The 143,474-nt window shown below is 34.5% G+C and overlaps 10 protein-coding genes and 1 long non-coding RNA gene across 20 annotated transcripts; 5 read left to right on the forward strand and 6 right to left on the reverse strand.

Moving 5' to 3' along the window:
* The first annotated feature begins 3,505 nt into the window (after window positions 1-3,505).
* On the forward strand, window positions 3,506-7,157 carry CSLC12 (Cellulose-synthase-like C12). The gene is made up of 5 exons (XM_022033102.2): window positions 3,506-4,721; window positions 4,812-5,120; window positions 5,255-5,545; window positions 5,719-5,832; window positions 5,956-7,157. Exons 1-5 carry the CDS (start codon window positions 3,939-3,941, stop codon window positions 6,580-6,582), a joined length of 2,124 nt encoding a protein of 707 aa, XP_021888794.1. The 5' UTR covers window positions 3,506-3,938; the 3' UTR covers window positions 6,583-7,157.
* Window positions 7,158-8,544: 1,387 nt separating this feature from the next.
* On the reverse strand, window positions 8,545-12,031 carry LOC110807848 (basic helix-loop-helix (bHLH) DNA-binding superfamily protein). 3 transcript variants are annotated; one of them, XM_022033124.2, is made up of 8 exons: window positions 10,708-12,029; window positions 10,366-10,599; window positions 10,223-10,288; window positions 10,060-10,128; window positions 9,646-9,717; window positions 9,201-9,344; window positions 9,033-9,116; window positions 8,545-8,950 (listed from the first exon to the last, which is right to left on the reverse strand). In XM_022033124.2, the coding sequence occupies exons 1-7, from the start codon at window positions 11,278-11,280 to the stop codon at window positions 9,069-9,071; spliced, it is 1,206 nt and encodes a 401-aa protein (XP_021888816.1). In that variant the 5' UTR covers window positions 11,281-12,029; the 3' UTR covers window positions 8,545-8,950; window positions 9,033-9,068. The 3 variants fall into 3 exon arrangements, with proteins under 3 accessions (XP_021888816.1, XP_088077480.1, XP_021888817.1); XM_088221354.1 differs by having other exon boundaries at window positions 8,545-8,953; XM_022033125.2 differs by lacking the exon at window positions 9,646-9,717 and having other exon boundaries at window positions 8,545-8,953; window positions 10,708-12,031.
* Window positions 12,032-21,928: 9,897 nt separating this feature from the next.
* Window positions 21,929-26,326, reverse strand: LOC110807855 (AP2-like ethylene-responsive transcription factor ANT). The gene is made up of 9 exons (XM_022033137.2): window positions 25,238-26,326; window positions 24,477-25,143; window positions 24,306-24,388; window positions 24,048-24,056; window positions 23,853-23,941; window positions 23,682-23,755; window positions 23,543-23,593; window positions 23,342-23,418; window positions 21,929-23,032 (listed from the first exon to the last, which is right to left on the reverse strand). The coding sequence occupies exons 1-9, from the start codon at window positions 25,575-25,577 to the stop codon at window positions 22,350-22,352; spliced, it is 2,073 nt and encodes a 690-aa protein (XP_021888829.1). The 5' UTR covers window positions 25,578-26,326; the 3' UTR covers window positions 21,929-22,349.
* Window positions 26,327-31,879: 5,553 nt separating this feature from the next.
* On the reverse strand, window positions 31,880-37,932 carry LOC110807824 (uncharacterized). 4 transcript variants are annotated; one of them, XR_015819853.1, is made up of 7 exons: window positions 36,804-37,932; window positions 35,830-36,221; window positions 35,598-35,725; window positions 35,414-35,526; window positions 33,356-33,541; window positions 32,095-32,210; window positions 31,880-32,000 (listed from the first exon to the last, which is right to left on the reverse strand). XR_015819853.1 is itself a non-coding variant. In XM_088221358.1 (6 exons), exons 2-6 carry the CDS (start codon window positions 36,156-36,158, stop codon window positions 32,181-32,183), a joined length of 786 nt encoding a protein of 261 aa, XP_088077484.1. In that variant the 5' UTR covers window positions 36,159-36,221; window positions 36,804-37,932; the 3' UTR covers window positions 31,917-32,180. The 4 variants fall into 4 exon arrangements, 3 of the variants coding, with proteins under 3 accessions (XP_088077484.1, XP_088077483.1, XP_088077482.1); XM_088221358.1 differs by having other exon boundaries at window positions 31,917-32,210; XM_088221357.1 differs by lacking the exons at window positions 31,880-32,000; window positions 32,095-32,210 and adding an exon at window positions 32,217-32,489.
* A 136-nt stretch (window positions 37,933-38,068) lies between these two features.
* RBP1 (RNA-binding protein 1) lies at window positions 38,069-40,202 on the reverse strand. The gene is made up of 2 exons (XM_022033709.2): window positions 39,692-40,202; window positions 38,069-39,373 (listed from the first exon to the last, which is right to left on the reverse strand). The coding sequence occupies exons 1-2, from the start codon at window positions 39,911-39,913 to the stop codon at window positions 38,396-38,398; spliced, it is 1,200 nt and encodes a 399-aa protein (XP_021889401.1). The 5' UTR covers window positions 39,914-40,202; the 3' UTR covers window positions 38,069-38,395.
* A 14,717-nt stretch (window positions 40,203-54,919) lies between these two features.
* LOC110809448 (growth-regulating factor 1-like) lies at window positions 54,920-59,450 on the forward strand. The gene is made up of 4 exons (XM_022035286.2): window positions 54,920-55,628; window positions 56,325-56,561; window positions 57,056-57,434; window positions 58,428-59,450. The coding sequence occupies exons 1-4, from the start codon at window positions 55,181-55,183 to the stop codon at window positions 59,299-59,301; spliced, it is 1,938 nt and encodes a 645-aa protein (XP_021890978.1). The 5' UTR covers window positions 54,920-55,180; the 3' UTR covers window positions 59,302-59,450.
* Window positions 59,451-62,033: 2,583 nt separating this feature from the next.
* LOC148270423 (uncharacterized) lies at window positions 62,034-62,748 on the forward strand. The gene is made up of 2 exons (XM_088220055.1): window positions 62,034-62,215; window positions 62,367-62,748. The coding sequence occupies exons 1-2, from the start codon at window positions 62,034-62,036 to the stop codon at window positions 62,746-62,748; spliced, it is 564 nt and encodes a 187-aa protein (XP_088076181.1).
* A 6,476-nt stretch (window positions 62,749-69,224) lies between these two features.
* On the forward strand, window positions 69,225-72,444 carry LOC148270424 (uncharacterized). Its single transcript, XR_015819856.1, has 3 exons — window positions 69,225-69,858; window positions 70,715-70,939; window positions 72,246-72,444. It is a non-coding gene; the product is annotated as an uncharacterized LOC148270424 (long non-coding RNA).
* A 1,273-nt stretch (window positions 72,445-73,717) lies between these two features.
* On the forward strand, window positions 73,718-107,754 carry PRP40A (pre-mRNA-processing protein 40A). 3 transcript variants are annotated; one of them, XM_088221359.1, is made up of 28 exons: window positions 73,718-73,960; window positions 74,523-74,585; window positions 75,335-75,670; window positions 75,772-75,948; window positions 76,135-76,205; window positions 76,414-76,483; window positions 77,942-77,994; window positions 78,072-78,129; window positions 78,205-78,533; window positions 78,627-78,699; window positions 79,528-79,629; window positions 89,659-89,727; window positions 89,816-89,893; window positions 90,085-90,171; window positions 90,274-90,308; window positions 90,422-90,527; window positions 91,336-91,416; window positions 91,512-91,604; window positions 91,665-91,718; window positions 91,811-91,927; window positions 92,038-92,136; window positions 95,012-95,059; window positions 95,135-95,227; window positions 104,990-105,097; window positions 105,208-105,272; window positions 105,404-105,506; window positions 106,788-107,090; window positions 107,198-107,754. In XM_088221359.1, the coding sequence occupies exons 2-28, from the start codon at window positions 74,553-74,555 to the stop codon at window positions 107,324-107,326; spliced, it is 2,970 nt and encodes a 989-aa protein (XP_088077485.1). In that variant the 5' UTR covers window positions 73,718-73,960; window positions 74,523-74,552; the 3' UTR covers window positions 107,327-107,754. The 3 variants fall into 3 exon arrangements, with proteins under 3 accessions (XP_088077485.1, XP_088077486.1, XP_088077487.1); XM_088221360.1 differs by having other exon boundaries at window positions 73,719-73,960; window positions 79,531-79,629; XM_088221361.1 differs by lacking the exons at window positions 73,718-73,960; window positions 74,523-74,585 and having other exon boundaries at window positions 75,360-75,500; window positions 75,590-75,670.
* A 981-nt stretch (window positions 107,755-108,735) lies between these two features.
* LOC110821012 (uncharacterized) lies at window positions 108,736-110,246 on the reverse strand. 2 transcript variants are annotated; one of them, XM_022050690.2, is made up of 3 exons: window positions 109,600-110,246; window positions 109,397-109,474; window positions 108,736-109,289 (listed from the first exon to the last, which is right to left on the reverse strand). In XM_022050690.2, exons 1-3 carry the CDS (start codon window positions 110,102-110,104, stop codon window positions 108,796-108,798), a joined length of 1,077 nt encoding a protein of 358 aa, XP_021906382.1. In that variant the 5' UTR covers window positions 110,105-110,246; the 3' UTR covers window positions 108,736-108,795. The 2 variants fall into 2 exon arrangements, with proteins under 2 accessions (XP_021906382.1, XP_021906373.1); XM_022050681.2 differs by having other exon boundaries at window positions 108,736-109,292.
* Window positions 110,247-128,435: 18,189 nt separating this feature from the next.
* ZCF125 (P-loop containing nucleoside triphosphate hydrolases superfamily protein) lies at window positions 128,436-135,793 on the reverse strand. 2 transcript variants are annotated; one of them, XM_022050707.2, is made up of 18 exons: window positions 135,546-135,793; window positions 135,276-135,365; window positions 134,587-134,705; window positions 134,384-134,497; window positions 134,218-134,299; window positions 134,071-134,138; window positions 133,908-133,985; window positions 133,609-133,751; window positions 133,429-133,531; window positions 133,273-133,353; window positions 133,033-133,101; window positions 132,906-132,965; window positions 132,643-132,795; window positions 131,768-132,049; window positions 131,197-131,280; window positions 130,488-130,646; window positions 130,128-130,394; window positions 128,436-128,980 (listed from the first exon to the last, which is right to left on the reverse strand). In XM_022050707.2, exons 1-18 carry the CDS (start codon window positions 135,691-135,693, stop codon window positions 128,579-128,581), a joined length of 2,502 nt encoding a protein of 833 aa, XP_021906399.2. In that variant the 5' UTR covers window positions 135,694-135,793; the 3' UTR covers window positions 128,436-128,578. The 2 variants fall into 2 exon arrangements, with proteins under 2 accessions (XP_021906399.2, XP_021906393.2); XM_022050701.2 differs by having other exon boundaries at window positions 131,759-132,049; window positions 135,546-135,792.
* Window positions 135,794-143,474: the final 7,681 nt, after the last annotated feature.

Genomic DNA, 143,474 nt, shown 5'->3' on the forward strand with positions numbered 1-143,474 from the left:
ACTTTAAGATGACTCAGATGGCCCCCAAAACGCACTGTTTAATGTTTAGACTTTACAAAGTAATTAATTCATGTATCTACCAATTATTCAACTTAATTTAGTTTTAATTAGCATTTCCATCCTTTAAAAATCAAGATTATAAAATTTGATTAATACCCACTTGGACAAAGAGCAAAATACCCATGAAAGTAATTTACTGAAGATTATTATTTCAGACCCATGTCCCTTTTTCTTATCGTTCCCATTCACCTGATTCGTATATAAATATACATTTACTTGGTGAAATTAAGCCACTTGCACCGACAGTGAAAACTTATCATACACAGTAATTATATGTAACCTCGATCTGATTAGAATAAAATTATATGCGATAATTTACTAATAAAATAATTAATTGAAATTTGATTAATCGAATATTTAATATGCATATAAATTAAATTAATTTTTTACCGTATTATTAGGGCCTACATATGTGGTTTGAAACTTTCTTCTATACATATATTTATTGTGCAAGTTTATTATAATTAATAATAATATGTCTTAAAGCAATCATAAGGTGGAGCTGTCTTCCATGACTCCTTTGATTTTATTCTTAGACTAAATCTAACTAATCAAATTAAGCCACTTCCGGTTAAGTGGCTTCCTAGAATTTCCTTTATTTTTATGTTGTTTAATATTTGTATATTTGACCAAATATATTGATGGAATAAATAATATTTATGTTTTGTCAAACAAAAAATATAACTATATAGTAATATTTGAAAAAAGTGAGAGACTATCGCTGTCAGATTCAATTCACCAATCAATTCAAGTGTTGGAACATCGAATTAGAAAAACAGAGATATTTTTTTAACTACTTTTGTATGTGTCAATAAACAATGATATAACAGAAATTTTATAAAAGATTTAAGATATTAATTAACAAATTAAGTTTAAATTGCAATAAAAGTATTTTAATAAAATATTAACAAAATTAAGAGAAAAAAAAAAAAAAAAAAAAAAAAGGAAAAAATGATGAGATGAGATGACGTGTTTGCGGGAAATGCGGTGAAATAGTAGCTGAGGGCACGACGAGACCGTCGCCGGCAGTGGGGGACAGCCTGTTGTCCGTGAGAACGTCGATGATCAGGATGCACCGCTTGCCACGTGGCAGTTCCTTGGCTAATATTTTTCTTCATCATCATCCTGCATACGTGTCAGTAGATCAACGGTCCGATTTGGACCCCTCCGAGGCATCCAAGACAGCTTGTTTTATTTCTCCGTTTTTGTCCCTGCCGTCCCCTTAAATTACCAAAACGCCCCGCAGTCTAAAATAGAAACAACGGTAATTACAGTTTCCGGGAGAAGCGTAGGCCGAATCTATAAATTTTTCTGAATATAGAAAATAGAACAACTCCTAGATATAAATAAATAAATAGTTCAAAGATAAAAATAATCAGACACGCACAAAAACTTCATCTATTTTTCTAGTTTAATTAATTGAAAATTAAACAAATTTTCAATTTAATTATCTTAATTATAAAATACAATTGCCATTAAAAAAAATTATAATTAATATTATGAATAGAAAGTTAAATAACAAGGAGAAGTGGTACTTGGTTTTTGAATTTTGAAACGGCATTCCCCTTTATCCTGTCACACGTGACGCTGACCAAAATAGTTACTACGCGAGAGCTTCGTTCCAATACAGCTGACTCACATTTAAACTCAGACTTCAAATCATCTGATTGGCTTGATTTGATTGACCTGTTCCTAGCGGTTGAAATTTCGACGGTGATTCCGCGCGCACCACATCATGGAACGATGTAAGGGACCCACAGTAACATCGTGGTACTTGGCACTCCAGTTTCCATAAAGGGGCGGGGTGATTTACCAAGATTACCCCTTTACGGATAACCACCTTTATCAGGAAATTGTCGGTGGAAGAGGATAATTTGGACTATTAAATGCTTAAAATTATTACCTGCAAAAATGTTTAGAAGCATCACGAGCTTTAGATATGGGACAGCTGGTTTATTTTCTAATTATTTTGAAATTTTATTTAACTTCAGAAATTATTTATTTTTTTAATAATCGAACAGTAAAGAGTATACATGAACGGGGCTAATTAAATATTGACGAATATTATGATTAGCTTAATGATCAGTTGATTACTAGCCAAGTGATTTAATACGTTATTGAGTGATCTTAATAACATACCAACCATTCTATATGATTTCTTAAAGTGAATATTTAAATAAAAAAAATTAAATCACTAAGTATATTTTTACTTATTTTTATAAAATATTTTCTTTTTGAAAATCTTTTCCTTTTTTCCACGAGCTTCTATTATTTTTATGTTATGTAATTAAGAATATTTATCATTTTGGAAAAATATTAATATGTTGTGGGTAAAAAATCACTTTTATGTACCACAAAGTCCAAATACTTTTATGGTAAAATTAACTAAAAATATTTAAAAATTTATTTTTAGAAATTATTTGTTAAACCATTGGTTAAAATAAATTTATAATAGAAAATTAACCGTTTAATTCTATTGAGCAAATTAGGTAGCGACTAAAACCTATAGCTTCTGCAGGATTTGGTCTTCTCCCATCGCCTTTAAATCTCCATTAACAATATTTCATCAATATTTAATTATAAATATAAATAACAAAATTGTTTAGTTTAACTTTTTAACTAAAAATATTTAATTATAAATAGTTTTAAATTAGATAAAAATTACAAAGTACATTTTAATTAAATAAAATATTTGATTTTTTTTTTTAAAATTAATTTTAATAATAGTAGTAATTAAGTTTTATCCTCTTTCAAGCATATTGATTAGGTTAGTGTCTAACATTCTCTTTGAACTTTCTGGTTTCGCGTGTAATCATTATCTCAGTGAAACCCATTTGCAAATATTGAAGCTTAAAAATTTTAACAGGCTGGAAAATCACTGTAAATCCTGATATTGTCATGCCATGAGCATGATATAATTTTTCTGTTTCTGCTTACATCATAGCTGCTTGTTTAATCACATCTCCAGTAAAGGAAATTTAGGGGGAAAATTTTAGTGGCTGTCTTAATCGAAACCCTAATTTTAAAAAAAAAAAAAATTTTTTTGCGGATTTTGTAATTATTGGATTTTAACTAAATTGGCATTTATTCGATTATTTGAATTGTCTTTTTAATTATTATATTTAGATTTAGCTGTTTTTTTTGTCTAATTAGAAGAAAAAAAATAAAAAATTCTGTGGATTTTTCGCGTTTCCACAAAAATTTACGTTGTTTGAATTAGGGAGGTAAAAAGATGAGTTTCTGGGAGGAGAGTGTCTGATAATGACATCAGAACGTGCTCTCTGTATCTAAACTACATATATATTTTTGTTTGCATATTTAACTTTTAAAATTAAATTTTTAAAAATAAACATTAATTTTTAATTGATTCTTTACGTGTTGAGCTGTTATCATCTTTTTCCCCCTTTCTTCTCCCAGGTTTTTTTTTTTTTTTTTCCTCTGCAAGCTGTAATTGATGTTCAAAGGGTTAGAAAAGGGAACCTGTGTTTCTCTTTCTATCTCTAAAATCCTCCATTGAAAACAGTTCTCTCTTATAAGTTGTCTCCTCATGTCAGCCTGATTTAGAGACGCATAAGCTTTGTGTTCTCTTCCACGCGTCTGTGTCTCTTCCTTTCTTCTTCTTCCTTGCTTTACAGACAATACAGTATTCTTCTTCTCTCTGACAATGAGATCGAAATCGTAGAAGATTTTTTCTTGGTTTTTCGTTTCTGGGTTCTCATTTTCAAGCTTGAAGACGAACTGGTTCTTCGTCTTCGTTTTCATTTTCCGGTCTGTTGAAGATCGGTTTTGTGTTTCTAGTTCTCTGAACAGTGTGTTCGTGCGTCTGAACTTTTTTTGGGTATTGATATTAACCAAAAATAGTACGAGAGAAAAATACAATGGCACCCTCGTTTGATTGGTGGGCAAAAGAGAGCCACAGAGGCACTCCCGTGGTGGTGAAGATGGAGAACCCGAATTGGTCAATGGTGGAGCTAGAGGGTCCGTCGGAGGAAGATTTTCTCATCGGAGACTCGCCGCATAGCCGGCCAAGAGACAAAGCTAGAGGTAAGAACGCCAAGCAGCTGACATGGGTCCTTCTTCTCAAGGCCCATCGTGCCGCCGGTTGTCTCACTTCCCTCGGCTCCGCATTGCTCGCACTCGGTGCCGCCGTTCGCCGCCGCGTCGCTTCCGGTCGCACCGACGCCGACATCGATCCGGAACCGGAAACCAGCGGCGGAATCCGGGAAAAGGAGAACCCGACGGTGAAGTCGAGGTTCTATTCGTGCATCAAAGCATTTCTCTGGCTGTCCGTGGTCTTGCTGGTTTTCGAGGTGGCGGCGTATTTCAAGGGCTGGCATTTCGGCGCGGCGAATCTCCAGTTGCAGTACATTTTTACGACGTCGTTTGGGGTAAAGGATTTCTTCGACTGGGTTTATTCTCGTTGGGTCTTGATTCGCGTAGAGTACCTCGCTCCACCTCTTCAATTGCTTGCCAATGTCTGCATCGTTCTCTTCCTTATCCAGACCTTGGACAGGCTTATCCTCTGTTTGGGTTGCTTCTGGATCCGGCTCAGGAAGATCAAACCTGTACTCAAACAAGACGCCATCGCAGATCTCGAGTCCGGCGAAGATGGGTTTTTCCCTATGGTTCTTGTTCAGATCCCTATGTGCAACGAAAAAGAGGTAAGCTTCTTCAATTTCCTGAATCTCAGCACTCTTCTGACTCTTTCTTCTTTTTCGTTTTTTCACTGTTCTCTGGCTTTCGAATTTTAGGTTTACCAGCAATCAATTGCAGCTGTCTGTAACTTAGACTGGCCTAAATCCAAAATTCTGATCCAAATTCTCGACGATTCCGACGATCCGACCACCCAGCTTTTGATCAAAGAGGAGGTCGAAAAATGGCAGCAAGAAGGTGTCCGCATTGTATACCGTCACCGCGTGATCAGAGATGGGTACAAAGCTGGTAATCTCAAATCCGCCATGAATTGCAGCTACGTTAAAGATTATGAGTTCGTTGCCATTTTCGACGCTGATTTTCAGCCTACTCCCGATTTTCTTAAAAGAACAGTCCCCCACTTCAAGGTATAATTAACTCAGAATCTTATATTCACTTGCCTTAAATTTCATGAGTGAACAAGTTTGATATTAGGCTTTTAGGGTTGGAATTAGATTGGTAAATTGAGAGTAGAATTTTCTTGTGGCTGATGATACTACAGGATAACGAGGATCTAGGGTTGGTTCAGGCTAGATGGTCATTTGTCAACAAAGATGAGAATTTGTTAACGAGGTTGCAAAACATCAATTTGGCTTTTCATTTTGAGGTAGAGCAGCAAGTTAATGGCGTGTTCTTGAACTTCTTCGGGTTCAATGGAACTGCTGGTGTCTGGAGAATTAAGGCTTTGGAGGAATCCGGTGGTTGGTTGGAGAGGACAACTGTTGAGGACATGGACATTGCTGTCCGTGCTCACCTCCATGGATGGAAATTCGTCTTCCTCAATGATGTCGAGGTATAATTGATAGATTAACTTATTTTGTATATGGAAAGTATTTCTCATGGAGTTTAATAGTAGAATATTCTGCCTCGTGGAGTTTAATAGTATTAGTTGTCGTAAAAATAATTTCTCTACGAGTTATTGGTTGACTCTGCTATGAATTAATGTTTGGTTTTTGTTGCATTCAGTGTCAATGTGAGCTACCTGAATCTTATGAAGCTTATAGGAAACAGCAGCACAGGTGGCACTCAGGACCAATGCAGCTGTTTCGCCTTTCTTTGCCCGATATTATTCGATCTAAGGTATATGTTTTGGATAAGGGGAATTTTCTTGCTTACAGTTTGTACTTTTCCTGATTTTCTCCATTAAATTTGGAACTGGAGATTCTACTTACTAATTATGATTTATCTTTTGGATGTTTGCAGATTACTCTAAGGAAGAAATTCAATTTGATCTTTCTTTTCTTCCTTCTTAGGAAACTGATCTTACCCTTTTATTCTTTCACTCTCTTTTGCATAATTCTACCCATGACAATGTTTATCCCCGAGGCCGAGCTTCCAGTATGGGTTGTCTGCTATATTCCAGCCACAATGTCGTTCCTCAATTTCCTCCCATCCCCAAAATATTTCCCCTTCATTGTCCCTTACCTTCTTTTTGAGAATACCATGTCAGTAACCAAGTTCAATGCTATGATCTCTGGCCTCTTCCAACTAGGAAGTGCATACGAGTGGGTTGTCACAAAGAAATCTGGCCGGTCATCAGAGGGTGACCTTGTTTCATTGGTTGAGAAAGAGCCAAAGCATCAGAGAGGGGTTTCAGTTCCCAATCTTGGCGAAATGGAGGAGGAAATTGAGCAGCAAGAGCAAAAAGCTTCTAGGAAAAAGAAGCACAACAGGATATACATGAAGGAGCTTTCATTGGCTTTCCTATTGCTCACAGCCTCAGCGAGGAGTCTGTTGACGGCTCAAGGAATCCATTTTTACTTTTTGCTGTTTCAGGGAATATCATTCCTGCTGGTTGGCCTAGATTTGATAGGCGAGCAAGTCGAGTGATAGACAGACAAGGTAGATTTAGTAGGGAAGATAAGAAGAAGAGTTAAGGATACTGTAAAAATATTTGGTGAATATAGGGTGGGGACAAAATCTGAGTACCACCGCAGTAGAACCCGTCTGGGGAAGACAGTGTAGAAATCGGCTAGGGATGGGAGCTGGAGCAACTTCCATTAATCTTGTTGCGTGTGCTCTTCAACCATTCAGGCCTTCCCCCCTCATATAAAACTTTCCATTTCCACCCAATACAAGAAAATTTGTGTAATAACAAAGGCTAGATTTTGATAGAGAGAGGGGAAGAGAAGAGAAGACGACGACACGTGATAGAAAAAATGGGGAAGATGATGACAAAGATGCTCTCTCAGTATAAGTGAGTTTTTATTTTTATTTTTTTGTTTTGATTCTTTTGTTTTTCATCAGTTCAATTCATTTGTAAGAAAAGAAGATTTGTTGGGGGGGGGTTCAAACATCAAACGAGGAATCTTTTAGTTTTTTAACGGTTTGAGGCCAAGGAAAGAAGAAAAAACAAACACTCTCTGAGACTCTTGTTGATGCTTTCCAGAATATGTTGTTTATTACTTCCTTCCTTCAAATTCTAGGGCTTTTTTTTTTTTTTTTTTTGTTTTTACCCCCTTGAATATGTTAAGGAACATGATATTATGTTTATGATTTATTTAATTAAATATGATTTATTCATATTGTTTGGAAAATGGACTATTTATGAATCTTAAAGTCTCTTTAATTTAGTACAAAATTAGGAGCTTGATTATCCAAGAAAATTACGACATAATCCTTTTTAATTTTACTTGAATGCAATTTGTTTTCTGATAAAAATTCATTATTTATTTACATCATTTCATATTAAGTTTTTATTAATTTAATTTGGGTTATCATTATTATTGTGATTATGAGTAATTTATGAAAGTTAGCTGATGAGCTCTGCACATGGGTGTGCGTGTGTATTGTCTAATTGTCGAGCCACATGGCCCAGCCCCCGACTTGGCTCGCCCTATATTTATAGTTGGGAAGCAGCTGGACCTGGACCACACCATATTTGGAAAATGGACCCATTTAAATCTTTTTATTTAATTTCATAGGATCAAAAATTCCAAATAATTTACAGAGAAAATTTAATAATTCACCAGGATTGGTTGTTGTCAGTAAAATCAAATATTTATTTTTTGTTTCGTAAGTTAAAAAATTTAATTAATTTGAATTGATGGGCATGTGATAACTGCTTAATGTTGATGAACATGTCGTGTATGATTTATAGTTTTTTTTTTTTTTTTTTTTGTTTTCTCTCCAACTAATCATCTGGCCCAGCTTAATTTTGCACGTTTTTTTTTTAAAAAAAAACAAAATTATGATTTTTGGGAAAAAACCACATCACAAAAAGCTGTCTCATGTCGGATTTATATCACTCGAGTAATATTTAAAAATATTTCAAAAGAATTTTCATAGCTAACACTTTTATTTTCTAAAGAAAAAATACCATTTTGTTGTTGTTTGCAATCGGGTTTTGATTTTTCTCTGCTTAATTTCTACTTGTTTGACTAGTAGCAGTATCTTGTCTGGTAGCCTTGTCACCAGTGTAGACTCATTGAACTTTTTTTTTTTTTTTTTTTTTTTCTGGTCTTAATTAGGTTTGATTAAATGATTCTGTTCATGTTAAACATTGGGTCAAACTTCAGATTGAAAATTCAATATATATATAAGTCTATGCTCAGAATAAATTAAACAATTCTATTCAATTAACTAGTAAAAAATAACTTTTCTTTAACTCCATCTATTCCCAGAATGATGCACAGATTGGGCCGAGAAAAGTTGGGCTTACCGTCTCCATTCAGCCCAACTCAAGCCTAAAATTCCAGTAAAATAAAATAATGCCCTAAGAATTAAGCTCCCTGAACTGAAGGGTCTGCAAGTTCATCCAATCTTCCATGATGGGGAGAAAGAAGAAGAAAATTAAAGCAATATATTTATAATTCATATATTTTTCTTGACTTGATTCAATCTACAATAAACCCTTTCTTTAAAATACTTTCTCAAAAAAACTCTCACAAGGTTTTCACGCACACTCTACAATATCAATCAAATCAATCCTGACCAATCAAACCCTTTCTTTCTTCCTTGGATGGATATACATTGCTTTATAACCCTACCAGTCAATCTTCTTCTGCTAAAATTTTGAAGAACAAACAGTTAGGAACTGGTAATCTATACAGCTGAGATTTTTTTTCCATGAAAAAAAACAAGGAAATTCTAGATGAGCTTAATGTGCAGTCAACTTGAGATTTTTAAACTTGCTGTTAGAAGAAAATAAACTTTCCCTATATCTTCCGGGCATATCAGAACTTCGATTTCAAGTGTGCTGCTGCAGTTGACGAGTTCAAGTATTAGCAAAAAGGAAAGCGGAATATCAAATTTAATTCCGAGTAAGATATGCCAATTACCATTAGATACCCATACTGTCCATGGTGGAGCTCAATTCAAATTCCATTTGATAAAAAATTTTGGAGCTCGTTGTCTAATGCTGACTGCATCCATTGCAAGAAATTGTTTTGCATAAATAATTTGAAACAAGAAAAGTCTGCAAGAGGTGGATCAGACCTTTCACTTACATGAGAAAGGGAAGGAAACTGGGTATTTGTTGTTGGGATGTTCGGTACAGTTCCTTGGAAAATTCCGTGAGGATAAAGGTGAGAGGAACCGGTTATGTTGCCAAATCCAAGGAGTGCTGCATTGCTACCTCGTGAATGAAGAATCTAAAAAGAAAGACCAGATATTCATATCATTCTCTATAGATAGAAACTACCCATTCATTTTCTAAGTTTATGTTAGGCACCATTTAGTTCCAAGCTAATAAAAGAAATCCAGTATGGTGAATTTATAATTCCTACATAGCTAAAAAAGAAACAAATCCTTCAGAGAATTTGAACAAGAGCAAGACTTGCTCAATTGTGATTCAAATATGAGGATTATAATCTAATTTCACATATCGGGTAATGAGTACAACGGGAATTTAAATCGAAATTGAATCTAATGTCCCCTTAGAGTATGACTTACATCTTTTGATAGAATCCTCTCTATATCGATATTCAGTTCTGGGTTGACAGTGGCAAGTTTCATTGACAAAAACTGCAGGAAGAACAGCAAAACCAATTTCAAACCATGTATTATCTTCTTAGATAAATTTTTCCAATGAATGGAGTGGTCTACTAAAAAATTTATGAAATTACTCGTAGTAATCCCAACTCGACAAGAGCAACATGACCAGTAAGCACCATGCATGTACGATTATGCGCTAGCTAGGACTCTATGAGCTTTTTAATTGAGGAAAAAGGATTCAAGTCGATGTTCTTCAGCCTAGTTCTAGAGAAAGTATTATGACTAACTGCTATTGCTACAGTGTCAAAATTTCTTTGACCAGGTTAACGTTCATCCAAAATACAATCCATTTATAGTTGCCTAATACCGTACCTCGACCTGCTGTTGCAGAGACTGCACATAGTTGATAATCTCATCAAGCATCACTGCTTTTCCAGTTATCTAAAACAAAATCAGTACCACAGCAATTAGCACAATCCTTTACTTACGATAGGAAAATAGTCTGATTGACAAAGCTAGGAAGTCTCTCATTTACCTTGTTGCATCCAGGAACAAGTTCCTGAAGCAATCTCATTCTCTCACTAATCTTTTCTCTTCTCACCTAAAAAAGGAGTAATCAACAGATTCAGGATTGTAATAGAGTGCAAATTTTTCTGGCACCAGTATGTAAAAAATTACCCTTTCTGCAAGACTGTGACTATTAGTAGCTTGACCCCTTCTAGCCCTCACATGAATGTAATTTTCTTTAGGTGCTTCTCCACTATTAGAGTTGTCTTTAGCTTGCTTAGCAGCTTGCTTACCACGCAGGTTTGGACTGGCGCTCGGCTCTGCCTTTGGTCTCTTCTCATCTTGCTCGTTACGGACATCTGAGCTCTCACCCGAAGGATCATTTGGGAGCTCATTCTCTGCATTCTGAACACCACATATGAAAAAATCAATTGATTCACTAGTGATATAGATCAGAGGCATAGCAAAAATCTCCAAATTCCGTTTGATATAGTAAATTACAACTTGGGTTACCTTATGGGGATTCAAAGGAGAATTCGACTCGAGAGCCCGTTTTCTTCCCTTTCCATTAAGTGTTGAAGCCGCCATATCTGCTTCAGACATTTGGTAATCCTGATCATGAGATGTTGCTACATTTGTTGAGGTCCCTTCATTGCCACCCTCTTTACTTGGAAGATAATTTGGAGGACACACAGAGTTGGAGAGTTGGCCACACTGATCAGGAAGGCTGAATGATCCAACAATCTCAGAGAAACTTCCGCTCCCGTAGCATGAAAGCTTTGGAACCATTTCGGTATAACCCGAACCGGATGGGTACTGAGGAGCAAAGCCTCTAATTCCTTGATTTTGCATCATAACAGGGTAAGGAGGGTTTGATAATTCGCTGTGAGAAACCAATGTTGAGCCTCCAAAACTCTCATGTTGACTCAGGGAAATGATTGGATCCCATCCAGAAGGAAAAAAAGGGTCTGCACCAGTTGCGGGCTTGGTATAAATGGGAGTTGAGTTCATCCCAGAAGAAGGACAATTCATGGTGCTCTCACCTCCAAGTCGAAACCCTAAATCATCATTATCACACCCACCCATGTCCCAGATTCAAGAAACTAAACCCTGAACTTTTTACAAACAGGTTATCTGCAAAAAAAATGGAAACCCCAAATACCAATCAATTGCTGGTTTAGAGCTGGCTACGAATAGATATTAAACAGAAGCAATATAATACTAAAGGGGAAAAAAAGCAGGTTTGACCAAAGATAAGATGATTTCTTCTAGGACTCAACAAGGAACAAATAACAATGGCAGCTTTATAGGACTGTGAAGATGTTAAAGTAAAAGAAACCTTCATTACAGCATCCCATGGACACAAAGTAAAAGGCAGAAATCCAATGCATCAGGCATAAAATCTGCACAGACCCAGATTACTCAACTCTTGTTTCAAAAACCCTAGGATCAAGTCTACTCAAATGCAAAGAAGAAAAGAAGGAAAAATGCTGTCAACAGACAAGAAAGTGAACCTTTCAGAGCATAAAGTACTACACACAAACTATGGATTAGCTAAGTTACAGTTCACCAGCCTAACAAGATAAAGCAGATTCCCTTTTTTCCCATTCACTATATTCAGTTGAAAGAATACCAATGTAATTGATTTCATTATCAAAACTCGAATCTGTTCAAGTAATTAAACGCCCAATCTCAACCCAAACTGTACCCAAACAACATAAAAATGAACAAAACAAAAAATAAAAGATGGCTGCAAATAAAATTCCCAACAGGAGAAAAACCAGTTGTCTAAGTTTTGAATCAAAGAATCAATGGCACCAAAGAAAAAAGGGGGTTATTTTGCATACACCCATTGAGATATTCTGAAATGGGTACCCCACGAAGAATGAGCCAAAAAAATCAAATTCTACTTGAATTATGCAAGAACTGAAATGGGTCAGTTCTATTCACAGTCCCCCAAATTGGGTCTATGACAGTACCTCTAACAGGATCAAATGCTTGCCTGAACTTGACAAGTAGAAAAGAAAATATAAATAAAGGCCAATTCACCAATTGAGTACTTGCAGAAACAGTGAAGGAAGCATCAAATTCCAGCTTTTATAGATCAATACTTATACAATATATATATATATATAAAGAGAGAGAAAGAGAGAGGGAAAGCATACACATTCATTGACGCCCAATGATATAAAAGAAAAAAAAAAAAATGAAAGCTTTGCTTACCTGCACAAGCCAACAGGTGACATGTAAATGATTTTAAAAGACAGACTAACTACTGCCAACTGCTCTTGTTCCTAAATTATTACACAACCTAATCTCCTTTACTCCTTGTAAATTTTTTTCCCACTCATTATCACATGTTTCTTCCCCTTCTCTCAATGATTTTTTTTTTTTTAATATAAATTTAAGATTTTTAACTGTGATTTTATGGTAATAACCAAAAATATTAAATCTAAACTGTAACAAAACTAAATTACCAACCAAAATTTACTTCTTTTTAAAAAATATATATATATATATATCAACCTTGTGTAGATTTATGGAGGTTCTTCTCTTCGTCCCCAAGCTTTCCTTACTTACTTTCACATATACTTTCTTTTCTTTTTTAATTTTTTCACTGACACCTTTGCCAACTATTCTAATACACTTCTCTTTGCTGTTACACACTCATTTTTCTCAGTGCCAACTAACCACCCCTTCATTTCTTTTCAGAAAACTCGTTATACACCTAACCTGCATCACTCTCCATGAGCCCCCACTTCCCATCACCAAACATTAACCTTTGATTGTGTAAGTCAGGACACGTGTACGGTCCTGAATAAACATTCCATTAAGATAGTGAGGAACATATAAAAATTCCCCCCAAATATATTAACCCATTTTTTTTAATTAATTAAAAAAAAAAAAAAAAAAAAGTTAATTAATACCTGCAGCAATCTTTTCCTTTTTTACTTTGGTGGCTTTGGCTCATGAGGAACATAAGGAATAATGGAATCTAATAATTGATTTTACCTTCTTGTCCTTGTACGGTTTTTTTCCAGCTGTAGTTCTTGGAGTCAGTCAGTAGGCTTTTAACTCAGCAGGAGTGGGTCAAACTGAATTTTCTGGTCGACCAAAACTCCGGTTGTGATCTTGCTGGAGTGATCAACACAATTAACTGCCAGATTAACGGGCTAATCACCATTGGATTCTTGAAATTATGATCCTCCGCACGACACCTCATTATAAGAAATTTGCGCCCACCTGTGGTAAGATTGACGTGATTGTGATTTCAGATGACGTTAATCAGGACCCACATGTCAAGAATTTGATCGGTAGCAAATCGGATTTTTTCTAAATATTAAATGTTGTTTCTGTATTTTATTGCATATAATTAAAAAAATTTAATTATAATTTTATAAATAAAATACATTAAATATAGTATGTAAAAAATTAAGATCTTATTAATTATATACCATAATAACATATTTCATTTTAAAAATTCACGTTTATAATAATTAATTTTCTGATACTTTTTTTATATTTGGTGAGATTTTATTGTATTATTATATTATGCAAAAAATGATTAACATGATCGAGATGGTGTACCTAACTAATCAATATGGGTAACCGCACCAGATCATTTGAGTTCAAATGAAAAATCTCTTGTTTGTTCCTCCAAATTAGAGAATCAAAATGGATTTTGGACGTTGAACCTGTTTTGATTCTAATATGTTTTTTTAATTAATTAAACAATATACTCGCACTAATTATAATATAATATAAATAACTTTCGTATGAACAAAAAATATATTTAAATTCAAATCGGAAACTTTTTGAGATAGAATCAAGTAATAACTATTTGTATTAAAAAATAGTTGGTAAATAACTACTCAGTTTAAGTTTTTAGTTTATTTCTAAAATAATATACATTCCATAAATCTTTATATTATTTAAAAATATTATGATAGATGGTTATAATATTTTTTTAGTTAAAATTTAATATATTATTTTAAAATTTATTTAAATAGATCATTATGGGTACGATAAACACACGTAATTACAATATATACATATACAACTGCATAATTTTTATATAAAATAATAAAATTTCTTAAATATTTTTAGGTGATCAAAATCCAAGCGATTTTATGATTTGTGTTGTAATTATAATAAATAGACGTCCTACCATGAAAAATTAAGGCTGGTTTTTTTTGTTGAAAAGTAAATAGGTTTAGGGTTGAACAAAAAAGATTGTACATAAAATTAAAATAAGTGGACTAAATTATTGTGTAGAAGCAGCCTAAATTTATAATACACATTGATATGTACATTCAAGAAGCATGTCCCTATGATTATTTTGTCAATAAAATTAATATCAAACAAAATAAATATTTAATAGATACAAAAATATGTGTTCTATTTTCTCTTTAAGATAATATATATCATAAAATCATGATTATTATTACTTTCAAAGCTAACTACTAAGATATATATAGTTGGCTTAGTTAGTATACATGCAATATATATATATATATATGTATGTATATGTTTTACCTATCTACAATATTTTAATGCATTATTAACTTACAATTAGAATTAAAAATTAATCACTCTTAAATTAAATAACAGCTATAACAATATTAAATATTGCTAATCTTTAACTAACAGCTATAAATTAAAAATAATTAACGTAAACTAAACTAATCCCTTTAATCAATTTTAAAATATTTTATTATTTTTCATCTTGCAAAATGATTGTTTTTTTTTTTAATTTTTATTTTATGAGAGTAAGCAAAAAAGTGAGAAGGAAGGAAAGGAAATCACGCGTGCGGCATGCGCCGAGCTTACGATGGGCCATAGAAGATGTGGTCCTGCCTAATTTTGCAATGATGGGATGGTACCTAAGACAATTTTTATATTTATCTTTACAGAAATAAAATAAAAAATACAAAATTAATAATTAAATCAATTTATTTTCGACCAATTTTCAAATAAAACAGTATTTTATTATGCGAGTATAAAAATGATTTAACTTATCTAACATAAATTTAAATTTATCATAAAAAAATAATTTTAACTTTAGTAATTAAGTTAATTAAAGAATTTGTTAATGAATTAATACATACATGTAGGATAATTAATAAAATATATATTTCGAATAAAATAAGTTGAGGGGGCCCCCCCATGTTATACTTTTAAAACAGCCTTTTATTTATCTTCTTTAGAAAAAGTTGCACCTTACATTAAGAAGATTGTAACTGTAATTGAACAGCAAATCAAAGATTAACAAAAAAAAAACATAATTAACGGACGGCTGGATTAATTAATATTATTGTTATTATTTAAATTGTATTCTATTATAATTTATGCATATATATATATATATATAACTTTATTAACTGATATAAAAAAAGTAAACAAAGTATAATGGTATTAGTGTTAATAATATTAATTAATTAACAAAAATATATGATTAAAAAGAGAATCATATCCCAACGCCATATTCTCCAATGAAAACTGAAGAAGAAAGCATCCGCATGCATCAAAGAGATGTAAGTAATGAACAATCATAATCATAATGTTTTATTATTTATAATACATATGTTTAAGTTGAAATTAATTTTTAAATAACCAAACTAAAAATAGATTACGCTTGTCATCGATGTTTCCACGTAGAGAAAATTTGAAGCTTCACGTGGGTTGGGTTGCTCAGTTTGAAAGATGAAATGTACAAAACACATGCACATGCATGCATGGGTCAAAACCAGACTAAACACACCATCAATACATACAACTTATCAGTTTCTGTATATACACACACACACACACATTGAGGTAATGACATAAAGATTACTGCTAAATTCTTTTGGAGTTGAGTGATGGAGAGCTAGGCATAGATAGGTACAAAGTTAGGGGAATTTGAATCATGGAAGTTCTTCGGAATTGTTGCTTGATAAATTAAATATATTCTTTGAATCTTATTTTCCAAAGCCTAAACCTACCATATATATATATATATATAATTTTAATTTTTAACTTATATTTAACATAATATGTAATAATTATCTATTTAAAAATTTTAAAATAAAATTGTTTAAGCTTTTGATCACACATTTTTTCTCTTCACATTTTATTCATTATGTAGTTTTACCAAGAATTAATATATACATACATATATATAATTTTTAATCATGTAAGATAATGTGCACATTGTTTTTGTATAGTTATAAAAATTATAATCTATCACACGGCAAAAGTGAATGGAGTTGATGTAATATATTTAAAATCTTGTTAATTTTAATATACGTAATTTATAATTTATTTATTTTAAAAACAAAACCAATATCAATGGGCAAAAAAAAGAAAGAAAAAAAAAACAAATGATTAAGATGCAGGATATATGTTAATTGAAAGCATAAAACAAATCTCATGAAAATATGTGCTAAGTTTGGAGATTTTTATGAAGATTATTTTTTTCATGCCAAAAGAGAAAGAAACATAATGATGAGTTGAGTTAAACTTGCATGGGTAACTTTCTACTTCACCTTCATCAATACACATGTTTATAAAATTCACAACAACAATAATTTTACATTATATATACGTATACATTCCATGCCTGCACACACTAATTTTACATCAGACAACCATTATTATTATTCATGTTTCTTTAATTACTTTAAAATTAAACGTTTAGTCCTCTAATTATGGGCTTTGCTCCCTACGATCACATTGTAAAAACAGTAAAAAGCTAGATGTAAATAAAAATTAAAAACCAAGTTTAATAGTGTGTGTTAATATGAGACAACCAATTTGAGAAATATTGATATATGTAAGTAAAAAGACAAAGACGCATAAATGGGTAAACTGCAAACAGCACTTCCATATGTGTGTGTGTGTGTGTGTATATATATATGTAATACAATATGCCGAGGTTAACGTTTAGACAGACAAAGTAGAAAGAGAAGTTCACCAAACTGCGTCGTTTTTAAGGTTCAAGCATTGTAGGAAAAGATTTAGCATAATGGGCCGTAAGTTTTCTAGAAGTTCATAAAGCCCAATTAGCAGATGAACCATATTATTCTTTAAATTCCCAGTCCACCTGGTGGGCTTAAAATTTATTGTCCAAAATAAGACATTCGGGTCCTATCTCGACTTCCTATTTGAATGAATACTCTTTAACAATTCCATTCCATCACGGGCTTTTCTTTAATTAATTTTATATTTTTATACATTACAATTCTGGGGGCAAAAGAGGAAATTTACATTAAGGTGATGACCCGACGGCGACAGCAGACAGCCAAAAGAGACGGCGCCGCTGCCGAGAACACCGCGTACGGCAGGAGACGGCTCAGACGCACCACGTGTCACTATCTGATTCGTTTGTATTTAAAAAAAAAAAACGGAAAAAGGGAGTCAGAAGCATCACGGGATTAGTAAAGAAGAGAAAAAGAGAAAACCCAGACGAGCAAAGATTCTAAATTAGATTTTAGACGTTGACATTTCAGCCTGCAGAAGAATTTATTTATGATAATTATTTTTTTTTTTGGATTTTAATTAAATTTATGGGGTTGTCGCAGAGCAGTAGTAGCTCTGTAATTAGTGGTTTGCAGAATTGATAAGATTACCCCACACAGCCTACCTACTCTGCGTCACCCTCATCATCCAAAGCCTAGCTGTATAGTAGTAGTGTGTGTGTGTGTGTGTGTGTGTGTATATATAGATATAGGTATAGATATAGCGTAGGATTGTATCTCTTTGTCTGTGTAGATATATAGTCGGCCAAACACGGCCTAATATGGTGTACGGAGGCCTTAGTCTCTGCCTTGTTCTGCTGCGGCTTATATGTTGTCAGCGTCGTCGACATAAAAGCCTCTCTGGCCATTGTCACCATCCTCTTTTTCTTTTTCTTAAAATATTAATTCTTATTTTATTAGTTAATATTTGTTTTAATAAAAATGAAAAATTATTTTTTAAATGCAGTAATAAATGCGGGAGTCATATGGAGCCAAACTTTGTCTTATTAGTGCAATGAAATGAATTCAAATTTTCAGATCCATCTAAAACACATTAAATTTCAAGACCAAACACATTAAAAATAAATAAATTAAGTTTTATCAATTTTATAATATTACCAAATTTGATTTACAAAAATCAAAACTAAATTACTAAATAAATATTTCGAACTAAAATAAGGTACAACCCATGAATGGCGTACCTAATAAAAATGTATACATACAGTTTTGGTTTATATAATTTAATTAACGAGTGTACAGTGTACTATATATCTGCATGTCCCAACTTTTTTATTCAGTGTGTTACCCGGCACAGGCCCGCCCATTTGGGTATTGATGCATCCACATCACTCGTCTCTCCTTCACTTATTTTTTTTTTATTTTTTATTTTAAAAAATGAAGAAATAATTTAATTACTTTATGAGGATCTCATTAAATATAGTTTTAAAAACATTATTGTGTTTGTGGCTAAGTGATCTTCGTCGAAGATTATGTTGAGTTTTTTTTTTTTCAAATTTTAATGCCATGTAATAAAAATAAGATTATTACATAAAACATGAATTTTAAATTCTAATTTCATTTAATCATTTTTTAACCCAAAAGAAAAGAAAAGAAGAAAAAAAAAAAAACACAAATTTACATGTATGAATGAAAGTGTATCAAATATATATAAAATCATGAAGAATTAAACAAACCCACTAAACCCATCAAAGAATAAAAGAAGACGGAGAAGTGGTCCAAGGGGAAAAGAAATGGAAGGCAAAGATTGTAGGAATTAAGAGTCACTAACGATATAACTATATATTCATACACCTACATGAGAAGGTTTCCTTGGAAGAAACAGACCCCTCTATACAGAACATCCACCCACGTTATATCATTTCCTTATCAAAGCAAATGGACAGCACATCCAACACACCTGAATACAAGGCTTAATTTTGGCCTCCATTGTAGGTCATGTGTGTTCGGAACTAGGGTATGGGCCCTAAAAATATTGGGACCATTTTTGTTTTTCAATTTTAGGTCCCAAAATTACACACACCGTATGGTAAGATTTAGCTTTAGATAATAAAATCAGTGTACATATCCTTGTGTTTTGGAACATCTTGGGAAACCTATACCTGTGTGTAGATAGTACTAGTTTATGTGATAATATTTGAGTGGACAAGGTTGGATTTTGGTCCTCCAAATTTTGAATTGTTTGGTAAGTGGTTGTTTACCAAGTGGGATCCCCCCTCCTTTATGGAGATAATGTTAGGTGGAGCAAAATGAAGCAAGGTAACAAAAGATTTTCAATTTGGTGTATTTATTTTGTGGGTTATTTCCTCTTTTTTTTTTTTATATATATATTTATATTTACATGAAACTAACTCTTAAGTGGGATTTTAATTAAATAATAATATTTTTTTGGTTTAAAATATGATAAATTTGTTCGTATTAAATTTAATTTAATTATTATAATTTTATTAACATATTAATAAATGAAATATTATATATAACAGATAATACACTCAAAATTTTACGTATTAATTGAAGTTGGGACTTGTGTTTGTGATGGTGATGAGTTGTTTATTGTAAGAGGTGTGAGGAAAATGGGGGACTTTTTTCAATTGGTTGAATAAAAGACAAACACTTTATTGCAATGCAACATCTCATTAGCTGTTTCTTATTACCCAAAAGAAATTTTTGGCTTCTTACATCAAATATTCTCACCTACTTTTTTTTTCTTGCATTAACTAAAAAATATGATTATCAAAAATTAATTTATATTTATTTACAGTTTCACTGAGATAAGATTACGTTATCATAATTCATAATCATTGAATTAACTAATTTTTTTTTTTTATTTTTAAAAAAATCCAAATTAATTAGAATACACTACCATGATCCAGCTCGTGTGCAACTAAGAAATTAATTATTAGTTTTCGAATGCTGTTGTTGTACACAAAATTTTTGTTCTTGTCGAAATCCAACCTGTCAACGACAACGTTTTGTAATCATATCTGTTGACTAAACTCAAATAGATTTGAAGAAAATTTGAGGATCAGATTAGTTTTTTTTTTTTTTTTTTAAATTAAGAAGTAGACAACAATTTACTCTGTTATATTCTGGATCATCAATCTATCAATTCTCTGTCTTATCATTTATTTTCGTTAGCTTTTTTATTTAATAATAATTCAAGATCGTTATGTATGCTAGAATTGAAAGATTAATACATATAGATAAATAAATAAAATCAAAAATTTCTAATTAGTAAAATATTCTAAATTTTTTACAAAATATTAAAAATTATTATTTGGTCAAAGGAGAAGAATTTCCGAATTTATTTGTCGTATTTTGAAGTAATAAAAGAAGCTAAATAAAATTTTATTTATTTGTTTTCTTCAACTTCCAGCTTTTGCGGCATATATCCCTCCCTGTCATTCGATGCCATCAACTTAATTACGTGTAGATTTGTTTTATTCGTTGAGAAGGGAATTTTTTTTAGAAAAATTATACATAATTAACATACTTTTATGTTTTATTTTGTGGTTCCTTTTTCAATACCTGTTTTCAATTCAATTATGTTGTCTTGATTTAACATGATTTATTGTTAATTGATAAATATGTAACGTTGTGTTGATATGTAATTGATAATTGATTGATAACGTAAATCTATGTATGAAAAGTTTACGGGTTGCTTTTAAAAATGGTGAACGAATCCGGTATATAAAAAAAATCATGTCGTGAACTTTATCTCAGTCGGACATGGTGAAAAGTTTCATATCAAAAAAATTTGAGAGATATGGTTTACCCTCATACCGAATAGGATATCTAGGCGATGGTATGTTTGGCACCTATTAACGGATAGGGTATAGAAACGATCGATTGATTAACAAATTTGAATATTGGGTTCATGCATAGAGGAACATCCCTATGGACCTCAAGATGTATTGATAAGCAGGTAAAAAATGTAAATTTTTATTTTTACTCACTTTGATATGAAATTATAATGTTATCTTAGTTATTGTTTTTATATATTAATTTTTAGGAACCTATAACAGTAAGTACAGAATAAGTAGTTTTATATTTTTTATCAACATTTGATTTTCTTTATCAATGATTAGTGTAATATTCTTAGTGTGATAATATAACTCGTAAATTTATTTAACTATTTCAAATAAAAAATATCAAGATTCGGATTCTAAATAGCAATAAAATTGAGAGTGAATGTTAGCTTCATAGGATTTTAATTTTATCATTTTAAATTTTTAAAAAATAATAATTTCGTAATTCTATTAGACACTATAATTTAGTGTGTGTAAGTAATATAATTACTTTTATTAAAATTTTGTATTTAGATTAGTATAGTAAAAAGTATTTCAAAAAAAAAAAAAAGTAAAAAGGAAATTAAAAACACATAAAATATTATTTATTTATTTTTATGTTTGATCAGCACTCAAAGACATGAAAACCCTTTTTAATTTTCAGTGGGTTTATTGCAAAAGCTAAAATATACATATTATATTTTTGTTCAACAAAAATGGTTTCTTAAGAAAAAGGAAGGAAAACTGTTGACAAAACATATATCTTATTAGCAGACAGTGTTAACTTATTTAAAAACCCATTTTAGAATTCATTATCTCTTTAATTGAATTCTTGAAGAGTCTTTTATTTTTTATAAATAATTAAAAGTTCAAATTATGGCAATAATGAGCTGGAATTTTGTACTTTGTAAGCCCAGAAGAAAAGTAGGATTCAATTATAATAAAAGGGTCCCTTATAGTATATAAATATAATTTTGCTAAACATCATTTCACAGAGAATTTAATCATTACTCTTCTTTTCTACTTCACTGTTCCCCCCCACAACACAATTCCCTCCATTTTGCAAAATTCTTCATCCCAACATGACACCCATAGATAGATAATTAAAAAAGCTTCTCTTAAGTTTTTCCTTTTTCCCCAAGAAAATTTTTTCTTGCCTACAGACATAATTTGGTCCCCCCTGCCCACCTACCCCTTTTCTTTCATTAGAGTCCACCATGGTTCTTTTTTTCCCTCCACTAAGAAAAAAGACAACACACTTATATCATACCCTTTTCTTTTCCCCCCACCAAAACACCAATTTCTCCCGTTGTTGACCATGCAAAAAGGGGTATAGCACACACACAGCAAATTAGGTGTCATTCCAGGCAGCAAAAAGTGGCAAGTGAGCCATGGAAATTGCAGCTGCCGCAGGCCTCAACTGCGCTGCTGATGGAAACCAAGAGACTGAGGGGGGCTTGGCAAATAGCATTCCCGAGCCACTTTTTTCTGGACTTCCTTCTCGCGAGTTATTTAAGCTCGTAACGAGTGATGAAGGGTTCGAAAAATGTCTCCCAATTTTCGCACATTCGTCTACCATTTGCCCGGTGGGAGTGCCAGAATCAGTCCCAATCAGATTCTGCAGAGCCATTGAGAATGTTGCATTGGTTTGGTTGCGATAACTCACAATTCCAACTGTTTTAGCATGGTGGTCATGGTCAAGAGACTCAACAGCATTTGGCTGCTGCTGATGTTGCGGTGGTGATTGATATAAAGCCATTTTCCAATCTGAACCATTACCATTGTCCTCTGCAGCTGCTTGAATGGCTTCTTCCTCGCTGTTGGGTGTCACGGATTGGTTGTTACTATAATCAATGGCTTCGTTGGTGGCCTCAGGCTTCTTGTTTCGCCTGGCAAGCTCTCCGGCTAAAAGGGTATTGCTGGCCATGATTTTTTCAACATCATACCTCGTTATATCGAAGTTTGTCACCGCATTGACTCCACGAAACTTGATTGCAGCAATGTCATAGGCCTCAGCTGCTTCTTCTTGAGTGCCTGTAAATTCAATCAAGCAATTTTTTTTTAATTTCTCTCTTTTGTTTTTAAATATTAAAAAAGAAAAAACAGCTTTACGAAAAGGCTCCATTGAAACTGAGAATCAGCCTTATAAAAAGCCTATCACCAGGGTTTGTCATCATTGAAAATCGTCCTCAAAAAAGAAGTTTTTGCAGATGAACAACGGTACCCAATTGAAATTTTGATTTGAAAAACAAACCCATCAGACCAAAAAGCAAAAGGAAACAAAAACAAAAAATGGATTTTTAAAGTGGAAAGAATTTTGATACACAAAGTAAAGAAACTCACTGAATGTCCCAAGATAAAGGTCTTTGTTTCCTGCAACTCTCCCAATCCTTGCTTGCCATCTTCCATGCTGGTGATGTCTGCAAACAGATAATTTATATTTTTTTAATTAACTTGGAATATATAAAAAGTTCAGAGACAATAATTGAAAAGCCAAAAAATAATGTATACACAAATTTGGGAAAAAAAAAAAAAGGAAAAAACCTTGTTACTCCTCGGTACATTGAAGCCCCTCTTGAAAACCCACTACTTTTCCTGCAAATCAGGTAAAAATATAAATATATGTATAGATAATATTAGGATATATGTAACATATAAATATAATATAAAAATATGGTCTTACCTTCTGAGATGGGCAACATATTCTTGGCGGCTCATGTTCTTCATATCTTCAAGCTCTTGCCGGTAATTTTCCAACTGTAATTATTTTTTAAGAAAAATTAGGATTAAGAAACTTGAGGTCTTGAAAGGAATTAGAGAGAAAATCATAAAAAATTAATGGGAAAAATCTTACAGAGAAATTTATATGAGTTGAAGGTCCCCAGTACTTAAGAGCTGCCAGATCATATGCTCTTGCTGCTTTTTCTTCCATATCATACCCCCCTGGAAATGATTAAAGAACTTGACTTAATGGAACTAAAAAACAAAATTTTACTGATTCAATGCTGTTCGCCATTAAAAAAAAACGCAGTAAACACCATATACTTACCGAGATAAACTGAAATTTTGAATGATTATTAGTTTGATTGAAATGGCATCAGCAGCAAGCGTGTACGAGACGAAAAAGAAGGAAAATTATGAACTGGGTCAGATCATCATAAAGACAATTCTTTTTTGAAAAAATAAAATACTTGCAGTTAAAAGATCGAAACTTTCCAAACAGAAAATGGCTGTAAATTTATTTTGCATTAGTTGATTGATGATGATGATGATGATGATGGTGAACAGAGTAGGAAAGTACACTAACCTTGCCTTCCTTTGCGAGTCTGCCCTTCTTTCTTGCAACTGTTGTCCCACAGATGAGCTTCATATCTACCAGTCCATCGATGTCTGATGAAGAAAGAAACAGCTAAATGTATCAATGGCATCGGGTATAACCCGACCCGAGACCTTGAAAATGGAATTGGCAAGTACTAACCTTGTGACTCCTCTATACTGTGATGTTCTCTGGCCAAATGTGTCGATGGATTTTCTATGAACAGGCTGCTTTTGACCTACTTTACCATTGCTTGATCTCTTCTTCGTCTCCAACGGTACAGACTCACCACCTCCGGCCGGCGAGATCTGTCTCAGCGCCGTCACACAGCTAGATTGCGAACCAGGGCTCATTGACAAGCTCAGTGACTGCAAATCCCCACAACCCATTGCACCAACAGACCCGGAAGCCCCTCCATCGTCAACCATGCTAGTGTTTACTTGCGGCTCCATTGCAGCATTATGCGGCGAGTAATGTCTGGCGACCCAGTTTTTGAGACAAGGAATACTGTCTTCGGCCATTTGGGGGATCTGGGAATCGCAGTCTGCAATCTGGGTATCCTTGTTTTCCTCCTCTAATGGCGTCTGATACATGGGGTGACAGCCTAGTCCGGGGTAATAACCATGGTGGGTTTGTACAGAGAAGTCTTGGAGAAGATCCAGCGAGTGTGGCCTGTTGGCTTCAGGTTGGTCTGGATTTTGATGGTGATAATACATGCTGTCTAGGCTGAGCGCCATTGTCTCTCTACCATTGCCGCCGTACTGGTGAGTCTCCATTGTTGCACCGCCAAGAAAATCCTCCAGCTTCGGCGACGAACACGCCACCATTCCTTCACAGAATAAGAAAGTAAATACATTCATGTTTTAGCTCAAAGAAGAGAAGGTAATAAGGGGAAAAAATAGGGAAGAGAAAATTAGATGAACCTCCTGTGTGTGATCTGGTTAGAGCTTCCATTATACAAAGCGACCCATCTGACTTGAGTGGCATGACAGAGAGGGGAGAGTGAAAGCCGCCATTTTCACCGACATTGTAGCAGAGTGCAGAGGTGTTGAGCTGAGAAGAAGACAGGTAGAAGGTGGTAGGAACTGAATTAGAGACAGCAGGGGATGTAGCAGAAGGTTGAGCTTGTTGCTGGAACTGATGATGATGATGATGATGCGGGTCAGAGGGTATCTCCATTTTCATATGTGGTGAAAGAGAAAAACCTAACCAACTGCTATGATTACTATTGCTGCCATTGTTGCCATCATTCATCGTCTTCATCTTCTCTCTCTCTCTCTTGCTTTTCTACTGGTTTATCCTACTGAAAGGCGAGTCAATCATTGAAGAAAACATAAACTATTAACTAGTAATCATCAACCGTCATACTCCCTCCCCCATATCCATATCCATATTCATATAATCAGAACTTGGTATTTCTTGTTCAGAAATGAAAAAAAAAAAAAAAAAACTACTCGGAAACATTTTTCATGGCTACGCACTCTCCCAGGTCAGTCTCTATCTCTCTCTTTTAAAAGAGAACAAAACTGGTCTCTTTAAACTAAACAAAAAGAATGAACTCTAGCAAACAATGCTGGGGAGCATCCCTGCATTTCCATAGGGATCTGTGTATGAGAAAGACAACGTCTTTTTCCTCCTTTCTTATCTTTTTTTTTTTCTTGTTTAAATTTCTTCTTCTTTATACTTAACACTCTCATAAACCCTACAAAAAACCCAGATGAAGAACCAAAACCCAAAACCCCCCCGAGCTCTTCTTTTTTCTTTCTCTATACTTTTTCTCAAGTATCCAAAACACGAGTTAAACTTATAGAAGTAAAAAAAGTAGAGAATTTTGCGATAATTATTATTTGTTTGATCTGATGAATGAGAGAAAGTGAGTGAGTGGGGAAGGAGAAGTAGTGAAAAGGGTAAAGCTTTATTTATTTATATTTTTTACAGTGAGAGTGTAGAGGCTTGGATAGATTTGACAGGGAGGAGCTGGACTACTATCTGCCCTGCCCATCCAGTCATCTCATACAGTACAACCCTTCTCTCTGCTTACACCAAGAGGATCCTATATATATTTATATATATATGTATTATTTTTAATTAAATTGTTATTATATTAAGTCAACCAACACTAATTAGCTTGAAGATTTACAAATTAATTTTGTAATTAAATATTTTAAATAATTTTTTGTTAAATTTTATTTTTAAAAATCTACTTATCAACTAAACTAGACTCGTAATATTTGACAGCTAAATTTTTGTTAGAGGGGGGAGCAACAAAATATTTTATGTTTTGGTTTCTAATTAATTGGTTAACAGCTTTCATTTAAAAAATAAATAATAATAATGGGACAAAGAAAGCGCTTGGTGTCAATTACTACTACTACTACTGTGACAATTAAATTGGTCACAGCCCATCACCAACCGTAGATTTTGATTTAGAAAGGTTGTCTTGTGTGGGGACATCTGATGTGACCACTGCGAACTCTGTGCTTTATTCATCTGACAGTGATGAAGCTGGCGGTGACTGTCATCTGCGTTGCTGGGGTGACCGGAAACACAAACCCATTTCCTTTTCACCCTCAAATATTATTTTTATAACAAATAAAATAAAATCATAATAATAATTATTATTATTTTGATTTGACCGTAATTATTACATAAAAGGTCAGTCATTATTGCGATTTTAGGTTAAAAAGCCTAAAAAATTTAAATTTGTTCGTGAAATTAATTTCGAATTAAAAAAAAAAATGATGGGAAATTTACTTTTGTTATAATAAAATATAAATTTCGTGGTTAATTATTAAATGGTAAAAAAGAACAGAAGGTGGAAAAGCATTTTCATGGAGAAATGTTGTTTGTACGCAGTCAACACCTGCTTCCATACAGAAAAAGCAGGGGGAGTGGGTCTGTGATCAACTTGAAATATTCCAGGAATGATGATCCAAGGGCCCCAATTAATTATTTTATTTATTATTTTTACTGTTTTTTTTTCTTTAAATAAAAATAAAAAAGTGTTCAATCTGTACCTTCACATCTTCTCCTTACTAAAACGGGTCGTTCAATCCAGTACTTTTTTAGACTTTCTCAAAATTAACCCATTAATTATTTAGATAATATATATATATATACATATATGATATTGTGGTCCAATATAATTTGTGGGGGATTAAATGCAGAAGAATACAAGGTAAATATATAATATATATTTATGTAAAGAATCATAGTATACCATTGGTGTTGTAATTAATTAATGGTTTATTTATTATTTTGTTCCTTACTTTTTTTTTTTTTTTTCCCTCCTCCCCCCAGTCAAATATGCTTTTCTGTCTTTATTGTTTTCCTCGGTGTAGTAAATTTCTTTTCGTAATCTTGTGAAATAAAGGGTACAAGTATTTATTAAATGTTTTGGTAAAATTTCATTTGCTCTACAATATTTAATTTGAATAATATTTTAATAATTGAGAAAAAAAAATTGACAGTCTAATAAAAGCAGCTCTTTTACTATGATGATAACTAAATTAATCTTGTTTCATGGGGTTTATTTTTTTATTTTGACAATAGAATTTATATCCCTTTGGATGGGAAAGGTGTTTGCATGTGTGTGTATATATATATATATATATGTTGTGTGTGTGTTTGTGTGTATGCATGAATTGGGTAATCATGGAGACAGATATTCAAATGTGAATGATTTGGTTTTGAATGCAATTTGAAGTTTAAGAGGGAAACTCAATGTACTGAGAGACTGTTTGGTGTGTGTTTGTGTGGATAGAGGGAGAGAATTATACTTTTATTATTATTATTATCATTATTATATAGTAATCATGACTGAATCCATTATCACTATCTGTGAAAAAAGGCAAGATATATACACACACACACACATATATATATATATATGACTGCATGGGCTTTTGGCTTAGGTACCCCTCAAATTCACCTACAAAGATGATGATGCTTTCATTTTCACCAACCTTACTTTTTTTCAGTGATAAGCAGCTTTTGTGCTGGAATTAAATGATCAAATAGTTGTGTTTAATTTTTTGTTTATTCATCAATTTTATTTATTTTTAGTTTTAAGAGGTTAGTACGAGTCGATTTTCAAATGGGTTAATTTTATAAGATATATATATATATATTTGTATGCGTAAACAAGAGAGTAGTGTAATTTTGCGGTTTAAATATTGTGGTCAGAGATGTGGACCTTGAGAAAGGAGAAAGGAGAAAGGAGAAGGAAGATGGCATTTAGAAAGACAAAAAACAGTTGCCCATTTTAATGCCCTTTAGAACACACATCCACCCACGCACCATTTTGCTCGCTCATACACTCTTTCTTTTCCTTGAGTAAATTTATACAAATATATAAAAATCATAAATACTATTAATATTAATTTGTAATAATTTAATTGGCTTATATATTCATATGTATATGTGTTATTTAATATTTTAGCAAATAAAAAAGAAGATTGTGTGATGCAGACAGCCTCCAGCATTGAGCTTGAAAAAACAAACTACAAAAATCAGAATATCTTTTCTCGTCAAATTGTAATCTCTTTTGGATTTTAATTTTGTTGACTTCAAACTAAATACATTTTCCACAGCTGAAATCATCCACGTGAGTTAAAAAATATTACTTGATTGCCAAATAAAATTTATATATATAATTTAACTACTATTTACTATAACTTTTTTTATTAGTTAAATTATAATTACTTTTTGGAAGATTAAAACAATTTAATTTCAAAGTCGAATCAAAATTGAAGAGAGAGAGAGAGAGAGAGAGAGAAATAAATGAGAAGAGAGTTATGAGAATCACGTGAGACCACAAAATCCAAAACCAAATCTAACGGAAGATTCACGAGAAGATGCAATAGCCAATCACAATTAACCAAACACTCCCTCTTATTATTATCATTATATATATCGTATATATATATATGAGATCACTCTCTATGCTTACTAGCCCACATATGTAGGGTAACCCTCAAACTTTCTTACAAAAACTGCCCTATCCATTTACGACGCATGCCTTCTATAAATTCCCATGCACGACTTGATTATTATATACACTAATCGCATCGTCGTCGTCATCATCATCGTCAACCTCCAGCTTCTGCAATTAAACCAAAATTCAAATCCACTTTTACAGGGATGATGACATGTCAAAATCCAACCCCTGTATGTCCTGTCACCGTCACCTTAGATTCTCTCTCAAGATGGTTTTTTCTCTTCTTAGATTTATCCATAGCTGCAACAACAGAGTAAAGGAGACACAGGCCCTCGGCCACCCACTACGACTAGGTGCCCTTTATGTTTGAAGTCACCTAATAAAGTAAGGGTACCCTAAATATATACATAATAAGTTGGGTTAATTAACCTCCTGGGAGTTTATAGGACACTACCCTACACCCAAAACCGTGAAAAAGCACTAGGGTTGCCACAAAATCTTTATGGGTCAGTAAAAATTCAATTTGGTGACTCCTAGTTCTATACGGGCTAGAACAAGATCTTTGTATGTTTAACCCAAATGATTCGAGTTTAAAATCAAAATTTAAAAAGAAAAATGTTCATGTCTTCATCCTCATCTTCTTCCTGTTATTGTTGGGTAAGATTTTACTAGTTTAGTGAAAGAAAATCAGGAAGGGATGTTTCTATTTATGGAAAACAGGACTTTTATGATCAAACATCATCTTTTTGACTCATCACCAAGCGAACAAAAAGGAAAGACCTTTATGTATTATATTAATGGCTTCCCCCTCATGTGCTCGTAATTGGGTATCTAATAGTTTTCCCTTTTGCCCAATGGATCAACAACAACTTTACTTCGGGTCGGATCCCGCGTAGATTCTCTTTCCATATTTCCAATATCTTTAAGATACATTTTATATATATATATATATATATATCAAATTTCATGTTCTACTTTAATTTTTGAATTCTTTGAACCTTTAATCATGTTACATGAAATATACACCCACTTAGAAATCAAGTTTAGAATTTGATTTTATTATATAAAGGTTTGTTCTTGAAGGCGCAGATTAAAATCTTTACCTCAGGGTGTGAAGTCATATGGGGCAGATAACAGCCGCCCGGTCATAATCTGATGTGATTAGATGATTATGGCCACATGATCTATCAGCAAGAATTGATGAAGGTCAACATATCAAGTTTAGGAGGATTTCGGAACATTAGTAGTTGAGTCAGCTATCAAATTATATAGATACATATACTTACAAACTATTATATATATATATATATTGTAGTTGACAGGACACCCTGAAGAGCCCAATTTCTGTCATTTTTTGACGGCTAAACCCCTATGCAGTATCTAGGATGTATATACTTTTATATATATATATATACACACCCCATTTATCTGAAGAACAAAACTGATGGATGCTCTGTAAACGTATATGGTTGGCCAGTGCTGCTATTCCACAGATTTGAGATGTCCAATCTTTCAGAAGTACAAGTTGGCATCAAATAGAAATGAAAAGAGCTACCATACATACACCCACTTGAAAACTTTGATTGGAAGCCTGCAAATCAGTTTCCTAGTCACCATCAAGGATTTTCTTGCACCTAACTAAGAATTCTTCATCCTGGATAGGTGTTAATCGTTGAAACTAGTTCTCATCTAGTTGATTGCTGATTTTGGTAATCCCATTAAAGATCCACAATCAACTTAACTAAATTAAATTTATTGAGATTTACTTGGAGCTGAATAAGGGGGAATACAAACAGTGCCTTATTGCCCATCTCCCTCTAGCCTGTTTAGGTTCCATGAAAGATGAAAACCTCTTCCCTCTGTTCTTCCTCACTCAAAGTAAGTGAGGTATGAGAAAGAAATGTCAGTTTAGAGATATCCCTGCTAAACAGTAGATCGCATCTTCGTGAGAGCAACCAAGAGGGTGCTTCGGATAGCATGCAACGGGAAACAACTAAAATTCACTTGCTGACTAGATACTATAGACATGAGAACAAGGGTGCTTCAGATAATTATGCATTCATTACATATTGGCCGAAGTTACTAAATTACTATGTTTAAAAATTAACATGAAGGCATGAAGTGTTCAAGGCACCCACAAATTACTCCGGGAACTAAGAATGTTGATAGGAAACGGATCAACTCAGATTTTGTTTTTGAGTCTGTCAGGGAAACGAGCAATAGATTCAAATGATCCCCTTACGAGCAGTGAATTGGAGTGAAAATGCGAAGAGCCTGAAGTATTCTAGGCATCTCTACCAGCATAGAGAAATTTTAAATATTTTTCACCAGTGAGTTCATCATATTGTTTCCTATTCTGGATTTGATTTGAGTTTGTTTGAGGGCATTGATATTTTACACAGCCTCGAAAAGGAGGTAATCCTATCAGACTTGGATACTACTGTTTCAGATTCTCATTTCTTAGCAACACCTCAATAATAAATTGACTCTTTTTTCTTCACGAAGATAATTAACTTGTCACTTAAACCAAACCTTTCTGCGGTAAAAGTCTCTCGGAAGAGCAGGAGAATCAAGACCTTGTACATGTTATGGATTGGATAAAATATACCAAAAGATCAACTATGAGTGACGGGTAAAAAGTAAAGAAATTGAATGCAAAGGAGTAAAGGTACAACTCATGGAGACGGCACTATATCTACTTCAAGTTTCCATCGGTACACAATATTTAAAATCAGAGGATAAGATACCTACAATTACAAAAAAGTTAAATAAACTCTCTGAGATTCAATTCAAAATACCAAAATATACAAAAAGGCGACATGTATCCAAGATGATACTTACCTGTTGCAATTACCCTGAAGTATTATCGACTGTATAATAGTTCAGTTAACATTAAGGTACATCCACACCAAAATCGCTGATCAATATCACCACCTCCGTACAAGTGATGTGAGCAACTGCCAGAACACATTAAAATTCTATATTAAGAATCTGCCTCTGCATGTTTGCAGAAGTTCAAGTTGATATAAAGTTTGCAAAAACAGCCAGATATTCCAATGATCATGCCCATTTTTGGGATGAATTTACAGCATTACACTTGTGAGCTAACTGGGGGATAAAATTCTATCTCACAATTATAAGGAATCCTATCTCCAAACACTTGCAGGCTTCCGGTTCCTAGATGGGCTATAAGGAACTCCACCAGAAGCACCTCTCTTACATAGAAAGCTAAGATTCTGTTCCATAGATAAAAAAATTTTAAGACAATTAAAATAGTTTTAAAACAAATACTAAAAGCAAACATTTTAAAATTTACAAACTCCATTTCAGTTTTCACTATTTATCTTTTTTATTGGTAACTAAGTTATATAATTTTGTAAATAGTAGATGTATAAATCTTTGAAAATAAAACTAAAAGTATTTTCATATACTAAACAGACTCTAAAATTACTAATTCAAAATTGATCTTTATCTTTCAAACCACACAATAGAATCATTATGGAAGCATTTGGTACATGGAACACATTTTCTTCTTTCACTTTTATTTTCATATACGTATAAATATTTATAAATATATCGATTAGTACAAACATACATATATACAAATATTTATGGATCTAGTAAGATACATATATACACTATAACTCTATATATATATATATATATACACCCGCAGGTAGATATGTAGTTGTTGATTTGTAGGCATATACCATATGAATGTAAGTATGTATATTTTATATATTTATGTAGGAACAGATGTTCATGGAAAAAGGTATGTACATGCATGGTACTCAAGCATGGGTAAAAGATAGTTTTCAAAAGAACACAACTAAAGAAAACTTCTTATTATTGTAAAACTCTTACAGTTTTCACTCATTTTCTGAATATTGTTTTGATCTTTGACAGCCATGGACACTTTTACCTATACACATAAACATGTGCATGGGAAATAATAAGAAATTATTCCATACACTAAACAGAGTAATGCAGCCTAAGATCCTTCTCTTTCCACAATAAGATTCTCTACTAGAACTCCCACAGATTCTGGCGACAAAGCTATAACTACATTATTTCTGAGTTAAGCAGGAAAGATGTTTGGTACCTCAAATAATTCAAATGGGCTTCCATGTCGGTATACATCAGTCTTCTTGCTTGTTTCATTGAGAATTGTGCTGACCACCATTGTTCTCCATCCAACTAGCAAAACAGCAGTACTTCCCATTGTCACTAATATGAAATTAGTTGGAGGAATATGCCCCAATGTCACTGCCCTAATAATTAATCCCAGCTGCAAAGAAAGAAGGATATGAAAGAAATTGTCAGACACTAAATATAAGTGAAAAAAACCACTGGGTGCTGAATCGTAATACATGTCCACAGTCAAAACAACATTAAAGAAAAAGGTACTATAAAACTAGCCCTTGCGAGGATAAGAGTTATTTTCAGATGGTTTGAATTGATCACAACAACATCGAACATGGCAATGCTATATTCGCGTTCCCCAACCAGGATTTCAATAATCTCAGCAAGTTGTTTTTGAAATACAAATCTCAGTAAGTGGAGAGTTGAATTTTAAGTCACGAAGAAATATCATAGACGCCAACATCTTTCATCTTAAAGTACAGGGAGAAAATTGTTATCAGTCTTCCCTTTTATCCACCATATACATTTCAGAAAGAGGATCTAATACATGTCCTAATATTGGTATCTGTAGGGAAATTAGACCCGCAACTGAATTACCCCCAGCCCCTTGAAGAAGCACCTCATGTGCGTGCAGGAACCAATGCCCCCGATCCTAAGATCTAGGGTCAGCTCAACGAACTACATGCTTATGTACTAGTTGCCTTAGCAAGAAAGCTGACAGCATAAATAGTCATATCAAGTAGCATCCTTAGAATTTAGAGATCCCACGATCTCATATCCAAATAGACCATTCCCTGGAGCTCGAACACCCAACAAGAAGTCAGCTGAACCAACAGGAAACACATATATCGTCGCCTATCTTGGTGATCAACCCCCTATGATAAAGAATGTGGAACTTCTAGATTATCTAAATAGTTTAGGAATCATAATTCAATTAAATATAAAACTATTGTCCTACTTAGAAGTCTATTATTATAGTTTTAGTAGCTTTAAGATATTAGTCTTATTTGTACTTCATTTTCCTATTTTTATTTCTGAAACTATTTCTTAACTTATATAACATTAATATTTCTTAGTCTAATCTTCCTTGAAAATGATACTTAGGAAACATTATAAATATTTTGTTAATCTTGCTTTTGAGACAGACTTTAGTTATTCAACAAAATACTTTGAGAAAGTTTCTTAATTTCTAGTTATGCTATGCAATCAAATCCTTAAGCATGATATTTAAGATTTCTTATATAGGATTTCAATTATTCAATAAAATACTTTAAGTGAGTTTCTTAATGTTCTAGTTGCATGATGCAATCAACCCCTTAAGCATAATGTTTAAGATTCATTAACAATCATGTCTAGATTTTTAGCCCAGATAGATATCTAAGGAGGCAAATCAACTATTATCCTACATCAGCTTATAATCACAACCTTAAATCCAGATAGAGATAATCCTTTTGGTACCCCCATTTTCCCTGAGCTGCTAGCTTGGCTATGATCCAGATGCTTTCTGCTCTCTTTTCGCTGCCACTACTCCCTCAACTCTTGAAGAGTTCAAACGGGAGACAACTCTGGTTGTCTGCCAACCCCAATTTGTTTTAAGAATTAGGATCTTCACATCACAACAATTATGAAGCAATGAATATCCCACGTAACTGACTGGTTGTCAATCCCATGAACTGAATTAAAAACCCTATAAATTTGGTTCACAGACGGAAAATCAAGGAATTTACAAAAAAAATGAATAGATTTAAAGCAATTCAAGTTCTATAATCAGATTTGCAAGGGGTTACCATCTAAACGAAGACAGGAATTTGGTAAATTACAAACCATTAAATACACAAATATATGGCAAAAACTGAAGGCATCAGACCAAGTTTAATTGATTTTGTTTCGGGTTTTATAAAAAAAATCCAAATTTTCAATTTAATTTTCAAAGTAAATATGTAAAATTTTTAGGAATTATCATCCACATGCAAAGAGATAAAAGGCAATTATATAGCCATTTAGGTTGAAATGTTACAGGGATCCCAAGAGCCCATGATTTGGCAGCAGCAAGAACACCCTTGGACAAACCATTCGTTCCACGCCCATCCTCCGAATAACCTCCGAGAAAATATGCACTCAAAAACCATCCTAATACACATAATCTGGTTAAAAACAATCAAACAAAGTTCTTTCAATCAAAAGAAAAGAAAACTTTATACCGGCAATAAAAGGGTCAGCAGTACGCAAAGTTTCAATGCCGAGGACAGGAAACCCATGACTGAATCTTCCAATTGCAGAGAACAATAACAACGCCAGTACATCCCCACCTGCAAGTAAACCCAGACGACTGGAACCCAAAAGTCCGAATTCAAAATTCATTCATCGGAAATAACAAGCCAAAAAAATAATTTAAAAAAAAGATATAAAAGAAACTGTTGCAAAAGAATTTACCCCCATCTGCGGAGACGGGAAGAAAAATTGGGTTTATCGAACTGGATAACGCCCTCGAGAGGGACAGTGTCTTGACCGACGAGAACGGTATCTTCATTGGGGAAGGGAGGAGGAGGAGAGATTGAAGAAGGTTTAGTAGCAGAGGCTGAATCGAGACCGCCATCGGCTTTGGCAATGGGGAGACGGAGTCGGCGTTTGGAGATGGGGATGAAGAAGGGGTAGGAGAAGGGAGTGGAAGTTGGCTTGGCCACGAATTTGAGAGGTGAAGGGGATGAAAGCGTACATCTCCTGGCTGACAGAGGCCCGTTTGGAGAGCTCAGAACCAGCATTTTCTCCTCTTCTTCCTCCTACAGTTGCCACTCGTTTGCCGTTTCAACTTTTTTTGTCTGAAACTGAACCAAGGAGATAAACAGACAAATAAATTCAAAGTCACCCGCACCAATTGGACCAGCTCACGGCCCTAAAATTTGTACTCTGTCACAATTCTGAAGTTATTCGTAATTTATAAAACTACTTTAAAAATATTTACGACACCATATTATTTCAGAAATACAAAAAATAATTTAAAAGATAAATTTGATTGTTGGAAATTTTTTATATTAAACATCTATTCTTTTATCAATCTACGCATAAAAAGCTACGAATTAGAATATTCTCGTGAATGTCACTTTTAAATTATTAAAAAAAATGGAAATTAATTTTAATAAGAAAAATTCAAAAGTTACAATGGAGACTTACTCTTGCAAAATATTTTTACGTTTTCAACAAGTATATTTTTCACCTAATCCAGTTGACATTATTTTTTCTTCACTGCCAATCTAGCATCTCTTGTTCAAATTTAAATTCTTTACATAATAAATTCCCTTAAAATTTCCCAGATTAATTATCAGATTTTATAACATCTACAGAATTAACAGGCAAGACCATCCAACAAGTTATTTTCAACGACAACTTGGCATTTATGCAATTGCAACCTCTTGATTTTTTGGCTGGCCATAGAGCCGACGTTCTCAACCAAGAACAGCAAGTTTCTTCTTGCAGCAAGCCCAGCTACCACAGCGTTTCCGAAACGCTCAAAAGAAAAGCAATCACTAAATCCGCACCAAACCATACAAAACGCTTCATGTAAACCGCATACATCAACAAGAGATATCCAGCCAGGGCAGTCTGCCTCAAGTTGTAAGCTCGGTAAAATTACACCTTCCTCCCTCAATGCTCATCATCCCATATGGGTTAACTGATACATGGAAATGTAGCTGATGGAAAGTATATACTATCAAAATGGGTAACCTACGTTCGCAAAGAATCCAAACAAATCTGACAAGCAAGTAATATTGCTTTTCGATTGGAGGACGCAGATAAGAAAAATAGAAACAATTTATGTTCCTTTTAATATCTGCCAACTTTCCATTACTGGAATAAAAGGAAGTTGAAGAACGAATGTATATTTAGAAATAAGATGTCAAAGCCACAGTTCTGCCATTACGGCAAAGAAACCTCCAAAGACCACAATGATTTCTCATGTACTATGTATATGACTAAATATACCCATATGAACACTCAAGAGATGAAAATACTTGGATTTTTCCCTCCTATCAAAACAAACCAAAATCCACCACTTCCAACTTCATGGGTCCTGCCAACTGCTAAGCTTGTTATTCTGCTTAAACATTCCTACTCTACACAAGCATCCGCAAGTCAGGAAAGAACCAAATGCCAAAAAAAGATTTCTATTGTGATAATATTTGCAGAGCACGATCAACCATAGACCCTTCCTAGGAAGATGATGGAATCAGTTCCAGGGACACAAAACCACAAAGCATTGAGTAGAAAAAAACATTAAATGAATTTCAATCCAACAAATATTCATAGTCAGACTTTACTAGGCTCATAAGGACATCAGCAGGGGAATTACTTCAAAAGGTCAATGATAAAACTTTGCCCCAAAAACGTAAAGGCAGTAAATAGTACTAATTCTTGACTTTGATCATGCAAAGCACACAATTTATCAAAGAAAAAACAAAAAGAAAAACAAAAGTAAATTAGACAATTAAGTTGCCCTGCAAAGAAGGAGCTTTGAAAAAGGTACAAAAGGAAGGGAACACAAAAGGACTCGAGTGAGCGAGAAAAAGTATCCAACAGCTAATTACTCATAGACCATAATGTACAAGAATACTTTACAAGAAATGAAAAATGAAAACAACAAAATAAGGTTAAGACAACTGAATGAGATCCTTAGTAATGTCAATACCTGAAAGCAGCAATACTTAAAGGTCTATTAGTTATAAGAATACAATTTTCAGGTCCAACATCATTTACTACTTCATTAACAAACAGGAAAGAGAAGCACAGAGAAAGCTGAGGTGAAAGCATTTATATTACAGAAGGCTGATTCTGTACTGGAATTACTAAACTAGAGTCAAATGGTAGCAAACAGCATGGTTATGAAACAGAAAATAAAATTAAAGAAAACAGACACCTAAACAGAAACAGTTAAATCAGCCCTAACCCAATCAGTAAAAGAATTTACTAACCCTTCAATGCCCACAAGAAATATGCATAGTGGTTATCTAGAAACATCTACATGTAAAGTTTTAGGTTTTCCATCAAGACCTCTCCTTTTCTGTTTGCTAGAGGCACCACCACCAGTTTTATTCAAACCCAAAGAATCAATATCCAATTTTAAACCTTCAAATTGGGTTGATATCGAGTCAACTGGCAAGTGTCCATTCCCACCAACAACCTGATCCAATTTCAAGTCCAATCCAGGCCCTCCTATCGCATTGTATCCACCTCCCACCATACCCATAGGATCAACACCACCATTCATGTAAGCAGGATAAACTGGCGCATTGCCATAAGGCAGAGAGCAAATCCTAGTTCCAGGCATCACAGGAGGGTACCAAGGGCTCCTAGGAGCAAGAGGAGGAACCACATAACCAACCCCATCATATCCGACCATAGGGTAACCACAACCATAAACACCCATTCCGTAAAGAAATCCACCAATACCAGTGTATCCGGAAGGAGGACCATAACCAGGGAGCATCCCATATGCAGGACTATTAGGAGGGTACTCACAAAACTGAGAACTGTTATAGGAAGGTCCTGTACCAACTCCAAACTGTGTGTTAGAATTACTGTTAGTGGCATGAATTCCCTCCTTAGGTACGGCCCTCTTTACCTCCACAAACCTACTGTTCAACTCATGAAAATTCTTCTGCATAACATTCTCAACAGATTCCTCCGAATCAAAGGTAACAAAGCCAAAGCCCCTAGGCCGGTTTGTCATGCTGTCATGCATCACAACTACATCAGTTATCCTACCAAACCTCTCAAAGTAATTCTTGAACTCTTCCTCAGTTAAACTAGCTGATAAACCACCTACAAAAATCTTTTTAGTTCTAAACTGATTATCGATGTTACCATTACCATTAATTTCAATCTCTCCAAAATTCTGTTGTTCTCTGGGTTGATTTTTTTGCAGTTGTTGCTGATGGTTTTGATGTTGTTCACCTCTGGGTATGGCTTTTTTCACTTCTACCTAAAAAAAATTAAATTAAAGTTAGAAAGCCAGAACAAAGTGAAATGGTACTTCAACTTATTCGCTCTCTTCATAACTCCGGCAAAAAAAAGTGAAATTTGAAGTTGGAACTTGTCTTCCAGTTCCAACTTTAAAATCAATTGAGGGTATTAAAATTTAATGTAACTTTCCAGTTAACCTAACTTAACAACAAGAAACCTAATTTTTTCTGTTACTTTACAAAAATTTCCACAGGAAGCAAGAATCGTTCTCCAAACGTCTTTTATTTACAAGAAAAAGGAATAACAAAAGAAATAAAGAAATGGTACACCAACTGACCGTTCTTCCTAGTATAACGTGAGTGTCTTGAAGAGCTTTATCAGCTGATGAAGAATCAGAAAACCAAACAAAGCCAAAACCCCTAGGATTCTTCGTACACCTGTCCTTAGCTACAACTGAGCCTAACACGATACCGTATCTGCTGAAATGCTCCTTCAGGATATCTTCGCTCGTCTCTCGAGAAATCCCTCCTACGAACAATTTGCCTTGCTCCGATTCCATGTTCCAAACCCCTAACTTCCCCAATTCCACCAATAACCAAGAAACCCCAAATACTTGGCCAACCCCAAAATTCACAAATGCTACAAGAAACCAAGAACCCTAACCCTAATTCGACAACACCGCAGGTAGCATATAACAGAACGATAAATTGGAAATACTTACCTCCAAAGAAAACCTAACTTTACCTTCCCCGGAATTTTAATTGAAACCCTAACTAACGATAGTCGAGATCAGGTGAAAACGAAGGTAGCAGAACTTACGACAGAGACCTGCGCCTGGATCGGTTTTTTTAAGTGAGGAGTTAAGATTGGGCTCGTATGGTAAAATACGATAGCGATAAATCATTTCATGGGCCCGAGTCACGTAAGATCAGGCCCATCAAAAGGCATGAGTACAACTGATATTAATGAACTTAAATGATAATTATTTATTAATTATTCATTTTTTAAAATTACCTTCAATATTTTACCCAAATAATAATAATAAATTAAATTTAATAAAATATTTCGTACGTATAAACCAATGGAAAGAATTCAAACGTTCAAATCATAGAATTCTCTTTCTAGATTTCTAATCATATATTAACCTTGCATGTGTAATGCAACATTTATATTTTATTAAAACACATACATATAAACAATTAATGGGTTATAAATAAATTAATTAAAGGTTAAATTAACTTAACACGAATGTAAATCATGGAGTGGCACGTGAGTATGATGCAAAAAGCACTTTCAGTCTTTTGCATGTCGTCTAATTTAATTTTATCGCATGCATGCAACTTGCAGTTTCTTTTTTTTTTTTCTTTTTCCAATTTTTCAAATCGTAAAAGTCTATAATTTCATGATTTTATATTTGCATTACACTTTGTTATTTTCTTTAATAAATAAAAATTATGAGTTTAAATTATTATTACATGCCCCCAAAAAAAAATACTTTTACGTTAAATATAAAATATAAAAGCTTTAAATGCACATTAATTAAATAAAAATTAATTATATTTAGTTATGACGTGATTGTATTTCCTGATAATCGATAAACAATATAATACTAAATAATTAGGAAAATGCAAATAAAATATTAGTATAATTATAATTACAGATAAACCAAGCATTTGTTAAATAACTGTATTTGTAAATAATCAAATATATATATATACACACAAACACATGATGTATATTAGTTTAAAAAAGGAAGGACTGGTTGAAATGACAATGGCAGAGGGATTCAATCCCGAGATTTCTTCACATGCAGGTGAATGGCAAAGCAAGAAGCAACTTACATTAGTATAATGAATATGGTCTTATGCCTGCGAATATTCGGTAATTATAATTAATTAATTAATTTCAAGGATTATACGTGAACATAAGAATCCACATTAATCATTTATCTAATCAATCTTTTTTCACATTTGCATGTGACTCACCCTTGTATAATGCCATATTGTAGGATGACCAAATAATTATATTGATCCTTCTAATTAAACAATTATTTTTTTTTTTGTTTTTTAAATTAGATTTTTATTATATACTACTAATCTACGTGTTTAACACATAATCAACATTATAAAATTAATTACAGCCTTTCCCATAAGCTTAAGGAGTTTGATCACCGTATTCGGGTTAAATTTTAGAAACGAAAAAATTAATTTAATTATGTTTTACAGTAAATGAAATATATTTTAAAATAATAATATATATATATATATATAGTAAATATCATACTTGTAAAATATGAATACATCGACCTATATTCGAATTTTTTAAGTTAATAGATATATTTTTTTTAGTGTGTAGATGGTCTTAATTAGTATTTACTAATTAATTTAAATGAAATTAAAAAGCTTAGATAATTATTAATTTTCGAAATGTTACCAGTCCCTGGACCACGGCCTGGTTAACCATGTTACATATACATTGTATACATTATATATAACTTGAATATTCCAAATGTATATATACACATCGATACAAGTATAGAAATTTGATTAAATTATATAAAGTGATGATGTTAAGAGAAGCATCTCTAGGTGTTATATGTAGAAGTAACATTAATCGGTTTACAAATCTGGCTCACAAACACATATATCTATATACATAAATGATATATACAATACACATAATGTGTATATGTAATAGTAGTTTGTCATCTTGTCGTTGCCAAAACACAAGACAAGAATAGTATAAACGAGCTCTTTATTCAGAAAAACATATATTTTCATCGGGTTTTGGACCTTTATTTATTTATTTACAATTACCATGTGGGCATGGCTAATGGACGCCATGAGTACATAAAATCGAATTAAATCAAATTAAATAATTTAAACTTAATTTAATTTATACCGACTAATTAACATTACAAGCTAATTTTTATGTTAAAAATATTGAAAATGCAAATAAAATATAATTTATAGACAACATATGTTAGAGCAAGAGCTATTACGTACCATATATTTATTTATAGATTTTAAAATATAGAGAAAATTATTTGATCACACATTAAATTTTATAATTAAAATATATCTTACTTTTTAAATAATCAAATATTATATATATTTCTAACTTACTTATTAGTATTTAATAAACCGATAATATATTATAAATTATGTGTGGCTTGTCGGAAACTGATTTTAATTTTTTCTATTTTTCTTTTCTTTTTAATAAAATATTTTCACTATTACCTATAAATAAACTTAACATAATTTTATTAATATACTAATAAAATATATATTAATTTTACTTAAGCGTTTTTATTATTATTAATAAGAAAAAGGTCGTTGGGATTAAGCGGGTGCTCAATTAAATTACTGAGCTGCAAGCTCCCAAGGTAAAATTCAAGTCTTGTTCGTTCTACTTTTTATGCACGCACACACACATACAAACCACAGCTGGCTAATTCTTTTTTTAATTGCTTTTCAAACCCAAGTGAAATTTAATTACTTTTTTCTACATATAAAATAAATAATTAATTAATCCATAATGTTAAATATATTAATTATAACTACATTATATCCCTATAATTAATTATATTTTTTAAATAATTGGTCAACAACATCCTAATAATTACAATTAATTGCACACAAATTTAAATCACCATAATCAAGAAAAACCTCACAGTACTCCATGCATTGTGTTCTCTGCCTTGGAAATTAACTCGCATTAAAAAAAAAGGGAGATCGAGCAATTGCTTTTTCTTTTTCTTTTTTTTAAAAAAAAAAAAAACAGGTGAGCAAATATAAGAAAATAAATCCAATATTTTCACTTAAAATTTTGAATAATTATCTTGAATTTCAATTCATTATATTTTATATCTTATTTGAAAAAGACAATTAAATAATTTTTAATTTTTATATATCTTCAAATTATGTTCTATTTCATTTTTAAAGGAAATCGTATATGTTCCATTTAATCATTGAATACTATACAGAGCAATTATAGTAATAAAAATAATAAATATTTTTATAAATAAGTCTTATTTAATACAAAAAAAAAGTGTGTTATATTTTTAATTTGTTGTATATGAATAAATTATTAAAATTTATTGAATTAAATATTATAAATTAATAAATAGTAATTTATAATACATTTATAAACTAATAAATCTTAATTATTTAATAAAATTCAAGCATATAACTTTTAATTAGAAAACAAAATTTTTTTTAATAGACCATCCAAAGTATTATTGATGTGTGAACTAGAACTAAATAACAATTATATATGCGTGTGTGTGTAGAGAGAGAGAGAAGTGATGTATCGTGGATGAGTCAGCAGGGCATATGGAGGTGTAGTATTAAATGAGATATAATTACCCAAAAATTTAAATCTTGAAAAGATCAAACGGAGACTTATCACGTGACCATCATGACCCTCTACTTGGTAATACCTATTCTTTCCTAACTCTAATTATTACGTTTCTTCAGCAATTTTTAGATTATTATTATTATTATTACCATTAGTTAACTAGTAATTATTCTAATTAAATAAGCTTTGAAAGAAGATCCCGGTCAAAACCCAGGGGTTATGCTTACTTTCCATCACCACCCCCAATACCCACGTGTCATCTCAGAATGAATTCATCATGCTCTTTCGTTTAAACACATATTTTTATAATATAATTTTATACATAATCTCAATTAATAAAATAATAAAATAAAATAAAATAAAATAAAAAAAGATATTTAGGGCGACAAAAAAAGCTAAACAGGGGTTCCCAAAATTCAAATGATGAGAATAAGAGCCCACAATTAACTGTCAAACATTTAACACATGCATGCAACTCCCCCACCACCGCTAAGCGCCAGACGAGCCAATAAAATTGAAAATTCCTTTATTTATTCTTATTTAATTACAAAAACTTTAAAATTTAAATTTAAACACATTTAACACATTACAAAAATAAAGAGGGAAAAGAAAGTTTTCGAGCTGTTGGTTGACACGCCATGCACTTAGTTCTTTTTAATTATTTCAAAATTTAAATTTATGGCCTTTTTTTTTAAAAAAAAATTTAAAAATTTATAATACAATTGAAAAGTAAAAGTAAAAAAAAAAAAAAAAAAGAAAATGTAATTTGTGAGTAAATTGGACACGTGTACGGTTGGTAAAAAGGTACAAAGACATCGTAAATCAAGCTGACAGCAGGGTAAGAAGATAGGTTTTGGTAGATTAAGTGACACGCGTACGGTGGGATTGAAATATCAGAGAACGCGTGAAGGTGGTGACGCAAGTTGAGTGAGTTGGACCCAGAAAGGCTGCTGTCGGCAAAGGGGAGGCGAACCCTCCTCCATCCTTATCTCGCCCTCTACACCACCAACATTATTATTTTTATCCATTTGTCGTTTTATTCTACACATATTGATAACAATATTATTATTTAAATTATTAAATATGAAAGTGATTGGTTATTTTTTAGAGCATATAAGTGTGTTGATTATAATTTAAATTTATTTTTAGACTATACTAATAATTATTTATGTTCATGAATACTTTTTGGCATAATAAAAAGAAAGTCTCGAGAGAGAGAGAAAATTTAAAGTGTGATGGTGGGTGAAAGTGGTGTAAAGGATTTTGCAGAGAAAGAAAGAAAAGGATTAGATGAGATAGACGGAAGGGAAGAGAAGAGAAGAGAAGGAAGAGGCCATATCTTGGGGCCCGCCTGGTTTTATCTTCACCACAATCTTCCATTGATATGTCAACTTCATTACACTGTACCCATATTTTCTTTTCTTTTTTCTTATATATATATATATGCATGCACACACACACATATGTACTATTTATTAAAAAAAAGTATATATACTTCTTTTCGGAGCCAAATAAATTCATTTTTTTTTTTCAATTAAATAAAAGTCTATGCCGGACATATAATTTCCTTAACCCAATTTAACTATTACAAAATTAAGTCATATATCCCTACTACATTAAACATTAAACATTATTGTAGTCAACTATCACTAATTCACAATACATATAAAGGGTGGGATGCGGCGTGCTCAAGCTGTTTTTGGGAGAATTGATAAGGATAGATCGAAGATGCCACCCACGAGCCTGTCATTTTCTACTTCCTTCTCTTTCAAAACCTCGAGTACTAATTTTTTTTTTTTTTTTTTTTAATTCACTTTTTTTATTTCTTTTCCTAAAGTCTAAACATATTTATTATATAATTTTTTATTTAATATAATAAAATACTTATTTTGTTATATTACTAATTATAATACTATGATAAAATTAAATTAAATTAAATTTTAATAAATATATTATATTTATAAATAAAAAAATATTTCGTGATAAATATATTTTACTAATTTAAATAATTATAACAAATTAAAAAATACAATATAACTTTTAACTTTTAAAAATAATAATTATCGGTTGTTAGATAGCAAAAAAAAAAAAAAAAAGCTTAAATATTTTATCTCCAAGTAGTAACCCATGCATGTGAATAAATTGCATAAAATTAATTTTAGATTTTTGTGGAGAATGTTGTGTAGATGAACAGTATGTATAAACATACCCAGTTATATATAATTTTTATAATCAAATAAGGTATAATGTATTAATTGAAATTGTTTTTGAAAATTATTATTATTATATACTGCTGGATTCAACATATATATAGTTATATCAATGTGACATTTCAACATACTATTGGTACAAAATGTCTTGCTTTTGGGATGCGAAATTTAATGTGACACCAAAAGAAAAGGGTAAGTAGCGAAAATTAAACACAAAATTTATGTGTTCCCTACACACACATATAGACATATCAAGGAGGCGAGAGCAGCTGATTATGGGGCCTCTTCCATCAATTGCTTTGAGGATTAATTTGCTCACCAAACAACCAAAATCAACTAGCATTCATAACCATCTCTCCCTTTCGTCAAATATCTACCGATATATTAGTATTTAATTCATCATTCAATTCATAACCTAATATATATTATTTATACACACACACATAAAGAGAAACCATACCCTTTTTTTTATTTAGTTAATCCTAATAAATGTTAATCTTATTTTAAATAAAAGTTAAAACTTAAATTTTTATTTTAAATTATAACTCAAATAATTACGTAGCTAAAATTCAGTAGTTAAAATTTATATGAACATATATCTCTAATTTAAATAATTATTTCACCTCATATCAGCTCAATACTTTCCTTTGTAGATTGAGTCATTTTTTGCACATAAATTCTTAAAAAACTAAATTAGTTAAAAGAATTTGAAAATGCAATTTATGATGACGTGATTTTTGCATTGTCAAAATTTATTGTGGTTGGTATGAGATTATCAAAATTTCAAAGTAAGAGTTATACCATATAACATAAAGATTATTTGTATTCGACCTGTTACAAATATTTCATGTAAAATTCCGTGATCTTAAAAAAAATAAATTTATAATTTAAATACAAAAGTAAATAATAAATTTATGGTTTACATTCATTACACAATAATTTAGAATGTCCAATAAAATTACGAAAATATCCACTCTAAAAAACAAACAATAATTAAAGAAAAAGTGAATAAATAAGAATCTTATGACAACCTTCACTAGCACTTAAAGAGAGTCTGGGTGGTGAATTACTCACAACTCTCTTACCGATCGACATCTAAATATTGATTTTCTTGATTCGAAATGCTTAATAAAACAGTGAGTTACACTAATCTAATAAAAATATCACATTAATCACATATACGAAAAATTAAATGTTGATAAAAATCAGAAAACAACTAATTGAGTCTTTACTTTAAGTAAATATATTTAACTTTAAAATTTTTTATTCGATACATACCATTACTTTTTTCCCAAAATCAACTTATGAAAACAAAATAAGTAAATGACATTTCAAGTTAATTAATAATATCACAATTCTTCCATTTTTACCTGCTTACTGGTACCCATAGGGGTCCACAGGGATATCCTCACATGTGTGAACTAAATATCCATTTTTATCAACTAACATGTCATCCTCATACTCCGTCTGGTAATGAGCACCAAATATTATATTGCCTCAATATTCCGTCTAATATAAGGGTGAACCATATCTCCCAAACCCTTTCGGTATGGGACTTCCTATCCCTGTCCGACTAAGGCAACGTTCACAATAGGGTTCCCTATGTACCGAGTCCGTCCACCATTTTCCAATGATACCCATTAAACTTTTCACATAAAGATCTCCATCAACAAAATAAACACAAAGTGCATACCAACATCTCATGCTATATTTACTGGTCAATTTAAATAGCATTTAAGCAAGTGATTGAATTTATCATAACCAATAATTAAGTAACCAAATAACAAGATAAATCATGCAGTAAGACACTAAATGAACCAGATAATCGATAAGACTATAAAAACTATCAGTGTAAACATGAACAGTATAATAATAAGTAATTTAGGTAGTATAGCAAAATAAATAAGAAATCATGATAAATGTAAACTAATTGGTTCAGTCTCTACTAGTGACTTATAATATTTTTAAGATTTTTTTAATTTTTCACAAATAATAATTTAAATATTTATTTTAATATAATTATTTTATAAATAATTTAATAAAAAATTATCACGGATCGATTTTCGGTCTTGAGTATTACACTCTATGTAATTTTTAGGAATGTGCATAATTGAACCATATTGAAAAATGATTCAAACCTCTAACGGCCCCAGAAATTCTAAAATAAATAAATTATAAATTTAGTGCGGAAGCGAAATAAATAGTTACATTTTAGATTGCTTACACAATAACTGAAAGTATCAAATAGGGCTTACGAGAATACCCTTCTAAAAGAACAATTAATAACCAAAGAAATAAATTAAAAGTAAACGACTGAACGTCTTACTCGCAATCTTCTTGTGGATAAGGCTCTGGATCCTGGTCATTTTGATCTGAAATGGTTAATGAAATAATGAGTTACACTAGCCCAATAAGAATATCACGCTACTCACCGATACAGAAATAAAGGTTGGTAGAAATAATAAAAATAACTAATGAAACTCTTAATTTAGCAAAGTCGTTTATTATAAATAAAATTATTTACCTTCTACTTAACGTAACAAAATTTATGAAAACAACCTATAGAAGTAATGACATAGCACATTTTATAATTTCATATACAATCGGCTGAAACAACAATTTTATTCTTTATCAGCCTACTAGTATCTATGGGAGTTCATAGAGATGTCCCTACAACGTGTGAATCCTTATCTTTAACATTTATAATTAGTGGGTCGTCCCCATATCTTGTTCGGTATAAGTGCCAAATTACTAAACCTCAATACCCCATCCGGTATGAGAGTGAAACGAGTCGTCCTCATACCCCGTCCGGTATGAGTGCCGAGTAACCAAACCTCGATAACCCGTCCGATACGAGGAACCACTCACGGTAGGATTTTTTATGTAACCGATATGTCCATCATCTCTCAGGATATCCAGTAAGGCTGATATTTCATCCATTTATTTAATCACACAGTCTCCCTTTTATCTTTAATCTACGGTTTCCCAATTCAACTGTAATTACATAAAATAAACAAAACATGCATTAAGAAAAACAATCACGTCATAGTTTTTTAATTTAACTGTAGTGACATAAGGCAGCAATATATGGATTCAAAACCATAAAATTGATCAATTAGATATTATCATGTATTGAAATTGTAAAATAAATCAACATAAATTAACAGAGAATAATTTCCATTTCTATCTCCATTAGTAACCCTTAATTAATTATATATATTTTATAAATTGCACAAAATACCATATTATTACTAATTAGACTTCAATTCCACAACAGATAATAATGTGAGGAATTTTTACTCAAATTGATGTTCGAAATGCTAAACTTGTTGACTGCACCTACTGGCGGTTCTCGAATTTTCTGAATTTTTTTTCAGAGATTTAAACGCGCTATAGGTACCTCGAAATATCCCAAAAAATCCAAAATCAGTGTCAATGCCCCTTTTTGGCCAATTTCATAATTTTGGCATGGCTGCTCCACCGTGCTTCGGCGATGGTTTGCCTCGGGTCAGTTGTTTTTTACCAGTTTTGTATCAATCCCTGTAAGAAAATACGTTAAGGGGTCTCAGTTGGTCGAAAAAGTCAAAAAAACTGAAACTCATTGGCGGTGGAGTTCTCCAATGCAGCAGCTTCGCCGGCTCACCTTTAAGGTTTGATGTTTTGCTTCGATCAACCTGTAAAGAATGAAACAGTGATTACAGTTGTGGAAAAATTATGCAGAACGGGAATCCGAAAGGGACTTATCGGAGGTGGTTTTTGTAATTTATGCCGTCGGAATTTGGTCGCAGTTTCTGGCCAATCCGCTGGTCATTTTGCTCTGATTTCGTCATGGGGGTGTTTAAAATTTAATTTCAAGCAAAGGATAAATTTTTTACCTTTTTTGGCGGTCAGAATTGGCTCTGGCACTGTGGCGGTTGGTGGCGGTTGGGTCTTCTTCTCCGGCGGGGGGTGGGTCTGATAGCTAGAGTTAAGGTTTGATGTGAAGAGGGTTATTTATATATATCATCTTTTAATCTGGACCGTCCACGCGTTTGATCTAAATTATCCGATCGCGATTAAATAGGGAGTGAATATAAGTCGTTCATCGCGATCTGATCTGAATTATCCGATCGTGTTTAATTAAGAAGTGGATTTGGACCGTTGATCGCGTTTAAATCTAACCTTCCAATCGCATCTGGAAAGGGAACGCATCCGCGCCGTTCGTGCGCGCGAGAATGAATCTGGGCCATCCGATCACGGACACGCGGATCGCTAGTGTAGTCTCCTACGTAGCACAGCGTCAGCGCCCCTTGCTATGTGGCGCGCTCCGATTTGTCAGTGTTGCTGACTGATTGTCATACGTGACATAATTTTTCTAAATTGTATTTTGATCCCTAATTTTTTATTTTTCTTTCAAAAATACGAATAAAATCTAAACTATTTTTTAAAATTATTTTTAATTTTATTTTCCACTGTTTTCTTTATTTTTACATTAAATTAAAATTAAAAACTTAAAAAATTGAATTTATAAATTAGTTTTAAATATATTAAAATTAATTGGGTATTACAAAACCGAACTAGTTAAAGTATATTAGTTCAGTTAAACAAGCTTGAGTACTAAATTTAGTTACATCAATTCAATTATGAAAAAAATAGTTTCTTTTCGGACAAATCAAATCAATTTAATAATCAATTAAAACTATATATATTATTTAAGTTATAATTATATGATATTATATAATATGTACATAATATATAATTGATGTGATCCTAAAAAACCAAAGTTTAGTTCAAATAATGCCTTCCTGCATCGAGGAGGAATCCCGCAGGCTAATTACTGTAGTCGAACGTTGAACAACATGTAAGCAAAGATCCATGTCCATTTACTGCAAGGATTCCTGCAAATCCCGTCTTAAACAGGCAAGCAAGTCCAACATCTTTTTGTTTCTTAAAGGGATTGGTCAAACTAAAAAATAAATTTCATTTTCTTAAACTACAATATTTTGAATAGGAAAGTAATTTTGTCCCTAACTACTTTGCTAGATGAGATTATTTCAAGAAATTGGCTAAATTTGTTCAAGCAATAAGAGTTAAGGCTCAAGTGATGTTTAATGTGTTTGGAGAAATTATAAGGCAAAAAGAAATGCCTAAATTTTTGCGCAACCTGAGATGACTTCAAGGCCATACGACCAAAGTGGGTCACGACCGAAGGAGATTGCGCCCAAAAGAAAAAGGCCAACCCATGTCCTAGCTTGGGAAGACACGCACATGCAGAAATGTGTCGCACGCAGGTGCAGGGAAGCAGCTATTGCGTGCAACAAAACACACGTAGGAGTGCGCTTGTGCAGACAACCATTGTTGTACGTGCGCATGAGGAGGCCTCAAGTGCGCGCCACATGCCCGCAGCAGCAAGCCTGTGCACTTGGTTGGACACTTCTTATTATTTTCTAATACGATTTCCATGCAGATTCCTATTCAAAGTTAAAAGAAATTCGAGGCATGTGGGCAACAAGTTTAATCAGAAAATGAGACTTCCTCGATCATATTTCCACATGTGAATTTTATGGTAAAATTTATGAGAATAATTATTCAACTTGAAGTCTACATGGAGAATAAAATACATGAAAAATATGGAGATAAAGAGAAAATTTATGTAGTATTATTTTATTATCATTTTTATTAATATTTTAATATTAAATTTTATTATCAATATTAATTAATTATTATCTTATGATTAAGATAATGATAAAATATTATTTTATTAAGATCTTTTAATCTTAATAATAAATTTTTATTACAATTTAATTAAATACAAGTGCTTGCAATTAAGTACAATTTTTCGATAAAATCTTCTATAAAGATATTATCTTAAATTTTAAAAACAATGATTAGTTTCAACTTTCAAAAGTTTTGTTGAGTTGATAGGTTTAGATTGACTTATCGAGTAAGTTGTGCCGTTTTTCATTTTTCTTTTTGTTTTTTCTGTTATCTTATTCTTATATATTCAAGTAAGGAGGGTGAATTAGATAATTAAGTTTTTTGATTACATCGTTAGTTGAGGTTCTGAGAGTTAAAACAATAATCTTTATTCTCTCCCTCGACAATAATGCTTAAACACTAAACTAAAATTCTCAATTTCTAATTTAAGTTATCCTTACTTCAGTCATCATCTCACTTTATGCCTCTTGAGTGTAAACACATACTCTTCTCCCTTAGTTTTTATTAATAATAGCCTCTAATTATCATTTATCTCGCCTCTCTTAGCTCTCCTATCTCCTTTGAGAATAATACAAAAGCTTCAAGATTTATATACGTGATTAGTTAATATAAGTTTAGAATTATATTATTTGATACATGAGATATTAACTCGTTTAATTCTTCTAAATCTTCCGACAAATTTACAATTGATCCGCTTAAAGAGTCCCTTTGATATCATTTGAAGACTACAAATTATTTAGTATTTTGAGTTTTTTAAACCATATACATATATATATATATGCATACACCATATATTTCATGTAACACTGTTGATATACGGTGTAAAATATCACGACAATGAATCATGTGAAAATAAAAAATTAAGTCCGTACAAAAATTCAAATGAATTTAATATAATTGTGATCTGAATACAAATTTAATTTATCATAATTGAATCAAACATGAATCTACACTATTTATTAATTATTTTCGAACGTAATTTCAGATAAATATAAAACTTTCTATTTGTAAGCTTATTGAAGTTCTTGACGAAATTGGGTCTTGCAAATTGTGAGATTAAAAAACATATTTTGGAGGAGTTTTTTTTTTTATATAAAAAATTGAATTAAATTGTATGTATGTATGTTGTGGAATCCATGTGCCTACAATTTGATTAACAACATAATTAAACCCTGCACATCTTGCTAAACATATAATATAATAAATAATGAATATTATATGATGATGATCATAATACACACATGAGCCCTTCTACTACTAATAATAATAATAATAAATAAATAAATAATAAAGTGAAAAAAAATGAGTTTTTTTATAATTAATTTAATGCCCATCGAATATTTAGTTAATTTTATTTGGAAAATTATGGTATTTACAGCTTGGAGTGCTTTGACCAGTCAACGTATAGCCAAATGTGGACTTAACCAAACATAAAAGAACAATTCCAGAATTGCAATGCACCAACTTCAATTCTAAAATTGAGAAATTGAGTCACCATGGCTTTCCCATTGTAAACAAAACAATTATTATAATCAATTAGCTTTTAAAAAGTTTTTTTTTTTTTTTTTTTTAATCAATGATTATACATTTACTCACATATTCGAGATTATATAATAATAATCCTCTTAATAAATAACATATCATAAATTGGGATTTTTACATGCTTTGTGGTTTATTATAAATATAAATATTAGACAAGAACATAATAAATTCACTAATTTTTAATTTTATAGATTAAGAACTGACATAAACATATTAGTTCTGTCTGATTTTTTAATTTAAACTAGATAATAGATAATGTATTTGTAGTAATATTAGAAATAATTTTTATAAATAAAAAAAAAAGTGAGAAGCACAATCCTAAATTTTTATAATTTTATTGTAATATAAATAAATAATTAATTTATTTACCTCTTCTAATATTGTCTTAAAATTACAATACATACATAAAAAATGTAAATAATAAAATATTTTCATTAATTAATTTAACAAAGTACGTTTTTTTTCTTAATTATATAAACAGTAATAATTTGAAAATAAAATATTAAATGCATGAAATTAATATTAAAAAATACACTCAATTTTCTTTAAATAGATTTATAAAATTATCGTTAAAAAGTAATTGAGATAAATAATAATTAGACTAGTTACCAGAGCTGTCGTTAATTATAAATTAATATTAAGATAGTTTGAAAATTGAAAAAAGGAAAAAAAAAAGAAAAAAAAAAAGGAGGTTTTGAAATTTAATTTCGTCTCGAAACGAAGACAGACTTAATTAATTACTTGCCTAGAACTCTATCTATTCGTGGGCGTGAAGGAATACCACTCATTTGGGAACACGAGGTGAGATGTCTTAATGAAAGCATATTTATTATTTTTCCCAATACATATATATACATATATATATATATATATATACACACACACACACACTAAAGCTGATACTATATGAATTAAATTTATTACATGCATTTTTTATTTAATTATTTTAAAATTATTTAATTTTTTACATTATGAACTAAATTTTGAATAACCATTAGGAGAAAAACTATTTGTCAAAATCTAATTTCGTGAAATTGGGTAATTTTTTCTCATTTTGACCTAAATTGGGTTGGGGTCGATATAATCAAATGAAGAAAATTAATATTGAAGAAATCTGGTCTAATACGTCTTTAATAGACAAAATGAAAATAAGTTTTAAAATTAAATGAATTGATGATACCAGGAAATCATGTGACTCAGATTTTTTTTACACGTAAAAATAAATATAAGAATGTGTATATTTACTTTATAGTAAATTAAGTGAGTGGATGGTGGGAAGGGGGAATTCTGAAATGCGACTGTCACGTGGGTATGCAACCTTCCTAATGTGACTTTAAAGGGATTTTGCAAGGCAAACTAAACACAATCTTCAATTATTATTTTTATATAAAAAAAAAAATTTACTATTGTTCATATATATATATATATTTTGATAAAAAAGTTAAGGTGAATTACTCAAATTTATAAAACTAATATATTATATATATATGTATGTATGTATGTATTTGCTGAAAAACCAATCATGGGTTTAATTTTAACTCAGAAACTCAACATGAGAAAATCATGAAAGCAATGAAACCTCGTTAAGATGGAATCTTGATGATTTTTCTTTTTTTTATAAAAAAAAAACCTACTCATGAAGGTTTCCTCGCTTCCTTATCAATGAATAAATAAATAAATAAATAATTAGGATAATATAATAACATGTATAGTAATATATAGATACATATGTATGTATATATTATAGCTAAGCATCCTCTTGCTCTTTGTCTCTCTCAATCTCTCTGAATTTCTCTCTCCAATTATTTTATATTTTCTCAAAAGATCGAGTCTTCTTCCCAAAAAAAAAAAAAACCAGTCTGGGTTTTTTAAGCACAGTAGCTTCAGCCATTAGCTAGCCCCACTCTTAAAAATGCACCTTGCTTCTCCGCCCTCTGTCTTTTCTGGCAATGACCCAATACTGCTTCGTTTCCTGAGTAACAGTCTACAGGTTTTGTAGGCTCTTTGGTGGGTTCTATATGGATTTTGGTCTGCTCTGTTTGGATGGCTTAATGGTGGGTTCGGACACTTCAGCTACTGCTTCTGTTTCTGCTTCCGCTTCTGCTTCTTTTGCTACTCTTCTTGTTTCAGATCCTGAGACAAAGCAGAAGCTGTACGGATCTGGGTTGCTCAACAAGCAAGAAAGGTCCTGTAATAATGAAGACGATGAGTCTTGGAGAAGCCCAAAGCTGGCTAAGTCCACTGATGACTTCTCCGCATCAAAAGCTGTTTCTCTCCAGCAAAGAAACAGTAGTTTACTGAGATCTAGTACTTCATCTCTCTTCTCTGATTGTCATCAACAGATGCTGAGCTTCTCTTCTCCCAAACCAGAGGCTTTTTCTGCAGAAAGGACCTCTCAAAATATCTCTACATTCCCTTATTTTCAGCTTACATCAACATCCGCTTCTAGTAGAAATAATATTACAGGTGCTTATAAATATAAGTCGTGTTAATGACTCTTCATCATTCTGTGACAGTGATTTGTCTCTTATTCCATTCCCTGTTTTTTTTTTTTCTTGGGTGGGAAATTTTAGTCTCTGTGGGTTTGATTGCATGCAGCTTTGGTTAATGGTTGTGGGTTTTGTTTGGAAGATTAGACGTGCTGAGTTTTAGAAAAAGGAAAAAGAAGTTCTGGTTATTGATGAATGGAGAGGTCTTTTCATGGAAATCCCATTATTTTTTCTTTCATTTTAAGTCTTGTCAAGTAAAAGTTTGGGCACGTCTCTTTTTGCTATCTCCTTCAAAATCCCTCTTCTTGAAAGCTGTTTTCTGGTAATAGTAAACCAAACACGGCATAACAATACCGCAGAAAAGAGAACCAAAACAAGGAAATGCAATGATTTTGGAGTTCTTTTCTTTATAGTTTATTATATATATATATATATTTTTTTTTCCCTCCATTAAAGACAGGAAGTTGTAGAGACTTTGCTTGATTTTTTATTCATTTTTTTGGGGGTTTAACTTGCTAAATACTCCTCCTTTATCACTTTTCTACAATCACGGTCATGGATATCCTTTTTCCCCCTCCAATTTACCAAGGAAATGCCTTGAATTTTTGGCTTTTTCCGTCTTTTTTTTGAAGGACCTCATTTTCTAAATTTGGGTTTGTTGTATATATTTCAGGGTACTACAACAACAGTAGTGGAATCTATAATGGAACAAACATGCATGGGACTTTAGCAGGTTGCAGAGGACCATTTACTCCATCACAATGGATGGAACTTGAACACCAAGCCTTGATCTACAAGTATCTCACCGCAAATATTCCCATCCCATCTAATCTCCTAATTCCAATAAGAAAAGCTTTTGAATCTGCTGGTTTTTCCAGCTTTCCAGGAAGCCTGCTCAGACCCAATTCATGTAAGTAACAGAGAATTTGTTTCTCTCTTACTTTGCATGTTTACCTCATAATGTTCGCGTCAATGGCATTTTGATTTTCTTTTTTTTTTTAAAAAAAATCAGAACTTGACGGTGAGTTACTGTTTAAAGTTGAGAAATAGATTGAGGCATGGAATCAATTACAGTGGCTGCGCTGTTACTTTCTACTCACTTTGTATAGTTATTTCTCAGAAAGGTTTCTAATTTGACTTTGAGTGACAATGGGCCACAACAAGAAGTATTTATTATTACATTCATTTTTGTCCCTTTCTGTTTGGAGGCACAGAAAAAAGACTACGTTCTCATCTGGGTAAAAAATTTTCCTGCTGAACAAAAATGTTTTAGTCTACTCTGATAAGGATTTCCCTGGAAGTTCATCTGGATACTTGCCATTTTTGTAAATTAATATGCTTTTGACTATTTAAATTACATTTTGGTTGTTGTTCTGATAATGGTGAAATGTGAAAAAATGGTAGTGGGATGGGGAACTTTCCATCTTGGATTCTCAAACAGCACCGATACTGAGCCGGGACGGTGTCGTAGGACGGATGGGAAGAAATGGCGGTGCTCGAGAGATGCAGTCGCCGATCAGAAGTACTGTGAACGACACATGAACAGAGGCCGCCATCGTTCAAGAAAGCCTGTGGAAGGCCAATCTGGCCATTCCGTCGCCACCACAAATTCAAAACACATGGTGTCTACCACCACAACCACCGCCACCGCCACCGCCGCCAGCTCCTCTGCAGCAGGTGGTGGCTCCAATGGCAACCTTACCATTGCCCAGCAGCAGCTCAAAACCTTGCAACCTGGACTAACAACTCTTTCCTCAACAGCTACTACTCCAGGCATCAACAGGTAAGCTTATTCTTACTTTTTTGGTGTTGAGAAAATAAATCCCTAACATGTACACAATTACACAAAATAAAGAGTAAAATTAAAAAATATATATATATATATATAAGATCTAACATGATTTTTTAAGTATGTCCCCGTTAAGGGCAAAACCCAAAGAAAAAAAAAAAAAAAAAAAACTGTTCCACTATGATAAAATGTAGAATTATAGATCCTTATACAGACAAAATATTAAGATTTTTTTTTTTTTTACAAAATAGTCCCCAAGATAAAAACAAAATGTTTTGCATGATATATACAAAATATTTACATAATCAAGGTATATCAATATTTGGGTTTCTAAATAAAAAGATCTTACTAACCATCCAGACAAACTAAAACTAATATATTGTAGTGATTAAATCCAAAACTAGAGATTTTCTTGAAATTTGCCCTAAAAATTTACTGATGTAAATGTGAAACCTATGAAATGTTTCATGGATTTCAAACAACTTGGTGGGAAAGGCTTTTTGTTATCCTTTTAGCATATATTCTGCTCCTAGATTGTGTATTGATGATAACCCTTTGCTTTTTACACTTGTATTGTGGTACCCATTTTGCATATTTCATGTTGGATGTTTTCTTTTCTTTTCTTTTCTTTTTTCTTTTTCTTCGCCTTTTCCATCTCCTGTACCATGTCTGAACTGTAGATGATGGTGACTAATCTTGTTCTTATTATTTACTTGAGATTCCTTTAGGGGGATTTTTTTTCCTTCCATGTTTTACACCACATAACTTTCTGGAATTTGTGTCCACATCATAGGGAGCTGCTCTTAGTGGCTCGCAATCTTGTACTAATTTAGTAATTTTATGCAGTAATTATATAAAATTGTGTAATAATCAGTGATGATTCTCTGAGGATTCCTAAAATTTCTCTTACCCTTTCTCTTTTCGTTCTGGAGAAATATGAATTATGACGGTCTTTGTTCTTATTCATGGCTGCAATTTCAATTGCAGGATGTTTATGAACGCAGAGAATTTGGAGGATGAGATGCAGGAGACACCTGGGTTATCTATGCTTGACTCGAAATCTAAAGAAAATTCATTCTTGATTCCGAAACAGCCGATTCCATACGAAGAAATCTCTCACGACTTGTTTGGAGTTGTCTCCTCGCAGTCCCTTCTCAACCCCTCTCACAGATCTTCTTCCTTGATGAGTTGCAGAAACTATGGTTCTGCCCAGGAAATTTCTGACCAAGAAACCGAAACACAACACCATCCGCTTCGGCAGTTCATGGATGACTGGCCTAAAACGCAGTCTGGTCGCTCTGGGATGTCCTGGCCAGAGGTTGATCGAATGCAATCTGACAGGACTCAGCTTTCAATATCAATTCCAATGGCTGCCTCAGATTTCATGTCTTCCACTTCCTCCCCTAGCAACGAAAAGGTCACTCTTTCACCACTCAGATTGTCTCGCGAATTTGACCCAATACAGATGGGTTTGGGAGTAGGCAGTGTGATCAACGAATCGAGCCAGCAAAGGCAAGCACATTGGATCCCAATCTCATGGGAGAATTCAGTTGGGGGGCCACTCGGGGAAGTTCTGCATAACACGAGCAATAACACAGTGGAGTCCAAGAACTCGTCAGCATTAAACCTTATGACGGAGGGGTGGGATAATAATAGTCCTCGGTTAGGATCATCCCCGACCGGCGTGTTGCAGAAGACTGCGTTTGGTTCATTGTCTAACAGCAGCGCTGGGAGCAGTCCCAGGATGGAGAATAACAGGACCCAGGAAGGGGGAAGCGTGTGCAATAATGAGCTAATGGGATCAAACCTTCTTCTTCCTCTCTGCCTGCCGTGTAACCAATTTGACAAACAACAGAAGTAGCATTGAGTTTTAAGTATGTGCTGACAAACATGGAAGAATTATTATATAGTTTAATTCCTGTGAGGTTTTTTAGTCAGTCTTTATTTGATTTTGCAAGTTGTAACATTTTGCTTTTTGCTTTAATGAAGAGGAAGACGTGTTTTTCTAAAGACTAACAACAAGGTTTATATACTAAAAAAACAAAAAACTTTAGTAGAGAAAATTTAGAGTGTGTTAATTTAACCACTGCATTTTTTATGTGCCAGTAAACCTGTTCTAAGATAATAATAATAATAATTATTAATAAAATGTATTCTCTTTTGTTTTTTGGGTGTTTTCATTTAAAGAAGAAAAGAAAACCCTCCAAGAAATTGGGGTGTGAAGTAAAATTAAAGAGGCAAGAGCAGCACATGTTTGGTGAGAAATGAGAATTTGTTGGGAAGCAAATTGTAGTGGTTGATTAATAATTAAGGAGTAAAAGTAAAGCATATAAACATGCTTTTTACCAAAGCACTGTTGGTGGTCCTTCTTATCTTATTAACAATTTAAAACACCAAACATTTATAAAACAACACCCTCAAAAATTTAAACAAATATATATCATTACCGTATTTTTTTAATATTTTCAATTTTATTCTTTTTACATTTAAAATTTTAATTTTTTTTTTTTTTTTTTTACTGTTTTTTTGTGTCCATTTGTATGTGAATGTAATTACAATTTTTATTTATCAAATATATATATATATATATGTGTGTGTGTGTATTTGAATATTTATTTACACAGAAGTAAGTTTCCAATTCGTCATATTACATCAAACCCCCAAATGGGCCTAAAATGAACTCAACAATCTTGTCATCTCGAGGGCCTCTGTACCGTCCCATTTTGTGGTCATCAATACACTTTTCAGTTTTCGGTTCCGGGTCTGTACCCGATTCGAGTCCAGTTTATAAACCCGATTGTGGATTTTTTTGAGGCCCTTTCAATTTTATTTATTTATTTTTGGCTGTTGCTTTTCTTCACTGATTAAATATAATGGTGTAATAAAATATACGAGTCACTATAAATTAAATTAACCTTCATATATGCCGTACTTTCAAAATATGCATTACTAATTAATTAGAAAATTCCAAAATTCATTCTGGTCGTTGAAATTTCTGTTTATGTTGATTATTAATCCGTGTTGAATTGGAAAATACAAGGTAGAAAGAGAGACGGCTTCGCCTCTTAATTGTGAAATGAGACGACAACGTTTTTGTTTGAAGATGGCTGTTTTCACGGCGTGAACGGAAAGGCTAATGGACATGCAGAACAACTTACTTTATGATTTTTAAAAATTAAATAATGACTCGGAAGATGAAATTATCAAATTTACGTGTATAAATTAATAAATAAATGTGTTTCGTGAAAATAGAAAATCGATCGTAGCAGAAAAAATAAATAGCATTACTAAATTAAATTTATCATATAAATCAATATTTATTCATTATGAAATAATTTTAGAAATTACAATATATTTTTTTTATTATACCCGCATACCTAATTTAAGGATCAAATTAAATTTGTTAGCTAACAATTATAATTCAAGTTAAACCAGTTCGAAATGCAAACTTAATTAGAAGTAGCAATGTTTCAGTTATGGTGTCCGTACAAAAATAGAGCAATTTATATGAAAATACAAAAAAAAAAAAAAAGCAAAAAACAAAAATATTATGCCTTTACTTTGAATTTTTAAAAATTTGTAATTAAGATAATACATTTTTTTTTTAATTCCAAAGATCACCTTTTATTGGTATTGGGTCTAATTTCAGAGCGATGAACACCGTTAATTGTATTAAGAAATTTTTTTTAAAAAAAATGTATATAAAGTTTTGGGTGAGATGTAAAAGTCAATGGTGTTTTGAGTAGCAACGGAATTTGGAAATTAAGTTTTCGGTTGAAGTGATGAGACGTGAAAGTCATGGCATTTAAAAGGTTTTCAATAAAAAAGTGGAATGAGTGCATCACACCCAACCAAATTTAAAAAAGCCTGAGAAACATTAATCCTCATTCAAATTAATCCAAAATGAATCCGATTATATTTTAAGAAAATTGGTTTACTTTGTTTTTTAAACCAAAAATTGATTAACTAAATTTATTAAAATTATTTAATCAGTCCAGCTTTGATTAGTTTTATTAAATAATCGATTAATGTGGTTTAATAAATTATTTTCAATTTTATATATAGAGAGACAAGGAAAAATTTAATGATTTGTTGATGAATTATACTGGGCAATTTATTAAGTTCAGTTAATTACAATTTAATTATTTAAAAAAAAATCTCTACCTGCAAAATGCCAACGAGTCTCTGTCTATTGCGTTCCAGTTTCCTGGCTGTTTGGACGCGGGAATTTCATCCATGGCATCATTTATTAGAAAGTAAATTATATATAAAAAAAAATGATTATAACATGCTGATCTAATAATTAATTAATTTTTTTTTTAATTTTATGAGTTTAAATTTGACAAAAGCGTATAACTTATATTTTGATGGACGTAACATTGCTGTTCAGTATATAATATTTGATTCAATAATACTGAAAACTTAACTCATTAATATATTTGTGGAGTTGTAGTGAGTTACAACATATCATAGTAAAATGAGCATATAATGATGGTTAAATTTTTTTATTTGAGATGTCAAAAATCATATATCGTATTATAGATACCGATAATCAGTTTTTCTGATAAGATGTGCAATCTTCCAGCGTAAAATATGAAACTTATAGTGATTATTCGACTGTTTGGGAAGCCAATTGGGTATAAAGCACTATGGGCAAAACGTCATAGCCTGTGGAAGCCTAATGATCGACTACACCTAATTGACTTAGATAATAATTACTACATGGTCAAGTTCCACTCGACAAAGGACTACATGCACATTCTTACGGATGACCAGTGAGTTATATATGGTGACTAACTCACGGTATAGCTTTGATCCCCTAGTTTCTCTACTGCATCCGGATGTCACTAATGTGGTGACCTCGGTGCAATTTCCTAGTCTCCCCATTTACTACTACCATAAGAGTGTGTTCAAAGTTATCTCCAGGGTGATAGGGAAGGTGTTTCGCATTGACTACAACGCTGAATCCACTGAATGGGGTAAGTTTGTCGGGTTGGTAGTTGGATTTTATCTGACCAAACCATTAATCTCTAAGTTCATGTTGGATGGGCACGTACAGAGAGTGGAATATGAGGGCTTGCCTATCATATGCTTCGATCGCGGAGTATATGGATACCTTAAACACCAATGCAAGAAAAATGCTAAGACGGAGATTGAGTTAGTCAAGATCGGAAGCATTGGTCCCGGTGAATATGATAATGTGGTAGTGCTAAATGAAAATTATGGTCGTTGGATACAAGTCCAATGCAAGGGGAGGAAAGTTGAAAGGAAGGGTCCTGTCTTACCAGACAAAAGTCATATATTCTAAAAGAGAATAATAAGAATGGATCAAGCCTTAGTATGATTGCAGACATGGAAGGAGTTTTAGAATGACCAAATTGGCTGGTGGTGAAAACTCCTAAACAGGTGGGGGTCTCAAATTAGAGACAACCCCCAAGGAACAAAGGAAAAGCACTAGTGGTGGAAGGCAATGATTAGAAAACAATGGATGCCCTCCTTGAAATTATGGGTCCTACCATGCTGGCCAAGGCTAAGCCTGCCAGAGAAACTAGTGGGACAAAGGGACGCATTAGCTCCTGTGGCGTATGAAGGACCTATAATGAGAAGATTGAAATAAGGTAGGCTACTACTACACTCAAACCTTCAAAGAATACAGTTGTAATAATTGAACATATGGTAGACCTATACCACGATCTCAATCGGGCCTCCTCCCCTAACCCCATGTCACCAACGATCTCCTTAAAAGATCGCTTCAGGACGACAATTAAACTGTCGGATATCTTGGTATCAGCAAAGACATAAAAATCAATAAAACTTTTAAAAAATAAGTCAAGGCCAAAAAAAGGGGACGAGGCACATACATCCACTGCTTCCACTACGATTAACCCGCTTATGTTCAAAATCCAAGAGCTTGTTAACAAGGATGTAAGTCTTGTCTCGAGCACTATTGAGGCCCTTCAGAAGGAGCAAACATAATCTTTTCTTTTGAGCATTAACTCATCTTTTTCCTTATCTTTACCCTATGGATTGTTCATTTTTTGTGTAGAATTGTCAGGGTGTAGCAAAAGCTGATCTCAAGCGTGTCATTAAATCCTTTGTTAATATCCATAACCCTGCCTTGGTTGCATTGTTAGAGCCTATGACGGCGGACGAGAAAGCATATAAAGTGATCAAGAACCTAACCCCATGTCACCAACAATCTCCTTAAGGGATCATTTCAAAACGACAGTCAAATCGCTGGATAGACTTGGTATCAACAAAGACATAAAAATCAATAAGACTTTTTAAAAAATAAGTCAAGGCCAAAAAAGGGGATAAGGCACCTATATCCACTGTGATCAACCCCCTTATGTCCAAAATCTAATAGTTTGTTAACAAGGATGTAAGTTGTATCTCGAGCGCTGTTGAGGCCCTTCAGAAGGAGCAAACATAGTCTTTTTTTTAAGCATTAACTCCTCTTTCCCTTATCTTTACCCTATGGATTGCTCATTTTTTGTGTGAAATTGTTAGAGCGCAGCAAAAGCTGATCTCAGACATGTCCTTAAATTCTTTATTAATAGCCATAACCCTACCTTAATTGCATTATTGGAGCCTATGACGGCAGGCGAGAAGGCAGTTAAAGTGATCAAGAACTTGGGATTTGACTACTCTCACAAAGTTGAGGCAGCTGGATTTTTTAGTGGCATTTAGATGATGTGGAAAGAGTTTATCTAAGTCAATGTGGAATACAATCACTATCAATTTATCCATTCTAGGATTAGTATTAATGATGGTCGGGAGGACTTCTCCCTCTCTATAGTTTATGGGAACCCAAATCCTCATAAACGTAAAGATTTTTGGGAGAAGCTCACCATTATCGGGCATCACATGGATTGCCCTTGGCTCCTTGTTGGGACTTCAATCCCATCTTGGATGCGAATGATCGAAGAGCGAGGGCGGTTAAATGGTCTAAAGGTTGCACTTTTTTTTAACCACTTCATTAATGCCAATTCCTTGCATCAACTTGATTATATAGGATCGAACTTTACATGGCGACGTGGGACATTATTTCAATGGCTTGATAGAGCCATCTATAACCCGAGATAGTTCAACCAATTTTTGGAGACCATTGTCCACCATATTCCAAAAGTGCAATCAGATCATAAGTCTCTCCTGATTATCCTTTACACCTGTCACATTCACAATAAGAACCCCAAACCTTTTCGATTTTTAGCTGCGTGGTTATTCCATCCCGATTTTCCTAACTTGGTTAGGAGAAATTGATAAAACCATCTCCTCATTCAAGAAAATATTAATAATTTTAATGAGACTGTGCAGGATTAGAATAAAAATGTATATGACCATATAATTAAGAGAAAACACATCTTTCTGGCAAGACCAAATGGGATCCAACAGGCATTGAAAAGAGACCACTCTGTTAGGCTCCAAGAATTAGAAAAATCCTTAGAAAATGAATTAGAGGAGGTGTTACTACAATAAGAAATGCTCTGAAAGCAAAAATCCCAATGTAACTGGATTTCTCTGGGGGACAGGAACGCCAAATGCTTTCATACTCAAACCATCTCTAGAAGGAAAAAGAACAAAATTAGTATGCTTAAGGATGGAGATGGTAATTAGAGTACCGATGAAAGCCATCTTCGGATTATAGCCTCCACCTTCTTTGAGCACCTTTATACAGTAAAAGAGGGACCCATATTGCATTACCTTGTAAGAGGTTTGTTCTCAAAGTTAACGGCTATTATGGTTGTTCAGTTAGACTATGAGATAAGGAACTATGAGATTCATGATGCTTTATTTAGCATGCACCCACTGAAGGCCCCTGGTGTGGATGGCCTTCGTGCGACATTCTTCTATAATCAATGGGAGAATGCAGGCGAGTCGGTTTACATAATAGTCAAGGGTATCTTTAATGGCAAACAGTTACCTACTGAGATTAACAATACCCTTATTACACTCATCCTTAAAGTTGCAAGACCAGAGACTGTTAAATAATTTTGCTCGATTGGTTTATTAACGGTTTTATATAAGATCGTTACTAAACTCATTGCTTTTTTGGTTGGCTCTACCCAAGCTAGTTTTGTAGTCGGTAGGAATATCATGGATAATATTATTATTGCCAAAGAAGTGGTCCACTCTATGCAACATTTACGGGGGAAAGACAAGTGGATGACCATTAAGGTGGACTTAGAGAAAGCTTATGATTGCATTCAATGGGAATATGTGGAGGACACTTTACTTGATGTTGGTCTCCCTCTTAACCTTATCAGAGTCATCATGTATTGTATCTCCTCTAACTCTATGCAATTATTTTGGAATGGTTGTTTCACCCAGGAGTTCCGGCCTACTAGAAGAATTCGATAAGGGGACCCATTTTCACCCTACATATTTGTGTTATGCATGGAACGACTATTTTATTGCATCAACACCTTGGTAAGAAATGGTATGTGGAAGCAGATCTGCCTTTGTAAGAAGGGCCCTGCCCTCTCACACCTCTTTTTTATGGATGATCTGGTAATCTTTGGAAAAGCCACTGATGACCAGACTCAGGTTATTAAGAAGGTCTTGGAGGAATTATGTGCAAGTTCGAGCCACAAAGTGAGTGCAACTAAAATACTTACTTTCTTTTCTCACAATGTTAACACGAGTAAAGCTAGTTGTATTAGCAAGATGTTTGGTTTTCAAGTCTTCAATAATCTTGGTAAGTATTTTGGTGTTTCCTCACTACATAATAGAATCAGTAAAGATACTTTTATATTTTTTAGAAGATTAACCAGAGGTTATCTGGCTAGAATGATGTTTAACTTTGCTCGAGTCTGTCTTCATAGCTATCCATGCTTATACTATGCAGACCACGACTTTGTCTAAATCCCTATGTGATTATATTGACGCTGTTGTCCAGAAGTTTCTCTGGCAACTAGAAAATCAGCCTTATCAGTTGGGATGACATGCACATGCCTTACGACACTGGAAAAAGTGGCCTTTGATCTATCCATAAGCAAAATCAAGCATTCTTGATGAAATTGGGCTTTGCTACGGTTGTGAAGCCCGGCCTCCTATGGGTCTAGGTCCTCGTCCACAAGTACAGATGCTCTGCCTTATCATGGAACTACAAACCGACGAGACCAATCTTCCATCTTTGACACAACCTTAACCATCTCTGGACGGGCCTCCGAGTTGGCATCAAATAGTCCATTGGTTCAGGGAGAAATATTAGGTTTTGGGAAGACTGCTAGTTAAGGTATCTGGAGCCGTTTAAACTTTTGGCTTTTGTGACTATTGAGGAGTAGGGTCTTTATAGATGTGTTAAGGATTACGTGGTATCGTCCGACCAATGGGATTGGATATCCCTGCACTAGGTGTTGCCGATGGATACACTGCTCCAGATGGCAGTGATATTGACTCCTAAAGATGACAATATTCTGGACTACTGCTTTTGGGGTACGACGAGCTCTGGGTGCTTCTCGGTTAGCTCAACTTACACTCTCTTATAGAGCGATCATTGGCAACTATAAGATAGAAAGTAGAGAGATATTTAACATTGGCCAAGTGCTCAACGGGTGGGTACGTTTCTCTAGTTAGCTGTTAATGGGAAATTTTTGATAAATTGGGAGAGATACTGACGTTACATGTCATTTACTGCGGAATGCAGTAAGTGTGGCAGCCCTATTAAGGATGTAGATCATGTCCTCCGTAATTGTAGCGTGGCCAAACTACTGTGATTGAAGATCATACTGGTCGAAGCCCAATCAACTTTATTCAGTGGTGCTGTGAATGATTGGTTAGTACTGAATCTAAAAAATAATTGGCCTTGGTGCATGACATTTTAGGATTTTAGAGTGACTTTTGGCCTTACTTACTGGAGCTTGTGGAACCATATAAATAAATTTATTTTTCTAGAGAGTGAGAGCAATATCGAGGAGCTTGCTAAAGATGTGTCTCTCATGACTGACTATATTTTTATGACTAATAATATGAATTTTTATTTTCTTTCAGTTATGGACACAAATCGAAAGAATTTATTGTTTGGCAAAAACCACCCAGGGGTTGGTTGAAGGTGAACACTGATGGTACTTATCGTACTGCAACCGATCTTGCTTGCTGTGGCAGACTTATTAAAGATGAAGATGATGCTTGCCTAAGAAGCTTCAGCAGAAAAATTGGTAGATGCTATGTTCTTCAGACCGAGCTTTCGAGTGCCTTCGATGATCGTCAACTCGCTTGAAATGCCGGGTTCCGTAATATTATTTTAGAAATGAATAGCACTCTTGCGGTGCAGTTACTCATTAAAGAGAATTATGGTACTAATGCGCATGTCGCTTTCGTTAGTGCTATTAAGTACTTGCTACTGCAGAATTAGCAGATCCAAATCCAACATGTCTATTGTGAATGAAATAAATGTATTGATTGATTGGTGAATCCTGATTTCTCTCTAACAGTGGGCCTTCATTCTCATGTTCAAGTATTGAATGATCTCCAACAGTTTATCACTGTCGATATCATGAATGTCTTTTGGCTCAGAATGTGTACAATGATCTTTTAATTTTCTTTTAGCTCTTACCTCTCATTGTACAAAAAAAGAAGAAACATCTAGTGGCTGTTATATTTTAAATATGTACAATAAGATAAAAACTTAATTTAAAATTTTCAATTGAAGCATAATAAAATATATAACTTAAATATGAAATTTACAACGCATGAACTAAATATTCATTGTATACATAAAATCATTTTACATGCATATGAAAAATAATATGTCAACACTTTAAAGCCACCTGTATTGATTTAATTCCTTCTAGTTGAATATGATTTAATAAACCAGATAAGCTACAAAATCAATTGACTTCGCAATTGGTGTAAGACAAATTTCAGCCACCTGGGGTTGGTGTAATTCTAGCCCGTAACAAAAACAAAATGCACGCAGTCAATAGTTTGGGATTTTGACATTTAATATTATATTTACATTATAATCAACTTGAAAATGCTCAACTTTCAAATTTTGTGTATACAAGCAAAGTTTATGAAGTCAATAATTTGAATATTTTAAATCTTACATGATATGTATTGATAATACTAATCAATTACCACTATAAATAGGAAATGGCAAGGAGTAAATTATATATAAAAAAAAAATTATTTTATTCAAACAATACCTTTAATCGTTGTAAAATTAAGACAAAACTGCCTTATAAAAACTAATATAAAATATATAATGACAACATTAGTAATTTAATAGTTAAAACTCTTGTGATTTATTTGAAACATCGCGAGTCACAAATGTTCATTACTTTATATTTATTTTAAATAATATTTTTAATATAAAAAATTTTAAATTCAAAATTTTTGGTTATATGAATTTTTTAAGAAACCAAGTTAAAAGTTAGATCCACTACTATAATCGCATCCATAAACCAATTAGTGGTGCAATTGAAAAAAGCAACCACAAAAATTTGTTTGAACTTGGGTTAAAGCATGACATATATTTGCACTATCACTATTTTCAAATAAAATATTTTCTATGCTAACACTATACTATGAATAACACATACTGTATAGCAAAACCCAATACACTTGCAATTTCTACTGTGTGAAAGGTGTATTATGAATTTTGACTGACCTATAATAATATTTAATTAATTGAGACAATAAAAATTTAATTTATAAATTTATTAATAAAATTACGGTAATTAAATTAAGTTTAGTTTTAATAAAATTATTATATTTGCGGACGAAATGAATATAAGTTGGAGCAGCAAAGAGCTATGGCTAATATTTTTATTTATTGAGTCAATCAAACTTTATTTTGTCATTTTTCTCTCAACCCATTTTGCAATCAAACTCAACAACCTCTCATACGTGATGCAGACCCACAAAATGACTCGGTCACTCTTCCAATTTCATTCTCACCCGCTTGTCTTTTCCTTTCAATTCTGTTAGAAAGCTGATTTTCCTCGGCACTAACCAACTCATTCAACCAATATAAAAACCTCTCACTCTTAATGAAAAATCAAAATCCCCTAATCCCTCCTTGTCAATATCAAAAAAATGAACCACAACTCACGAGAAGCAAAAATTCCCTTCTCCTGGGAAAACAAACCTGGAGTTTCCAAGGCGATTACCATCACTACCTCTAATCTCTTCCTTTCTAATTCTCACTCCAAACAGCTTCCTCCCCCTCCTTGCCAAATCAAGAAACCCGACTTTACTATTTCCAAGGATGTTCAGAATATTCCTCTTCCTCCGTGCACGTTTCAGCCGCCGATGAGAAGCGAAACGCCGAGTCGACGGTTCGGTGTTAAGATGCAAGACGGCCGGCTAGACCCGTTTCGGGCGGCGTACGAAGAGTGCACCAGGAGCTCGAGAAAGAAGGAGAAAGAGGGTTCTGTGATTGGGTCGAAAGTGAAGAGAGGTGTCCTGCAAGGTTTGTCTTGTAAGCATTCTTGCAGTGTCAATGAAAATGATTTGTTGGTAATTAGAATTTCCCGGGTTCCGTCTCAGAGAAGAAACAGAGAGTTGTGAGTTTCTTTTTCCTGGTAGGAAAATTTAAAATTTACAAGATAGATATTACATATATATATATATATTATAATTTTCTGGAATTTGTATTTATTTATTTTTTAATTTTCTGTTGTGTATTGAGAAGTAATTATTCAGCAGGGAGTGTAATTTTCTTACATTTTCTTTTTGTGGTTAAATGCCGTCTTGAGACTTGTCTGTTTACTGACATGATCAATAATTGTTTTATTTTTAGTTTAATTTTTATATTACTTTTACGTGTATTGGATTAGAAAATAATTTTAATTTCTAAATTATTTTACCGTCCCATCGGACCACCATATTCAATTCAGCATTTGTATAAATCTAATCTGATTAAAAAAAATTTTGAACTGATATGTTGCAAGTCAACTACGGCTTTAAATATATAATACATAAAATTATGTAATTAGGTGGACTATGACTTGTATTATAATTTTTAAAATAAAAGAAAATACTTTTAATTATAATTATTAAGTGTTTAATTAAAATAATTATAAAAAATTGTGTCACTACAAAATAAAAGTTTTGATTTTAAAATTTTTAAATATAATTTTTTAGTAAAAATAAAAATATTTATTAAAAATTATGTATTACAATTTCTGATTTAAAAATTATTTTTGTATTTAAAATGTAATAACTGATAGTTGGGTGGGGAAAAAAATTTGTCTGTTGTCTTTATATATGGATATATATATATGATAACAGTATATAAACATATATATATATATATATATATACAGGGGATGGACGGATAGGATGCGTGCAGATGGGGAGAGGGGATGGACAGCTAAGATGCGTGTTAGGGGGAGTATAAAAATGGAGAACGGGAAAAGGAAGAAAGAAACTGGTGATAGAAGATTCAAGAAATAGGAAAGTCGGAGAGGGAAGGAACGAGAAGAACGAGTGGGAGAAGGAGGAAGGCGACGGTGCGAACTACGGAAGTACGAAAAAAATAGAGACCGGAGGTATGGTGAAATTAAATACTGAATATAGAATGATGATGAAATATGGATTTGTTTCTGTAAATATTGGATGAAGATATAAACAGTAAAGGAAATGGAATCAGGAAATTCTGATTGATGGAATAGAAGAGCAGAGAGAGATCGTGAGTGGCGGAACAGTGGGTTGATGTTGTGAGTGAAGAGAGGTGGAGGAAGCCGCGGAAGGAGAGACCGATAGGTACAAAGAGGTATCGTCTAGACAGTATGAAGAATCAGAAAATGAAGTAGAGGAAATGAGAAATGGGAGAGTGAAGGCAAAGTTTCAGTTACGGTGAGAGGAATGAGAGAAAAGGAAGTAGAGGAAGTGAGTGAATAGGTGTAAGAAAATCCAAAGGAGGAGAGGCGATGTGCTGTGAGAGATTAGTGATAACAGAGAGAAGAGTGCTAGGAGCCGAGAAACACAAAGAGAAGAGAAGAGAGGGACAGAGAGTGAAACGGTTAGGATGAGTGACAATGATATGTGAAATGCAGGGTGAGGTGAGTGGAAGAGAAAAAAAAATGGGAATGGGATGAAGGTTAGGAAACAATGAGCGTGTGAATGTAGGGGTTGTGTATGTGAGTATTTAGTGTGGATGTGTATTTATGTAGGTGTGTTTTGTGTGTATGTGTGTTTGTGTGGGTGTGTATTGGTGTATATTATTTAAATATGCTTGTAGATTTGAGAACTGCATGGTAATGTTGATTGTTTGATAATAATTAAAGTTGGAATGACAGGCATATGAGTAAAGTATGCATGTATGTGGGACATATTGAGTAGGGACGGGGTGTGGTAGCAGTAACATTAGTTTGGGGGGGGAGGGGGCGCCGATATTGGTTGTTGTCACTTAGAAATGGTAAGTCGGTCGTCGACAGTGGTGATGCTTGCGAGTTGTCAGATTCGTGATGAGTTTAGTCGTCGATGTTAGTGACGAAAGAAAACAATAATGTTGTGTGGGTGGGTGGTTAGTTAGGGTCGAGCGATGGAAAAGTAAAGAATTGTCACCGATACTGGTGACAGATGCGGGTTACAGTGTGGGTGAGTGACTATATCAAGTATGAGGGGATGGTTTTAGGGGGTGAGCACACCTAGTAGTATTGATAATAGATCATCGAGTAGACGTGGTAGTACAACAGAGTTAGATGAGTAGTATCGGGGGTAGGAAGAAAGCATGACCAAGGTAACAGGAAGGGAAAACATATAAGAATAAGCTTTTAATTGGGTTTCCATGCTATATTTGTAATTTAAATTTACTGTACTGAGTTATATGTATTTATTCTCTATTAATTACAGATGAAGTAGGATTGGAAACGGGATCGGAGTTGTAGGTTTCCGAACCTAGTGTGCAGAGGAAATGGAACAAAGTTTACTACTGGTAGAACATGATAGTTACGTGTTTGGTAGCAGTGTAAATCATATGTAAAAATAAAGATTTATGAAATTCGTAAGTTACTATATTGATATATTTATGGTTGAAAATTTCTACTAGAAATTGAGTAATTGGTTGCAATATTTTTTTTTATGCATGTAATTGATTTAAAATGAGATACGAGTGTTTTGTATACTAATCTATTTGAGACAATACCGTTGAAAGAGAAAAAAAAAGGGGCGTTACATAAAGTTTTATTATCCTAAAAAATAATTGTATTTTATTTATTTAATTAAAAATTATTTTTAAAATAACTAAAATATGGGAAAAACTGAATTGAATAGTGTTATACTTTGTAGCTTTGGTTTGTCATTTATAAAACCATGATTAATTATATTACATGCATGTACCTCGACTAATTTATGTATAAAAATTAATAACTTACTTTCAAATCATATTTTTATGTTATATTAAAAAAATCATTAATTCTTGAACTGTAACATTATTATATAAAGTAATAATAGTTCTATTGTAATTTATAATAATTTTAATAAATTTGCAACTATTTCATTTAAAATTTAATAATATAAAATATTACTTAATTTAACTCACTAGAGAAATTAATAATGAATTTTGATTATTGCTTTCATGTAATTTGAGTCATTTATTTATTAAATTAAAAAAATAATATTATATAATATGTATAAATTAATAGTTTATCATATTTTTATTAATAATGTATTGAATAAAATTTATTTTATAAATTATATTAATTAAATATCAAAAATTTATTAAACTATTAATAAAAATATGATATCATAATATTTAATAAATATTACACAAAATAATTTATTTCATATTATAAACGTTTATAAGTACACGTGCAACGTATTGAATAAGCCTATTTCCCAATATCTTTGAAATAAATAATAATATTTAGATTTTATAATTTATAATAGTTAGACTTATATATTAAAAGAAAAAATAATTTTGTTATATAATTACAAAATCAGTAAAATACAAAATAATGAATTAAGTGCAAAATATAAATTTGATTTTATAAATTTAACAAGAAAAAGTTATACATAAGACAAAATGTAAATCTTTAATTATTATATTGTGTTATAAATTATTCATAGAAAATATATATTTATATTTTTAGTACCATTTAGAATTTATTTTTAATTAAAACAATAACACATATATATATATTTTATATCACATAAAAACAAAAAAATATTAATTTAATTAATTTTATCGTTTAAGTACTTAATTTAATTAAAAAATAAAATTTCCCCCTAAAAATTTTATTTCTCCGTTTCTTTTTTCTTTTAGTTTTTTTTTTTTTTTTGTCCCTGGAGGGTCATAGCCTTTGTGGAAAATGGGAGTAGGACCTAGCAGCTCACCCACAAGCGGAGAGAAGTGCCGCCCGAATCAAAATGCTCTTGCCATTTTTGTTTCTATTATTACTAGCCGACTTCTTTTTTTTTTTTTTCCTTAAAAATTTATCGTCTTCCCTCTTAAACCCTAGCACCTAATAGTCGACAGACAGCGTGAGATCCAAGCGACCGTCTCGTCTTGCAAGCCATCGTCGTCCTTTACCTCGTCGGTATCTTCATCTTTTTACCAGCCTTCGCCTGTAAGTTTAGCTTTTATAGTTAATGTTTTGTTTATTTACATTCATCTCCCGTTCCGATCCCAAAGCTGTTTTGTTCCCCGCAAGTGCGAGGAGGAGGACGTAGAATTTGAAAATTTGACGGGCCAACAGGATTTGTAACTAGTTCTGGGTTAGAGGAATTTCTTGACAACTAAAGGGAGAGTACTGTGGAATTTGGGTTCGTTCTGATGTGAACTTCACGAACATCCTTTAAGTATATCACTGGGTTAAAGTTTCTTGAAGTCTAAATGTTGCTTCTGGTTAATTGATAATTTTATTTGCCTTATGAAGTGATAGATTTACGAGCTTTATCTTAATTCTGATGTCATACGAAAAGAAACCAGTTGTAAAGTGTTGGTACTATGGTAGCCTTGCTTTAAGCAAATTAATGCAGAGCAGATGTGAAGTAGACTGAGTTGATGATAGCCAGTCCTCTCTTCAGATAGCTGGGGTAGCATGAAACCCTGGATGCTAATTACTGTTTTACAAACTTTGTTAACCTTTTGTTGGTAATGACTTTCGTTTTTTCCCCGTTTTCCTTTAGCATTTTAAGGAGGCTCGCATATGCGCTGGAATGGCCAATAATCCTCAATCTTCTGGTGCACAGGTGGAATGCTGTTTCTATCATTTAATTTCTCATATTCCTTAATAGAAAGTTTTTGGTTATTATAATATTTGAAATGTTATTATGGTGTTTGCAAATATTATAATATTTGAAACACTTGAAGGGGTTGCTAAATATATAGATATATTTTCAACATGAGAAAACAAAAGCAGCCTTAAACTTGGCATTTCACAGATGGCTGTTTGTAAGCAGTTTAAATGTAGTAAAGCTTATAGTTTGATTGTTTTTACTATATTCCAACTCCTAAGCAGCAGTATCATATTTTGTTAGATTTTACGCAAAAGTGCTCATCTGACATTATTGATGTTTAAAACTTTTCTTGAGTATTATTTTTCTTTTTAGAGTTTCTAGTCAGTGCGATTATCCGTCATCATTAATGTAGAATTTTTGCTTTCGTAACAAAAAATTGGCGCAGCCTCTTTGGTAATAAATGACATTTGTTTTTGCATTTCTACATGTAAATTACTTATGATCTTCTTGTTTGTTTGAGTTCATTCATTAGGGACGTTTGCTCTTCTCTCTCTATAATATGTATATACAGGTAGAGTACATATAGATATATACATGTATAGAGTGCATCTATGATTCCATCTCTCAAGTCTCTATGCTGAAGTGTTTCTCCTGCTTTCAGGTCAATTGTTTGAAGTGTTTGTCCTCTTGTCTTTCTGTTTGATGACCTTTGTCATGTATTCTCTCTAGAGATTATATTGACCGCAAAACTTACATTGCAGTTCCGACCGATGGTGCCTGCACAACAAGGACAGCCATTCATTCCAGCGCCATCACAGCAGTTTCGCCCCCTTGGACAAATACCTTCTTCGAATATTGGGATGCCAACTGTTCAAAATCAGCAACTGCAGTTTTCTCAACCAATGCAACAGTTTCCTCTGAGGCCAGGTCAGCCTGCTCAAGTCACACCTTCATCACAGGCTATACCTGCACAATATGTTCAAACAAATAGGCCTCTTACATCTGGCTCACCGCAGGCGCAGCAGATTGGCCCTCCTTTAAATAATAATATGCCTGGACTAGGTGCCTCGGGAATGCCTCTTTCTTCATCGTATACTGTGAGGCCGCACATCTATTCTACTCGTTCTGTCACTTGATCTTAGCATTCAGGATTTCTTTTTCTCGTTGCTCCTAATTTCATAATTCTCCTATGCATCAGTTCGTACCACCTTCTTATGGCCAGCTACAAAACAATATCAACTCATCGTCCCAGTTCCAGCCGAATTCCCAAATGCATCCTAACGTTACACCTGTTGCTGCACAACCTTGGTTGACGTCTACCAATCAAACTTTATCACTTGTTCCACCAATGCAACAGGCTGGCCAACAAACTCAGGTAACTTCTTCTGCAGATCAGGCAAGTTTTGTATAAAATTTGTATTATTAATTATTTTTCTTCTTAAAGTTTGGTTAATAAGAAGTGGAATGTTTCATTTATTCTTAGTTGTTTGCCCTATTTTCTCAATGCAGTCTTACACTTGTTGACCTTATTTTGTTTATTTTATGCCTTCTGAATATTTAGGCTTTAAACACCCCTAGCCACACTCAGCAATCCTCTGACTGGCAAGAGCATACATCTGCTGATGGGAGAAGGTAAAAATGCAAGAGTTATCATTCTCTCTACATATGGCCTGTTATAATATTTGGAAGTCGAGTTTCAAGCATTAAGTTTTTTTTTGGTTATTAGTATCATTTACTAGTAAATTGTCGTAAAATTTTTTTAAACCACTGAAAGTTTTTCGCCGTGGAATCCTAGTCTTTTTTTGTGCACAGATCTCTGAAAGTGTATTTTTTCTTTCAGATATTACTATAACAAACAGACTAAACAATCTAGCTGGGAAAAACCTCTGGAGTTGATGACGCCAATGGAGGTGAGTTGTGCATCAAACATGTTGGTGATCTATTAAGACGTTGCCTCCGGTGACGCATTTGTTTGACATGCTGTGCTAGTTGCACAAGATGCATTCTCTTTTATGGATGCTAAAAATTGTAGCCACAGTTAAATTGGTCAAAATTGTTTTATGTGTATTCCCTTTTCTTTGCATGTTTTTCTACTGGTCTGTAGAGGTCATGGCAAGTCTGGAGAAATTTAACGACTGATCTATCTGTTCACTTTGAAGGTGGGCTTTCACTTTCTCAAGGCAGACAATATTTGCTAGTTTCATCTTATTTATCATGTAGGGAAAATGTTATTATGTAAAATGGTGATTAAATGTATGGGAACTATATTAAAAAAAAAAGCATTAATTTTTCCCCAGTTCATGAGAATATACACTCCGTATGGAGGTTATGATGAGGCTGTACCTCTCTCCTCTGGCAGCTATCATCTCTTTGAGAAATTTCCTCACATATAAATATGTTCACTATTTTCCTTTCATCTTGTTTCTTATTAGTCCCTTGCATGTGATAGATCTCCTGACAATCTATTTTTTTTTTCTTTCAATATCCTGTCTATCTATTTTTAACAGATACATTTGTGCATCTCACTTTTATTGTTTAAGAGGTGCACACTAACAATCACTAACCTGTGTATCGTATATCCATGTGGTATCAATCTATTATTTCATTCATTCAAATGAAGTCCCAATTTTATACTGCTTTTTCTTTTTTTTTTAATTTATTTTTATAACATTTTCCTTGCAAGTATTTGCTTTGTTTCATCTTACAGATTGTGCCACTGCTTTATAAAGGTATGAAATGCTGTTCCGATGGTGCTCATTGTCCACCATAAAATTGCATTCTTTTGTGATTTCTTTTTTTTAATACTTTGGTATGAATTTTATGTTGCTGTAGATTCCTATACATTTTTTTGAGGAGGATTCATCTGCATTCTATGTGATGGTGTTCGGGATTCATGACATGAAGAAATTGTATTATGCGAACCAAATTTATTATTTACGTAACAGAAAGCAGCTAGAAAATGTTGATGGAGTTGCAGATTATAAACTTTAATGATAACTTTCCAAAAGAACAAAAACTTTGATGCTACAATTCTTTATGTTGCAGCACGGAATTGGTTATATAACTATGATTAAACATATTCTTCTTTATTTTGCAAATTTGTTGTTGCCAATCAAAGCAATAGAGTATTTGTATTAAGTAGTTTTTGAAAATTTATTGCCTAGTTCTCCATTGTTAAAGGTTTTGTATGGGAAATACTCACTCTCCTTTATGTTAGTCAAGGTTTCATGTGGCTTTTGCTCTCCCTGTTGGAACACATTTATGTTTTTTTCTTAATAGTTGTAAAATGACTCATCTTTATTTGTACTTGAATGATTTTCCCGTATCAGTTTCAGTTCTGAGACTAACATTTGCCTTCTTTGTGACAGAGGGCTGATGCATCAACTGTCTGGAAGGAATTTTCAACACCAGAGGGAAGAAAGTAAGTTTTCACATCATTTAACCTCACACCTTTCTAGTAAATTTAGGTTTCAATGATCTTTATGCAATTTTGTGCAGGTATTATTACAACAAGATTACAAAGCAGTCCAAATGGTCAATGCCTGAGGAATTGAAGGTTTTTAATATTTATCTTCTCATCTTTCCTTTTTGCTTGTAATTCGCATGAACTCATTTTATATTTTTATTCCAGTTAGCTCGGGAACAGGCTCAACTTGCAGTTAGCCAAGGAACCCAATCAGAAACTGGAGCAACTTCTCAAGCTCCGGATGCTGTTGCTGTATCTTTGACTGAAACGCCTGCAACAGTTTCTGTTGTCTCTAGCACTCCCTCAATTGCACCTGGAGTGGCTCAAAGTCCTGCTTCTGTTCCACCTGCTGTTGCTAATCCTGTCCAAGTGGCACTCCCTGGGTCTGTGCCACAATCTGCTGCAACAAGTGCAACTGGAGTTCTGCCCCCTGTGGTGACTGTAACTCCTTTGCCGAGTGCAGTTGCAACTGTTAATGCCAGCACAACAATGATGTATGAGTTATTTTTTGTTCTTTAGTTTTTTTAATCATCTTATTGGATGATTAAATTGACTGACTAGTGACTGCTCCCATATTATCTTTTCAGGAGTGGCTTTAACAATTTAACATTCCAGACTGCTCTGAATACTGTAGATGCAGCTTCTACTCAAGACATTGAGGCATGGCTCATTTTGAAAGGATATATATGGATATACACACTCCATGCACACACATTCACGCATATAGGTTATTAGTTTTTTTTGGATCTATTTTTGAATTTTTAAATTGGGATGCATGTTCTGTCCATCCCTTTTAATTTTAATTAGTACTGAAATTATTTCATTTTTACTGTTTAACCTTATGTTTTGCAGACCAGGAAAAGAAAAAAGATAGCATGTGATTTCTTATGGCTGCAACTGGGATATTATGATGTGATACAGGATAAATTTGCTGGAATGTTTTGTTGAGAAACAATCTAAGAAAAGAGAAAAGAAAGATAACTGAAAAAAATTGACACAGTGGCAAAAACTATTGCGTTAGTTGTATGTATTCTTGGTGCCTTATGAGTGATCTTTTATACGTTCTTGCCTGTAAGAAAATGTAGTGCACCTTGGTTTACCCTTTTAGAAGAAATCAAGAAATTTTAATGCATGTTGGGAATTAATAATATAAAAGAATGCATGAATAACATTAAAGAAAAAGTGAAGAGGTTAAATCTCCAGCTGTATGTTTTGTTCATCTTCAATATTAGCGTTTCTATCTAGGATTTTTGCTAACACCATGTAGATTCTGTATGAAGCAACAGAACAACCATCTCTTCATGAAACGGGAACTTGGTTCTTTTTTTATTTGGTTCTTACCATATGTATTGTTGTGCACAAATTTGAGGTCACAGAATCAATATCATAATAATCCTAGCTGTAGCTAATGGCTAAATTCCATGCTTTACAGGATAACTTTATATGTATTAGGTTTGCTTTATTTGACATGTTTGTTGCATTTGCTAGCAGGAAGCAAGAAAGGGAATGGCCGTAGCTGGAAAAGTTAATGTGACGCCTCTAGAAGATAAAACAAATGATGATGAGCCATTAGTTTATGCCAGTAAACAGGTATAAGCTTTTGTCAAGAATATTTGTGTTGTATTCTCGTTGAATAATAGGTCCCTATATATATAAGTTATAGGGATCAAGAAAAAGAAAAACTACAATTAATTACAAAGGGGTATTCTTTAACATAGTTAGCTTTATTTATATATGGTACATTCTTTAACGCTTCCCCTCAAGTTGTGTCCATCCCTACCTTGGTAATAATAGTTTAGAATGTTGGATTATTCAAACCTTTAGTTAACAAATTTGCAAATAGCGACTTGGTAGACATGTAGGGGTTATATATAAGGCCACTGTTTAGCTTTTCGTTGATAAAATGCCTATTAACTTTAATGTGTTCTGTTCTGTCATACTATAGAGGATTGTGAGTAGTGTTTATTGTTGATTTATTGTCACAATAAAGGCACATTAGGCCATTTCATTTGACTCTTTATTCTTCGAAGAATCTCTTCAATCACAGTAACTCACATACTCCTTGTGCCATTGCTTGGAATTTTGATTTTGCGCTTGATATTACAACTACATTATGCTTTTTACTCATCTAAGTGACCAAGTCAGCTCAAGTAAGGTATAGTTGCCTGTAGTAGATCTTCTGTTTGTCGTCGGTCCTGTATAGTCTGCATCAATGTAAGCTTCAGAGATCATATTGGGCAATGGCAAATGTCCACCATTGAGAAGTGGAGGGAAAATATTTTGGTCAACAGATGGTATCTTTGTAAGAGGGCAGAGGAGATTTGCAACCATATGAGTTCTTGATAAAGAGCGGTAGATAAAGAGGGTGTGATCTCCCTTAATATGAGTGTTCCCCAGGTTGTAAAGAGGAGCAGCAGGTTACACCTTCCTGATTGATGCCCATTTTTGTTTGTTCCTTTAATCTTTAAACAAGCAAGAATTAGAACACTCACCCTCCGACAACTTCAAGCATTCTATCGATCCCTCTTTCCACAACAGAAGGATACCCCTAGCTGCTCCTCCTGCTGGTAACTCTCCTTGAATATGAGTTTAATAACTCTACCTGAATAGGATTTTGCTTGATAAAGAGGGTGTGATTTCCTTGACTCTGCTTGTATTCCATGCCCAACATTACTTTAAAATTATGCTCTAGGTGATTGCTTGAGCCCATAAAGTGTTTTATACAGTTTACACATTTGTACCTGTTTTATTGGCAAATCCTGGTGGACTTTCCAAATAGCTATTTTCTTATAACTCTCTCTGTGAGATGCATTTTTAACATCAACTTGTTGTAACTGCTAGTTGAAGTAAACAACTAGAGATAACAAAACTTGCACTGTATTCTTTTTTGTAATTGGTGCGAATGTCTCTTAATAGTTTATTCCATGAATTTGCATATAACCTTTGATTACTAGTCCAGCTTTATAGCTTTCAAATGCTCCATCTTATTGAAGTTTTTAGAAAAAATAAACTTATAATTTTTTTTAGTTATGTTTTGTTTACATTTAGAAGATATATATAAATTAGTTATTCTTGTTCTATTTGAACTCTAATTATACTATTAGAACTCTAAATAATATAGTATTCTACTTAGCATGAAATCTTTATCAACACTCCCCCTCAAGTTGGAATAAAGATATCACACATGCCCAACTTGCAAATCAGGTTCTGAAGAGATTTGTTGCATAGTTTTTCAGTGAAAATGTTAGCCACTTGGTCGCCAGAAGATACATGATATAAGCATAGAGAGCCACCAATCACCTTTTTTTTTATGAAGTGTTGATCAATATCAATGTGTTTTGTCTTGTCATGTTGAATTGGATTACGTGCTATATTAATTGCTACTTTCTTGTCACAAAATAGGGATAATTTCTCATCTTTAAGCAGTTTTAATTCCCTCATTAGCATTTGCAACCATAGTACTTTACATACTCTTTGGATCATTGCTCTATATTCTGCCTCAACATTGGAGCAAACAACCACACTTTATTTTTTACTTTTTCATATGACTAAGTTGCCTCCTATAAATGTGCAGTAACCTGTAGTTGATCTTCTGTCATCTAGGGACGCAACCCAATCGGCATTCGTAAATACTTATATTTTAAGGTGATCATGTTTAGAAAAAAACAGACTTTTTCTCGGTGCAGATTTTAGGTATCATAATATGCGGAAGACAACATGTAAATGAGTCTCACGAGGATCATGCATGTACTGGCTCAGAAGACTAACTGCATATGCTATATCAGTATTTGGATGTGTGTGCTTTGCAATTTGTGGTTGCTCTCAATAGGTGATTCTGTCGGCTTGTAACCCATCATACCAGTCTCTTCTAGTAAGTGTAAGATATACTTCTTTTGAGAAATGAAGATCTCTTTTTTGAATCTGACAACTTCAATTCTCAAGAAGTATTGCAATTTCCTTAAATTTTTTATTTCAAACTCTTGAACAAGAAGTTCCTTCAATTGAGCCATCTCCTTTGTATCATCTTCAGTCAGCACAATACCATCCACATAAATAATGAGAAGAGTGACCTTACCCTCACAATGTTTAATAAACAAAGTATGATCCGTATTGCTTTGTTGATATCAAAAAGAGATCATATAAGGCCTTGGAGATCAAAAAGAGATCATAACCGTTCAAACCATGCTCTTGGAGACTGTTTTAATCTTTATAAGGCCTTTTTAATTGACAAACTTTTCATTGCATCCTCTCATCTTCAAATTCTGGTGTAATTTTCATGTACATCTCTTTTTCTAAGTCTCCATAGAGGAATGTATTTTTTAAATCAAACTGTTGTAAATCCCAATAAAGGTTAGCTGTGCAAGACAAAAGTATCCTAATTGTGTTCATCTTCGCAACAGGTGCAAATGTCTCTTGATAGCCAATCCTATAGGTTCTAGTAAATCCTTTAGCCACCAATCTAGTTTTGTACCTTTTCGATTGATCCATTTGCTTTGTGTTTTACAGTGAGCACTCATTTGCAACCAACTATTTTCTTTCCATGTGGAGGTGAAACAAGTTCTCATGCTTCATTCTTTGTCAATACTCTCATTTCTTCAATCATGACTTTCTTCCACTTGGGATCTCTTATAGTTTTTTTTAAATTCTATGGAATAGATACAGAAGAAACAGACAAGATAAAGACTTTATAGGAGGGAGATAGAGAGTCATAGGAAACAAAGTTAGATATAGGGTGCTTAGTGCAAGTTCTCGTTCTTTTTCTATTAGTAATAGGTTTATCTGATAATCACAAGAGAAAGATAAGTTACTAGTATCTTCTGAAACCAAAGAAAATTTTTGACCTGGGACAGACTGAATAATGGCTTTTTCATACTTCTCTCTCCTTGAATATCTTTTCAAGTTTGGTTTATCTAGACATCCGACATTATTTTCTTGATCAAAACTTTCTGTAATAAATTTTTTTCCCTAAACGTGATTCTTAATTGTTACCCAATTAGGTATCACTTCTTCTTTCTCACTCTCCCCCTGAAGAGGTGTTGGGTTTGAGTTGAAGTAAGACTTATTCTCTTTAAAGGTAAGATCCATAGTTACAAACTATTTTCTAAATGATGGATGATAACACTTAGTCTTTTTGGGTAGAAGAATATCCAACAAATGCACATTTAAGAGCTTTAGGTTCTAGTTTACCCACATTTTTAGCATGAACAAAGCACACACATCCAAACACTTTTGAGGAAACAATATAGAAATTTTTTCCTTACAAAATCTCCATAAGATTTTTAAAATTCAAGACCCGCAAAGACATTTTATTGCAAACATAGATAACTGAGAGAATTGCATCTCTCCAGTAATTCTTTGGTAGATTCATGGTGAACATTAGTGACCGAGTTACTTCTAGTATGTGTTTGTTTTTTCTTTTAGCAACCCCATTTTGTTCACTGGTGTAGGTACAATTTGTCTGATAAATTATCCCATTTGACTCCAAGTAGGCACATAATCCATTATTCATATATTCTGTATTATTGTTAGTTCACAGAATATTAACTTTAGCACCAAACTGTGTATATATCATTTTGTGGAAAGATAAAAAATATGAAAATACATCACATTTTGTTTTTAATAGATAAATCCATGTTAATCTAGTACAACAGTTAACAAAAATAACAAATTATTTATAAATAGAAAGAGAGGTATTCTGAGTAGGTCCTCACATATCAAAGTGAATAGTCATAAAATGGTCATTACTTCTATTATTACTTAAATGATAAGAGCTGCTCTTATGTTTAGTAAGTTTGCATGTATAACAAAATAAAGACTGCATAAAAGTTCTTTTAAATAATTTTTTCTAAAACAAAAAAGAAAAGATGTTCCAATCGGTGGTGCCATTGTAGTATCTCCATATTGACTTCTTTATTTCCAATGATTGCTTGATTTTCAATTAACTTCAGATGTTTATTCAAGACATATAAGCCATCTTGCAGTCTACCAATGCCAATCCTTTTTTCGATTTGAAGATCCTGAAAGATGTAATGCTCAGGAAAAAATTCAATTTTACAGTTGAAATCTCTAGTTATAACGTTAATAGATAAAAAATTGTTAGAAAAATTAAACACATGTAAAACTGAAAATAGTGTAATAGTAGGAGTACAATTAATGGAACCTGTTCCTAACACAGGGGTGTATGACTCATCTGCTATACATACATTATCCCCTTCAGTACAAGAAGAATATGTTAACAATTCTTTATAAGAGCCTGTCATGTGTCTGTTAGTTTCAGAGTTTATGATCCAATTATGAGGAGTGGAAATAGGATCAACAATACCTGATTTTACCATATTTGATGTGCCAACAGTTGATAGAGAGTTAAGTTGACTTAGAAGGCGCTTCAGATTTTGAATTTCTTCTGTGAAAAAGGCTCCAACGGATTGTGAATCAGGTGTTTCCCTAAGTTCAACAAAATTTGCTTGAGCTCTTGTGATTTCACCTCTTCTTCCTCCCTGACATCTAATTGGTCTTTCATGCAACTTTCAACAAATTTTTCTTTTGTGTCTTGGCTTACCACAATAATCATGCTTCCATATATCTCTGAATTGATCAGATTGAACAACTAATCCAACCTTCTCAACTGGTGCAATGTGAAGAATGACATTTTTTTCTACTCTTTTCTTGCTGAACATAAGCATAAGTTGTTCTAATGAAGGAAAATAATCCTTACCAAGCACTTAGATCCATATTTGATTATATTTGATGTTCAAATTACTTAAAAAATTATAAATTCGTTCTTTTTCTATCAATTTTTAAAATTTGACTGCATTTGCAGGGCACTCTGCTTGAAAATGTTGATAGTAATCTAATTCCTGCCATAATCCATTTAGTTTAGAAAAATATTGAGAAATAATCATCTCTGCTTATTTTGTGCAATGAACTTTGTTCCGGGGTTCATAAATCTAGGCGTCATTATCCATCTATAAATATGTAAGAGATGCTGCATTTCATATTTTTTCGGCAGTGTTAAGCAACTGATATATTCTGACAATATGGGTTTGTATGGAATTTATGAGTCATGATATTACCAATGAGCTCTCAGAGTCTCATCTATTATATTCTAAATTATCAACATGTGGTTTCTTTATCTCACCAGTAATGTAACCCTGCAATCCTGTAGATTTAATGAACAATAAATAAGATCTCAACCAAGTAAAATAATTAGTTATATCAAGTTTTACGAGACTGATTTGTAATGAAGGATTATCAAAACTAGTAACACTCACCTTTTTTGCTTCTGTCATTTTAGAATACTAAAAATAAGAAGAAAAACTACCCAGTAATGAAAAACGGACCTCTTATCTGCACCAAGGAGCCAAAAAAGGACAACAAAAAAAATCAGAACAAAATCTGGTTCGACTCTAAATGGCTCGGGTTTACTTCTAAAACGGCTTAGCATGTTTTCTCCGGACAGATCTCTGAATGTGTTGAGAAAAAGGTAATGGTGTGACCTTTTTTATCGGCATCTGTTGATGTGCAGTTGTAATTTTTTACCAGCGCCTGTGGATGTGCGGCTTTAACTTTTTACCAGCATTTCCGGATGTGCGACTGCACCTTTTTATTGGCGCTTGGGATGTGCGGCACTTTTTCCGACGCATGAGGATGTATGACTGCAATTTTTTACCAACGCTTATGGTTGTGTAGTTTTATATTTTTACCGGCGCTTTTGGAGGTATGACTGCACTTTTTTACCGATGATTGTTGATGTGCGACTTCAGTTTTTACCGGCGCCTGCGAATGTGCGGCTGCAACTTTTTACCGGCGCTCTGATACCATGAAGTTTTTGGAGAAAATAAATTTCTAATTTTTATTATTTATGTTTTGTTTATATTTAGAATATATATATAAATTGTTTATAACTCTAATTATAAGATATAATTATACTATTATAACTATAAATAATATAGTATTCTACTTAGCATGAAATCCTTATCAACATTTACTTTTATTGTGAACATCCACTTGCAACCCATGGGTCTCATTTCTTGGACAAGTCTACTAAGTCTCATGTCTGCTTCTCTTCTAGTGACTACATTTCAATAGTTATATCATTTTTTTATAGGATAATACCTCATATATAGTGTTAAGAATAGATTCAATATTAAGACTTATGAGAAAATTTTTGTAGCATTGTGAACATTTGTCAAAGGACAATTATCTCAAAAAAAAAAAACGTTTGTCGAAGGACAAAAACTGTGAAATTGAATATCGTAGATGTTTGGTGAATTCCCTAGTTCCTTTACGGATTGTAATGGGCATATCTATATTAGGCTGGCTAGGTTTTCCAAACTTACCCCAGTTTCTTAACTTATTTATGATGCTTGACCTTGCCTCAGCTTAGGACTTTGGATTTTTCTTCCTTGAATACACCTAAGTAAATCTCGTATCATGTAAGGCTTGTTCTTCTAGTGGGTAATTGATAAAGTTGGTGGATGTGGTGATTGTGGAAAGTTGAGGTCCATTGAAAGATCTCCTTATCTTTTAAATAGGCTCCTCATGAAGATAAGGTAGAGTGAAATAGGATTTTGTCTCATCCACAGATACAAATTTTACATGGATGAATGATAGCACTTATACTCCTTTTGAGAAGTGAAGTACCCTACTAACACACATTTTAAATTATGGGATCAAGCTTCCCTCTCTGGTTAGTATGGATATGAAAAAATGAGACACACTTAAATGTTGAAGGGACTAGATGGTTGTGACACTTGACTTCTGGGTAAAATTTGGAAAGAATTCTGTAAGGGCTTTTAAAATCAAAGACATTGGAGGGTAATTGGTTGATAATGTATATTGCAGTAAGGACTGCTTCCCCAAATAATTTTTAGGAACATAGTTTTAGAATAAGAAGGCTCGGGTGGTAGCAAGGAAGTGACCTATTTTGTTATAGAGTGTAGACACATGATGATTCATGAATAATCCTTTCTTGGTTGGAAAAGGAAGACAATATATGATAAAAAGGTCTTTTGCATTAGTCTAAAATCTTTATGTGGGTTTTAATTGGGTTTGATCATTTTGTAAAATTGAAGTTTTATGTGACCCATATTAGATTTTGCCTTGAGAAAAAATAGTTATGCGACTTTTATGCAATCATCAATGAATGTCATAAACCATCCAGCTCCAGAGATGTTAGGAGTGTGAGCAAGTCTAAAATCTCTCTATGAATTAATGAAAAATGAAATTTCCTTCTTTAATTACTATTGGAATATGTTACACGGTTATGTTTAACAAATTCACTTATATCGTAGTGTAAATTTCCAGGTCAATAAAGTTTTTAAATTAAAAAAAGAAACATAACTTGCAAAAAGGAAAAGGAAGGATGACTAAGTTGTTTGTGGTTGAGCCTGAGCTTGGTGGTAGAGTCTATAGTAGTGGTAGAGAGTGATAGTCTATGTGCATCCAAATAGTATAATTCGTTCCTGGTTTTAACATGTCTAACTATCTTCCTCGAGTATTTTGAATCACAATGAGAAGGAAAAAAAATGTTATTTTGTAGTTTAGGTCCCTGGTTAATTTAGTGATTGACACTAGATTAGAACAAAATTTAGGGACATGTAGCACATTTTGAAGAACCAGATTAGAATGAATCTTGATGGTATCTATTCCTGCAATGGTGTTTAGAGACCCATCTCAATAACAAATTTCCTGCAACTTGGGCACTAGGACTGTGTGTAAAAGTGCTTTGAGGAATTGATCATGTGATCGGTGGCTCTTGAGTTTGTAATCTATGATTTCTCAAATGGTGTAGCCAAGACATTTAAGCCATGTGAGTGAAAAAACATACCTGAATGTGCCAACAAATATTTACTTGTGGGTTTCTCCAAGTCCTCAAGCCTGTTTCTTAGCTGTTCAATTTCATTTTTGAATTCACTCAGGTCAATGAGTCTCTCTTCTTCTTGGAGATTAAACTACATGACCTTGTCTGTAAGGCTTCTGTAGGGAGTTCTTCTATCCTTATTCTTTGTTTGAGGTAGTGGGCATTTTTCCTTGGTATGTTGAACCTTTTTACAGAAGATACACCATAAATTGTCCTTATGCTCTCCTGTGTTTCAGTGGTTAATTGACTCTTTCCCTTGTTGATATTGTTTGGAGCCTTTAGTTGTCATTGCTGAGTTGTTAGTAGTGTGGGATTGTAGCACAATCTTTCTCCTGCTTTCTACAGCACTAACCATGGATACTACCTCATCCAGAAATGACATTTTTTCTTTTTTCAGGATCTTAATTCTTACATGATCGTATTCTTCATTGAATTCTGCCATGAAGTGAATATATTCTGTCTCTCTCCACCATCTTCTTCAGGGTAGTGACATCTTTGTTGCTTTCCATAATGAAGCAACAATATTGATTAATCTCTTGTCACCAGTTTTTTAATAGGTTGGCATACTCTGTGACCGATTTATTTCCCTATTTTGCTGACCAAGCTTTTATAGTAAGATCATTAGATCCAGATTGCTTCTTTTATCTTGGAATAGATTTCTGTGGTTGAATCTAATACTTCTTTCGCGTTGGGTAAGGACATAACAATATTGCTTATTTTTAGTGTCATTGAGTTCTAGAGGCAACCATTACATTGAATCCTCTTCATCCCCTGTATCAAAATTCGGGTCTCTCTATTTTGGTTCAGTGCCCAGAACGTGACTGCTTTGTTCTTTTCCTTTTAGAATGGTCTGAACCAATTGTGATCAATTCAAGTAGTTTTTTCCACTGAAAAAATAGAGAGTCTGGATTGACTGGAATTCCACATTAGTTTGTGCAGAAGTTTCCATGTGTGAATTTTTGCCAGTGATATGAGATGTAGCATCTGACATAATTTAGATTTTAAGAGCAATTAGAACCAATTAAATAAACCAAAAAATAAGGATTTAGTTGGTTGGACACGGCTGTGGTGTGGCTAGGTAGTGGCATCTGCAATCAAACTGCGGCTGGACAGAGGCAGCTGTGTGATAGGGGCGCGGCCGGAGTTAAAGCATGGCTGGGGGGTGCTGAAGCACCTGGGCGGCAGACACCGCCGGAGAGTCTGCATGGCTGCAGGTGGGCTGGTCACGTGGCTGGCTGGTTGTGCATCTTATGGTGGTGGTGCCTCTTCTGGTGTGCGGCTGGTGGCGGCGGCTGTGTGGCTTCTTTTGGCTATGAAGGTTGGTGCTGGTGTGGAATCCAGCAAAGAAGGCTGGCCCCCCTTCAGGATTTTATTTTTTTGGGCAACAAAACTGAATAGAATTTGTAAAAGAGTATAGGGTTTATAAACTCAGAGCTTTGGTGCCATGTTAAGAATAATTATGTTGTATTCTCATTGAATAATACCTCCCTATATATACAAATTCTAGGGATAAGAAAAAAGAAAACTACAATTAATTACGAAGGATATATTTTAATTTAATACCCTTTAACTTAATTTAACTCTAGTTATACATAAAGTACATTTTTAAGCACCTTTTATGTCTCTTGTTATTATTCTTCCCCTTTGTGTTGGGCGAGGAGACCGGAGGTGTTTTTCTTGTGAAAAATTGCTGTTATTTTTACCAGCATTCGCATCCGTTTTCATCTATTTTTATTCTAATTATCCCTTATAATTAGGAGGCGAAAGTTGCATTCAAAGCTCTTTTGGAATCTGCAAATGTCCAGTCTGATTGGACATGGGAGCAGGTAGCTCCGCTTTTATTCTTTTTCGTTCTGCTGCTAATCTCAAAGTAATTTGACAATTTCTTTCACTAATATTATATTTTTGTCTAAGACAATGAGAGAGATTATTAATGACAAGCGATATGGTGCTTTGAGGACTCTTGGGGAGCGGAAGCAAGCATTTAATGAGGTGAGTCATTGCTTTGCGATACATTTTGGTTTACATTGATGGTTTTCTTAGTTTTGTATTGGGCTTGATATGCTGCATGTAAGTTGCGGGTTAAATATTTTCATAACTAAAGTTGTCGGTTAACTTCATTTATGCTTCAATGAAAGTACAAGTTTTCTTAAAAATAAACTTGGACCATTTTTATGTTATAGTATTTGGGTCAAAGAAGAAAACTCGAGGCCGAGGAAAGGCGAATGAGACAGAAAAAGGCTCGGGAAGAGTTCACAAAAATGCTTGAGGTATATTGTAAAGCAGATTCTTTTCCCATCCTTATACCCCTTCTAAGATTCTATAATTTCTGATTCACCTGATGCTCTATTTGTGTTCTGATTTCTGTTCAGGAGTCAAAGGAACTGACTTCAACCATGAAATGGAGGTTGAAGTCTTTTATTCAATATGAAGAGTTTGATTATTTGCAGCCTGTCTATATTGTTGTCTGTGATTCTTGATATGGGGTTTTTATGTTGTATCACCTCTTTGGCTGATTAGCAAAGCTGTAAGTTTGTTCGAAAATGATGAACGTTTCAAAGCTGTTGAACGCGTGAGAGACCGCGAAGATCTCTTTGATAACTACATCGTGGAGCTAGAGAGGAAGGTAATGACTTTTTTCCAAATTAGTTTTGTTTGATCATGTGTGTGTTAGCGCATGATTTATGGCTGAAAATATTCATTTTCAGAGGTCCTTGAGTTAATAATGAGGACTTATTTTCTATCTTGCCATGCTTTCTGGCTATCTGATTTTAAGACTTAAATGTTTGCTTGTGGGTTTGCACTTATGCATCATTTTTTTATTTCAGAGACTTCTAATATTCGATAAAATCCCCATTAAATTGAATGCTGTTTTGATTATGAAGAACTAAGGTTATTGTGATTTAAATATAAAAAAATTTGTTGGCATATTAAAGATCATTCCTAGCACCATTTGCATCTTTCCTCCTTTGGAGGTATTATTAAGGATATCTTTCTTTGTTGAATATAGGTTGTGAGGTCTGTTTTACTTACATCAAACAACTTGATTTCTAGGATGTGGAGCTGGAGATCTTGATTGGCTGCTTAAGTACAGATTTTTTTTGGTTTCATAAGAACATGCATGCTGTATTGCATTGATAATCAGTATTCATTGGCTTTGTGTATATCTAATAAGCTGATCTGAAATTTTGAGACTAATGCACGAACAAATGGACTTGTTCAATTATTCTATATCTCTCTCCTTTTTTCATTTCATATGTTGTTACAGTATCATATTCATGGTCCATAAAATTTGTAAGGCATGAAGGAGGATGATTTGGACCATCTGCCATTCAGTTGAACATCTGTCATATCTGTATTTGTATGCTTCAGGAGCTTTCTATTCATATGGTTCTTACGTATCGTTTTTCCTGTGTGTTCGGTACTAAATATAGGAGAGAGAAAAGGCTGTGGAGGACCATCGGCGAAATATAGCAGAATATCGGAAATTTTTAGAATCCTGTGACTTCATCAAGGTATACTGTAGCTGGGAATTTCAATGAATTTTGCTTATGTGTATGTCATACAATTTGTTCCCTAAAAAGTCCTATTATTTGACTACAATATACAGGTAAATAGCCAGTGGCGGAAAGTACAAGATCGATTGGAGGATGATGAAAGATGTTCACGTCTTGAGAAGATTGACCGCTTGATTGGTTTTGAGGTATGTTGTCTTATGGTTGCCTATGAGCATAGGAATTGTATTCTGATAAGGTTATTGCAGGATTACATACATGACCTGGAGAAGGAAGAAGAGGAACAAAAGAAGGTTCAGAAGGTAGAATCTGTTTTTTTGTTACTTATTAGGTTTAATTGGTTTTATTATTGTCATTTCTTATAATTGGTTCACTATCTCTGACCAAATGTTAGGAACAATTGAGGCGGGCTGAGAGGAAAAATCGTGATGCATTTCGCAAACTCATGGAAGAACATGTTAATGCTGGCAACTTTACAGCTAAAACTCACTGGCGAGATTATTGTTTGAAGGTACTGGATCCACTTTATTATTGTTGGAAAATGTGGAAAATTTATAGCTAAAATATAAGGAAATACAAATTATGTATTTCTATCGCTTAGTGTGTTTTTTCATTTGTTAGGTCAAGGATTTGCCTCAGTATCAAGCTGTTGTGTCAAACACAGGTGGCTCGACACCGAGGGAATTGTTCGAGGATTTGGCTGAAGAATTAGAGAAGCAGGTTTCCACCATTTATTTGTTATTTTTTGATTTGGGTTTTGCCAGACTACTTCTAGTGTGCTTCTTTTGCAAAGTTTGCATAAACATGGAAACAGTGGACAACGCCTTTACTCTATTGTTCAGTCCTAATGATCTACTTTTTCTTAGTTTTTTGTTTAGTCCTTTGATTTCTGGCCAAGGTGGTTTGAGTGCTTTTTTTTCCTTGGCTTTAAGTAGAAAAACTTGGCATTAAAAAATCTTATGAATGTTTCACCAAACAAAAAGTCTTATGAATGAATTGAAATATTGAATAATTTTAGTGTGAAAAAAGAGTGATATTCAAATGCTGGAGCACTATTTCAGGTAATTGTCTCATGCAAGTTATAGACTCAAGCTAGCTAGTAGGGATGATTAGTTTTCTTGATTTGCAGAGTTTACAAGGTTAAGAACTCTAGCTTAAACTTCCCAGGAGATGTGGATTATCCTTGTAGTTGCGGTTTTTTCCTCTTAATTGTTTAGCTTATTACCATTAAAATTTTACTAGCAACCACAAGCTTCCATGTCCTGACTAGGATGATTGTGATTCTGTTTGTCCTTACCTGATATTTCACATTTGATTATGTAGTTTGTGCCATTAGTTTTTCTTATTTGGCTTGGGGAAGGTCTACAAATTGCATGTGCTTTCTTTGACCTTTTCTTTTCAAGTATGAATTCTACTCATCATCTTATGTGGCACACCTTTTCTCTCCTTTTGTCTAGATGTGGTGAATACGTGTCTACGTTGAAACAGTTATATTGACACATTGCTTTGATTTGTGATTTGTTGCGCCCTCTCATTGATGATTTTCTTTCACTCTATCTTGGTGTGTGATTTTTGCTGCTTCCTCATTGATGTTTCTATTTTTAATGTTTGTTACCTGTTTGTGTCAAATTCTAAGAACAAGATAATAATTATTTGTGATTGTTTTGCTTAAAACTGATGCTCAGAACTCCCCTTTGCCTGTAATCTGTGATTTGAGTACGTGCATATGTTAAACCATTTCTATTTGCTGCCTTGTTTTCTGTGATGTGTGATTTTGTGATGCTTCCTCATTGATGATTGTATTTCGATTCTCTTGATGTGTGATTTTTGTTGTGTTACTACTGAGATTGAGTAAGTAGAATCAGGGTTTGGATTTTGTTCAAGAGAACCATTCTATCTCCAAAATTAGGTACTCTAAAGCATTTATTCTTTCTAAATTCTTCATTATTTATTTTCTTAGTGAAATAGCTTACATAGGGAAGACCTTTGCTACTAGTTTCCTGATATTGCAGAATCTAACTGATCCATAGTATAAGCCAGTTTCCTATTCTTTTTCATTCTTAAATAACTCAAGTTTCTAATTTTATTTTCATTCCTAAATAACTCAACTTTTTCTATCTTGCTGTACTAATTTTTATTTGAAGAGAAACAACTTTTCTATCTTGTTCTTTCTTTCCCTAAATTATTCTTAAATAAAAACCTAAGAACATGAGGAGCTTAGTAGAGTAAAGAGCCATCCAAAAGAAAAAGTTCAAAATCTGGAGGTTGTCCATGTGCTGTGTATTGGAGTAAAAGCTGCTGTGACATTTTATACTCTGGTAGAAACTTGGTTGACTCCTACTCAGACATTGTTTTAATCATGGGTTCGTGGATTTTTGCTTCTGCTCCTCTTTTGCTTGCCTTAGCTTCTCAACACATTCCTTGAAAGCGTCATCAAGATGGGTAAACTGATCTCTAAGTACTGATTTTGGCTGAACTGCAACCTTAGGTTTTTGCTTCTGTGCTACTATTTCTTTTTCAAATTTCTCCCAACCAATAGCAGTTTCTTCTAAAACTATGGCAGGCTACTTAACCAAGTCATCTTGGGCGCTAACATTTACCCGAGCAACTAGTAACTTGTTTTTTTAGCCGCCTTATGCTATTATTGGTATCTTCAAGAGGTTGATTGTTATTAGCAGGATGGTTTCATTGAATAGGAAAAATTTCAGTGTGGCGAACCTTGGGATATCTCCTCCTCTACACTCTCCGACTCCGAAATGCCTTTTATTCTGGTGGTTGGTGCTGCTGCTTTCTGATTTCGTTTAAATCACCTATTTGGTGTGGCATTTAATCTGCACTTTTATCCCTTGCAGCCTTTGATTCATCCAGACGTGGTCTTGTAGTTGGGAAAGCCTACTATGGTTGGAAAATTTTCATGTCTCCCATGACTCTCATCTCTGCTACCAATATGTTATGGTCAAATATTTGGGATTTAATCTCGGAGTTTATTGAGATTGAATAAGTAGAACTAGGGTTTAGGGCTCGGCAGGGAGAGCTATTCATTTTTTGTAGTAAAATGTTCTGATGCTTCCAGTTTCTTGATATTGCAGAATCTCACTGATCCATATTACAAGCCAAGTCCTATTTTATTTTAGTCTAAATAACTTGACTCTTATTTTATTTTCTTCCCAAATAACCAATCCCTATTGCAATAATCTTAAATAACTCAATTTATTTTATGTTCTTCCCAAGTAATTTGACTTTCCTATCTCTTTCTTCTAATAATTCTTTAAAATAAAAACCTAAGCCAAAACCACAAGGAGATTAGCATGACCATGCTTTCTACTTTTACATTATTGACCATAACATGCTGCTTCCTCATTGATGATTTAAATTTCGGTTAAAATTATTAGACTAATATTGCATCAACAATGTAAGAAATATTTTGTCCGTCCTTGTTTCATACCATATTTGTTATGCGAGATCATTGCTTTACAATCTATTTTAAATGTGTAAGTTTGTCTCAAGTTTTAAAAGACATGACAAGTCTATGTAGTTCAGTTTTCCCAAAACTAATGGTTATCTAGATTTAACTTTTCTTTTCACATACCTACAGTATCATGAAGACAAAGCTCATCTGAAGGATGCAATGAAATCGGGGAAGGTACGCTAGTACAAACTGCCAACAGCATTTAACTTGTGTTCAACTTGACTTCACTTGGAGCTCTCTGTCTTGCAGATAACCATGGTGTCCACATGGACATTTGAGGATTTCAAGTCCATAATTTTGGAAGATGATATTTCTCCTCCTATATCAGATATTAACTTAAAGGTGCTTCTTTTCATTTCAGGAATTCTAGCTTAGGACTTTTGTTTTCAGCCAAATGTCATATCTTTGAAGAACAGGATATTTTAGGTTCTATTGAGATTCTAAATTTTTTGTAAGTAGTTACTTTATACAAGAGCAGCAGGGGATGTCTTGTTTGTTGTACTTCTTTTTCTATTCCCCGCAAGAAGGAAAATTATGAGTCTTCCCCTTTTTTGTCCTCATTCTATTTTTGGAAGTAAAATTCGAATAGTAGATAAAGATACCAAAGGGGGCCAACTATACAGAAATTTTAGAAATTTGTCAAAATATCAATTAAGTGCTCACGGGTATAAAAAGGATGCCTCTTAATCAAGAAGCCTAGGTCTGGAACCAAACATCTTTAGTTTTGTCAAAGTTTAATCCTATACTCTAAAAGCCCTCCTGATTCTTTCCTTTCAAATTACCCATAAGATAGCTAGAGGGAATAAATGAAAATTCCTATTGTAGCACTTATCCTCGTGGATGCTTCTCCATACACAGATCTCCTCTTTCACATAACAAATCATTGCCGAATTTAACCCCAGAAGACTATAGGCTACAAACCAAAGCTGGTAAGAGATAGGAGACAAAGGAGAAGGTTATTGCTAGACTTCATTTCTCTCTTACACAAGTGGCACCCATTAACAATAAAGCTACTCTAGGTGAAGTGTTTCTTCCATATTTGTTTCCACGGGATATCTAATCAATTCTTCCATTTTTTGCGAAATGAAAATAATAGGATTTAACTGAAAGGCCCCTTTCGGGCTGAACTCCCAGATCTGCTCATTTAGGGCCTCAAGTGGCCTCACGTATTGGGACAGACACTGAATAATTTAACATATTCATTCACCTCCTTATCATTGAGATTCCTTACCAAGTCTACCACCCAAACACTATCATTGAAGGAACCAAAGAATGACTTCACCGCAGTTGTTTCTTTATTACAAGCTAAAGAATAAATCATGGGAAAACCTTGCTCAAGTTTTCCACCTTCATTCCCTTCATCCAACCAGAAACTCACTGTCTGACCCAACCCAACTTTCCATTAAATGCACCCATGAAATTCCTCCTTTCAGATACATATTTTCTTCTATACCCCTGTAACATATGGCTGTGTAGAACTTCTGGAATACCAACCCATACTGGCCGTACCAAATTTAACTTTTATCACTCTTTATCAAAGGTTGCCCAGCCCCTGTTGAATTTTGGTAGCTACTTACCCAGGGTTTTGAACTCAACCATTGGTTTGACCAAAGACCAGCTCTCTAAAATGGGCATTTAACTACATCCGAAACCACCAAATGAAATCTCCTTTTCTCATCAGAACCACTCCATAGGAAACAATGCTGGATAGCCTCATAACTTTTTGCCACACTAATTGGAATGGTTAATAATGACACTTGGGTATTATTGATGACATAGATCTTCCTTCCTCTGAAAAGAAACTCCTTTTCAATTGCTAGTCTAGATTCAAATCATTTCACGACCAGGTCCTACATAGATATGTCTTTATAATTAGCCCTAAATATTTCAATAGTGAATGTTTCGAAAAAATATTTCAATAGTGAGGTAGCCACACTACAACCCCAATTACAGCCAGAGTAGCCTAATCCTGCCCATCTTATGACCGGAACCAATTTCAACAGGATCGAATTAATCTTGAGATTAGATTTTGCTTGAAAGCATAGCAGGACATAATTATTTTTCAGTCGAGCTAGAGGATCTGGTTTCCAAAATGCAATTTTTCATCAACAAGAACAGATGATTCATATCCTTAGTGTCTTAATTTTTCCCTGTCATCAATCTCCTGAATAACTAACTGTCTCTTGCTCTGTTAATTGATCTAGTAAGGGCCTCTGTTACAATGATAAAGAGCAATGGAGAGAAAGGGTTCCCTTCCCTAAGACCCTGAGAGGCCTCGAAAAACCTTCAAGGGTCTATCAAGGTCCATCATTGACCACGGTTGCCAAAGAAGTAATATAGTTCTTCATCCTCAAGCACCATTTAGTACCAAAAACCAATCTATTCGATGGGAAGTTGACTAATAGAAATAGGAAGTTGAATTTCCTTTTGTAAGTTTAGGAAAGTTTTACCATGAAGGAAAATAGGAAGATTTAATTTCCTGTTCCTAGATTTCCTATTTTCCTATTTTTTTATTTAATTTATTTTTCTATCTACTAAGTTCCTAAATTTTGTATTTTTGATGTATTTGGTGTAAGGCTACCTAGCTTAGTTACTAAGTAGAATATTCATGATTATTATTCACACATTCAGATGTTTGATCATTGAGATCTGAGATATCTAAGTTTTTTTGTTCTTAACAAAATTGTTCTAAGTTTTGTCTTCTAGCTCTTTTTGTCCTACATCAATTTCTTAAATACTCAACTTTCTGGTGAGTCTTTGGGTTCTTTCTAATGAACCCCAAACAATTAATAATCACAGGTCATAAAGGAAAGAACAACCAGTGGACTTCTGGTTCTTCCTTGTCTGATTTCTCTTTACAAGGACCCGTAATTAGATCTACGGCGCATGTTCCTTCAACATATAGTCAAATACTGCATCTGGTTCCTAGTTTTGCTAGCAGTTAATAATTGCTGTAACATCCCATCCATCAGAAGAATAAAAGAGTCAAATATCATTTCATTTCGTTCATATTGTCCATATCTATCCTACCTCATGAAATATTTACTCGTAGTATGTATTAAAATGATAACATTTGTAAATCAAACGAAAGTCCGCAACAATAACATGCCATCTCTGCTTTACATATTGTAACTCTGTTAAGCCTGTAAACATATTAACTATTCGTCAACAGTAAAGCTAAGTCTGCACACATTCTGAATCATGGCTTGGTTCTGGGAGCTCTTGGATTTGTTCCTGCTTAACCGTCTCTGTAATATAATAAAGGGATAAGCTACGAAGCCCAGTAACATCGATTTAGAACTAAAAATCAACGTACTGAAATAAGAATAAATAAATCCATACTCTCAATATTTCTGTGCACTCATAACACCAAACACCCATCTGTTCCCTCTCTCTTACAGCCCCTATCCTTCTATCTACTGCATGCTAAAATCCACTCAAATTACGCATAACAGCACTCCCTTTACTCCACCCAGAATTCACCCAGAAATCTATACAGCACTCTCTTTATACCACACTGTCAGAACTCTCCCCATCTCACCCTGGGTTTTCAAATCTTCCTCGACCAATATGTCCCTCCAAAGACACCTGGTCCATTCTGCTTTTCCTCGGTCCTGTACACGCCCTTTTCATTTATTTTCCCATTTATTCACCCCTCCAGCATGTCCGAGTATCCCAGGTTTCCTCATCTGCAGCTAAAAAATTTCCAGATTCCCTTGACAGCAGTCCCAGCCTGTTTAGATAATCTTTCTCGTTGTTTTACCATTCTCTTATTTCTTTTTCAACCTCCTACATGTAAATCTATACTCTCTTCACTCAACCAGTTCACCGGTTTCTCCCTCTTTTATTCTTTTCCTTTCCTTACTCTTCCATTCCTTTTAATTTTTATCATTTTTTTTTCGTCTTGTACATTCCTCTCTTTCTATGTCTGTATATTTTCATTTCCGAGTTTCTCTGTTCTCCCCACTGTTCTACAAACACCCATCCCAACTCAGCTCTTCTTCCACATTTTGTTACAACTAATGGTTATTTGCACACCCTTCCCTCTTCCTCTTACCCTTGTAATTGATTTACTCAAAACCCCCCAGCACACAACTTCTCACTTCACCCCACTCTAAACATATCATGCAGAATTTCAGTATTCATACAACTATTATATACAAACCACGATCAAGCAATTTTCATCTAGACCAGCGATTACACTACCGCAACATACACAGAAAAACCAGGAATCAATACCATCATGTTACATGCGATTACACGCACACATGTCACAATTCAACCATCACAATGAATCTCATTCAACCATCACGCAGAGTAACCTGCTGCAAAATCAGCTTGTATGCATACAATGACTCATTTATAAACCACATAACTGGCCACACGCATTTTCGCACAACAACATGCGACACCCTTATCATAGACTGACAGGTATACAACGTCTCTATATTTGTTGTTAGCTCCTTGAATCTATTTGCCCTACAAATATTTTGTTGTCTTGCTCTTCTCTAGCCAGTGAGTCTTAGTTAGCTGGTGTTTTTTCGCAGTCTGTTGTCAAGCGGCGACAATCGTTTGTGGATTACTATGGTTGTGGGTATGAGGCATTTTTTAGTGGTTGAGCAAAAGTTTTTTGACGTGGTTGGTGAGGGTAGTAGAGTCAGGATCTACGAGATTGGAAGGGGTTTTCGGAAATCAATCTTCTTCCAGAGGGGTGATATCGAGTGGCTCATCCAGTGTTTTAGAGAGTTTATATGGAAGGAGGAAGAAGATTGGGGGAGGAGTAGAAGAAGCAGTTGGAGGAACCTGTGGTGAGGGGTAACAGAAGAGGGAAGTTTCTGGAATTGTTGGAAGGCATTGATGGCCCCATGGGGAGAATCAATAGGATCTTTCTTCCGGAGGGGGACAGGGTTGAGGGGTGGTGGCAGATGATGGAAGCAATCCATGAGGCGGTGGGTGTGAAGTTAATTCCCCTTGTCTGGGTTATGAAGAAAGGAGCAAAGATGGCACCGATTTTGGAGAGTAAGAAGGATAAGACGTTTTTGTGTTCAATTGCCCGAGGTGCTGCCTGGAGTTAAGCTTACAAGAGGGGAATTGGTCAGGAAAAAGTTCGTTGCGACCTTGCTAAAACCGGCGACTGAAGCAACTCGGGTAGGGCAGGAGTGTCATTCGAGTCTGAATGAGGTGGGTCGGGTTGATTCAAAATTTGAATGTACAAAGAATGGGGGGCACGTGAGGGAGTTTGAGCGGGAACGTCTCTGTGGAAGAGCAAAGAATGGGCTGAGAAGGAAATTATTATGGGTTGAGAAAGGGAAGTGGGTTGACAAATCTGGGTCGAGTAGGAGTTAGGGTTATAAGGGGGTTAAGGTCTGGACATCGAAGTAGGTTAAGCCTGGCTCTCCAAAAATTAGGTTACTCGAGAGCCAATTTCATTTGGCCCCCGAGGGTCCAGAAAAGATAGAAGAGGAGAAAGCTAGGTATTTCAAGATGTTGAAGCGGAGATGTCAGAAAACGAAAGGGTTTATGGGGATGTGATAGCGAAGCGGAGGGGAGAAGCTGATTCCGACATTCCTTCGTTGGGTGCGCATCCTGATGGTGAAGGAGAGCCTGTCAATGAAGATCCGGCCGAGACAGGAGGAGAGTGGTACATTGATGAAGAGAGCCTAAAGTTGTACGAGATAATAGTTCGGGACGAGGAAAGTGAAGAAGGCTTGAATGTTACTCCCATCAACTGCGAGAATCAGATGGTTTTTGCACCGATGGATATGGTGAATGAGGGAAGCTTGGAGAGAATATTCTGATTGGGTGCAGAGGAATTTCATAAAGGTTAGTAAAATGTTTGGTGTCTTTTCACGGTCTGGAAAACAGAATACTCTCTTTGCTTGAGGAAATTAAAACCAGATTTATGGAGGAAGGAAAGGAGAGGAAGACAGTGATGAAAAGCAAAAAGAAACATAGGGAGGGAGGAAGCCGAGAGCTAAAAAGATTAGAGTGGTCAGTCAATTATGAAAGAAAGAAGAGATGTTGGAAGGAGGGGTTCGGTTGCTGAAATTGTCTCTATGATTGGGAAAACAATCTCTTGGAATGTGAGGGGATTGAATGATAGGAAAAAAAGAGGGGTTGTCAAAAGATGTATTAGACGCTGGAAGCCTGATGTTATATGTCTGCAGGAAACAAAGATGGAAGAGGTCAACCAGCAAGTTATTAACAACCTTTGGAATGAAGGCAGAATTGATTAGGTTTATCTTGCAGCGGAGGGGACGGCTGAGGGCATTCTGATGATGTGGGATGGAGAAAAAATGAAATGTAAAGAGGTTGTGAGGGGTAGGGTCTCTATTTCGTGCCTTTTTGAATGGAGTGATAGAGGAAATGATTGGGCTTTTTCAGGAGTATACTGTAGAGGTTCAAGGGAGGAGAGAGATTGTTTATGGGATGAGCTCATGAACTGTAAAGTTAAGTGGGGTGACCGTTGGGTGGTTGGTGGGGATTTTAACATGATTCTTAATAGGGGTGAGAGGCCCGGGGAGAATGCTAATCAAAGGGAAATTGAGGAGTTTGGAGAGTGGGTAGATAAGCTAGAGTTGGTGGATATCCCGCTGATGGGGGGGAAAGGGACGTGGTCCAACAACCCAGCTGGTCGAGAATCGACCGGTTTTTGATTTCTATTGGTTTGCTTTGGCAGCTTGCAGGGTTAAGCCAAAAGGTCTTACAAAGACCTATTTCTGACCACTTTCTTATTTGCATTATCTCGGATGGTATCATTTGCGGTCCGAAGCCATTCAAGTTGGATAACAAATGACTGAAGTTGGTGGAGGATGTGTGAAGACAAAAGAATGAAAGAGGTACGGCCAGTTTTGGTTTCGCTTCCAAATTGAAGAGGTTGAAGTTAGAGATTAAAAAATGGGTTAAGGAGGAAGAGGGCAGATTTGACAGAATTCTCAAAGCAAACTCAGAGGAGCTAGGGGAGTTGGACCATTTGGAGATGGATGGGCTGTTAGGGGAAGGGGGAAGGGGGAGGAGAGGGGAATTAAAAGTGGAAATTGCTGCCAAGATGAATATGGAGGCAAAAGGCTAGAGAGAGGTGGATTAAGGAGGGTGATAGAAATACAAAATATTTTCATAGTTTGGCAAATTTTAGGAGGAAGAACAACTATGTTGAGGAGCTGGAGTTTGGTGAGGTTACTGTTAAGGGTAATGCTACTTTAAGGGAGAAAGATAAGGATTATTTCACTAAACTTTATACTAAAGAGGAGAGGAGACCGAGACTGGATGACTTTTCCTTTAGGCAATTATCGGCTGGCAGCAGGGGGAGCCTGGAAGTGCCGTTTATGGAGGGGGAAATTCTGGACTGTTTGAGGCAATGCAATGGCGACAAAGCCCCGAAACCGGATGGATTCCATATGAAGTTTTTTCAGGAGTTTTAGATTGTCATTAAAGATGAGATCATAACTGTTTTTCATGATTTTCACAAAATTGGGGATTTTGTCCAATCTATTAACACAACTTTCTTGGTTATTATCCCAAAAATTGTTGGTGCCGGTAACATAAAAGATTTCAAACCGATTAACCTGGTGGGTAGTATGTATAAATTAATCTCAAAAGTTCTGGCTAGTAGAATGTCCAAGGTTTTGGGCGAGGTTATTGGGGAGAACCAAAATGCATTTGTAGAAGGAAGGCAAATTCTAGATGCTGTTTATGGTGGCGAATGAGGTAGTTGATGACATGATTGGGCAAAAAAAAGAAGGTATCATTTGTAAAATTGATATGGAGAAGGCTTATGATCACGTTTGCTGGGATTTTGTTGATTATATGCTTGAGAGGATGGGTTTTGGTTGTAAATGGAGGATATGGATAAAGAATTGTATCTTTACGACCTCTTTTGTTGTGATGGTGAATGGCAGCCCTTCGTCTTTCTTCAGGGCGTCGAGGGGCCTTCGCCAAGGGGACTCATTGTCACCCCTTCTATTCCTAACTGTTATGAAAGTGTTTAGTAAGATGTTGGAGAGGGCTGGTGAGCTTGATCTGGTGAGAGGCATATCGATGGGGTTTGCCAACTCTAGCGTGAAGGTCTTACATTTATTTTTTGCCGACGATGCACTCATTTTTTGTGAACTGGATGTATCATCTCTGCTTCATTTGAGATGTATTTTAATATGTTTTCAAATGGTGTCTGGGCTGAGAATCAATATGAGAAAGATGGAAATGGTTAGGATTGGGGATCGGAGGGATGAGGTAGAGTTGGCTAGGGTATTGGGCTGTAAAATCACTTCGCTGCCCATCAAATATCTTGGGATCCGGTTGTGAAGTTGGTTGAAAGGAGGCTTGCCGGATGGAAGAAAAGCTTTTCGTTTAAAGGGGGGAGGCATACTTTAATCAAGAGTACGTTAGTTAACCTCTCAATTTACTATATCTTTATATTAACTATTCCGGTTAGCATTGCTTCAAAGCTTGAAAGGATCCAATGTAGATTCCTTTGGGTTGATGATGACAGTTGTAAAAAAATATCATTTGGTTAGGTGGGAGGAAGTGAAGAAAGATATGGATAAGGGCGGGATGGGTCTAAGATCTATTGCAGATTTGAATGTGGCACTTAATGGGAAATGGCTACAGAGGTATTGCAATGAGGATGACAAACTTTGGAGGAAGGTGGTGGAGGCGAGATGGGAGGAGAAGAGGGAAATACAAACTGCGTGGAATGAGTTTATGGAAGAGAATCATTGGGAAAGCAGTAGATTTCGGGAATGTATGGGTTGGAAGGTGGGAAAGGGAGAAAGGGTGAGATTCCAGCAGGATGATTTGGCGGTGCCTTTTAAACTGAAAAGCAGATTCCCTAACATCTACAATATTGCTAGTGAGAGGGACATTACTGTGGATAAAGTGTATGGGAACGTTGGTGGGGGGAGGGGATGGAGTGTTCAGGTGAGAGGGAACTTGAAGGACTGGGAAGTTGATGAATACTGCAATTTACTTAATGTGTTGTCTGGAATTAAAATACATCTATTTCCGTCTCTATGTAGCTTCTATGTAATTGGGTGGTATTCCCTTAATACCTTTGTGAATAATAGTACTTTCATATTTTATTTCAAAAAAAAAAAATAATTCCATTTCTTTAATCCCATTCGGATCCAAGGTTACTGCCAAACTCTCTCTACTGTTATACCCAATCTATCCGTCATATTTCCTTTTCTCTCACTAGACACTTATCATTCTATTCCTCACTGTGATATTCCTGATCTAATTATGTCAGCTTAAATGTACTGCTAGTCCTCTCTAATCAAACTCTCTCCTCCAGTTTAGACCCCTAGCATCTCCATTCAGTTCGTTCAAGACTTTTCTTCATCATTTTCTATCATCACAGCAGCTGACCCATGCTCATCCTCTACTCTAGTTTACCTCAACATGAGATTCATTCAATATTTTCATGTCGTCAATTCAGTTTATACACAATACACAACATGGAACTCTGCAAGAAATTTTGCATTTCATGATATAGACATTTATTCATATCTATTTCGAATCCGGTTTCAAGAGCAAATTGGTCTTACCTCTTCATTCCCGAGTGGCAGCTATGGTGCATCGGTGAAATCCTTCATTGTTCACCCTCTGTTCGGCCTTGAAAATGGCAGTTCTCTCTTCTTCCTCCAGTTACCCACAGCAGGTCATGCTCTACTTCCTCCGCCACTCTCTATTGCGGTTGGGGTCTCCTCTTCTTTTTGTTTTCTTTTTTTTTTCTTTGAAATGGTTGAGAAGATGAAGCTTTTATAGGGGTTGTGGGGATCGTTCAATGTTAGGAATAGATCTTGGCCGTTCGCTTCCTTGCTTCATTTAAATTCCCAGATTTCCCTTCTCTTTTTAAAATCTTTACTACCTAATCCCTACTCTATTTCCATATTGTTCCTCTTCTTTCAAAGCCTTTGCGGCTTGGTCCTTTCTTTTAACCTTTTGTAATTTTAAAAATTTGTTTCTGCTAAATCTTTACAAAAGTACTACTCGGGTCACCATTCGATCTTGGGATGTTACAATTGCAGTAGTTTTCTCATTAAGTAAGCTGTCAAACTTTATCGGCCTTTTAGTCAATGAACACAAGTTTTAAGGACTATTTTGCAGCTTATATATGAGGAGTTCCTTGAGAGAGCCAGGGAGAAAGAGGAGAAAGAGGCTAGAAAGCGTCAACGACTTGCTGAAGACTTCACTAAACTATTGCAGACATTTAAGGTATTATTGAACTGTTGTAGCGGGATGCTTTTTTAAAAAATTTTCCAAAGTTGGCCATAGACTCCTTTTGGCTGTCTTATGAAATAACTTATGGTCCCGGTACACTGTAGGAAATAACTGCATCTTCTAGTTGGGAAGATTGCAAGCCACTTCTTGAAGAAAGCCATGAGTACAGGTAATTCATGCTGTTTACTGTATATCTGTATTTTTTTTGCAAAACTGGTTACTATATTGTTTTCATAAACTACCACTCTATAAGCCTGCATTCACCCTGAAAAGCTTTTCCTTTAAATGTAACTTTATTAGATCAATTGGAGAAGAGGGCCTTAGGAGGGTGATCTTTGAGGAATACATTGCACACTTACAGGAAAAAGCTAAAGAAAAGGATCGCAAGCGTGAGGAGGAAAAGGTACGTAAGCTTTTGTTCCTATTGCTCTGAGTCTTCTGTGTTCAAGGGATCATGTTTTTGTTAGAAATGGGTATTTGAGGTCTATGGACCTGGAGCGCATAAAATTTAATGAGACAAATCCACTAAACCACCAAACCTAATATTATGTGATAATTGGTTTATGCTCTTTTGTCACCTGGTTACTGACCAATGGATTTATATACTCGAAAAACAAAATATAAAAATAAAAACTAAAAACTAAAAACTAGTTTATTCGGTCTTGCTCAGTTGATAATCATACCTAAACATTAAGTAAATTGCTAGGGTAAAAGTTCTGACTAATTGATCGGATGATCTTCCATGAGGTAGAGGAAGCTCTTGCTTTATGATTGCAATCAGATTGGAAAACTAGAATCATAATAAAGATTATATCAAAAAATTTCTAAATACTGATAAGCTCCATTCTTTTCTAAATGCCTAAAATAAAATTAAACATACCAAATAGTAATAATTATAAAAAATTGTAATTTAAATTATTTCATGCTGGTTTTTTGAGTATCATATATTGGTTCCTTCACTTTGCTAGTTGTTTCTTTGCTGAAGGTATTGTGTTCATGCACAAGTCTTTGAGCTTGTTGTTCAAGGGGAGTGAGTTAGTAATTGCTCCCTAAGTTAGGTTTCTGATATGTTGTAAACCTTGAGAGCTTGATGCTCAATGGAGTGATGACTAGTTGTCTTAAAAAAATATATAATGAGTTGACAGTTTGTTGAAGCGCAAAGTTTGTAATAAGTGGTGGTCTGTTGGACCTCTCAAGAGCTAATCTAGCTTTGGTAGGAGCAGAATAAGAGGATGTAGTGTTGGCTGCTCCTCCTGTTGTTATAAATACCTTTTACTATTTTTTTATTTTAAAAATAATAAGAAAATAATGATCTTTCAATCTATTTTTCTAAAATTTTCTGAGTGCATTTTCAAAAGATACAACTTTACCTAATATTTCATTCTATTTAGGTTTCTAGTTGGATCTATAGCTTGTGTAATTTTTAATCTTTGTTTGGTTCTCTAGTCTACCAATAAAGCCTATTTAGCTTTCTAGCCGAGTCTTTATCATATCTTATTTACTTGAGCTGTATTAGTAGTAAAATTTTATTAAGTTGCTTAGAGTTCTTGACGTTCTAAAATCTTTTTTCTATTTAGATTCTTGTAAAAAAGAATTAGGATTATTGAATCCTTCTTCCCATTTGTAATTCTTCTGCTTCTTTGATTTCCTCGTTTGGGGGTTGGCGGCTGGGAGGGGTTTGCAGGTTAAGAAGGAGAGAGAGAGAGAAAAAGAGAGGGATGAAAAAGAAAAACGGAAGGAGAAGGAAAGGAAGGAGAAAGAGAGAGAACGTGAGAAGGAAAAGGGGAAGGAACGTGGTAGGAAGGAAGAAACAGATAGTGAGAATGTAGATATGACTGACAGCTACAAGGAGGACAAGAAAAAGAAGGATAGAAAACACCGGAGACGGCGTCACAGTTCTGCTGATGATGTGAGTTCTGACAAGGATGATAGGGAGGAGTCTAAAAAATCTCGTAGACATGGCAGTGACCGTAAAAAATCTAGGAAGGTACATATTCTCTATTTTTTATGTATAAGTTCTTGATGGCTTTGATAGTATATCTATCTTGCGACAAGTTAATTTTCTTTTAAAGATATACTTATGTTTGATGGCAGCATGCGTATTCACCTGAATCGGATAGTGAAAGCCGGCATAAAAGACACAAACGGGATCACCGCGATGGTTCCCGTCGAAATGAGGAGCTAGAGGACGGGGAGCTCGGTGAGGATGGGGAAATTCAGTAGGCCATATTAGTCCGTAACTTATAGAAGTACATGATATATATACTGTAGGGGACCTTGAACCCCAAATGCTTTCAGTTTGAACTTCTTGAGATGGTTGCTCCCACATTTCCTATTTTGATAAATGATGCCGTGGTTTATTGTGAAAGCCATTGTTATTTTGTGTGAGCTGATATGATGGAAATATTTTACCTCGATTTTTTGGGGTAGTGATCGGCAATATGATTAGGTAAAAGATAGGACAGAATTAGTGGTAGCCTGAAAAAGGATAATCAAATATCTAGGAAGTCCAGACAGAACATAGTTATTATGTCCTCAGGACGACCCTAGAATTGTGTATGATTTGTAATTGGGATGTCAAGGTAATGGCAACTTTTATGTGAAATTTTAACTTCGATTTATGAAATGTTAGGGGGGGTAATTTCATGTTAGCGGTGGTTTAAACTTCAACATCTGTCCTGTGAATGGACCATGGATCATTTAACTACCTTTTAATATATTAAAAAGATTTGGGTATCATATCTGTCTACTCCTGATGTGGACCCCCACTGTCAATTCTGGTCTGCTTCACTCCTGCCACTGCCACCAGATGTGTGGATTTGGCATATGATTTCTTTCCCATTTAATATTATTATGTATGAGTAGAAGGTAATTTCTTCTTTAAACTATTATCATTTTTCGTTTTGAACTACTTGATGGTATCATTATTTGCTTTGAATTTTTTGATGGTTATGTTCAATTTCCATCGGAAGGATTACTTCCAGTTAGGGGTTAGTGGTAAATTATGTTTTAATGATGCGTGCTAAAATTAGTACGAGAATTAAAGCTTAAGAGATGTGGGGAGTTTTAAGCGTGGGATTTATGCTTGTTCAATTGTGACTGTGAAGAAGCAAATCATAATATATTTGATCAATAATTATATTGTTTTTGTTTGTCAACAGAAAGATTTAACTTAAAAATGAAAATGAAATTGGAGGACAATAGTACTTATAGTTTATATCTAATGGAATGTTTAGCTTCCGGAAGAAATTTAACAAATTTTTGGACTTTTATAAAAATAGTATAATTTCTTATATGAAGAAGATACGATTAAATATTTCAACTCAAATATATAATTTGCTCTTTGACTATCTATTTATAATTGCAATCTGAAAAGACAGCAAATTTTTAACTATTTTATAAGTTTGAGTTCATAACTATTGTTTTATTGGTTATGTAATGATTATATATGTTAGTACATTTTTCTGTCAGGTAGAAAATAGATAATAAATTTTTTCACGAAAGAAACTGTTCTTTGTTCAATTTAAAAAACCTGACTTGGTTTGTGTTTTTGAGAAAGTTACGTATATGACTCTTGGAGTTTCAAAACATATTTGGGTTAAAATTCCAAAGCTACTTAAGAAAAGGAAATCTGGGTGCAAAGTACTTTCCATCTATAGTTTAATAGAACGTTAAACAAGCGAGGGGAATATTCACTTTTCCTGTCTACTCGCGGTGAGTTGACTCAGTTCTACTACCATTACATTTTCTATTTCTTCTTCCAATATAGCATCACCAATCTGACACGCGATTTCCCTCCGCTGCGAATCAAACTCAAACTGCTCATCCAAAAACTCCATCTCCAACAATTTTCTCACGTCCCTTCTCTTTCCCCACATCTTCATTTTGTCGCAGATGATCTTCCCCACCTCCTCCGGCCCCATAAACTCACCGGACCTCTCCTGTCTCCTCTTTTCTCTCCCCTGCAACTCTACAGCCTCCCTCACGCAGTCGAACAGAAGCTGCTTTGTCTGTTGCAGCGTCTTCTTTGACTGCAAAAATGGAGATGGAATCGACTGGACGAGCTCTTCGAGCTCACAACTCATTGGCTTTTTCTTTCCGGAGTTGAAAATTAGTTTCCAGAGAGAAGCGGACAATATGCAGTCCTCTGTTATCTTCCTCATCCGAGTTCTTGACGAATTGTTCTCTTCTTGATATATCATAATTAACGATTTAGAAAGAAACAGAGACGATTATTTTAATTATATAATGCGTATATACTATGTATATATCAATGGGTATGAAATGAAAAACCTTTTTGAGGAAGTATTATGTCTTGTAAGACTGAAACAGGGTTGCCTTCTACCGAGCATCTGCACTGAAATTTTCTACCTGAAGCAACCTGTTAGCTCCGTGAGTAGGCAATTAATGGAATTTTCTTCAAATGGGTTTTTCAAAAATATAATCATATACATATATGTACATATTGTAAAATATGAAATCTATCAATTCACCACCTTTTGGATTGCCGAGCTTCAGAAACTCGGGAGTGTAATCTTTCTGCAAGGAGGTTGACGGTTCCTCTGCATCGTTTTCAGTGCAGGAAGTATACACCGTGCTGATACTTGCAGATGAATATCTATCTGGGTCTTCTTGTTCTTGGTTTCTGCTTCTGGTTTTTTCTACTTTTCCATCTCTATCACCACCATTCTCAACATCATCGTCATCATCATGACAGTTCCTGATTCTTAATAGCTCCTTAATGGCAATAAACTTGCTGTATACACCTCTAATAAGCACCTTGAAATAAGGTTTTCTACCACCATTTTTGCTCTTCTTTTTCACTGAAAAACTACTTGAAGAAGTCTCGAGAAGCAAGGAACTTGAACGACTCCCATGGTGGTTTTCAGGAGTAGCAGTGTATCGTCTTTCTGAGAGGTAAACTTGCAGTACGAAGGGTTCTTGTTGTTGGAGAAGGAGATCTCCGAGTCGTTTGACGGGAGAAGGTTGCGGAGGATTCATGGTAGGAGGAAAAAGAGGCTGGAGAAGAATGGAAATGGAGGAGGTTTAAGTGATGAGTGTGTGGGGGTGGTACAATAAATGTGGAAGACAGAGCATATCTGTCAGTTTGGACTGAAAATAGAATGAAAGAAAGCAAGGGTTAGGGCAGTTAAGGCTTTATGAGGGATAAAGGCAAGTAAGACAATACTCTTCAATTTTATTTATTTATTTTTTTAAAATTTTTAAAATTATGAATTATATAATAAATCCTTACACTGTTAGATTTACGCATATTTTGTTACAATTTTAATTAACAGATATTATATTTTATTATTATGGATTTTTAATAGTGTTACCTTACTATTTCTTTAAATATAAAATACATATATTTTATTAATAACTTTAGAATATGTAACTCTAATTAAATCATTGAATATCTGTACTGTACATTCAGTAAAAGATTTATTTAGTAGCCTATAATGATAATTGATAGTCAAAATAACAATAATTTAATTTTTAAACTTTAATTTTGTAGTTAAATTTTAGTATTAAATATTAAAAAGTAATGAATTGAACAAATGGTTTGTCAAAATTTTAAGGTTATTTTTATTTTTATTTTATAAAATTAATATTTTAATCAAATTCAACTTTAATTCCTTCAATGAAAAAATCTTAAATATAAAATATATTTAATAAAAACAAATCAATACGACGTCATTTTATACAAATAATTTCACCTTCAGTTAAAAAGTAATAATCAATTATGCTATTCATTCATAAAGAACATTCACGTTGTTACTCCCTGCCATTCCTACGCATCACGTGCACGGCATATTAAAATTAATTTCTACTTTTTAACTTTTATTATCTCGGATCCTTTAAAAAAGAAAATAATAATAATAATAATAATATTGTCTTGAGTTCCATATATATAGCCTGGAGTACTATATACGCAGGTGTAGTAGAATATTGGTATTATATGTTCTGGGTCCACTTGTTATGTTCACAATTTTGTTTATATACACACACATATATACATATCTTGTACATATATTGATTGTCTTTTGCTCGTATGCCCTGTGCATATCGTATATATATATATATATATACGATATATTGATTGTCTTTTGGTCGTATGTTCCATGGCTTCTTTACAATTCTTTTCAATCAATATATGAGAATGACATAACCTGCATTGACTGTAAATAAAACTCGTCGTTTTGATGGTCCCGAAAGAATTCGTCTCTTCCAGGAGGTGGCGTCCATAACCAGTCACCATCGCTGATACATCCAGACGTCTGTAGGAAATTAAATGTTGTTGTATGTTTTCTGACCAATATTGATGTACATTTTCTTTATGAGAAGAAAATTATGTATGCATACGCGTGAACCTTCACAAATTAACTTTATTCTTTTTATTATTAAAATATATTTAATAACAGTTTTTAATTTCCTTAATTGAATTTTGTTTTTATTAAGTTCGTAATTAACAAATTTCGCCAAAAGAATCATATTATATTTAAATTTTTATTAGGTTTGTGCTAATTTATGAATATTTTTTGAATATCTATTTTTACTATTTAATAAAGGTACATAAAAAAGAAAGAAGATGATTATTTAAGAATTTACATTTATTGGATTAATAATAATAATTATTAAAATAAAAAATAATTATTACTTATAATTTAGCTAGCTTTATACTACATATATATATATATATATACATATATACAGACACATGTAAACAGTAAGCATGGTGACCCATATTCTCTTTCGTACCCTTAATTCATGGGCAAAAGTCATCTTTATTATTATTATTTTTTAAAAATATATATATATAATCTTTAATTTTATGCTCAAACAAAGGAGAAAAGAAGGGTCCAATTTTTTAAAAAGACAGTTTCTTTTATTGGTTAAATGAAACTGTTGAAGAAATTAAGATGTAATAATTTGAGAGGGTCCTCAAAGAAAGCATAATTTGCATACATGCAAAAATTGGGATCAGAAGACATTACAAGTATACACACACACACACACACACACACACACATAAATATATATTGTCATCGAAATCTGTTAAGTACGAAAATTCTTTTTTTTTTTTAGTGGTAGGAAAAGTAGTAGTTTTTTTTTTTTTGTTTTTTATAGTTATCTCAATTAAAATAATTTAATAATTATATAATATAATTTTAAAAAAATATATAATAAATTAGTTGAAACTTATATTAATTTTTAAATATTTAAAAGTATTTTTTTCTGGTTTCTCACACCCAATCTTCAAGACGCTCCAATTAAATCTTTTTTATATTGTGTATTTATGAGTTTGTGAAGGTTTTGATTGAGTTTAAGTTGGAGATAGAAATGGTATTCCTTTTAGAGTTTTATACTTTTTTTTTAATTATATATAATTTATTTAAAAAATTATGACAAAAATACTTTTCCTGGTTTTAATTATTGATGATTTATTTGAAAAATTAACACAAAAATATTTTTAATTTGTGGATAATCCCACATGTCCAACATCCAAGCAGATAAAAAATAAAAGAGATAATTAAGATGTAGATTATGTAAATTGGTATAAATACATTCGTGCAAAAATATATTTTTGTGATATCCTTAAAATTCTACATATTACAATTAATCCATATATTATTTTTAAAATCAGTTAAATATGTAAAAGTTGAAAAATATATTTATAGTTAAAATAATTAAAAATCAGTAAACGTTGATTTTTTTTTTTTCAAAAATAAAAATAAAAATTGCTGCCAATTTATTTTTATGAGGCAGCTGTGATTGGGCGTCTTGTAACTTTGTTGTCGGCCAAACTGCAAGTCTAAACTTTTTTTAAGAACCAAATTTTATTTTATTTATTGAGAAACACTTTCAACTTTTCTTTACGGCTATGATATTAAATACATTATATAAATTAGGATCGATTGGATTGATGCCGACTAAAGTATGTGGGGACCTCTACATATATACATACATTGTAATAACTGGAAAAAAAAAAGAGAGAGAGAGAGGGAAGGGAAAACGACGTCGTTTTACAGAGGGGAGAAAACGACGTCGTTTTGCAAGGGGGAAAACGACGCCGTTTTGAGGAAAAACTGGGGTGATATAAGTAGGGGGCAGCGGAAGGAAGGAGGAGAAATAAAAAGAAAAAAAAAAGGAAAAGAGAACAGAGGAAGAAGGGGAGCGGGAAAGAGAAAGAGGAGAGGAAGGAAAGTTCCAGAAGGAGAGAGAAAGGAAGCAGAGCGGAGAGAAGAGGAGATCACGGACGGTGATAGCGCATTCGGCTGAAAGAAGGAAGATGGAAATGGGAGGTACGGTAACAAACTTCAAATACGTGTGTTGATTTGAGTTTGAAATGTTTGGATGTGTGGCATGCTTGGTCACGGCAGAAGTAGCGGTGTACGGAGGAGGCCGTGTAGGGTGAGTATGTGTAGTAAGGCGGGTGGAAGGAAGTTGGCCGCGTGAGAATCGCGGGAGGAGAGAGAGAGAAGGTGACGGCACGGGCAGAGGCCGAGAGAGAGATAGGAGCGTGGAGGTCGGGAGAGAGAAAAAGGTGTGTGAACTGTGTGGGAGAGAGCGAGTTGTGTGAGCAACGCGGGAGGAGAGAGGAAGATGTGTGAGGTTAGTGAGCGGTGTGAGAGGGAACGAGTTGTGTGAGCAACGTGGGGAAAGAGAGGAAGATGTATGTGAAATTTGTGTGAGTGAGCAGGTTGTACGAGAAACGCGGGAGGAGAGAGGAAGAGGTGTGAGGTTAGTGAGCTGTGGGAGAGGGAACGGGTGGTGTGAGTAACTCGGGAAGAGATAGGAAGATGTTGTGGCATGAGGACATAGTCCGAGAGAGAGATAGAGAGAGGCAGAGGGGGAACGCTGGGGAAGGGAAGGATCCGCGGGGTGAGTGAGGTGAGAAAGATGGTGTGGCGGGAAGATATAGTCCGAGAGAGAGGTAGGGAGAGGCAATGAGTGAATGCTGGGGAAGGGAAGGGTCTACCGGGTGAGTGAGATGCTTGAGGGAGTGGAGTGGGGTAGCTGGAGCCTTGGGGGAGAATGACAGTGTGAGTAGGGGCACCTAGGACATGTCGCAGGTAGCGGGCGGAGAGAGACAGTGGGAGAGAAGGAGTGGTGTGTGTGTGTGTGTGGCCCGATGGGGGTCGATAGGTGGACGTTGGTCGCCGATGTTGGTGACGCAAGTAAATGAAAATGGTGTGCGTGCGTGGCCTGGTATAGGTCGAGAGATGGTTAGTGTTTGCCGATATCGGTGACAGGAGAGAATGCTACGAGTGTGTGTGAGTGGCTTGGTATAGGTCGAGAGATGGCTAATGGTCGTCGATGTTGGTGACACAAGTGAATGAAAATGATATGGGTGCGTGACCTGGTATGGGTCGAGAGATGGTTAATGGTCGCCGATATCGGTGAATGCTCCGAGTGTGTGTGAGTGGCTTGGTATAGGTCGAGAGATGGCTAATGGTTGCCAATGTTGGTGACACAAGTGAATGAAAATGGTGTGCGTGCGTGGCCTGGTATGGGTCGAGAGATGGCTAGTGGTCATCGATATAGGTGACGGGAGAGAATGATTAGAGGGTGTGTAACGGCCCCGGAATTTTAAAATAAAATATATGTATTAAAAAGGTCAAACGCGGAAGCGAAATAAAAATTTGATTAACATCCCTTACACTAAAACCAAAAACGTGCTCAAAGTATAAAAGAACAAACTAACTAAAAGAGAAACTCGAAAATAAAAGCTATAAATATAACTACGGAGTCTTCAGGTGTCCCCTTCGCCGTCTTCCTGCGGAACGGGCTCGAGAACAATGTCTTCCTGATCTGAAATGATTAAATAAAGAATGAGCTATACCAGCCCAGTAAAGACATCACACTATCTCACTGTCACGGAGGTAAAGGTGGGTAGAAAACACAAAAAGACCAATGGAACATAATTTACAACAAATTCTTTTATCAATAATAAAACCATTTATTATCCACTTACCTCGGTGAAATTCATAAAATAATATACGAAAGCAGTAACATTATCATTATCATGAAATCATATGAGCGGTATAACATAATACTTATCACACCTTTACAATTCAATCATTACACAACATATTTTTTCTCATTTACCAGCCTACTAGTATCCATGGGGATCCATAGGGGTCCCGCTACCCGTGAACCTTTAACACTTGTAATCAGATTCCAGGGTCATCCCCATACCCCGTCCGGTATGGGCACCAAGACTATAAACCTCAATACCCCGTCCGGTATGAGGGTGAAACGGGCCGTCCCCATACCTCGTTCGGTATGGGCGCCAAAACACATAAGATCTCCATACCCCGTCCGGTATGAGAGACCACAATCCCGGTAGGGTTTCCTACGGACCCGGTCCGTCCACCATCTCCCAGAATATCTAGTCAGGCTGACCACATTATACAATTATCAATTTACATAACCTTTCATTCCCCTTTTTCTCAATCAGCATCATTAATTCACACACAAACAAGCAAACTAGTAATTTATGCCAAACAAGACAACATACAACATCGGGTTCTCAGTCATTCAACCCATAAGCAATAAAACAGTAATATGTGCACACAAAACTATGAAATGAAAATATAAGACCTCATACTGCTTTTAAAACCGTAAAATAGGCCAAACAACAGCTAACAGACAAACACACCATACTCGAGCTCCATTAGCGACCTTAAACAATTTCACACATCTGTTGATTCATGAAATACCGTTTTATCATTTATTGAACTTTAATACCGTGATAGGAAGCAGGGTGAGGGGTCCTTACTTGTTTCGGGGTCCGAACACGGCTCCACAGTGCGCCTACAGGCTGTCCTTAATTTTCCCTGAATTTTTCCCGGAGAACTGAAACGCACTACTGGTACCTGCACGTGTCCCAAAAAATCCCAAATTAGACCCAGGACCCCTTTCAACCAATATCGCAATTCTGGCACGGCGGCTCCGCCGTGCTTCGGCGACGGCGTCGCCACTTGCGGCGGCGATTCACCTCGGGTTGTCCGTTTTCGGCCGTTTCTGGCCGAATTCGGCCACACTTGCATCGATCCCTGCGATAAAACAACCCTAGGGCCCTTAGGGGGCCAAAAAATTACGAAAAATCGAAGCTTACCGGCGGCGGTGCTCTCGGGTGCGGCGGCTCTCCGGCGAGGTTCGTGTTTTGGTGATTCGGCTCCGATCAACCTATAGAGAAAAGAATGGTGATCACGGTGATATAAAAATTGTATCAAACGAAGGCCGGGAAGGGCCTCATCGGAGGCAAAAACCGAGGAGGGGCGCGGCGGCGCCGCTAGGTTTCAGCCGTGTTTTCCGGCCGTTTGGCTGGGATTTTGGCTCTGATTTGGCCACAGGGGAACTCAGCGTGGAAAAACGAGCTGGGGGTATGAAATTTACCTCGATCGGCGGTCGAAAAACTCCCCGGTGCGGCGACGGGTGACGACGGCCGGCTCCTCCGGCGTTTGGTTCGTCTTCTCCGGTGAGGGTAGGCGGCTAGGGTTTTTGTGGTCAGGTGTGGGGGTTCTATTTATACCCTTTTGCCTTTTGATCACAGCCGTCCATTTTGATTAAATCTGGAACGTCCGTGCGCGATTAAATCTGGACCGTCTGTGCGCTTGCATCTGGGCCATCCGTGCGCACGCTTAATCTGGGCCGTCCGTGCGCGCGGGGACGCATCTGGGCCGTCCGATCGCGTGCACGCAGATCGCCCACGTGGCCCGTTCCCGAGTTGACGTGATCTTGCCACGCGGCAGGTCCTGGTTGGCCAGGACTGCTGACTGGGCCGCTGACGTGGCTGCTGACGTGGCGTTGACGGGGCATAATTTTTTTAAATTACGTTTTGACTCCCGGTTTCTGATTTTCTTTTCAAAAATACCCCCAGAATCCTAATTTTCACCACTTTTTCCCAAAATCAATTTCAATTAAATCCAAATAATATTTTTACACAATTTTATCATTATTATTATTTTTATTCTTATTAAATTAAATTAAAATAAACTAAATAAAATAAATTCAAAAATTAATTAAAAATAATAATAATAAATGACAAAATTAATGGGTGTTACAGGGTGTGTGTGTGGCCCGATAGGGGTCGGTAGGTGAATGATGGTCGCCGATGTTGGTGACGAAAATGATTAAAAATAGTGTGCGTGCGTGGCCCAATAGGGGTCGATAGGTGGTTAATAGAATGATTATAGTGTGTGTGTGTGGCCCGATAGGGGTCGGTAGGGGAATGATGGTCGCCAATGTTGGTGACGAAAATGATTGAAAATAGTGTGCGTGCGTGGCCCAATAGGAGTCAATAGGTGGTTAATGGTCGCCGACCTTGGCAGTGGGTGGTATCACTGGCACGCCTGGAGTGTCGTCGGGGAACGTAAGCCTTAGGTAGGTAGGATTGTAGGTTCAGGAGGGGAAATTGGAGTTCAGTAGTAAACTGTTGGTAAAGGTATAGGGTTTTATATTGTTGCATTTTACACCTGTATTTTGAGTTTTACTGTACTGAGTTAAATGAACTCACTCTTTCCTTTTTACAGATGATGTAGGGACGAAGTCCGGACCGAAGTTGTTGGATTCTGAACCTAGTGTGTAGAGTAACAGGATGAAGATTTTCGTTTTCTTTCTTGACCGAATGGAATGTGTAAAATTGATGGTAGCATAGATATTGAGTATGTTTGTATTGTGTGCGATGTCTTGTACATGATTGTAGGTATATCTTGATCATTGAATGAAGGATTGTGCTAGTGTTTCCTTGTGCATGACCGATTGATTATGGAATTCGTTGCTTTGTTAATTACGTCCAACATGAAAAAAAAAAACAGGGCGTTACATACATGTATGTATATAGTTAGGATTCATGTTATTAAAAGTTTGGTCTGAGTTCTATTATCTAAAATATAACAGAGAAAGTACTAATAATTAGAATTATCTAAAATAATATTAATTTTTAACTTATAAAATAATTATATTATTTTCTAAAAAATAAATAGGCCTATTTATAATATATCCAATATCATACTCCAAACCTGTAATTTAATCCTAACTTGAATAATTTTCTCCTTTCTTCGTCTTCCGGAGTTAAACCCTAATTCATTTTTTTTTTATTGAATAGATGAAAAGCCATTCATATTCAACTCTACTTATATAATTCTCGGGCCCAAAATTTTAATTTTTAAAATTAATATATAAAAATATAATTTTTAAATTTATAAATTTTTATTTAATGTAAAAATTAGAAAAAAATAGGTGGATGATGAAATTGAAAATAATTTTGAGAAAAAAATAGTGAAATTTTGGATTCCGGAGTATTTTTGAAAAAAAATTCGGAAACTAAGGATTAGAACACAATTTAGAAAAATCGTGCCACGTAAGACGCCTAATCAGCAGCCCCACGAACCGGAGCGCGCCGCGTGGCAAAGAATGCTGACGTAGTGCCACACGAGAGGCCACATGGGCGATCCGCGTGCCCACAATCGGATGGTCCAGATTCATTCCTGCAGGCACGGACAGTCTGGATCCGTTCCCTCCTCAGACCCAATCGGACGATCACGATTAAACAGGATGAACAGTCCAGGTCTACTTTCTATTTAAACATGATCGGACGGTTGAGATCAAATCGCGATGGACGGTCCAGATTCACTCCTTATTTAATCACGATCGGACGGTTTAGATTAAATGTGATAGACGGTTCAGATTAAAAAAGGATGGATATAAATAAACCTTTCACACCAAACCCTAAATAGTCGCCAGACACTCCCGCTGGAGAAGAAGAGCCAGCTGCCGGGAAGGAAGTCGCCCACCGCCGTGTTGAAACCACTTCCGACCGTCAAAAGATGTAAAAAAAATTTTCTTTGCTCGAAATTCGATTTTAAACACCCCCATGACCAAATTGGAGCAAAAGGACCAGCAGATTGGCCAAAAACTGTGGGCGAAACCTGGCATCGCAGACGCGAGAAATTACAAAAATTACCTCCGATGAGGCCCTTCCTGATTCTCGTTTTGCGTAATTCTTCTACCATTGTAATCACCATTTCCTCTTCTATATGTTGACCGAAGCAAAACACCTAACCACGAAGGTAAGCCGGCAGAGCTGCTGCATCGGAGAACCCCACCTCTAGTAAGTTTCAGTTTTTTAACTTTTTTCGACCAACCGAGGCCTCTTAATGTGTTTTCTCGCAGGAATTAGTACAAAATTGGTTGAATTCGGCCGAAAACAGCTGATTCGAGGCAAACCACCGCCATGGGCGGTGGTTCTATCGCTAGAGCACGGTGGAACCGCCGTGCTGGAATTTCAGAATTGGCCAAAAAGGGTTCCTAATACTGATTTTAGATTTTTTAGAATATTTTTAGGTACTTAAAGCGCGTTTTAATCCCTAAAGAAAAATTTAGAGAACTTGGAGACCGCCAGTAGACGTAGCCAAAAGTTTAGCATTTCGTACATCAATTTGCGTAAGAATCCATCACCTTATTCCCTGTTATGGAATTGGAATTTAATTTTAAATAATATAGTGTTTTGTGAAGCTTAGAAAATATTCATAATTAATTACAGATTACTAATGGAGGCAGAATCGATTATTTACTATTATTTACTATGTTTAACTGATTGCCTGATTTTACAGTTTTTGAATGGATGATAAAACACTAAAATTGGTATAATGATGCGATTGTATTCATTTGATGCATGTTTTACTTGTTTCATGTGATTACAGTTGAATTGGAAACTGAAAATTAAAGGTAAACGGAAAATTATTTGATTAAGTGGATAGATGAAATGACAACCTTACTGGATATCCTGGGAGATGGTGGACGGACCAGGTACATAGGGAATCCTATCGTGAACGTTACTTCATACCCGACGGGGTATCGAGATTTGGTAATTTGGCACTCATACCGGATGGGGTATGGAGACGACCCGTTTCACCCTAATACAAAATGAGATATTGAGGGATATAACTTTTGGCACTCATACCGGACAGGTTATAGGGACATCCCGTTAATTAAAAATATAAAAAAGAGGGTTCACGCGTAGTGGAGATATTCCTATGGACCCTCATGGATACTAGTAAGCTGAAAAAAAAAGAAAGTTGTTGTTCCAACTTATTGCATATGAAATTATAATATGTATTATGTTATTGACTCTATAGGTTATTTTTTATAATATCGTTACAGTAAGTATGCGATAAATGATGTTATTTATGATAAATAAATTTACTTAAATTAAGAGCTCCATTAGTTGTTTTTATAATTTTTACCAATATTCATTTATGTGTCGGTGAGTAGCGTGATATTTTTACTGGGCTAGTGTAGCTCACTATTTCATTAACTATTTCAGATAAAGAGAACCAGGATCCAGAGCCCGATCCACAAAAGGGTTGCGAGTAGAACGTTTAGTTTGTTTACTTTTAATTTATTTCTTTAGTTATTAGTTGTTCTTTTAGAAATGTTATTCCCGTAAGCCTTATTTGGTACTTTCAGTTATTGTGTAAGGAATGTAAACCCTAACAATTTATTTCACTTTCGCAATAAATTTATAATTTATCTCTTTGGGAGTTTTCAGATTCGTTACAGTTGGTATCAGAGTCACGTTCCTCGGAATCATTCCTTACAAAACATCAATAATAATAAATTACTACTCAACCATTTCTTCTGAAATGCAAGTACATATAGATTAGGAGAGGAAGACCCCTACTAAACCGAGCAGCCCAGGAGGGTTTGCTTTGAGAGGATGTTGACGGACTATTTGAAATACTAGAGAGACTCATTGTTGCTCAGCAGGCCCAGGAGGAAAGGAGAGAGCTAACTGACACTCATCCGCTGCCACAGTTTGAGCCATCCCGATACGACCATGCTCTTCCACAAAACCATCCAGCACCACCACAGTATAGTCCGGTGCCCCAACCGCAACATCCAGTACCGCAATAGTATAATCCAATGCCTCTACTGTATCATCTAATACCACCACAGGGCCATCCGGTCCATCCCCAACACAATCTAGTCCCTTTTCCACGGGACTCAGTTTCATCTATGATGGGCCTGATAGAGGTTGACACTTGGGATTCTGATGTATTTCCAAAGATGAACTGGTCAGCTATGTATCATGCCACCGTGGATTGTTCCCACAAAAAAAATTGTATTTAAGTCTCCTAACGAAGAGTCATTTACAAGCCAATAAAAGTTTTGAATATTATTCCCTCATAGTAATTTCCTTATTACATAACCCTTTAACTCGATTGTTTTCTCTAACTAGGCAAACCTAAGAAAGAAATTTGTATCCAAGAGATCCTAGCAGTCTGAGACTTCCCGAATGTGTTTCCTAATGAATTTTTCATACTACCAGTGGACAAGGAGGTTGAGTTTACCATACACCTTCAATCTGGCACGCAGCCTATCTCAGTTTTTCCTTACCGATTGAGTCGTATAGAAATGGAAGAGTTGAGGAAAATATGTCAAGAAATAGCAGGACAGTGGGTTCATCCGACACTGTGTCTCTCCTTGGAGTACCAGAGTCACGTTTGCAAGAAAGGAGGATGAGACGTTAAGGTTATATATTAACTACAGATGACTGAACAAGATCACGATCAATAATAAGTACTCTCTCCCCAGGATCGATAACCTTTTTGGTCAATTGCTGGATGCCTAGGTCTTCTCCAAGATAGATCTGTATTCAGGTAAAGAAAAGGTAGAAAACATTCCCAAAATAGTCTTTCGAACTAGGTACGGACACTATGAGTTCTTGGTAATGTTATTTGGACTAACCAATGCACCAGTCATCTTCATGGATTTGATGAACAGGATTTTCAAACAATTCCTGGATCAATTCGTCATTTTATTCATCGATGATATATTGGTTTGTTCAAAGAGCAAAGAGGAACATGCTCATCATCTGACTCAGGTTTTGCAGATTCTTAGAAAAAAGAAATTGTATGCAAAGTTGAGTAAATGTGGATTCTGCCTCGAGCAGACTACCTTCCTAGGGCACATCATATCAAAGGATGGAGGGTGAGTGAATCCTGAAAAAGTTGAGGCAGTGCTCGGCTGAAAAAAATTGACCTTAATCAAGGAGATCCGTAACTTTCTGGGAATGACAGGTTATTACCGCAGGTTTGTAGAAGAATTTTCTAGTCTAGCTGCTCATTTGACTCAGCTCACAAAGTAGAACATCAAGTTTGGCTGAACGAGGACTGTGAAATAGATTTTTCAGAACTAAAAAAGCGATCGACTACTACATTTGTGTTGGCTTTGCAGAGCAGAACAGGTGGATGTACAGTTTATAGTGATGCCTCCTACTTGGGGTTGGGTTGTATTCTGATGAATTATGGGAATGTCATAGCCTATGGGTCCAGGTAGTTGAAGAGTCATAAGAAAAACTACCCCACCCATGACTTAAAACTCGCCGCGATTATCCACGCCTTGAAGACTTGGCGTCATTACTTGTATGGGGAGACCTTTCATAACTATATCGACCATAAAAGCTTGAAACACATATTTACTCAAAAAGATCTCAACATGCGTAAGAGAAAATTGATAGAACTCCTTAAGTACTATGATTGCAACATCTTATATCACCCGGGTAAGGATAACGTGATAGCTGATGCACTCAGTAGAAAAAGTGCAGGTATATTAACTCACTTGATGGTTTCAGAATGTAGGGTAATAGGGACCGCACAACAGGTCCGACTTCAAGATCTAAAGAGAGTCACCTGTTTGGCCCACTTGACTGTTCAACCCGAGTTGATCCAGAGAATAAAGGAAGCTCAGCCCGCTAATTCCACCTTAGCAACCCTCAAGAAAGATGTAGAACATGGAGTTAATTCAGAATTTCAAGTCTCTATCGATGGGTTGCTTAGATTTTAGGACATAATGTGTGTTTAGGTGACAGTAAGTTGAAAAGAGACATCATGACAGAGGCCCATAGCTCAAAGTTTGCCATGCATCCCGAAAACAGTAAGATGTATCAAGGTATACGACCCCGGTTTTAGTGGAACATGATGAAAAGAGATGTGACCGACTTTATTTCTAAGTGTTTAGTATGTCAGCAGGTCAAGGCAGAGCATCATACCCAAGCAAGCTACTTCAGTCATTACCAATTCCGGAGTGGAAGTGGGAATATATTACAATGGATTTCGTGATAGGATTGCTTAGGGCATGCTCAGGACATGATGCTATCTGGATAATTGTTGACCGGTTTACCAAGTCTTCTCACTTCTTAGCTATTAAGATGATCGACCCCTTGGACAAGTTAGTAAGAATGTATATTTGGGAGATAGTTAGATTACATGGAGTGTTAGTAACAATAGTGTTCGATAGGGACCCTAGGTTCACTTCTCAGTTCTGATCTAGTTTTCAACAGGTCATGGGAACGAAATCGTCCCTTAGTACTATATTTCACCCGCATACTAAAGGATATGCTCTGAGCTTGTGTTCTTGACTTCAGGGGCTATTGGGATGATCATTTACCCCTGATAGAGTTCGCATACAACAACAGGTACCAAGTAAGTATTGGCATAACTCCCTACGAGGCGTTGTATGGCCACCTATGCAGACCGTCGATATATTAGGAAGAAGTGGGTGATAGAAAATTATTCGGCCCAAATCTCGTAGAGGAGATTACAGAAAAAATAGTTAAGATCAGGAAGAACATTCAGACGACTCAGAGCAGATAAAAGAGTTATGCGGACAACCGGATGAGGGATTTAGAATTTGAGAAAGGTGATCAGATGTTCCTTAAGGTCACTCATTTCAAGGAAATCCGTAGGTTCGGAAAGAGAAAAAAACTAAACCCCCAGTTTATTGGGCCATTTGAAATCTTAAACCAAATTGGCACCGTCGCCTACAAATTGGCACTGCCTCCAGAACTTTTCAGGGTCCATAATGTGTTTTATGTATCTATGCTACGCAAGTATAATCCAGACCCCTCTCATGTCTTGGCCCACGAGCCTCTTTCACTTGAAGAGGATCTGTCATACGAGAAAGTACCAGTTGGTATTGTAGACCGAAAGAGCAGAGTACTCTGCAACCGAAAAATTTTATTTGTTAAGGTCCTATGGCAAAATCACACACTAGGAAAGACTACATGACAGCTAGAATCAGACTTCAGAGTCCAATATCCCCGACTGTTTGATTGAGTGAGGGATAGACAAATTTGAGAAACTAAATTTCTTTTAATGAGGGAAAGTTGTAATGCCCTAATTAATTTTAATTGTAATTAAAATTAATGAATAAATATAATTTTTTAATTCTTATTTAATGTAAAAATGAAGAAAATTAAATGAAGGATGAAATTGAAAATAATTTTAAAAAAAAAGATGTGAAAATTTAGATTCTTGAGGTATTTTTAAAAGAAAATTTGAAAACTGGAGGTCAAAAAATAATTTTAAAAAATTATGCCACATAGGACGCCTAGTCAGCAGTCCTGACGAACCGCAGCGCACCGCGTGGCAAGGGACGTTGATGCGGTGCCATGCAGGAGGCCACGTGGGCGATCCACATGCCTGCGATTGGACGATCCAAATTCATTCCCACACGCACGGACGTTCCATATCCGTTCCCTCCTCAAATCCGATTAGACAATCAAGATTAAACGCGATGAACAATTCAGATCTACTTCTTATTTAAACGCGATCGAACAACCCAGATCTAATCGTAATGGACGGTCCAGATTCACTCCCTATTTAATCCCGATCAGACGGTCCATATTAAAAGAGAACGGATATAAATAACCCTCTTCACACCAAACTCTAACCCTAGCCAACAGATACCCCCGCCAGAGAAGAAGAGTCAGCCGCCCGCCGTCGCGCCGGAGCCACTTCCAATTGCTAAATGAGGTAAAAAAAATTTATTTGCTCGAACTTTGATTTTAAACATTCTCATGACCAAATCGGAGCAAAAGGACTAGCGAATTGGCCGAAAACTGCGGGCGAAGTCTGGTGGCGCCGCCGCAGAAAATTACAAAAAAGCCTCTGATGATATGACCTTCCTGATTCCCATTCTACGTAATTCTTCGATCATTATAATCACCATTTCCTTCTCTACAGGTTGATCGAAGCAAAACATCCAACTGCGAAGGTGAGCCGACAAAACTGCTGCACCGGAGAACTCCAATGCCGGTAAGTTTTAATTTTTTGACTTTTTTCAGCCAACTGAGACCCCTTAACGTGTTTTCTCACAAGGATTAGTACAAAACTGGCCGAATTCAACTGAAAACAGCTGACCTGAGTTAAATCGCCGCCATGAGCAGCGGTGCCACCGCCGGAGCACGGCGGAGCTGCCATGCCAGAATTTTAGAATTGGCCAAAAAGGGTTCCTAACACTGATTTTGATTTTTTTTGGGATATTTCTATGTACTTGAAGCGCGTTTTAATCCTCGAAGAAAAATTCAGAAAACTCGGAGACCGCCAGTAGGTGCAGCCAAAAGTTTAGCATTTCAGACTTCAATTTGCGTAAGAATCCCTCACCTTATTCCCTGTTATGAAATTGAAGTTTAATTTTAAATAATATGGTGTTTTATGAAACTTAGAAAACATTCATAATTAATTACAGGTTACTAATGGAGCTGGAACTATTATTTACTATTGTTTGCTATGTTTAACCGATTGTCTGATTTTACAGTTTTCGAATAGATGATAATACATTGAAATTGGTATGATGATGCGATTGTATTTCTTTGATACATGTTTTGCTTGTTTCATGTGATTACAGTTGAATTGGAAAATTAAAAATTAAAGGTAAACAGAAAATTATTTGATTAAGTGGATGGATAAATCGGCAGCCTTACTGGATATCCTGGGAGATGATGGATGGACTGGGTACATAGGGAACCCTACCGTGAACATTGTCTCATACCAGACGGGGTATCAAAGTTTGGTAATTTGGCGTTCATACCGGACGGAGTATGAGAACGGCCCATTTTACCCTCATAACGGACGAGGTATTGAGAGATGGTATCTTTTGGTGTTCATAACGGACAGGGTATGGGGACGGTCCGTTAATTGAAAATATAAAAAAGGGGTTCACGTATAGTGGGAACATCCTTATAGACCCCCATGGATACCAGTAGGCTGAAAAAATGGAAAGTTGTTCCGACTGATTGCATATGACATTATGATATATGTTATGTTATTGACTCTATAGGTTGTTTTTGATAATCTCGCTATGGTAAGTATGCAGTAAATTATGTTATTTATGACAAACAAATTTACTTAAATTAAGAGCTCTATTAATTGTTTTATGATTTTTACCAACCTTCATTTCTGTGTCGATGAGTAGCGTGATATTCTTACTGGGTTAGTGAAGCTTACTCTTTCATTAACCATTTCAGATCAAGAGAATCAGGATCCAGAGGCCGATCCACAAAAGGGTTGCGAGTAGAACGTTCAGTTTGTTTACTTTTAATTTATTTCTTTGGTTATTAGTTGTTCTTTTAAAATAGTTATTCCTGTAAGTCCTATTTGGTACTTTTAGTTATTATGTAAGGAATGTAAACTCTAAGTATTTATTTCACTTCCGCACTAAATTTATAATTTATCTCCTTTGGAGTTTTCAGGGTCGTTACAGTTGGTATCAGAGCCAGTTAGTTGACAATGTTGAGTAAGGGTTCATGCGTAGTGGGGACATCTCTATGGACTCTGATAGATACCAGTAGACAGATAAAAATAGAAAGTTGTGCTCTGGTTAATTGAATATGAGATGATGATGTTGTTTGTGTTATTAACTCTATAAGTCAGTTTTGAAAATCTCGCTACGTTAAGTATGTAATAAATAATTTTATTTATGATAAATGAATTTACTTAAATTAAGAACTTTATTAGTCGTTTTTTATCATTTTTACCAACCTCCATTTCTGTATCAGTAAGAAGTGTGATATTTTTATTGAGCTAGTATAACTCACTCTTTTATTAACAATTTCAGATCAAGAGAACCAAGATTCAGATATCAATCTACAATAAGGTTGCGAATAGCATGTCCTGTTGTTTACTTTTTATTTATTTTTTTAATTTTTCGTTTGTTTTTTTTAGAATAATCATTCTCGTAACTCTATTGGGTATTCTAAATTATTGTGTAAAGAATGTAAACCCTAACTTTATTATTTCGCTTTCGTATTTAATTTATAATTTATTTTTTTTTAAATTCTGAATCATTACAACTTATTTTATCATAAACACTAAATATATATATATATATAATGTAGAATTCTTTTTGGGGCTTAATCAGTAAATCATCTCTCTATTATAAAAAAATTAATCCAAATCATAATTATTATTTTTGAATGAACCCATAACAGTCCCAATACAACGTTTCGATCTAAATAACTCTTCATATAAATCTATTTGAAACAAGAGCACCATAGAAAATGTCACTCTTTACTATGATATTTCAATTGTCAAATCCAAGACTTTTTTTCCTTTATAATAATATTTACTCTCTTATTTTCTGATGAAATAAGGCTACATTTAGAATAAATTTTAAATTTTTTAAAAATTCATTTACAAATTTACCTTTAGTTCAACTAAAAAATTGTTAAAAAAAAAATGGTTTTCAAAATAAAAATCGACCTGGTATTAGATCAAAATTTGAAAGGATACTCAGAATTTTTACATGCATTCTCTAATTGTAGATTGAATTACATACATGTGAAATTAACTTTAATATATTTGTATTATTTCCTAATTAACTAATGTGATTATTTGAATAAAAAATGAATGTATTTATAAATAATTTGTAAATGAAAACACACTTACGAACACATTTTAATCTAAACCCATGATTTCCTACCCAAAAAAAAAACATTAACTATTAAACTAAATAATAATTGATAAACCTACTTTAAATTAATGCAAAGTAAATACGCATAAACATGATAGGTAACAAGATCGAGAAAGTTGTAACAGCATACCACAAGTTCAATCTTAGTACTTAAACAGCTGCAGCTAACAGTGGTTTTCCAGTTTTTGGACCACATTTTTCTCTAAGATTACTGATCAAGGATGTGGGGGTGGAAGAAACTGTGAATGAATCCAATATTGTTTCGAATCAAGGAATCAAATGCTTAATCTAATTCGAGATAAGCTATTCAGCAAGGCCAGTTCCCGGACAGTCAATGGTGTCCGTGGTCTCTCCTCAGACTAGGAGGGTCAGATTGAACCAATACAACTATAGATATATGCAAGCACTATTCTCCTCACAGGTAGAAATTACATTCTTCACTACAAACAAATAAATAAGCTTCAAAAGTCTAATCTGATTACTTGCAAACAAACACTTACTACGTCAAATATCTGATCACATAATAGCTTCAGATGATATGATAACTGCAAATAAAACTCTGTCCAACTAGGTAGAAATAAGTCCAATTGAATAAAACCAGAACAAGAGCGTCAGGAGTGGTCATATTCAATACAGTAAATAAGACAATGTAGACAACAAAAATAAGACAGAAATTGAACGTTAAACAGCTGGTGGAAACAACCAAAGTTTTCAGTACCTAAAAGATTTGGACACTAAAACTGGATTTTGGGCTCTAAGTTTCTCAATGTTGGATTTAAATTCGTTACAGAAAGACACAAGCGATTGCTGCCTAGAGGCAAAAGCAACACTGAATTTTTTAATTTCATCCTCGAGATCTTTCCTGCCCTGCACTTCAGTGTTCAAATCTTTCAACACATTTTCTTTCCGATGTGTAACCTCTGCGAGTTTTTGAGATGATACGGCGACTTTCTCAAGCAAAGAGTCCCGTTCTTGTTTCAGCACCTGAAATTCCTTCACCAAGCTCTCAAATCTTTCTTCAGAAACCTCCAGAAGCTGGCTTTTGAGAACCAAATTTTTCTCCAACTCATGGTATTTTTCCTTAATTGTCTCAAGTTCATCACTCAATTTCTCCTTCAAACAAGCAGTTTCACATTCAGAAACCACATCTTAAAACAGAACATCAAAAGATAGTTCCTATTTTCTTCTGGGCAACTAAAAACTTCTTACGAAAAGGTTCTAGCATCATAAAGATTCTGGAACCAATCCTAACTTTTTATTTTTTTGGACCCAAGGTAACTTCTGTGAAGGTGACCGAACGTAACCTTTCAGCTAAGTGCTACTATCATGCCAACCTTGTCCATTATTGGTAGGGCTCTAATAAAAGTACATCACCCACTAGGCAGCCAGGCGGGAAGTGCTAAACTTAGTTGAAGGACAAAGGATATGTTCCGTCAAATGAAAGCTCAGTAACGTCATCATCTTATGTTTTCTGCTCTTTGTAAGGTAAGCAAGAATGTCAAGTTATATCTGTTGAAGGTGAAATTCTTGGTATAAACCAGAAAGACAACTCTATGAATGGTAAGGTATTTGAAATTCTAAAGGATGGTTGGAACAAATAAATTAGTTTTGTAAAATTTATTTGAAAATATATTTAGTTTAAGTACGAAAAGATAAAAGTTTAACTCTAAATAAATTTGAAATTAACAAAATTTAAAATGTATTTTCCAATATTTCTTTTGAAGTTATTTGGAATTTATTTTTCATTTTTTTTTAATTTAGTTTTCATAATTTAATAGTTAAATTAAATATAATTTTTAACTGATATTCACATGAATAATTCATTTGCTTCAAACATACCCTAAGAAGCGCCCCTCACCCCAAAAAAAGGGAAAAAAAGTGACCTGCCGATTCTATCAACTGGATAAGTGGTTCTCTCATTTGTCGCTCTAATGAGTACTTGCCTATCATGTGCCATCAGAAGCAAACTGAGTCTAAAAGTCATGGCATATTTGAAAACAAAAAAAGTCGAAACTGAAGGAGCACAGGGTTTAAAACATGGATTCTCCTGGAAAAAAGAACTTGAAGAAGCTTTCTCTGTTTAATTTTCAGAAAGTCTCTCACACTGCATACTAATATCGACAATTAAAAAATCATATATAGCAAAAATTAGTTTAAAATTTCAGGTTTGAGTATAGGAAACAAAACATCCAAACATCAGGATAAAGGAAAAAATCATAATTAATGAATGATATCTTGATAGTGATGAGCAGGCAGCTACCTTATTGTTGCAGCTATATGTCGGATTCTTCACTTGCTCGCTCTCCGTGCATATTGTTTCTGATAGAAAAGAGTCAGTTATATTTTTCAACTGCCCACGAAGCACTTCAAGTTGTTCTTGTATTAGAGACTTGTTCAGGGGGAAGGATTTCTGTACATCCACTCCCATTGTAAAATGGGTTTCCAGAGTTGAGAGAATATTCATTCCTATTTCACATGTACCAGATAGCAGTTTTGCGATCGAAAATTCCCCCTCGGAGTTGAAAGTCTATGAGAAGTCACAAAAGAAAGAAAAGTAAAGATATCACGTTGAATGTTGAGAAAGTAGAAATCATGAGTAGATGTCATCGAAATATTTTACCTGGGTCATTGACAAAATATCCTCATAAATATCTTTGCAACTTGCCACAGATTCACAGAACCTTCGGGGGATTTCTTGAACCAGAAGCACTTCTTGTTTAAGAACAGAAATCTCTCCCGTTAATTGGTCATTCAGAAGTGCTTGTTCACTGTGTTTTCTCTGTGTTTGTATTTGCCAATTCGGTGTATGAGGGTAAAAAGAAGAATAAAGCACAAGAAAATTACGGAGTAGAACAATTGGTAGATCCTCAAATACACAATAGCATTCAGTGTTAAGATAGACGTTCTATCACTAGAAATAGGTCTTGGTGAAAAAAAGCACCAGCTGCAAGTTGCTGGAAAGTTTAATGAAAGCTAACAGGAGCAAATTCAAAGCTGCCACAAGAAAAATCCATACATGAAAATTTAGTGATGTGAAAACGGTTCCTAGTTTACTTTCATTGACGGCCATATATGGTACTATCTGAGGTTATGGAACTGATATCTACTATTCTCACTGTTGGTTATATAAGCATCAAAACCAATAAACAGATATTTACTTTGGCTATATATTTCAGAACTGAGACTTCATGTCTGTTGAGCCTATCTAATATTAGCAAGAAAGCACTAATCAATTTTCTGACTTTCCACCAGAAAAGTATTCAATAAAATTAGTGTTTTCACCAATTTTTATGAAGTCTGAAATACAAGTGAAAAAATTATATACGAACCTCAAGGTCATTCTTCTCTTCGGTGATGATTGCTAATTGTCTCTTGAGATTTTCAACCTCTTCGTTGTTCTCATGTGAGCAAACCTGGAAAAATTTTATTGATTCAAAATAATCTTGTTAACTGGTGGAGTTGTCCAAAATTATCCATTACAGGAATTTGCTAAGATATTATGATGGTACAATCATATTGTTAACTACAAAATACTTATATAGCCATGTTTCAGAATGTTTAATCTTATATAGCTACTGTTTAGTTACTTTTGTAGTTTCGATTTTGATAAAACCTGGAGAGAACTACAAGATCATTGTACAAGAGGTGAAACAATATAAAATTAACCAGCCTCCACTGTAATCTTCTTCAATTGAATCAATTTGGTGTTTTCAAAAGCGGGAAAGGAACACCAGAAACAAACAAGCAAACCATACAGAGTTTCTCAGTAGACCAAAATTATCTGTTTTCACAAGCTTATAAAATTAAAAGTAGCATTTATTGGGAGGAAGAAGACAAAATAACAACTACATGCTGAATGCAATTAGAAATACTCAAGACATAACAACTCACAGGATTTACATCATTTGATGGAAGGAGTTCTTTTCTTGCAGGAGTCATCAGAAGTAAATCAAGGTCAGTTACATGGCCCTTGTTCAGTTTCATCCATGTATCTTCATCAGCCACATAGCTAAATGAATCCAGTAAGGGGCTATAATCTGAGAGCCTCGAATTATTTGACCTTTTAACAACAAAAGCATTGGGAGCTGCCTTGAAGCAAGGAGTTGTAAAAACATCTCGTTGGCATATGCTGTTGCTATCATGGCATTCCTCTTTAAATCTTTGTCTGACAGAATCTTTTTCCTATCAGACAATGCTAAATCATTAGAAACTCAACATCAAGAGAAATATTGAAAAGATATCCTAACACTTGGAAAAAGTATTAAAGAACAGGTAATAAATTTATAATACAATAAAAAAAGTTAAAAAAGTAAATATATCTTTGTTTTTGCTAACTGGAATTGATGATTATGATTAGCTTTACACTAAGAGTCATTAATGTTAGACTTGATGTGAATCCCTAAAAACAGGTTTCTTTTGAAATGAATTTAGCAACCTTCCCAGTGACGTACCATCATACCATCCATTATGGATCGCATAAGAAAGAATGCCTCTACTATAATACAGAGAATTAATATGTGCACAAGATACAAAGGCAGTACATGGTATATAAGGACTGAATGTTGATTAGCATTAGAGTTTTGACAGTTTATACAACCTGAGAGATACAAATGTTAAAACACATAAAGCAGCTTTGTGAAAATCATACTTTTTGAGATGAACTTAGCCAATTCCATAATGGTGTCAGGAATATTGAAGGCTGGCAATGGTAAAATAGGGAAAACAGGAGACAACTTGATTCACAAACGAACAAAGATTTTACATATAAGTTATACCTCACTAGAATTCCTGTCGCAGTCTGAGTTGGTAACAAGACTACTGAGGTTATCAATTTTCATTTGTTGCTCTCTGATGCACTGTTCACGTTCTCTTTGTGACCTCCTTTCCTCTTCCAGTTGCATTTCAAGCTTCTCATGCTCTAGTTCATACTGTATTTGGCAAAGAAGAGGAAAAAAAACATAAGCATACATGAAAATAATAGATTGGAGTTCAAAACAGTAATCAGAGTATGTACAAGAACACCGATTGAAGAAACAACCTTGAGCATGTCATTCCTCAATTTTAAAATCTCCTGCTCCAGCACCTCAGCACGGGATCCCTGAGAATTTTAATCACGTTAATTTATTTCAAGCCTCTTCAAGAAGCAGATATCCTAAGATCATCACCTGAAGCTTCCTACGGAGCTCTTCTATCTCTAACTTTTGCCGCTTCAGTAAGGCTCCATCTGACAAAATCTATGACAAATTTAAACATAATGAGCTGAAACATAACCAAAAGAGGAAGAAAAGAAGTAATACTGAAAGTTCAAAGAAAACAATGTAGAAAAGAAAATGATGTAAATATCTTTTAGGTGCTAGTCTTTAAAATGGTCAAGAGTGTCAAAAAGCTAGGTTCTGCAGGCATACCTCATTCACTTGAGCACAATTTGTAATGCGCTTGGCTCTGCTAGCAAATTGAAGTGTTCCTTTTGTTTCTTCAATGTGAACCTGAATGTATCACAATCAAGTCAAGGAATAGATGTAGAATAAATAGAGAGAAAAAAGAAAAAAGTAACAGGCTACCTCTTCTGGAGCTATAGTGCATATAATTGAAGTTTTGGCATTACCACCGAGAGCTGGTTGAAGTATTCGTGTTAGCTTACTATCACGATAAGGAATATGACCCCTGTATGAGTGATTTATTTCGTTAGGGGACAGTTTTTTCAAGTATCAAGATGCTTCGTGCAAATGGAAAAAAAATACCTGTTCTTGGCACCATCACTTAGCTTGTTAATCACATTACCAAGTATCATTAAGCTCTTATTGATGTACTTCCCTTCCTTCAAGCGTACTCCTCCAGCTCCAGTTTTAGCAATTCGTTCAGATCCAGCTAAGTCTACCAAATTCTACTTTCAAATTAAGTAAAAATAAAAGGGAATGCAGAAAAAGATTAGTAAGCCAAATAAGAGCGGACCTGGATGCCTTTTGTAACAAGAAAAACAACATTATATATAACTGTCAGGCAGAATTACTCTGAATAACAATTTAAAAAGAATACAAACCAACACTGAGACACGGATAACATCAGTGCTTGAAAAATCATTTGAAGAGCTGGTTTCCTTTCCCTTGCTCTCAATTACCTAGCATTCGATAAATTTAAAAGAAAAGCAGTGAGATGCTGGGATCCAAAACAATTTAATTCCCAGTACTATAGTTGGAACATACCATTCTAAATATTGTGTGCGATCTACTACTACGAACATTCATATTTGTCTCACCAAAATGCCTATTGACTGTAAAAGCATATTAGTCGGATTAATTTAAAGAAATATGATGGTGAACATAAGTACTGTTTTATGTTTGCTTTCAGACCTTCTCCCGACTCAATGAGTTTAAGCACTTGTTCAGCACTATTCACAATTTCCTCCCTGAGGCCTGCGACAAATATTCCACGCTGGAAGACAAGAAAAAACAATAACATTTTATCATTATAAACAGAATACAAAGACAGATTCAGCTGTCCATATAGTTAGCAAACCTCCAAGCTCTCGTGGATTTGCAGTTTTTGGTTCTCTAAAGTGAGAAGATCGTTAATTTCTTCATTGTAAATTTCCATGTAGGAAACTCGAATGAGAAACTCTCTGTCAGATATCTGGGAACACCATATATGAAAAATGGAAATCAAACTTTGATCTGTGACATGCGTGCATCAATTTTGACAGTACATAAAGCAGTGCCTACCATTTGTATTCTGTCAAATATATCTTTAACAGCCTGATGAATAATTCCAGGATCAGTGGCTGATCCATTCATGGTGAACGTCTTTCCACTGCTAGTCTGTCCGTATGCAAATGCAGTTCCTGCAATAGATTCAACCGAAGAAAGAAATTTTCTTAGCCATGCCGTTTAGACCAAGCATTTTATCTGTTTATCCGATCGCTAATATCAAAAGGATGCCAAGAACATCCTGAAGACATGTTCATACTCTAATATACTGAAATTTTATATGGTAAAGTAGTTACATTCAACTTGTTAATTCCTATCCTTGGCTAATGTCAGTCCTCAAAGTTCCTCAAAAATCTGCTTGAATTCAGTCTACTGTCCTACCATCACTTTTTATCAGTTTATTCCTTTTAATTAAAAAGAGAGTATTGTTGCTAAACTGCACATGAGAAATGATCTTTGACTTCTCTGAAAATATTAGGAAGTGGCAGAAATAATGGATTAAAATCATGCTCGAGTCTCTCACTGCCCCTAGAGTGCATTTGATATGCAAAAGGAGAAGCCTATGACGTATAACATTCCATCTACTTAGCAATTTCTCCATTAAAAAGAGAGAAAAAAACCAAAAACAAATCTTAAATGAAAGCAAATCACAGCTTAGTTTTATGTTAACAGGACAAATTAAAAGAAAAAAGGCATATTATTACCATTGAAACCCTCAAGGGCTGAATGAATAATTTCCTTGGTAAGAAGATCATAAACTCTGGAATTAGTACAAGTCTCGTCAAAAATGTGATCTGCCAAAAGAACCGAGTGAAATTATTCAATTCTTTACAAAACAGTACCAAGTCAAATCAAATCAAATCTCAAATTCCAAAAAGAACTTGGGAAGGAAACAGAAGCAAAAAAATACGAAGATAGGAAGATGAAGCGGAAGAAAATCAAATATGAGGGCCATGGAGATGATAATTATATACCAAATGCGTAAGAAACGCCGGAGATAGGAGTTCCATGGAGCCTGTGAAGAGAGATGCGATTATCTTCTACCTTCCAGTGTGTTCGATTACCCGACGCTTCTTCTGTCACCGCTGGCCTCACTCTCACTGCTACACATATCTTCTCCATCTCTCTCTTTCTCTCTGATCTTCTCTTCAGTCTGTGGCTGATATGGATTTTAGAATGAGTGGGTTGATGAACTTTTTTGAATCAAGATTTGAGAAAGCAGAGCGGGCTGCCATGAGCACCTTTTCCCGTTTTGAACGCCGTGAGTTTACAAATATACCCTTGGTAAGGGACCGTTATTACGTTCTTGGTATAGAAGCTAATGGGCTAAGACAGGCCCGAATAAGCAGGCCGTAACTATAAACCATTATTTTATTATTTGGATTTTAAAAATATAACTTTTAGGGGTTTTATAAATTATAATAATTATCATCCTGTTCAATTTATGAGCACTTCAATTAATTTATTTTTTTAATAATACTTTTACATCTTCCTAAAAATTTAAAAATAAAAGCTAAGTTTTCTTTCTTCTTTCTTTTTACAACACAAAATTTGCTTCTATTAATCTATTCCTCGCACCTGGATAAAACTGGCCGTATCTCCCAAATCTACACACACGTGTATATATATATATATATATATGGTTGTTGGTGGGTTGGTACATATATAAAAATAATATAAATTTATTTTCCATATTTATATAAAAATAGCTTATTAGCTTAAAATAAATCATATGTAGAAAAAAGTACAGCATAATTAAGTTTAAAAATAATATAAAACATCCATTTATATTTAGTTGCTGCACAAATAAATATAATGATACACACATTTGTGTTGCAAGCATCAATATGATATGCTTAAAATTTTAGTTTTTGAAAATATTAATTCATCAAGTATATATGTATATCGTTGTCATATGACATGGGAATGTTTGATTTAATTTCCACAAGAATCCAAAGGCAAAAAAAGAAAGAGAAAAGATTAAGATAAAAAAAAGAAAACCCAAAATTATTAAGGCAAACAATTTTTTTTTTTTTTAAAAAAAAAAAAGTATGTTGGTTGTCGTTTTGACCCACAGTGTCTTTGTGGTTGTGATTGAATGTGAAAATGAGAGCATAAAATTCTTTTTCTTTTAGATTTTAATTTTCTTTTTTAAAAAATAACAACTTAAAGCCTACCACAACGTGACTGATTGACTGGTTGACGGATTGATCACTTTAACAATACTTGTTCCAGCTAAAGTACAATATTGAGAAAGCCTATGGTTGTAATAAAACTAAAAAATTTATTAAATTTATATTTAATTTAAATAATAAAATAAATATATAAAAAATTTAATGTGAAATTAGAATTATCTTTTTTTTATTTTAATGAATTTTTTATGTAAAAATTCAGAATTTAAAAAAAAATAAACTTATAAATTTAATGCGGAAGCGATTATTAGAGTTAAAATTTACATTACTTACACAATAATTTTGAATGTTCAATAGAACTATGAAAATGTCTATTCTAAAATACAAATGAAAATTAAAGAAATAAAACGAAAAGCGAATAACTAAACATTTTAAAACAACTTTCACTAGTACTTGAAAGAAGTATGGATAGTAAACTATTTATAACCCTCTTACTGATCGGGATCTGAATCTTGGTCCTCTTGATCTGAAATAGTTAATGAAATAGTGAGCTACACTATCCCAGTAAAAATATCACACTAATAACAGATACATAAAATTGAAAATTGATAAAAATCATAAAAGTACTCACTAAACACCTAATTTGAGTAAATTCATTTAATATAAAAAAAAATTGTTTATTCCGTACTTACCGTAACAAGTTTTTCAAAAACAACCTATGAAAACCCATATCCATATCACTTTTTCCTTTCACACATAAAAGAACGAGAAACAATAATTTTCATTTCTTATCTGCTTACTGGTACTTTTGGGGGTCCATAGGGGTGTTCCCCTTACTCGTGAATTCAATATCCAATTTTAACAATTAACCGACCGTCCCTATACCCTGTCCTGTAAGGTGAGGGATCTTTACCAGAATCGGTATTTTGAGACGTCGAATTGCCTATTATGTCTCATAACGAGTACCGAGTTCCTTGAATTTTTCTTATAGAATTCAAAACACTCGTCACATACATAAGAATACTCTAAAAATCTAAAATTGGTGTCTAAAACTCATTCTGATCAATTTTAAGGTTCTGGCACGGTGCTACCGTCGTGCTCTAGCGCCGACTCCACTGCCTACGGCAGTGGTTCATCTTGTCTTCGTCGATTTTGGCCGGTTTTGGCCGATTTTAACTAGTTTTGGATGTATCCCTGCAGAAAAATATGTTAGGGGTCTCGGTTGGCCGGGAAATTACAAAAAAAAATGAACCTATCAACGAGGGTACTTCCGGGTCGGCGGCTCCACCAGTCCTCATTCGTGGCTGAGGTTCTTTCTTCGGCTACCCTACATAAAAAAAGATTAAACACAATGATCGAAAAATTACATAAAACGAGAATCGAAAAGGAGCTCATCAGAAGAGTTTTGGGGTTTTAGCCGTTGCGGCTCCACTGGGTTTTGCCTGCGATTTTCGGCTCATCTGTAATTCCTCTTGCTCCAATTTGGCCACAGGGGTACTCGAAATCGAATTCCGAGTGGGTATGAGGGAATTTTTACCTCTTTTGACGGTCGTGGGTGGCTCCAGCGCGACGACAGTTAGCAGTCAGCCTCCTTCTCCAACGTCTGGTTCTTCTTCTCCGGCGGGGACTAGCGGCTAGGGTTTAGGTTCCCATATGATGTGAAGTATTTATAACCATCCTGTGTTGATCTGAATCATCCATCGCGATCAATTTCATCTTTCCAATCGCGCCTAAGGAGGAAACAAATCTAGCTCGTTCATCGCGATTAATCTCGACTTTTCAATCGCGCTTAAAGAGGAAATGGTTCCAGGTCATCCACGCGCGCAGGATCGATCCTGAGTCGTCCGATCGCAGGGTACGCAGCAACATCAGCACGCTTTGTCATGCAGTGTGCTCCAGTTCGTCGAGCCTGCTGATTGGGCAGTCCTACGTGGCTGAACTTTTTTTATTTATAGTTTGATCCCTGTTTCTAATTTTTCTTTTAAAAACACTTCCATAACCTAAATTTTTACTATTTTTTTCCAAAATTATTTTCAATCTGATCCTTAATTTATTTTTTCTCAAAATTTCACTTAAATAAAAATAAAATAAATTATTTATTTATTTTAAATTAATAATTAAATAATAAAAAATTTATCTATGGTCATTTTTTGGATCTGGATATTATAACTCCCTCCCCCTTAAAAAAATTTGGTCATTCAAATTGGTCACTCTCTCACTCAGTTGAACAGCTGGGGGGGTACTGGGCTCTGAAGCTTGATTCCAGTTCCTAAGTGGCCTCTTCCTACGTATGGTTCTGCCATAGAACCTTGATGAATGAAATTTTTCGGTTGTGAAGCACTGTACTCTTTTGATCAACAGTGTCTACCAGTACCTCCACATATGAGAGATCCTCCTTTAGTAAAAAGGGCTCATGAGATAGGATATGTGAGGGGTCTGAAGCATAGATACGTGGAACACATTATGAACCCTAGATAACTCTGGAGATAGTGTCAATCTGTAGGCAGTCATACTAATCTGGTCTAACATTTCAAATGGTCCGATGAATCGAGGATTTAATTTTCTTCTTTTGCCAAATCTACTGATCCCTTTGAAATGAGTGACTTTAAGAAACACTCAATCACCTTTTTCAAATTCCAAATCCCTCTTACAAGAATCCGCATAACTTTTCTGCATGATTTGAGTTGTCTGCATGTTCTTTATGATCTTAACTATCTTGGTTGTAGTCTCATTCACAAAATCTAGGCCGAATAATTTTCTATCACCAACCTCTTTCCAACATATCGGCAATTTGCATAGGTGGTCATACAATGCCTTGTATGGAGCCATGCCGATACTTGTTTGGTAGTTGTTATTATAGGCGAACTCTATCAGAGATCGGTGATCATCCTAATAGCCCCCGAAATCTAGAACACAAGTTCGGAGCATATCCTTCAGTGTGCGAATTGTCCTCTCTGATTGTTCATCGGTTTGAGGGTGGAATGCGGTACTAAGTGACATTTTTGTTCCCATGACTTGCTGAAAATTAGACTAAAATTGAGAAGTAAAACTGAAGTCTCTGTCGAATACCACTGACATTAGACTCCATGTAACCTCACTATCTCTCGGATATATATTCTTACTAGCTTGTCAAAGGGATCAATCATCTTGATAGCTAAGAAATGAGAAGACTTGGTGAGTCGGTCGATAATTACCCAAATGGCATCATATCCTGAGTATGCCTTAGGCAACCTTGTTACGAAATCCATTGTAATATGTTCCCATTTCTACTCTGAAATCGGTAATGACTGAAGTAACCTGTCTGGGTGTTGATACTCTGCTTTAACATGTTAGCATACTAGACATTTAGAAACAAAGTCGGCTACCTCTCTTTTCATCTCACTCCAACAAAATCTGGATCGCATACTTTAATACATTTTAGTATTTCAGGGATGTACAGCGAATTTGGAGCTGTGAGACTCTGTCATGATGTCCCTTTTTAGTTCACTCTCATCTGGAGCACACACCATGTCTTGAAACCTAAGTAATCCATCGGCAAAAGACCCAAAATTCTGGATGTACTCCCTGTTTTGTATCTTTTTTTAGAGCAACTATGGTGGATCAAGCATGCAACTCTCTTTAAGTCCTGAAGTCGTATCTATTGTGCGGCTCTTATTACTCTGCATTCAGAAACCATTATATGAGCTAACATACCTGTATTTTTTCTGTTGAACGCATCAGCTACTACATTGTTCTTGTCCGGGTGATACAAGATATTATAATCATAATTCTTGAGGAGCTTTATCCAACGCCTTTGATGCATGTTCGGATCATTCTGAGTAAATATGTGATTCAAGCTTTTCTAGTCAGTAAAAATCTCAGAAGTCTCTCCATACAAGTAGTGACGCCAGGTCTTCAAGGCGTAGATAATGACGATAAGTTTCAAGTCGTGGGTAGGATAATTTTTCTCATGACTCTTCAACTGCATGGATCCATAAGCTATGACTTTGTCATGCTGCATCAGAACACAACCCAACCATATGTAGGAGGCATCATTGTACATTGTATATCCACCTGTCCCACTCGATAAAGCTAACACAGGTGCAGTAGTTAACCACTTCTTTAGTTCTATAAAGCTCCTTTTGTAATCTACGTTTCATTTAAAATTAACGTTTTTCTTTGTGAGCAGGGTCAAATGAGCGGCTAGCCTGGAAAATTCTTCTACAAACATGCGGTAATAACTTGCCCATTCTCATAAACTTATGAATCTCCTTAACTAAAGTCAATTTCTCTCATCCAATCACTGCTTCAATTTTTTTTGGGTTCACTGATACTTAATCCATTGATATGATGTATCCTAGAAAGGTAGTCTACTCGAAACAAAACCCACATTTGCTTAATTTTGCATATTGTTTCTTCTCCTTGAAAACCTGTAAAACTTAAGTTAGGTGGTGAGCGTATTCATCTCTGCTCTTTGAATAAAATAGGATATCATCGATAAACATAATGACGAATTGATCCAAAAATTGTCTGAAAACCCTGTTCATCAAGTCCATAAAAATAGCTTGTGTGTTAATTAGTCCAAAGGGCATGACTAAGAACTCATAATGTCTGTACCTGATTTTGAAAGTTGTCTTGGGAGTGTCATCTGTCGTGATCTTTATCTGGTGCTAACCCAAACGCAAATCTACTTTAGAGAAGACTTGGGCACCCTGCAACTGGTCAAAAAAATCATCAATTTTGGAGAATGGGTACTTGTTCTTGATCGTAATTCGGTTCAATTTCCTGTAGTCAATACACAATCGTAATGTCTCATCTCCTTTTCTTGTAAATGTGACTCCAGCACCCCAATGAGATATGTTATGTTGGATGAACCTACTATCTTGCAATTCATTTATCTGTTACCTCAGTTCTTCCATTTCAACACGGCTCATGTGGTAAAGGGCAACAGAGATAGGATGGGTGTCAAGCTAAAGATCTATGGTAACTTAACTTCCCTATCTACTAGCAGTCTAGGTAGTTCATCAGGAAATAAATTCGGAAAGTCTTAGATTATCGGGATCTCTTGAATGCAAACTTCTTTCTTGGGTTTGTCTAATATAGAGAAGAAAACAGAGTCAAAATACTATATAATAAGGAAATTATCATGGGGAAATAACATTTAAAATATTTATTAACTTGTAAATGGCTCTTCGGTAGGAGGGTTGAATACAAGTTTCTTGTAAAAATAATCTACGGTGGCGTGGTATGTTGTTAACCAGTTCATTCCCAGGATTACATCAAAGTTTTCTGTGTCAATCTCTATCAGGTCCATACTTAATTTCCTACTTACTATATCTATGACACAAGTTTTATATATAATATTTCCTAGTAGTGTCCTACTTCCAAAAGTAGATATAAACAACATAAAATCAAGTCTTTCTAGTGATACATTTAAGTTTTGTGTAAAAGTGTGTGAGATAAACAAACGTGAAACATTAGGATTAATCAAAATATATGCAAGGTGATTATAGATAGTGTACGTACTTTGTATCACGTCCAGGTTGGCTTCAGCATCCTGCTGAGTTAGGTTGTAAGCTCTGCCTTGGATAGGAGGTTTTGTCTGGTTTTGATTCTATGGGCACTCTCTTGCATAATGCTGGGTACTCTCATATATGCGATAAGTATTATTAAGACGATAACAGGGTCGGTCCCCATGATCTTCGCCACAGTGCTGACAAGTCCTACCGTATCCTGTTACCGGAGTTTGAATCACTAGTATAGGTCTCTTGCTCTGCTAAATCGGTGCAGTGGGTACTGGTTTGTAGTGTGAAATTAGGGGTCTTGGATTCCCCACTACTTGATGAAAGATGCGAAAGTTCCTCTCTACTAATTGTGTCTTGGCTAGAACAGCTGAGTAGGTATTAAGCTCAAATACGTACAGCTGTTGTCTGGTCTCAGGGCGGAGGCCCCACTCGAACTTTCTTGTCTTTCTGCTCTCATCTATCATGCTCTCAAGGGAATATCGGCTCAACTCTAGGAACGATCGATCGACCATACTCTGACACAGTCATCTCACCATGTACTAGGTGTGCAAACTCCATCTCCTCTAGGAGGTACTCTGCATTGAAGGCCATCATGAACTATTCTCAAGTGATTGAACCAGGCAGGGTGGCCTGCTTGAGCTGCCACCAATGGTCTGCCTCTCTTATAAGTATGTAGGTGGCAAGTACAACCTTCTTTTCGGGAACCACTCCAAGAGTCGCGAATGCCTTCTCTATCTCAGCCAACTAATACTCGGCATTTTCAAAAGAGAATGCACCTATAAAGGTAAATAAGTTTAGTCTTTTATACCTTTCATTGTAGTCTAGGTCCATCCCTTGAAAGAGGAACTGGATTGTGCTGGGGAGGGATGGGGTGGCCCTGTGGTGGTGTCGGATGATGCAGTAAAGGCATCGGGTTGTATTGTAGCAGAATTAGTTGATGCGGTGGAGGCACTAGATTGTACTGTAGTGATGCCATATGGTACAGTGGAGGAGTAGGGTTGTACCGGGGTGGCTCCGGATCTTCCTACTATAAGGGTGGCTCAAATTGTTGCAGCGGGGGAGGGTCAGGTAGCTCCCTCCTTTCCTCCTGGGCCTACTGGGCAGAGATGAGTCTCTCCAACATCTCAAAGAATCAACCAACATTCTCTCAAAGTAAGCCATCCTGCCCTGCTCGATTTAGTGGGGGTCTTTATCTCCTCATTTTTTATACCCGTATTTCACAAGGAAAGGTTGAGTGATAGTTTGTATTTGATGGTTTTAAGTCTTT

The sequence above is a fragment of the Carica papaya genome, chromosome 1 (assembly GCF_054855325.1).
Source record: "Carica papaya isolate Zhongbai chromosome 1, ASM5485532v1, whole genome shotgun sequence".
NCBI lineage: Eukaryota > Viridiplantae > Streptophyta > Magnoliopsida > Brassicales > Caricaceae > Carica > Carica papaya.

Excerpts from the sequence above, each read along its gene's own strand:
- CSLC12 (XM_022033102.2), top strand. The coding sequence starts at position 3,939 with ATGGCACCCTCGTTTGATTGGTGGGCAAAAGAGAGCCACAGAGGCACT. Across the intron at positions 4,722-4,811 it reads CTATGTGCAACGAAAAAGAG|GTTTACCAGCAATCAATTGC; the intron begins GTAAGCTTCTTC and ends TTCGAATTTTAG. Across the intron at positions 5,833-5,955 it reads CCGATATTATTCGATCTAAG|ATTACTCTAAGGAAGAAATT; the intron begins GTATATGTTTTG and ends GGATGTTTGCAG.
- LOC110807848 (XM_022033124.2), bottom strand. The coding sequence starts at position 11,280 with ATGGGTGGGTGTGATAATGATGATTTAGGGTTTCGACTTGGAGGTGAG. Across the intron at positions 10,600-10,707 it reads CTCCTTTGAATCCCCATAAG|AATGCAGAGAATGAGCTCCC; the intron begins GTAACCCAAGTT and ends TGTGGTGTTCAG. Across the intron at positions 9,345-9,645 it reads AGAGGATTCTATCAAAAGAT|ATTCTTCATTCACGAGGTAG; the intron begins GTAAGTCATACT and ends CTTTCTTTTTAG.
- LOC110807855 (XM_022033137.2), bottom strand. The coding sequence starts at position 25,577 with ATGAAGACGATGAATGATGGCAACAATGGCAGCAATAGTAATCATAGC. Across the intron at positions 25,144-25,237 it reads AACCAGATCACACACAGGAG|GAATGGTGGCGTGTTCGTCG; the intron begins GTTCATCTAATT and ends TATTCTGTGAAG. Across the intron at positions 23,033-23,341 it reads CCTTTATCTTGGGACATTCA|GCACTCAAGAAGAAGCAGCT; the intron begins GTGAGTTTCTTT and ends TTGAATTTACAG.
- LOC110807824 (XM_088221356.1), bottom strand. The coding sequence starts at position 36,158 with ATGCTGGTTCTGAGCTCTCCAAACGGGCCTCTGTCAGCCAGGAGATGT. Across the intron at positions 35,527-35,597 it reads TGCTGACCCTTTTATTGCCG|GATGGTTTTTGAGTGCATAT; the intron begins GTATAAAGTTTT and ends TATGTGTATTAG. Across the intron at positions 33,176-33,355 it reads GCCCATTTGAATTATTTGAG|GTAAAAGTGTCCATGGCTGT; the intron begins GTACCAAACATC and ends TTATGTGTATAG.
- RBP1 (XM_022033709.2), bottom strand. The coding sequence starts at position 39,913 with ATGGAATCGGAGCAAGGCAAATTGTTCGTAGGAGGGATTTCTCGAGAG. Across the intron at positions 39,374-39,691 it reads ACGTTATACTAGGAAGAACG|GTAGAAGTGAAAAAAGCCAT; the intron begins GTCAGTTGGTGT and ends AATTTTTTTTAG.
- LOC110809448 (XM_022035286.2), top strand. The coding sequence starts at position 55,181 with ATGGATTTTGGTCTGCTCTGTTTGGATGGCTTAATGGTGGGTTCGGAC. Across the intron at positions 55,629-56,324 it reads TAGTAGAAATAATATTACAG|GGTACTACAACAACAGTAGT; the intron begins GTGCTTATAAAT and ends TATATATTTCAG. Across the intron at positions 56,562-57,055 it reads CCTGCTCAGACCCAATTCAT|TGGGATGGGGAACTTTCCAT; the intron begins GTAAGTAACAGA and ends AAAAAATGGTAG.
- LOC148270423 (XM_088220055.1), top strand. The coding sequence starts at position 62,034 with ATGAAACTTATAGTGATTATTCGACTGTTTGGGAAGCCAATTGGGTAT. Across the intron at positions 62,216-62,366 it reads CACATTCTTACGGATGACCA|GGTGATAGGGAAGGTGTTTC; the intron begins GTGAGTTATATA and ends AGTTATCTCCAG.
- PRP40A (XM_088221359.1), top strand. The coding sequence starts at position 74,553 with ATGGCCAATAATCCTCAATCTTCTGGTGCACAG. Across the intron at positions 76,484-77,941 it reads AGTTGATGACGCCAATGGAG|AGGGCTGATGCATCAACTGT; the intron begins GTGAGTTGTGCA and ends TCTTTGTGACAG. Across the intron at positions 91,719-91,810 it reads AACAAAAGAAGGTTCAGAAG|GAACAATTGAGGCGGGCTGA; the intron begins GTAGAATCTGTT and ends ACCAAATGTTAG.
- LOC110821012 (XM_022050681.2), bottom strand. The coding sequence starts at position 110,104 with ATGAATCCTCCGCAACCTTCTCCCGTCAAACGACTCGGAGATCTCCTT. Across the intron at positions 109,475-109,599 it reads GAAGCTCGGCAATCCAAAAG|GTAGAAAATTTCAGTGCAGA; the intron begins GTGGTGAATTGA and ends AGGTTGCTTCAG. Across the intron at positions 109,293-109,396 it reads CATAATACTTCCTCAAAAAG|AAGAGAACAATTCGTCAAGA; the intron begins GTTTTTCATTTC and ends TGATATATCAAG.
- ZCF125 (XM_022050701.2), bottom strand. The coding sequence starts at position 135,693 with ATGGAGAAGATATGTGTAGCAGTGAGAGTGAGGCCAGCGGTGACAGAA. Across the intron at positions 134,706-135,275 it reads AGCCCTTGAGGGTTTCAATG|GAACTGCATTTGCATACGGA; the intron begins GTAATAATATGC and ends AATCTATTGCAG. Across the intron at positions 133,102-133,272 it reads ATTGTGCTCAAGTGAATGAG|ATTTTGTCAGATGGAGCCTT; the intron begins GTATGCCTGCAG and ends AATTTGTCATAG.